Source organism: Scophthalmus maximus, chromosome 4 (genome assembly GCF_022379125.1).
Source record: "Scophthalmus maximus strain ysfricsl-2021 chromosome 4, ASM2237912v1, whole genome shotgun sequence".
NCBI lineage: Eukaryota > Metazoa > Chordata > Actinopteri > Pleuronectiformes > Scophthalmidae > Scophthalmus > Scophthalmus maximus.
In genome coordinates this window covers 15,222,689-15,366,867 of record NC_061518.1, presented here as the reverse complement: position 1 = coordinate 15,366,867, position 144,179 = coordinate 15,222,689, and the positions used below count along the sequence as shown (strand labels likewise).

The 144,179-nt window shown below is 40.8% G+C and overlaps 4 protein-coding genes across 9 annotated transcripts in view; 3 read left to right on the top strand and 1 right to left on the bottom strand.

Moving 5' to 3' along the window:
* Positions 1 to 34,699, top strand: part of LOC118302754 (CUB and sushi domain-containing protein 1-like) — a 269,330-nt gene extending 234,631 nt beyond the window's left edge. Inside the window, exons 56-75 of one of the 2 annotated variants that reach the window (XM_047331592.1) lie at positions 33 to 206; positions 518 to 691; positions 2,181 to 2,369; positions 4,112 to 4,288; positions 6,089 to 6,274; positions 9,253 to 9,429; positions 9,749 to 9,934; positions 14,118 to 14,291; positions 14,420 to 14,486; positions 14,987 to 15,093; positions 15,257 to 15,330; positions 16,294 to 16,405; positions 16,606 to 16,785; positions 17,342 to 17,404; positions 17,527 to 17,688; positions 18,946 to 19,058; positions 22,666 to 22,753; positions 23,056 to 23,182; positions 25,166 to 25,228; positions 27,760 to 34,699. In XM_047331592.1, the coding sequence (XP_047187548.1) occupies positions 33 to 206; positions 518 to 691; positions 2,181 to 2,369; positions 4,112 to 4,288; positions 6,089 to 6,274; positions 9,253 to 9,429; positions 9,749 to 9,934; positions 14,118 to 14,291; positions 14,420 to 14,486; positions 14,987 to 15,093; positions 15,257 to 15,330; positions 16,294 to 16,405; positions 16,606 to 16,785; positions 17,342 to 17,404; positions 17,527 to 17,688; positions 18,946 to 19,058; positions 22,666 to 22,753; positions 23,056 to 23,182; positions 25,166 to 25,228; positions 27,760 to 27,919 (2,753 nt within the window). In that variant the 3' untranslated portion in view covers positions 27,920 to 34,699. The remainder of the gene's footprint in view (positions 1 to 32; positions 207 to 517; positions 692 to 2,180; positions 2,370 to 4,111; positions 4,289 to 6,088; positions 6,275 to 9,252; positions 9,430 to 9,748; positions 9,935 to 14,117; positions 14,292 to 14,419; positions 14,487 to 14,986; positions 15,094 to 15,256; positions 15,331 to 16,293; positions 16,406 to 16,605; positions 16,786 to 17,341; positions 17,405 to 17,526; positions 17,689 to 18,945; positions 19,059 to 22,665; positions 22,754 to 23,055; positions 23,183 to 25,165; positions 25,229 to 27,759) is intronic. The other variant, XM_047331593.1, reaches the window with a different exon arrangement.
* Positions 34,700 to 51,264: 16,565 nt separating this feature from the next.
* Positions 51,265 to 79,335, bottom strand: myom2b (myomesin 2b). 4 transcript variants are annotated; one of them, XM_035628246.2, is made up of 39 exons: positions 79,129 to 79,335; positions 74,730 to 74,833; positions 72,489 to 72,546; positions 72,051 to 72,205; positions 71,733 to 71,819; positions 70,064 to 70,152; positions 69,727 to 69,777; positions 69,434 to 69,598; positions 68,700 to 68,861; positions 68,325 to 68,466; positions 67,769 to 67,968; positions 67,347 to 67,400; positions 67,095 to 67,222; positions 66,686 to 66,869; positions 66,364 to 66,538; positions 66,146 to 66,267; positions 65,788 to 65,975; positions 65,472 to 65,598; positions 65,135 to 65,313; positions 64,405 to 64,519; positions 63,951 to 64,113; positions 63,752 to 63,858; positions 62,739 to 62,783; positions 62,213 to 62,349; positions 61,883 to 62,027; positions 61,388 to 61,450; positions 60,942 to 61,009; positions 60,267 to 60,380; positions 59,855 to 59,942; positions 59,089 to 59,127; positions 58,156 to 58,261; positions 57,235 to 57,301; positions 56,724 to 56,820; positions 56,028 to 56,064; positions 54,517 to 54,539; positions 54,284 to 54,339; positions 54,106 to 54,195; positions 52,168 to 52,293; positions 51,265 to 51,770 (listed from the first exon to the last, which is right to left on the bottom strand). In XM_035628246.2, the coding sequence occupies exons 1-39, from the start codon at positions 79,318 to 79,320 to the stop codon at positions 51,561 to 51,563; spliced, it is 4,458 nt and encodes a 1,485-aa protein (XP_035484139.1). In that variant the 5' UTR covers positions 79,321 to 79,335; the 3' UTR covers positions 51,265 to 51,560. The 4 variants fall into 4 exon arrangements, with proteins under 4 accessions (XP_035484139.1, XP_035484140.1, XP_035484141.1 ...); XM_035628247.2 differs by lacking the exon at positions 79,129 to 79,335 and adding an exon at positions 77,267 to 77,412; XM_035628248.2 differs by lacking the exons at positions 74,730 to 74,833; positions 79,129 to 79,335 and adding an exon at positions 77,267 to 77,383.
* Positions 79,336 to 79,363: 28 nt separating this feature from the next.
* On the top strand, positions 79,364 to 86,467 carry rnaset2 (ribonuclease T2). The gene is made up of 10 exons (XM_035628250.2): positions 79,364 to 79,527; positions 80,499 to 80,579; positions 80,789 to 80,843; positions 82,745 to 82,794; positions 83,362 to 83,419; positions 83,569 to 83,633; positions 84,228 to 84,341; positions 84,536 to 84,581; positions 84,739 to 84,813; positions 84,898 to 86,467. Exons 1-10 carry the CDS (start codon positions 79,520 to 79,522, stop codon positions 85,066 to 85,068), a joined length of 723 nt encoding a protein of 240 aa, XP_035484143.1. The 5' UTR covers positions 79,364 to 79,519; the 3' UTR covers positions 85,069 to 86,467.
* A 771-nt stretch (positions 86,468 to 87,238) lies between these two features.
* LOC118302770 (ribosomal protein S6 kinase alpha-2-like) lies at positions 87,239 to 104,596 on the top strand. Of its 2 annotated transcripts, none has more exons than XM_035629197.2 (23): positions 87,239 to 87,575; positions 88,201 to 88,352; positions 91,673 to 91,789; positions 92,198 to 92,279; positions 93,070 to 93,150; positions 93,585 to 93,664; positions 94,011 to 94,117; positions 94,202 to 94,239; positions 94,342 to 94,484; positions 95,500 to 95,570; positions 95,938 to 96,026; positions 96,721 to 96,785; positions 98,312 to 98,414; positions 98,609 to 98,754; positions 99,061 to 99,183; positions 100,002 to 100,091; positions 100,261 to 100,419; positions 100,589 to 100,750; positions 100,872 to 100,948; positions 101,221 to 101,338; positions 101,463 to 101,519; positions 101,628 to 101,708; positions 102,565 to 104,596. In XM_035629197.2, exons 2-23 carry the CDS (start codon positions 88,248 to 88,250, stop codon positions 102,712 to 102,714), a joined length of 2,244 nt encoding a protein of 747 aa, XP_035485090.2. In that variant the 5' UTR covers positions 87,239 to 87,575; positions 88,201 to 88,247; the 3' UTR covers positions 102,715 to 104,596. The 2 variants fall into 2 exon arrangements, with proteins under 2 accessions (XP_035485090.2, XP_035485089.2); XM_035629196.2 differs by having other exon boundaries at positions 87,820 to 88,352.
* The last annotated feature ends 39,583 nt before the right edge of the window (positions 104,597 to 144,179 follow it).

Here is a 144,179-nt window from a genome sequence, read left to right as displayed (position 1 = left end):
AGCATTAATCTGTATCATTCTCTCTCTTCCAGCTGGTCACTGTGACTCTCCGGATCCTATTGTCAATGGGCACATTAGTGGGGATGGGTCAAGTTATCGTGACACAGTGGTGTACCAGTGCATGTTAGGATATCGCCTAATTGGCACTTCAGTCAGAATCTGCCAGCAAGACCATCGGTGGTCTGGAACAACACCTGTCTGCGTCCGTAAGTACTTTATGATACCAAAACCGTTGTAGTTGATCTACAATGTAACATGATTCATTGCTCTTTCATACAGGGAACAATTCTCCTATATTAATTAAATCTATTACAAACTAGCACCTTAAAAGGAATCACACATTTTAGGCCTTTTAGGGTTTTGAATTATTCTTTTAATGTCTTTCTCCATAGCTTTTTCGTCACAGCTAAACGATGAAGATATTACAAAAAATATGAAGTCCAATATACCACGTTGCTGCACATGATACAATTTCCACAAATCCTATTTCTCATCATACTTCTCTCTACTCCAACAGCAATCACTTGTGGTCATCCCGGCAACCCAATCAACGGGCGGACCAATGGCAGCGAGTTCAACCTCAATGATGTCGTCAACTTCACCTGTAACAGAGGTTACATCCTCAGTGGAAATGCTCGTGCTCAGTGTCGACTCAACGGACAGTGGAGCAGCCCCCTACCCGTCTGCAAAGGTCACAAAAACATATTAACACAGAGTTACAGGTTTATACCCACGTACTGTTCATCCCTGTAGATGCTTTAGTTGAATCAGTTCCTCAGATTAGAGTACTTACATTAGAATAGGATTGTGTGGGTTTTTCTTCAGTTTCACCTCTGGTACTGTATATCTAACAAGGAACGTGCACACACACAGCTGGGTACTGGAACACGTTTTTCTCTGTTAACCAAGCGTGGTCATTACACTACAAGCCCCAGACCTCTGGTAGTGTAACAGTTATGATGTACTAAAACACAGAAGCGTTCAGCACAGTCATGAGAGTAGATCGAAACAAAATAGTTGCTCACATGGGTTTTCCAGTGAAGGGGTTCATCCTTGCTTGCTTGCTTTCTCCATCTCCCTCACTTTTTCTGTCTTATCCAGCTCACCCTCTCTCTTCCTCCCAGCAGCAGCTGTCAGTTAAGAGACTGGAACTTTCTTTGTACCCACTTTCTTTGTGTGTGTGTGTGTGTGTGTGTGTGTGTGTGTGTGTGTGTGTGTGTGTGTGTGTGTGTGTGTGTGTGTGTGTGTGTGTGTGTGTGTGTGTGTGTGTGTGTGTGTGTGTGTGTGTGTGTGTGTGTGTGTGTGTGTGTGTGCGCGCGCGCGCGCACACACACACGCAGGCACACACCATGTCCCCCATGGACTTGAAATTGAGTGAATGTCAGTCTCCCCTGTGACATGTGGAATATCAAACTCCACTCATCTTGGACTGGCATCTACCCAGAGAGCAGAGCAGCGTAGAAGGGACCAGAGGAGAAAGCAGAGAACAAAGAAGAACTCCAGAGAACAAACCAGGCTATGACAAAAGAGCAGTTTAGAAAAGAGTAGGACAGTACAACATGACAATCATAATTTGCAACACTGTGATTCAGGGTTTAGCACCCTAAATATACTCAACACCATCCTTATATGTGATGGTTGTTTCGTGGAAGTTCAATCATTCAGAGAGTGGGTTGATAATGATTTGATTCTGTTCTTGTATCTAAAATTGCTCCTTACATATTTCACTAAATTTACTGACCCACTGCATTTGGGTCCCCAAGTTGTTTATGTACTTTCTGCTTCTAAACCCAGTATATCAAATTCATTAGTTTATGAATATTATAGTTACTCTCATGCGAAAGTAAACCTGTCAATGACACAAGAAGATAAAATGTAAAGAGTTTACAGTAATCTCTTGAGTGTTGATTTTCACCAAACTTGAGGAATATTACTTGGGAGGGTATCTCCAGATGATTAAGTTTTAGAGTTCAATGTCAAGGGGGATGCAGGGGATGATGACAAATGCACACAGTATGTTATTACAGCGGATCAATAAAGGATTATCTTATCTTATCTCCGAACAGTAGTATTTGAGTATGTGACCCATGGATACATAAAAGTAGTGGTGAAAGATTTCAGTCGTAAGGACAGATTTTAATACTGGCTGACTAAATACAGGTTTCTGTTCTGTTCTGCAGTGGTTAACTGTTCAGATCCCGGCCACGTGGAAAATGGTGTGCGCCAGTCTGGCCTACGTTACCCAGAAGTCTTCAGCTATGGTGTAAGTGTGGCAATCCACTGTAAACGAGGCTTCTATCTGCTGGGCTCTGCACTCCTCACATGTCAACATGATGGACGATGGGACCGACCAATCCCTCGCTGCCAAGGTATGGATGGATTTATGCAGGTAGTTTGAAAATAATTTGAACTAAAAGGAACAATGACAAAATAGGTTTAGAAGAGAAATACGAGAGTAGCAGAGAGAAATTGCAATAGATGGAAGTTCATAGGCATATAATGAAAATGTTTGTCCTATTGTGAATAGGTCACATCTATTTCTATTTCTACAAAAAATATATGTCTGCAAAAGTTTTTTCTTGCAGGACATAATTAGCTATAGGCAGGTGGATTCCAATTTAGTATTCTTTATATTTGTCAGAAAAGAGACGGTTGAGGAGTGAAATGGCTTGAAGAGCCACTGGGAGGAGGATAAGGAGAGAATGAGAAAGTGAGAGAATAAGACGAGGTTCAACTTAGAAAATGGGAGGGAAGTAATCATAAAAGGAGGGCAAGAGTATAAAGGAAAGAGACTTAAAGGTTTGAGTGTCTGTGTGTGTGTGTGTGTGTGTGTGTGTGTGTGTGTGTGTGTGTGTGTGTGTGTGTGTGTGTGTGTGTGTGCGTGTGCGTGTGCGTGCGCATGCTTTCAAAAAAAAAGGTGAAATATGTCTTTTAGGTCTATAGGCATTCATGTCAGAGAGCTACCATGGCTGATAGAAACATAGAGATTAAACTAGAGAGCAATAGAGACAAGGAATCTGTTTCAGAGATGGAGAGGGAAACATAGAGATACGAACAAGGCTGCAGAACAAGGACAGAGTAACGGAGAGGTAGAGATGAGGAATCAGGGAGAGAGGGACAGACACTGGTGAGACACCAGCGTCTGTGCATCGAGCATTACATTCAAGAAACAAGGTCTTATCGGAAAATTGAGGGGAGAGGGGTGATGACTGTGGGGCAAGGAGAGGATGAAGTAATACAATTTGGGGGTAAGGGGAGATATCGGAGGACCAGTCATTTGGCTGAAATAGAAAATCGGGAGCAGTCTCATATCTGTGTCCTCCAGAAACCTGTGCTCTGTAAAACATCAATTTTTCCAAAATTGAAGAAAAATAATATTTTTTTTCAATAATGTGCGTTTCTTTGACATTGTGCAACGATTTCTACTAGTTTTTCATCTTGTAGGGAAGAATTAGGAAGTATAAGCTTTACTGGCATACTGCCATGAAGTGTAAACAGAGCATTAGGGGCCCTGTTTATTCATTTCTATACAGGTTATATTGTATAACTTTAACATGCATTGACCTAATGTTTTAGGTGCATACCACATTACCACAAAGTCTTCAGTTTGATTCCAGCTTTGTTGCATGTCATACCCATCTCTCCTTAATATTTACCACCTATCGATACATCAAATATAGGCAAAAATACAGAAACAGGGATTTAAAAAAGGTGAATAAAGGAAAAAAAAACTTTTTAATACCCTAGATTTTAACTCAAATGTCTCACTAATAAAAAAAATCATCATAAATAATACACATTGCCCCACATTTAATTAATATTTATCTGCTATCTGGGTATTTTGCACAGTAATTTAGAAAAAATGTGGTTGATGTGGTTCACAGAACTGTATTTCTTTCTCCATTTCCTCTGTGCACACAAAAACAACAAATGTCTTTGTTAATCCCACCCTCTCCCTTGCCGTCACCCTTTCCCTCTAGCTATTTCCCCCAGTGACCCAGCTGCACCACCTAATGCAGTAGTATCTGGAATCTATAGATGGACACATCCCCACACACATTAACAAACACTCTCTATCTCTCTACATTTAAATCTATCTCTGTCTCCATAGCAATTTCCTGTGGAGACCCCGGGGTGCCACCTAATGCAGTCATATCTGGAACCCATAGTTGGACATATAGTTCAGTGCTGCACTACTCCTGTCTGCCTGGTGGGGTGCTGGTGGGCAATGCTACTCGACACTGTCAGGAAGAAGGCACGTGGAGCGGGGCGCCACCATACTGCACAGGTAATGACGCTCAGGTCCATGAAGCAGCATGTCTGGTGGTTTTCAACAAGTGGAACAGCAGAGCGTAGACACTTAGTCAGTTACGTTTTCACGCATTTTCATACAGGGTGTTCAGGGTGAGTGCTTTTTAACAGATGTAGATGTTTACAACAAAACAAATACTCATACATACTTTATATTCCAAACCGCTCTCAGGGAGTGAACCATCGATATACTAGCTGAGGCCGTAAAAATAAAATACAAATACAAACTACTGTAATACAAAACAACTTCACAAATAATGAAAAGGGAAACATCGAACAAAACCCTCATTGTTCAACATAGAAAACTATGACCTTAGAGCGAACTGAAGAATTAATCCTGTTTATTTTGTGAGCAAGGGATATAAATTGGTTCAGCTGTCAAAAAAAATATCCCCCCATCCGGTGTAACAAGTTTCAGAATGAAAACGTCTTCAGTGGTTTGTTGCTCCGGCATAACATGCTGCATAATGTCACCTATACTCTAACAGGTACTGACAAGAAATGGCAGGGAAATATAACTGACCCGTTGTAGTCTCATTTTGGTTCCTTCATTATTTTATATTTCAAAATTTCATATTGTTTTGCTTGTTAGATCAGTGGGTATTATGTACTCTATGTAGATAGTGACAGTAGTAGAGTGTTAACCAAATCACTACATACAGTACATGTATGTGAAATGTTTTCTTCACAATGCTACAATATTTAGAAAAATGACACTGAGATCTATTGCCACATACGAGCATATGTTCTTCAACCAGACTTTGCAGACTATTGCAAAAAGAAACTGGTATGGGATTTAATGATTTTTAAACACTATAATACAAAAGTCTAGTAATTTTCTTTCTTCTAGCTGATGTGTTGAATAAAATAAAAAGTCATAATTAGACAATCGCAATTGTGCAAGTGAGCTTGAGGAATTAATACATTTGTGAATGCATTTAAATGGAAATGCCTACTGTACTGTGTATAACCTGGCAAGCAGGAGAAAGGAGGCGGAAGACTCCTGGTTTACTACTCAGTTTGTAAGTGCTGCTCAACAGTAGGCTTACACAGATCCCACAACACTACAACTGATCATTTCCAAACTCAGCATCCAGTCTCTACAGCTGAAATGCAATTAGCTTACTCTGTTGGTCTCAAAACAGAACACTCTGCGGGGCAGAATCCATCGTGCAGCTGAAGACCTCATTGAGATGCAAGACGCTGCATTTGGAGCTGTACCCTGTTAAACTCACAAATCCCTACCGATGGAATTTAAGCTGCTCAAATTGTGACACGCTCAGTGCTTTTAATGCTAGAACAATTCGGTGTAGCCTGATGCAAAGTACAGTTTTACAAGTTTCTGTGTGTATCACTGTATATGGAAAGCTGAGTATGCAAAATATTTGTGCATTTACCAAAAACAGTTTATGAGATGAATAACATCAACACAAATCATTTTTAGTCCATGTTGTTGACCTATAGCACGAATGCAGGCATAGACTTTTTGCATGGTGAGAGGCAACCTCCTGACCCTATGTTTTATCATATAGTTACATAAAATCACTAAAACCTATTAGGAGGGTTTTGGACATTAGTTGAATGCAGGCGCTGTTTTACCATAACTGTATTGACTGTGTTTAGCTCTGCAGTGCATGTGGTTATGTGTGTTTATATGTCTGTGTCTCATCAGTTCAGAACTGCGTGGGTGTCCTGAGGGTTCCCTCGGTGGTGTACATATGTCTGGCTGTTGTTATGTATCCATTACATTAATATTATGTCTCTTTTCTTACTGCAGGTGTAAATCCAGGAATCTGTGGAGACCCAGGGGTCCCTCCTCACGGTGCCCGTCTGGGAGGGGAAGAATTCAAAACCAAGAGCTTGCTGCGTTTCAGCTGTGAGGCGGGATACAGTCTGACGGGCTCAGCTGAAAGGACCTGCCTTCACAACGGCACCTGGAGTGGCACACAACCTGTCTGTCAAGGTGGGGAAGTGTGGCAGCAACATGACTTGTGTGGTTATGTAAAAATTAGAATCTATTGAAAGAAGGAGGAAAAGCAATTAAAAGCCTTTACTGATACTCACACTTCAAACAGAATACACAGCTTCTTAATTTTTAACAGAGATAACATGTTGAATTCCATCAAAGCACTTGGTTATTTTGTATTGAAAATAATATAAGTGATTTTCTCCTGAAGTCAAACTAGACATTAATGGCCTCTTGTGCACTGTAATCTATCTATATGCAGCTTCTTTCCCTGTCCAAGGGACATGGATGTGCCAACTTGGCCTAAACAGAATTGACTGTTTTGGAGATGTCATAGGTTTTGATTGCAAACTATTGCTGTCTCATCTGATAGTGCCTTTGGGTCCCGAACCAGATTCTATAGAACACTGCTATAAAATGAAGAAGTGCTTATTTTGTATAAACATATTTGTGCCATATAGATGTAATTATTCTGCCTTTTATGAGTGAGTGTCTCAGGCTCCAAAGTTGAACAGCTTAATCTCTTCTTTGGAGAATACATTAGCATCAGGCTACCTGGCATGCTAGTGACAGTAAGCAACTAATCCGTTACTAAATATAGCTTAAAGCACATTACACACATTGTGCATTGTACATTATAAATAATGTGCAAGTGAAGATTACACATTGCTTATACATACATCGAGATAGATGCAATGCATATCATGAAGTAAGTATGTATATTGAAACAAACTGCATGTCAACCATGTCTACAAAGTGAACTTTAATTCCTCAGATGACGTTTCACTCAATCGCTGCAGTCTTTAATTCACACAATTGCCACACAACACAAAAAATATACAATTTATTATACCTTTTGCTTTAAAAGATGATTTGATATGTAGATTGACCACAAACTAAATTGTCTTTCGTAGGGAAAAGAACCTTCAGGTTCACATAATGCAAGAGGTTCATGGGAGTAGCAGTCTGAGATTGAAGTTTGCGTACGTGTTGTGTATGTTTATATCTTTGTGGCCCAGATACAAAGTACTGAAGTGTGTCACTCCTAACTGACTGAGCTGGATCTTCCACAGCACAGGGGTAATAAAAGTGCCTCCTATACAACAGCAGTTTTCAGAGACACTCTTTAAACCCATGGGGGTTTAGGTGAAATTAAAGTGGGTCCCCAAATCCTAAGCTGCTGCCTGTGTGCTGCCTACTCCCTTTTGCCTTCTATGTTGGGTGGGCTGAATAAAACACTGCTGACATCATCTTCATTGTTCTTTGAAGCAGATTCTAGATTCAGTAAGATAGATGGACTGCTCTAGCAGTAATTTCAGTGGTTAGTGGGAGGAAGAGTGAGTCATACAGTTCCAATGTACTCGTAATATTGTGTGGCTGTGACCCAAATATCACCAGTACACCAAATATAGAACACTGCAAAGATTAAATGCCAAACTGACTAGCATTAGAACAATGAGCAGTGGATCATCACATGTGATTTTTGTGCCATGTCAGCTGTCAATATTTTCAGATTGTATCTCACTTTGGAAGAAAACTCGCAACCCCTTTCCCAAAACTGCAAGACACAGGACTGTGTGTAAAACTGATTTGCTGTTTGGTTGAGAATGAATGTACTTTTATTTTGAGTCATGTTTTGCCTACATATACTGAATGAATAACATTGAATCAAGTCTTTCCATTCTTACAAATACCAAAATCCGTGTCTGTGTTTTTGTCAGACTAATTATTTATGTCTGTCTACAGTTGTTTTTCATTAAGCTAATAGTGGTTAAAAGCTGATTCAGAAAGGATGAGGCATCTATCACTGGGACACAAACACAAAGAAATCCATACAACAAAATACAAATACAGACCGTTGCTCATGTACTTGTAACACACACAGGAACAGACTTTACACACACACACACACACACACACACACACACACAGCTTTGCATGATGTGCTCCACCTACACACCCTGTCACACACATGCTTGGACAGAGCTTTTAAGTGCTCTAACTAATGAATCCCATCAATAGGTGTTTGGATGTTAAAGTCCGTCAGCTGTCATGATCTTATTAGTGAAATGTGCTGGGGTTAGTTGTTAATTCCTGTTGGTGTTGTTAATGTGCTGCGCCAGCAAACTAAAGATTGATGGATCACTTCTTCAGACCAGAGTCATCGTCTCTCCCCTTCTTCATTCTTGTGTCCTCTCTCACAGTTTGTTCTTACAATCTGCCAGAGCAGTGGTGATTCAAATACAAAGACATGGATATTCACGCCTTTGACTGTTTGAAAAAAAACAATGTGTGAGAACAATGCATTGAGCCTATTGAAGCAGCTGTGGGGATGAACACCAGTGTGTCTAAATGGAAGTTGTAATGCCACAGGTATAGTCAAATAATGAACAAAAATTCTCGAGCACTCATTGCTGAGATTTTTGTTTTCCCCAAGATGACTTCAGAAGGACATTGTCCACGGGATCTGTCTGGTAATCAGCTTCACAACCCGGCTGCATGACAAATCTTCTTCTTACTTTTTTTTTTCTTTCTCACAGCTGTTGGGAATCACACCACAATCATCACATGTAAAAGCTGTTGCATATCTGCAGACATCATCTCTTGTTTTTAGAAGAGGCAGAACCTTGGAGGCAGATTCGCAGAACCTTGACCTTGGAGCATTTTAAGGCCTTGTGCTTTGCTCAGCGGCACTTGTAGTGGGTGCTGCTGTAGATGTATTACCGGCCTCCTGCCAGCCTCTAGCACACAAGCAGAATATTGCCATCCACTGCTCGGAATCAGTCCAACAACCTTTAGTCATCAATCAGCGTCACTACCTCAAGGATATATTTTACTTTACTTTAGCTGACTAGTGATGATCTTTTTATTGCAGCCTAGAGCTGATCGCCTTTGAGTGACACCTGAAGGTATTGCTCACACAGATATCATCAGGATAATTAATCACTACTGTTTAATATTCCCTCAATTTTTAGCTGTATCCTGTGGTAACCCTGGCACCCCAGCATATGGAAGAATCGTCTTCAGTGATGGCATCACCTTTGGCAGTTCAGTAGCATATGCATGTTGGGAAGGCTTCAAAACATCAGGCCTGACCACCAGACACTGCACAACAAATGGGACATGGACAGGACAACCCCCAGACTGCACTGGTAAGATTGGGTAGTTGAAGACTATTGCTTTATTACTTATTTGCAAAGGTCAAACAAGCTTTATTAGCTATAACACTGAAGCAGTGTTGGTGCATGTATGAAAACATACAGCAATAGAATGAATCGTGCTTGGTCTACTGCAGCTACGGCAGGAATTGCTTCAGGGAAGTAAAAGAAAAGTTGAGTAGGAGGGGGAGGTCAAGTGGCAAGCAAAGTCCAAAAATGTTACTGACCTGGTACACTACTACACAACTGCAGGCTTCTGACAGATTAGCACTGTACATACTGTATTCATGATTATCTCTCTCATCCTCTTAAGTGATCAGTTGCGGAGACCCTGGGCCAGTAGCCAATGGGATCTATCTCGGAAGTGAGTTTGCCTTCAACCACACGGTGACCTACCGGTGTAACCCGGGACACCTGATGGAACAACCTGGACTGGGATGCAGCGTTCTGCGCTGCACTAAAGTTGGAACCTGGAATCAAACCAAACCCAGCTGTAAAGGTGACAACAATGATATCTTATAATAACTGCTCCCAAAGTAACATAAGACAACTTTTGAGTTTATCTGTTCATCCAAATATAAAGCATCAAGGGATCTGGAGGACAATATTGGAGTACATGTTGCAACTTGCAGATGTTTAATTTTCAGTCATTTCCAACCAAGACTAGGCTACTTATTTTAACTACTTCCTACATGCGCTAGAAGTCGTTGACCAATCACAACAAAGTGATTATATATATTTAGAAAATATGTTATGAAAGACACATTTTACACAAAAAATATCCATGTCAAAAGCAAAACATTTACAACAAATACTACAGTAGATTTTAACAGTGATAGCTCCAAACAGTGACATCTATTAACAAAATATACAGGGCTCAAAAATTCAGAAAATGGTTCCAAAAAAAATAGAACTGTACACAAATCAAACTATTGTATTTAAAATTATATATTTTTTATGAATATTTCATTTAGTTTTAAGAGCTCATATTTGAATCCCATTAGTAATCAATGACAAATATTTATGTAAAGATTGTGACTAAGCCTGAACAGCAAGTACATATACCACATTTTAGTAAAATTCTACACTGCTGTTAAATGCCAAATAGAACATGGGTTTAAAGTGAAAAACAATACTTAAGAATAAAAAAGCCCAACAAATCAAGTGACAATGTAAAAAAGACCAACAGTATTTCAGTGCAAGCTGGCATACTAAATCAACAGTCTATGACTTTAACAGTACATTAGAATGAGGCCAAGGGAAGATTAACATTGCTTTTTAAAATAACAGTGTGTTAAATTCAGCTTTATTTCTTGAAACCCCTCTTGTTTTTCACAAACATAAAGGTGAAATTACAAAAGACTATTAAAGTAAAATGGGCTGGAGTTTTACAGCAACACATGTTTAGAGTTCAGACTATGATACTCAATGATAGTAAAAAGGGAAGGTTTCCTGAGATCCTTCCTGCTGCTTCTTCCCACAAACAGAAAATCTCCTGCTGGCTCTTGCAGTTGCAGAGGCTTTGAACTGAGATATAAAAAATAAAAAAAAAACTGAGAAAGCAGGCAGAGAGGCTACTGAGAGGGAACCAGAGAAAGATGCAGACAGAGGGAAAAACTGACAAGTAAAAGATACTGTAGGTGATAGAAATGAGACTGGGCCTGTCAATGGAAGTGAAAATTAGAGGGGACCAGAAATGTTGGGAAAGAGAGGCAGAGATACAGGTAAGAAAAGTCCTCTAACGTTTTTGTTTCTTTCTTTCCCTTTCTTGTCTTTTTCTCTCTGCCCTCCTTTGCTTCTCACTTTTCTCCTCTCTTCAGGTTCTGCTGTTCATGTCATTCTGTTCGTCTCCCCTGCTTTCATTCACTCTTATTTCAACCACTTCAAACAACCCACAAGTCTTCATTTGATCCTGTTTTGGAACAACAACTTCTTCACACACAGGCACACATGCACATACAGAAGCATATTGCATGAAGGAGTTGTAAACCATAAAAGTGTAGCTTGACAGGCAAAGTGATTCAAGTTAGACGTAGAAAGAAAGAGCTATTGAACAACCAAGGCGGTGTCGTAGAATAAAACATTACATAAACACAAAAACACAGAAGACACAGGTTACTGAAGAGATTTTTCAAAGACAGAAAATGGGAGGTAGAAAATGAGAGAGTCAAGTGTATGAATGAAAAGGGAGAGAGAATGTGAAGAGCGATCAGTGGGGCTACGAGGAGAGAGCGACAGAGAAGTGAGTAAGAGAGAGGAAAGAAGTGATGGGAGAAACAAAGAGACGCAAATCAATACCTGTTCCCAAACCTGTAAACACACAGTGAGAAAAGGGATTCAGCCCATAAAATGTGTTGACTGGCTGAATTGCACTGAGAGAGATATGCCTCAAAGATGAATTAAGGGAGAGAGCCGCAGCGACGGTGTGAGAAGGAGACCAAGAGAGCAAGGGCGAGATTGAAAGAGGACCGGAGCAGGGACAGAATGATGGGGAAAAGGGTGCAGGGAGATAGAGAGGATGTCCTGAGAGGAGTAGGAAGAGAGAAAAGAGGCTGGGTATGAAAGAACATAGGGTGGAGGAGTGAGAAGAAAGAACAAAGGGTGGGTAAAGGGAAAAGAGTCAGTGATCGCATTGACAGTGAGAAGAGCAGGTGTGGTATCAGAAAGCAGGGATGAGTTATTCCTAAAGAATAATGTGACGCCAAACCCTGGAATCAACGGCGAAGGAAAGACACAAATAGAAAATAAAAGTTCTGAAACCTTCAATTACAGACACAGGTGTTCTTTGGGCATCAGAGACCTGTAGAAATATTGTTCTGAAATATGAACTTCTGAAGTCAATAATGTTTTATTCTCTTTTTAAGACAGCTGGAGTTTGATGCCGAACAACGAGGATGTTTTGATGGAGAAGAAAATACTCATTCAGTTATTATCTGAATTCCCATTAGCTGCTGGCTAGCTACCAGCTATTGTTCCTTGAGTCACACAACGAAACAGTTATGAATGGCATGTCTTAAGAAACTGGGTTTTGGCATTGAGTTGTGTGCAGGTGTGTCTACTGGTGACATAAAAAATCATACAAAGTCAAGTTATAAGTTGACCACCACTGTTGCCTAGAAACTGCAACGTTACAAACAAAGGTTATTTATTTTCTAGTTCAAACCAGTTTTTCTGTCAACTGCACTTTCTGAGTCTTAAGACAAGCCACAATGTAACACAGACACAGTGAAGACTGAGAAAAACAAAAATGACATAGGAGACAAGATTAACAGACTAAATCAAGTGTTGGAGGGATTTATTGTTGAGGCAATGCTAATTATCTTTACTGCATCCTGAACATAGATGTATATATTTTTTTCCTATTCATTCCAGCATGTTTATTGCCGCATCTACTGTATATACAGCATGTACTAGTTTGAATGTACATGTCTCTTTCTCTCTCTCTCTCTCTCTCTCTCTCTCTCTCTCTTTGGTTGTACGCACTGTATATCATCATAGTAGAGTGAATGGTGCATGAAACCATCTGTCTCCCGGTTAGATGAGAATTATACCGACTTTATTAGATGTTTGAAGCCGTGCAGATGGTTATCATTATCTTAGGGTGTTAGGCACACACACACACAAGCTCATGCTCACACGCACGGATGGTTATCAGGGTGTTATGAAGTTATATGAACAGATGTTAATGCACAACAAACTGTCATGTATCAACACACACACACAGGTGCATGAAGATCAATGTACGAAATTATCTATTGAAATATTGAAAAGATGGTGTGCATAAACACTATTGTTAATTCTCAATACATAACCGATTTATTTAAGTGCTCCCTTGTCAACTTAAACTGCTGGACTATTTGATATCAACATTGGTTATGTTCACTAGTTATAGAAGCTGTAGGTTTGTGTGGCTCATTAGCATTACATAAATAGCAACCCCACTAATTGAGTTTCGCTATGAATATGTATTTGTTCTTAAAATCCCAATGGAGAACAGCATTTCATAACAAGAAGGTTGATGGAAAAGTTGTCGTGTGGATAATACTATCAGCATTTCATTTAGCAGAGTGAAGGAAAACAGATTACTCCCAATAAGCAGTGTGGAAGTAAAAATTAAACCACATGCAATGCTTAACCCTGAATGTCCTTTCAGAAACTCTCGGTCAATATGGTGACCATGTTTGCTCTTTTGGTTTAGCAACTTAAATGTGGTGACCTGGGTCATGTGCTGTTTTAAGACAGTTAATGTCCATATGGTGATCGCAGCTGTCTGCCGCTTTTGCTTCTCTTTGTTTTCACTTGATGTCACACCTCCATCTGTAGCCATCTTGTCATATAACCTACACTGGCCTTGAGTATGGAAGTATTTGGTGAATGTTTAAATGTATGTTTTAATTAAGTCTTTGTTTTAATTCAGGGTTTTCTTAAGAAATGTGTAGTTTCAGTTGTTGGTTCTCCTCTTCCATATCTTGGGGCTGTATATCCACCAGGGACATGTATTAACTGCTCTTTTGTCTTTCTGAGTGTTCATCGTCTTATTTGATGTTGCTTTATCTGTGGACACTTGAGATTAGTAGATTAGAGGTTAGTACTGCTAGTTACAGTGTAAGAGCAGTGGCTTTGTTAAAAATGTTACTTGTTATAACTGTAGATGATCGTTTACATCTCTGTGTGTGTGCCAGTGATCCAGTGTGGATCTCCTCCTCAAGTCCTACATGGGAAAGTGGAGGGTACGGACCAGTCATGGGGATCAAGTGTTAGCTACAGTTGTTTCCACGGTCACCAGTTGTCCACTCCTGCCGTGTTAACCTGTGAGGGGAATGGGACATGGACGGGAGACATCCCACAGTGTCTGCGTAAGTTAGATGGCCGGCTACATATTCTGTAAACTGCTTCCTAACTTGAACTGATGCACATCACTGTTGTCCTCACTAATAATTCCAACCAAGCGAGAGTGCTAATTGTCACTGTTGTGTCTTTCCAGCTGTCCTGTGTGGTGATCCTGGATCTCCTGGAGGAGGATTCAGAGAAGGGAACATCTTTTCATACCGGTCAGTTAGTGTTTCCACTATATAAATCGACTTGCCACACTTGCATTATGCCACTTCATTGATTATTTGCTCAAACTGGTCCTTAAAAATACTGTTGAGAAGTGCTCTTGTTTGCTTCACTCTGAACATGTCTAAATGTAAAGGAGGTACTATGTCTCCTTTGAAACCACCTAGGAAGTGTTGTATGTTTCAGCAAAGTCACCAATTGTTGAATCAATCAAGTCTATCTAAAAGTGGATCAGACAATTTTTGGCCTCTGTCTGTATGTCAGTTTGAAACAGTGCAAGGACAAAATAGATTTTTGCTCATGAACAAATGAAAGATGAAGGTCAAAAGTGGTTCGATAAAGAAGTTCAGACATTTATCACACCCTACACTGTTCTATGGATAACAGAGGGCTGGAAGTTAAAGAAACTACACCTGGGATAATTTTCTTATTCATTATAACAAGTATTTGTTGTATTTGTGTGTGAAATTAAAGATCTGTTTCCCTTACATAGGTCAGATGTCAGGTTCTACTGCCATGCGCCCTACTTGCTGGTAGGCTCTGCCTCCAGAGTCTGTCAGGCTGATGGGACTTGGAGTGGCCACCAACCAGCCTGTATAGGTAAGACAACACACAAAAACATTTTTGCCATCAGATGTACTAAGAGTGCACATTCTTTCGGAGCTGTTGCAGTAACAACACTTGATGTAACAAGTATGAAGTACTCCACTGTATTGCATTTTTATAGTAGTAATACTTTAGAATTCTGTGTGTGTGGGTGCAGACCCAGCCTTCAACAGCTGTCGGGACCCAGGGACTCCAGCCTATGGTGTCCCGATCATGGCCCAGGGCTTTCAGGTGAGAAGCGTATTCGACTGTACCACTGTCTGCTAATTATCCTTACAATTTAAGTGCCACAGAAATAGTACATTTTCATTGCAATTTTGCATCATTTTATCTCGTTGCACCAGTGCAAGGCCCTGTCATGGAAAGGCCAAATTTGTTTGCTTAAAGGAGAAGTTAAACGACTCTGAATCAAATACCTAATAAGAAGAAAAAAAATAATGGGGAAATGCAAAAGATGGAGAAAATTCTGGAATTACAATTTTGAATTCTCTTTTGAATCTGCATTTTCAAATAGATGTTGAAATTAAATTGTGAAACCCATTTTTTTTAACATTTATTGATGGATTGGTATTTCATTTATTAACTCTTTTTGAATTCCTCTTTGCATTTGCCATTTGAATTTCAAATAACGATCTACTTTGTAATGTATTTTAATTAATGCATTAAACATTTTTATTAATGCATACTTTTACTGTACAACCATTTATTAATCAATGAAATGCTTTATTACTCTTTCGATAATAATTGTCCACCATAAAGGTGTGCCGACCAAAGTACAAAACATTTTGAAATAATGCAATCAGACTAAATGCATAAATATTAATATCCATGTGAGATAAAATGGGCCTAATGTTTGCAACGGTCGTTATTTGGAAAAAGCAAGGTTACACTTGACGAATGGCAGTCACGACGTTCTTTCGTCTTAGGGACTGGGCTGTCTGGAGCACAAATGAAAACCTTTTGATTGAACATATTGGCAATTAAAACCATTAAATTAGGCATAATTGGATATCATCGATATGGCATGTTTCCCCGTCATGTATACAAAGAGGTAGCATTTTTAGAAAAATAAACGCGGCACATGTTTTATTTTGACAAAAATCATTTCATTCTTCAAGTTAAATGAAGGCTACATCATGATGTTGTGTGTCAAGACATTTTTTATTCTGCTTTTGTCAATGCATGGCAATTTAGGTTGGCAGTAAGATTTCATTCAAGTGCCGCAAAAACTACCACATCCTTGGTTCAACTACAAGAACGTGCCTGGAAAATTTAACCTGGAGTGGAACTCAACCTGAGTGTATAGGTAAGGAAATGTTTTACTGTGTACAACTATTACTAGTCCTCATAGTTTTAAAAAGAAAACTGTTTTAGTGGCTCTGTCGTGTTGGTACTGTTGAGGTTTATGTTGTAGTTCAGATTTTGTTACTTTTGTAAAGTTTCTGCTATTTTAGTCTTAAACACTGATGTCATAGTCAACTGTTTATTTTCTCCTCCCCTCCTCAGCCCATTCATGCAGACAGCCAGAGACTCCAGGTAATGTAGATGTTCGCTCTATGGACCTGCCTACCTTGGGATATACGCTGATCTACACCTGTCACGATGGATTCTATCTGGCCGGGGGATCAGAGCACAGAACCTGCAAAAGTGATGGGAGATGGTCGGGCAAATCCCCGCTCTGTAAAGGTGTTCAGCTTCTATCTTAAAAATGAGACCACAATTTACAAAGTGAACATCATGCTGTATTGAAGAAGACTTGAAACTATAGATTGAGACATAAGCTCCTCAGGAAAATGTTTACTGACAATGTAAAGAAGAAGGGTCATTGACTTCAATACAAACTGACTTCTTTTTGTAACATGACATTCATTTTGCTGATGTTTTTATCCAGAACGACTTACAATCATTGATACAACCAGTGAGTCATCCTCTGCTGTTCATTCCAGTGAATACAGGCTTCAGGCACTTCGGCATTGGCTTTATTTTCCGCCCCGGTTACTACGTACATTTTCATATAGGCTACAGTCTATGTGGAACTCCCAGAAATTAAAAATGACATTACAATGGACTATTAGATTTTAATATTTAGATTATAATATAAGATTTTTCATGTCTTATTTCAGCCCTGTCAGGTGGTCAATCACACATCTATTTCCACCCCATATCTAAATCAAATGTTAAGTCGATAAAGCCATAGCTGTCTAGTGAGCTTAGCTAAATCTAAAGTTGTTTTACATTTCAGTTGGAGTGAAAGTCAGTCCCAAAGGCAGAGGCGAGTCAGATGTCCAGAAGAACAAGATTCGTGGTATGCAGTATACAACTACAACACACACACACACACACAATAAATAGGATCTTTACAAAGTTTGGGAGCTGGGAAAACTGCATCAGTGCTGCAGTTGATTTTTTTTCTCTCTTGAATTGCAGTTCCAGTGGATGTTTTTTCACCAAACTCTGAGTGGAGTGGATTCTACGAGTATCTGGGGAAGAGACAGGCCACCACATTGACAGTTACTGGCTATAATCTGACCAGTGGCAGAGTTAATGTCACATTACTGGAGACCAGCGGAGTATCAATCAGACTGTCAGGTAAAAGCAAGGAGAGGAACAAGGAAAACACTAATATTGTTTAGAGTTTTACTATAGAACTTTAATAGACATTATATTATCGCTATTTTCCAGAGCTTGAAACATGGATACATTAAACCAGTAAACCAAATTGTCTCATATAAAATTTTCATCAACAGAGCCTCTCTTAATTGTCTGACTGTGAAGATGTTTTGTACCACTACTACTTTGTTTATCAATAGGGAAAAAGAGCAATTGTCTGCAGTTGCAGACCTAAGTGTAAATTAAACTATCGAGCACTGCCTTAGGTATAAATTCAGAGCAGGTGAACAAGGATCCTGCTTTCATTCATACTTATCAGAACGACATCACCGATATAAAGTTGTAAATTGGTGCAATTCTCTGTATTGTACGTACAATGCATGCTTCTATAAACATTCACAGTCTGCATGGCAGTAAATGGTGTTTGCATGAGCTGTAGAGCACACAGAGAATAGAAACAGGGCATTAATACCTGAAATAATAAAACAAGCAGGTGCACTGGAGGGAGTTATGCAGCAAGGTGATGCAGTTGTATCTGCAGAATCAACAGATCAGTCTAAAGGAACAAATTATTACATGGGTAACAGAACCTCCTATTGTTGTGCCCCATGGCACCTGATGTACTGTTTATTTTTTAAATGTTTATTGTATTTACTGTAAGATACATAGAGTATATTTCATGAAAATGACTGGCAGGTTAACGAATTAGGTAAATATGCACTTTCAAATGATAACTTTTACAATAGAAGTGTTTAAGCTACTGTGAAAAAGGCTATCTGACTCTTCCATTGACTGACACCCGTGTGTATTGTTTGACATTTGACAATGACATTTCTGGATCGATAGTTCAGGTTGATCCTGGGGGCCGTGGTTGGAGACAAGGGTTGCTGACGTCTAAAAAAAAAATCCATTATAATCTATAATTCTTTTACACAGTTGTCATACAGAACATCAATATCATGTGTTAGCACTGTTGTTAGCCAAAAAGTAACATGTAGCTGAAGGCTTCAAGTGTCAGTGAAGGAAAAAGAGTACGATAATTCAAAATGGCAGGGTATTTCCTTTTTTTCTGTTTGTCATGCACCCTGTATGTCTGTTTGTTTACTACCTTGTCAGCCTCCCATGTTACCTCACTGTTTTCCTATTTTACCTGCCAAGTGTCAACACAATTTAAAACAAAAGTTAACATGCCGTAATAAAACTGTACCAGTCACTGATCTGTCTTTTTCTATCTAGGCACCTATAAGTCAGAGGAAAACCAGCTGCTCTTGAAAGTCTACCAGGTGAAGGGGCCAACAGAGCACTACTACAGCAAGTTTAAAAATGACAACTGGGCAATGGATGGATATGTAAGACAAACTTCCTCTTACTCTTATTATATTGAGCATTTTAGCGTGAGAAGAAGTTTTACACAGCTTTAATTATAATCACAATAAATATCACAATAAGAATGTATATTTCTGGGAAACAGATAAATGATAATTCTGAATTATTGCACTTGCTTCCTCTGTAACAATAATATGATACTGTCTCTACCACATTACTCACCCATGCTTCCACTATGCTGGAATGGGACAAGAGAGGCGCATTGACATTTCAGAGAAATCTTCCGTTGCATTATGCAAAACAGATTTTGAAATGATCTTCTCAGACAGAGGGATAGTGTGCTATACTAAGAAGCATTGTTTCCATCACCTTAATGATGGAGTAAGCAGTTATGGAGAAAGAGTGTTGACATTTGAACCCTACAAAAACTTTGCCTCCCAAATTCATGCATGCGCACTGTGCACAGGGCAGACAGAATAGCGGGAAAAAGAGCATCTTGTGTGGTGTGGAAGTGGATATTCTCAAATAGATGAAGCAAAACCAACCATATAATGTAAAATTTCATCAAACAAAGTACGTGCATGCAAACCCTTCATCCAAATTATAACAAACAGTAAAACTATTTAGACTTAGTTGAAGATTGTTTTTACAAAACTAACTAACTACTATGACAGTCTGTAGTCTTGTAGCTAAACTAACAAGGGTCGTGATGCTACCTATTATAGTATTTTGAACTATGTATCCAATCAAATAATAATGCCACTGTGGTAGCAAACTTGTGATTTAGCTCTTTGTGGTGTTAAAATCCTTTGCATGTTCTATGAACTAATGCCATGATGTAGAGCAAACGATGAGACAGCAAACTGTTAGTACAGTGGCTGCTTCAAAGTTAACATGAAGAGAATTGATACTCTACCAATAGCCTAGCTTGGAAAACTAGGAAGTAAGTAGAAATGTCATGGGGAGAATAATAGAATGTGACCAGAGACACATATATAACCATGTTAGTTACATGTCAGGCAGAAACGCGTCCCCACCATAGTCGGACTAGCCATCTGGATATCGGAAACAAATCTTGGTGGGCCTTTAAGTGTGCCACAAAACAGGTCAGCAGGTGGACCGTCAAAACAGCCATAGTCTCTCCCAGCCCTGTCAGTCTCTTTGCCCCCCACTGCAATGGGTCCCTTTTATGCAATCCCATTCAATCAGACTTTAATCTTGATCTTTTGCTGATGGATGGTTAGACTGCTCCCTCCCATGGTAATCTTTAAGTAAGTACAAACTATTAGTACACTGTTTTATTTGCCAATCCACAAGTTTTTTCTTTCTTTTTCTCTTTCTCAAAAAATAGTGTCATATAGTACAAAATGAAGACATGCTAAAGTAAACAGTTGGCCATTTAACAGTCTTATTCCCATCTGTCATCTGGGGTGATCTTTTCAGCCTGTTGGACACAGCAGGGCAGATTTACCAACAAATTGATCCTCATTTTCTATAGACTCTAGGAAAATAATAATGTAACACCTATGATTTCACCCACTGAACTGTGAAGGGGCATTTCAGGGAAACAGCTAATTACATTTTTTGTCAAATGTTAGATGAGAGGATCAATGCTACGTATATGCCTTTGCCCATGAAACTGAATATGGCTGTGAAAAAGGACATTTTAACAATTTTTTGTATAATGAACTAGAAAAATGTTAATAAACATTAGAGCAAATGGCAGGTTTACAATATAATACAGGTTTAGGTCTCAGAGGTTTTAATTTGATGTTTCTATCAACTTTAGTTTTGGCGGCATCAGGTCAGCTTTTACCTCTGGTTTGACAGTGATACTGTCTCTTACTTACTGAAATCCTGCTGGTCCTCGTCTTCCTCGAAAACTTCTCTCACCTTGAGCCTTGGCTAGCAGCCCAGCAGGCACGTCAAAGCCTGTGTCAGAATTTCCCAATTCATTGTTATTGTCAGTTTCATCCAAGTAACACTGCTTTGCTCAGCGTCTGAACTGTAACTGTTCAGACGTGAATTTCAGTGAATTACAATGCATTTCAGAGGTTAAGTGTACAACAACATAATACATCTCATTGGGCTGTAAGGGGAGACATATGCAAATGTCTTACTGGTCTTGAAGGAAAACAGGTGAAATGATGAATGGATTCAATCAGCCACATTATAATACTGTTTGTGTCTGGAAAGAAAGAAACAAAAAAAACATAGACAGAAAGTTAGTGATGTGCCATGTAGACTTTTTAACTTGGTTTGATGTGATATCTGAAATTGGGACTTCTATCGATCGTTTCTAAACGACAGGGGGATAGATTGAAAAAAAAAAATCTGATACTGTTGGACTTGTTGACAGAGAGGACCAGAGAACCAGGCATGGAGCAACCAAGTTAGTAGATTGTAGGGGAAAAAAAGAATGTAAGAAAGAAGGAATGAGACACAGACAGCAGATTTTTCATGTTGCCAAAGACAGAAGAGTGAAGGAGAATAAGAGTCAAGCTGATAATGACCTTGTTGTCTGGTTCCCGAAAAACAATCTTTTCAAAGTTAGAAGATGAAATTTCAATTGTCCGTTTGTGGGTAAAACATTGCTGCTTCAATCTCAAAAACAAGAAATAGTGGAAGGGGGACAGAAGAGGTGCCCAAGTGCAGGAGGCGGGAAGTTACTGTCAATGAGAGGAGAGGACAGGGTCAAACCTGGCACTCAAATGTATACGGCATGATGTAAATGTTACGGTTTAATATAAGGGGGGACTCTCGAGGCAGAACACAGTCCAACGGGCCAGTGAGCAGTTTTCCAGAATCAATGTCCAGAGTTCAGAGAGGTTAGGCAGAGACGAGGCTGGCAGCAGTCCAATGCAGAAGAATGATAAGGAGAGCTGGCTGAGTGTGGCAGGAGGAGAAGTCAGCAAAAAAATACGTTAATATTCAGACAGACAGGCAGGTAATAGAACTTTTTAAAAAGTTTTCAAAAAGGCAGGAAAAGCCAAACGCTTTACCACGATTGAGAACGGCGATCTGGTAGAGTCCTGATGAATGAGCCGGTCCTCATATTCAGCAAGAGAAATCATTAAGTTGCAGCAGAAAAAACAAAATGCAAAGTCCACAGTAACAGTTCAATCCTAAAAAAAATTAAAGAAAATGAAAATATTTCAAATTGAATATATTTAATGTCACAGTGTGTTTCAAATAAAACCAAGCCACACGTTTAATGAGTGGTTGTTTTGATCAAAGAAATAAAGAGATGTCCCTTTACTTTATACAAAAATAGTATTTGCTGGCTAAGAAGTGAACTTGCGTCATACTAAGAACTTTGTTCCACTGTAACTCTTAAGGATGACAACATAAACTGATTACTGTTAACTGATGCTGTCATCCATCTGTAGTCAACTGTACTGAAGGGTTATTACATATTCACCTATCGGTTCTTAAAATATTTTCACCCCATAACCACACCTGTCTTTTACTTCCCCTTTTTATCTGAACGCCACTTTTTAACACTTTGATTTAAATTCTGCACTGTTGAAAGAGTAATAACAGAAAAGAAACATATACAGTATCTCCCCCTGTCTGTGCAAGATGCTCATATTCAACTGTACAGTATGTTGTTGGTTGTTTTTTTTTCAGGTTACAGCTGAATCAGACCAGAAGACTTTTGTTTACCAGGGGCATATTCACAGTAAAGACTTCGGCAAGTTCCATCTGACGAGGCAAGGTACGTCTGTCAATGACATCAGCACCAAGTCCAACCACAACAAACAATACATAGTTTATGCTCCTGAAAAACATACCAAAATGTGGATACACTAAAATAATTACTCAATTTAATTAAAATAATGAAATGGTTTGGTCATTGTAGTATGTAATGAATTCAATTTCAGACTGAGTAAACATTAGAAGCAGAGCTGAAGTTGACAGAATAAATTAATGCAAAAAACACATATAACACATGCACAATAGGGTTTTTATATGAGTGTATTCATGCATGTCTGGGTTCTTCTTTGTCTGTATCCCCAGGCCCTGTAACCATGGCAATGGACCCATCCAACCCCTACACAAACAGCAGCTCTGTGGCAGCAGCCATCTTGGTTCCTTTCTTTGCCCTCATACTGTCTGGATTTGCCTTCTACCTCTACAAGCACAGGTAAGCTATATCCTCAACGTAGATCCACCAGAGACGCGAACAACATGAGTAGAATACAAAGCAGCCATTTTGCTTTCTGGCTTTGTCTTCTTTAAAAAACACATCAGGTTGCATGCCCTCAACCTAAAGTAATATAAAAGCAAATAAGTTATAGGTAAAAGTAAAATAAAGTACAAAATGAAATAAAAATTACCAATAAACCACAACTGGATCAGTCACTTTTCAACAAGTTGACTTATGTTAAAATATATATTAAAAGCTATCCACTCTGAATTATTTGCTTATGTTGATAACATGCTGATTTTCAATGCATTTGAGGGGTTTTGCTAATTTAATAATTTCCTTGAAATACACACTCAAACGTATTTAAAATGTGTTTTTGTGCTGAAATCGTGAGCCTGTATTTATCAAACTTCTCAAAGTAAGAAATAATTCCAAATTGTTTTTCAGTGACATCTTGATATCGACAAATGCAGGGGCACATCGCTACAGATTTATTTATTATGGTGACCAGAGGTGCAGACACAGCCCTGGGGCTACATAAAGTAGGGAGGATAAATTATCCGTAGGTGGAGATGCATCGCACCCCCAACCACGACACCCTGGTAGTTTCTTTATGAACCAGGAATCCTGGCCAGTTCACCTGTATTACAGGCAAACTGTCTGGATACAGAGCAACAAGTAAAATATACATCAGTCTTTATAAGATTATACAACACTCCAGGGCAGATGTTGTCACTTTTCAAGTTAATGATGATGATGAAGATGACGCTGTAGTTCTTCAGAGGACAGTTAGACGTCTTTGAAATGTGATGCCAATAGATTTTCAAAGCCATGAAAATGTTTTCTTGTTTAATCCATGCTTCACTGGACGAGATCCTCCTATAAATGTCAGATTCACATGACAAAAACTTACTGTGAGGCATCACCCATTAATCTAGCCTGGTACAATTCTGTCTTATTGACAATGATAACTCTATATTCTATGAATGTAGATGTGCATGAGTTAAAAAATAATTGTGTGTTAACAAATCCTCCACCAGAAAGTAAGTGTGTGTGTGTGTGTGTGTGTGTGTGTGTGTGTGTGTGTGTGTGTGTGTGTGTGTGTGTGTGTGTGTGTGTGTGTGTGTGTGTGTGTGTGTGTGTGTGTGTGTGTGTGTGTGTGTGTGTGTGTGTGTGTGTGTGTGTGTGTGTGTGTGTGTGTCGGTGTGTCGGTGTGTGTGTGTCGGTGTGTGTGCGCCAAACTTAGTATAGAAGATGGACCTAAAACACAATGCAAATATACTGAGTGGACCAGTTAACGTATTTATTTATTAAAAACATTTTTGAAGGACAGGCTGGGTTACAGGGATGTGAAAACTTAATTATAGTTCTAAAACTCAAAACACACCCTGAAGGTTTAATCTGATTGACCTTAGATATTAATTATTGCTCCTAGAAAGTTCACAAAAGACTTAAAAAGCCTTCTGATGTGAGATAATGCAGGGATTTATTGAGGGTAAAATGTCATCATTGATGTTTCCTGTTTTAAGACTTGTTTAAGATTGTTTATCTAAGTGATGTTCTGAGTTTTGCACTTCATCAAAGTTTCACAAAGTCATCCTACTCGTCTTACAGTAGTCTTCATTATTCCATGTTAATCTGTTGATTTTTAATAGGTGGTTGCTACAGTACTATATCTGTAGTGAGTCTTTTAGTTCCCTAACCTATTGATGCAATTGAGGAAATGGTTAATAATGTGCTATGCTAAGTAATGAGTATGGTAAATCCTGTAAATGCCAGTATGGTCACTGTGATTTACAGGGCAATGCAAACTTACACAAGACATTGAAACTGCATTTATCATAGTATACATATGATAGCTGATGGGGTGAGTAGACTAGTAGCTCTATCGCTTCATTACACTTTGTCACACAGCCTGCTTGCTAGTTAGCAGGTTTGCAATGCTAGTTGATGTTTATTAAAGCTGATGGTTGTATGCAGGACGTTGTCTGCTGACACAGATGACAATGAGAGACCAAAAGACACCTGGGGGCCTGGTGGCAGGTAAGACTGATACTTGTCATTCACCTGGTTTCAAATAGCAACCAGACCTCCGCCCGCCGCCACATCCTCCGTCAAACTTTTCATCTCTTATTTTTATTTTGTTTTTCTCATGCTGTTTAGCAAGGCTGCACAAATGAAAGATTTATCTGAACTGTATATGGATATTAATTTTATGGAAAAATGAACAAGGTGAAACCTTATACCAGCTAAAAGTAAATGGGTAAACATTCATACTGAGGGGAAACAAACTATCTCATTTTTGATTTTATTCAAGAGCAGTGCACCCCTACTGTGTTAAACTAGCAATACTTAAAAACTAGACGGAAGACTTATTATTTCGTCTTTGATCTCATTGTCATCTCTTTGTCAGCATGATACCATCAAGAACAAATGTTTGACCTTCTGTAAACTGGCCTAATCAGAGCGAATGACATGCATACTTCTGTTTGCTGCTGCTTTTTATCATTATTTCCAACTGTTTTTTATAACCAGATAATTAATTTCATCTTGACTTAACAGTAGGTGTATGATAAACCTAGTTTTGCTAATGGAACAAAATGCCTTTACCAATAAACCAGCGGAAAGAAACGGTATTTCTTCATTATGTGATATCTTAAAGAGAGAAACTGAAAGCTAGGTATGAGTGTGTACACTGCAGTTTCCTTCTGCCTTGGCCGTATGATTGTACAGTATTTCTAATACTGTCAGAGCAATTATGTGTGCTGTTTTTCATTCTACCAATAAAATTTAACTATTGCACCTACAGCCGCAACCAGAATCTAGTGCAGTGATTTGAACTACTGCCATGCAAGCGAGGTCTGTGAGCTGGTGTGTGTGCAGTTTTGTAAAGTAATGGGTTGAGCATGTAGGGTAGGCTTAGTGGCTCCCCAGGGTTGGATTTCCACTTTTGCGCATACACACGAACACACATACACACCTCCACACACTCTTAATGAGGTCAGAGTCAAACAGCGTTTCAGCTGCAGCACTCCTCCCTACTAATAGTTCCACAGGGTTTGGGAGTAAGTGATTATATCTAACTGGATTATAAAGCCTGATTATACAAAAATGTAATCTGCAACAAACAGATAAATTAGGAGGGTGTAGTCAAATTTCACTGTGTATCCATTTGAACCTGTATACTAAGTTTCTTAAGATCCTTATTCAGGCAATATATTCCTTTGAACTAAAACCATTGAAAACCATTTGCAGGATGATGGCAGGTTGCATGCACGCCGACACCCTCACATGAGAGCAGCAGATGGGTACTGGGAAGCTGAACCACTGAAGCAAGCAGTTGTTATGGTTCATGCTCTCTCCTGCCCCAATTTTCATAGCAATTTGAAGATTTTTTCTTTTTTCTTTACCAGAAACCTGGTCTTGCAAAGTTTGCACCTTTGATCTAAAGTGTAAAGCTTCAGATCAGCTTATCCAACAAGACAACTGACAGGACATAGAAGCAATTTCAAGTGTACTTTTCTGATTAAACATGAGCTTTGAAATGTGTTAATGAGATAATGATAAATAGCCAGTATCCTGTTAATTGTTTTTTCTGTACCAGTACATTTACGTACAGTTTTCTCTTATGGATGCATACTAGGATATTCTGCTGCCCAGTAGATCTTGCACTTGCACATATTTCATTTTCCTTTGAGTAGATGTGCTTTGTATATCTGTTTTGTTGAAGAGAAAATGGAAAATTCCACTAATAACATGGAGTTGCGCTCATTTTGAATTTTGGTTTTATTTTTCACATTAATGGATCAAAAAAACATTCACATTCGCCTGAAATAAGTCATTCACATGAAATCCTTTCTCTTGAAGCATCGTGGGTTTTTTGTTGTTTTTTTTGGGGCACAATGGCTCCAAAACAAACTCACTGACACTGATAGGAAATCTAAGAGTCTAAGAATGTTGTTGAGAGTGGATTAGGAATGAGTATATTAGAAAAACAGCTCTGATTGGATGGTGTGGAGACAAAGCAAGAGAGGTGAGATCAGGATGGTTCTGACATGTGCAAGGAAAGATGTTGGGTGTATTGACAGAATGACAGTAAATATGGAACTGCAACACGAGGAAAAGAGGAAGGCCATAGAGGAGGTTTATGGATGTGTTGAGAGGAGACATGCAGGTGGTTAGCGTGACAGAGGAAGATGCAGAGGACAGGACGAGATAGAAACAGATGATTCGCTGTGGCAAGCCGTAATGGGAGCAGAAAACTCAATGCAGGTTTAATATTATGCTATACTTAGTATCACTGCAAGATCAGCCTGATTTACCTTTTTTCACTGTGTCCTCGGTCACACTTAATACATATTTTATATTAAAACATCAGCAAATCTCGGCAACTTAACTTAGATTTCCTAAAATGAGTGTGTTTTACTTGTGATTTTGTGTTTCAGAGGCCTGTTCACTTTTCATTACGATTTGCTTTTATCAAACATTAAATACAAGTTTGCTAATATAAATAACATATATTTTTCAAACCAAACTTTTGTCATTAACGCAATGTCACTTCTCTCTTTTTCCAGGACACGTCCCAAGGTCCAGTTCAATGGCTATGTCGGCCATGAGAGCTCCAACGGTCAGGCATCATTTGAAAACCCAATGTATGACACCAACATGAAGCCTACTGAGGCTAAGGCAGTTCGATTCGATACCACACTCAATACAGTCTGCACTGTGGTATAGTCCAGCAAACCTGCCACTATACAGTGGTTTAGTCCAACCTCCATGTTGCAGACTGCTGTGTGGTGTAACCAAACAAAAAAGAAAGAGCAAACATATGTTTTGGACGTGTCACCGTGAGCAGTCTGTGTTGTAGCATGCTGGTCCTCTGTCAGCGTCGTCTGCACAGTAACGCAGCTTGCTCCTGCTCCTGAACAATGGTATCATCCACCTCTTCCTGTAGTCTGAAAGTGCTAAATAGGTTGGAACCAACAAACAAGGGAGTAGACAAAACGTCATCAAGTCAGATGCAGTCTGTTGTTCAGGAGATCAATACTGGGACCAGAATTCCTCTTAAGCACTGTTGCAGTTCGAACATCAAGAAATGTTGTACGATCAGTACAAGTTCTTCCACGAGCGACAACCTAATAGGACAGTTCTAATCCAGTGTCACCTGACTGACTGCTTAAGTTTGACCCACCCACTAATGGAAAGGGCTCTGCATGCCTCTCGAATACCATCCCTGCAACCTGAATAGTGGTTTACCCCAACCTAACCCTTTACCCCCCATGCCAAATTTGCACAGTGGTATAGGCTTCCTGACTCCTCCTGCTGTAGGCCAGACTTGGCTTTGACCAATGTCATGCTCTATCCTCAGGGGAAGCACACAGACTATTCCACCAGTCAGTGGCTCGCTCCACACATTGAATACTAATTGGACAATTTCTATATGTCAAAAAAAACACATCAATGGTGCTGGACAAAACCCCCCCACTGGACTTCCATCATGCTAGACTTGACAGGACTGGACCCTGATGTCACCCTGTATTGACGGCTCACGCCGTCTGTTTTGGTGGAATCTGATGTTAATTGTACAGGCTGCTGTAACACTGACAACCAAACGCAGTCAATACAGTGACAAGTTCAGCCAGACCAAGGATACTCATACTCATCCAGTACAGGATACTAGGATTAAATCAGGACTTGGAGTGGTGGACTAGTGGTATACAATGGTTTGAAATGTTTCAGCCTACTTGGGTAGCTGAATGTGCTGGGTTTAATATAGCAGGACATTCACAGAGTAAGATAAATTGAGTTGTTAGTTAAAAAAGGATTTTTGAATTAGTTCCTGTGATTGCCTTTCCCCTCTGCCACTTGCTGCATTGCCTTGTATGACAGTGTCAACCTATAGTATTTGGTGTCAGTTGGGCTGAAACATTACAAATCAAGCATTTGCAAGTGCTCGTTTGCCCTGGTTTGGTATTAGAGCTCGTAAACATGCTCCAGAGGAGTTTTGGATACTCAAAATATTCTGTAGAGGTACCACACACTTGAAATTGGTCAAATACACAATATTCCACACTAGCCCTAGGCAAACTGTGCTGAACCAGAAAACCAGACAGTTGAGTTGCCCGACAGGTGTACACAATGGATTGGTTTCCAGTGGCCTGTCTAACACAATCAAAGAGACAGACAACTGAATCTTGTTCTTGGCCAGGATTCTGTGTGGAAGCTTGGAGGCAATAAGCTGTCAAGATCTTCGACTGCTGCAATCAGCTGCTACCACATCCAGGAAATGATTTTGTCTTCTCATAACTCTGGCTGGGATAATCAGTCAAGTGGTGACTGATTTGTTTTTCGACAGTATACTCCAGCAACAAAATTAGAAACAGATAAACACATTGAGACAGAAAATTGGACAGACGGACACAGACGAATGGACAGATAGACACCTTTGTCAGCTGTGCTGGAAAAAAGAGACATGGACAGGTTGCTATGGAAACAGAGACAAATAGTTGTCTCCTCTTGTCTCTTCTGGCATTTTTCTTCAGTGAAGATATTGATGAACACACTATGTTCAAAAACCCAGTGACCGCATGGGACTTCCCAAACTATTGCTGCTGGGGACCCCAAAATATAAACTTTATATTAACTCTTAAACTGCACAAAATTTGCACTAGTGTGTTTTTCTGACTGGGTTATGGAAAAAATGAATAATTTTTGTGGGGTCTGAAATGGGTTTAAAAAATGAGTCATTCAACAAAGTGGATTTTATTCAAAAAACTTCTATCTTTAAAAAGATTATAAAATGTCTAAATACAGGGTTACAGAGTGTTTGTATATACACATTTATATTTCAGACTCACTGTTAGCAGAAGGTGTGACCATATGCTATAACGTTTATTTTGTTGCCATGACAACATGCTAGCCAACCCGAATGGTGGGATCAGTTTACCCGCGGACCTCTGAGCTTCTGGTGTCACACAGTGGCAACACACCTGCCATTTTTAGAGCAGTGGCTGTTTCTGAAAGCTCGTACTGAATACAGTTACTGCTATGATATCTGGAGGAGATGTTCATCAATATAATGTGCAGTGTGTTCCCACTGAAACAACTGAACCACATTGCCTGTTTTATTTTCAGGTATATTTTCATTATACCCCATCATTTTCTGAGATGCTTCACTCCTATGTTGAACTTAATAGTACACAGTTTGAGATACTTTATACAGAGATTAAATAGAATGGACTCATTTATCTCAGTGAGACGTTTGCAGTAACAGACAGTATAAGTTTTCAGAAACCATATGCAACTGTTTCTCGAGGCCTCTTTAAGAAGATGTGTTGTGATGTTCCTTAATACTCGCATCATCATGCATCATCATTCAACACATTTGTGATGCACATGATCATATTTCAACACACCTTTTTAAAGAGTGCTCAGCGCATGCAGGATCTGTTTGAGATCTGTCATTTCGGGCAGAGGACAAAGAGATACAGTATTAAGACAACATGCACAATTATTGTTGTCGATGCCTATCACCCCCCTGAACCTCTCCATTGTTTGAGAAATACCTCGTGTGCAGAGACATAGTTACAACCTGCTTATCAATGCTGGAACCTCACTGCAACAAATACACAAGCTTAGCGAGGGCGTTTCACGGCATTTTGAGTCCAAATGTTGGCTGACACCCATGAATCTGCCGGATCCAAGATAATTCCCGAGTTTCAAATCACTTGCCAAGCTTGTTATTTCTCGCAGTGTTCACAATATTTTTATTTTTTGAAAGATGCTGCACTTGGTGCAGATCACATATGTAACTGCTTTCAGTGTGTCCCTCAGTGTCTTCAGGCCTGTTTCCTGTTTGTTACTCACTTCACCCAGACATTCTGGCATTAGGTCTACACTTCAGGCATTTTTACTTTAACCTGCATGATTTTTATTGTCCAACTGAATTTTTCTTGTTGGCTGTCATGTTTTCAGTCATTCAACCTGTCCGTCATACTGTCATATACTTACAAACATTAAATCACACATTCATTCATTTACATACACAATTTTTTTTTTTGTGGTTCATTATACGAACAAATATATGAAGAGTGTTACACTCTGGGCCAAGACACAATTCAGATCAGAGTGGATTTTCCTGAGAACTCAAATTCTGAAAAAAACATTTGGCATGAGAAAGTTGTCGCATTGACCTATTTTGAAATAAGTGAGAATGAATTAATAAGTAAATACCCCTCTACTCCAGATTAGAATGCTGCAAATAAAATGTCCTGAAACAATGGTGATTATGTTTGGAAGAATATCAACAGGGTCTTATTGGCATTATATAATCCATTGTCACTCAGTGTCTGCTCCTGGGTTGGGGTCAAACAGCCACAAACACAAACACCAGTAAGTAAGGATATGCAAATGTGTGAAGTAGCCAATATACTGGCGGCAATAATTAAAGAATGTGAAAAGAAGAACAGAAGTCACATTGAAAACCTCTTCACAGGAATAAACGAGACATCTGTAAACAACAGTAGAGCGTCTGCTCACAAGATTGTGCACTTCCTCTCTTTTTATTTCTTGAGTGCACCCAGTGCCTCTATTTCAATTAATTTAATGAGTTCAGTTAAGAATTCCTGCAGTCCTGAAGTCAAGAGAGCATAATGGAGCCTGAAAATGAGAGTCTGCATGGTTTCCAAAAGCATAATAAAAGGTCTAATTGTTAACACTCAATGACACAGATCTCATCACCTTGCGTGCCCAAAGAAAGAATCTTCAGACTCCCATTAATAATGATAAAGATGAGAGAGGGACGACATAGGTTAGATTTCAGATCTTGTTTGTGCTCACAGAACCTTAGCCAAATATTAAGCAAATATTTGTGCAGATCCTTAAAGGTTATGGCGCACAGGCCATAATGACATCTCAAGCTTACAGCAGAGGACTAAAATTATCACATTGTCTCTGAAAGCCCACAAGGAGGCCAGATGAGCTCAAATGTATGACTGCCAGCACCCCCCAGTCCCCCCTCAATGTTCCTCAGCAGCTGTGTGGAGGCAGACGTCGTCTGTCTCTGTGAAGCCTGTTTCCTTCAGTAGCAGTTTCACTCACTGCTTTTCTTCATACATGAAGGCGGGGTTTTGTTTTGTCAGCCTTACACTAGCTTTGCCCCGTTCAAATATAAATAGTGGTCATGTCTGTAAAGTATTCATTTTTTGTTGCGACAAAAAGATCTGCCTGGGTACTAGTGTAAAGTTTGTTGATATGGAGTTCTCTGGGTGAAAGTATTTATTTACATTTGATTTCCTTGATTCTTTCTGGACTCTCAAAAAACTTTTATATGCCGAGTCATGGTGGAGGTGCAGATGAAGTTCAGTTGAGAATCCACAAGTAGATTGAACCAAATGAAATATATATGAATACATATAAGTATACATACTTAAATTCAGATATTTGTTTTCAAAATTTAAAGAGAATCTATTGTTGAATTGGAAAAAATAAAATCGACAGGGAAATCAAATTGATTCCATTCTTAACTTTAAAGGAGGGATTTGTTGACCTGATAGCTGGACATTATTAAATTTCTTGATAATTTGAATAAAATCAAAGGAATATGAACGATAGACAAGCCAGTGTTTCCACCTATAGATAAAGAAAGTGGGCCATCATTTTTCCTGGTGTAATGAGATAATATTGTTTGGTGCAGCTCTTCAGTTTATTTCCATTAGAAAACGTTGGAACTACAATTGGGTGGCCTTACATAGTTTAAAGATGATACAGTACAATACAATGTTTTCGAGCCACTGAAATTTAGGCAGAGCTTATATGCTGTCTCACTCAACCTTATTGAAATGTGACCTGTTATTTAACTAAACATGATTCTTTTTGGATAATGTTTTGTTCCCTCCAACTTTATTTCACGCGTCCTTCGTTTGGCATTGTCAGCGTTCTTCTATTAAAAAGCAACAGCTGGCTGCAAGTAAAAAAAAAAAAATAAAACTACCTACTAAATTTCAACATGTCAAGGTTGTTTCCATAGTTTTTTGGGGGAAAAGGTTCCACCTTTCCCCGTTACTTTCTCCAAAGTGGTATTGTCAGCAGTCCTCGTTGAAACAAAGGGGTCTGGTTTGCTGCAAGCTTTAAAAAAAAAAGAAAAATTCCAGCTACAATTGTGAATGTCATACATTGCCTTTTCACACCGTTTCACGTGGCACAGACTAGTTGCTAGATTATCTAAATGACATCAAGATTGGGGCCTGTGAGCGATTCAAACACGAGAGCACACACACCCAGGGAGGACTGCAGTGTGATGCGGCTGAACTTTCCCTGGAGGAAAAAAAATCCAGTTTCGGTACATGTCCAAATGTGGCTCGGTGGCCATGTCAACCTGCAGATGGATTTTTATCTGTGCTGGAATGCCATTGCTAGATAGAAATCAGACCTTTCTGTTTGTGTCTCTGTGTATGTTTGCCTGTACTATTCTTTCCGCACACACACACACACACACACACACACACACACACACACACACACACACACACACACACACACACACACACACACACACACACACACACACACACACACACACACACACACACACACAACATATATCTGGGCTGCTTATAGGTTTCACCTTTTTTGTGTAATCTAATTAAAATCTGAAGTTATCCAGTTTGTTTGCCCTCGACAGGACTTGACCGTCTCAACAGTTTGGATAGGACAAACTTCTTATGCCATACGTTTAGAATTCGAGCTTTGAGGAAAAAATCTACAACCTGGTGACTTAACCGCAACCCTGCTTCACTTAGTGGAAAGTATGAATAATTATCATTTCAGCATATGACACTTGTAGATCTGGGACACCACACATATTGCTACTGTATTCACACGTTACAATGAGAAGCTGCATTCTCAGCAACATATATTGACATGCAGTAAAGTTGCTTGTTAATGTGTAATGAAATAAACTGGTTAATTTCTGTTGTCCTGATAGGAGAAATGTAAGGTCCTCACCTCCTAGTTACCATCATCATTAAAGGTTTTGTTTTAACCGTCACATCACTGTCATCATCATCACTGTCACCCCTCGCCATCATCATGTGCTGCTGAACTTGAAGTAGGTGCAAAAGAAAAAAATTTTGTACAGAAATCTATTTTTTATGGAGAATTTGTATTTGTAAAAAAAACAAACAAATGATTAAACATGCTGTACTTTTTATGATTAATGATGTAGGTATAACAAAATCTTGTTCATCAAAGTCAATGTTTTTACTGTTACACGCCATGTAAAAATCTATGGTTCAAGTATCAAATATCAAAATGTCATATGATCTCTTTTGTCTATTACGGCTGCTTTTACACAGGAACAGAAAATCTTTTTGGGACCTGGATTAAATCTTCTTCATGATGGAGATGCACTTATTTCCGAGTCACACATATGAAACAGCTTTGTTACAGGTCAGTTTCAGTTCCTTTTAAACAGTATAATTTTAAGATCAGCATTCATTGCAAAAAAAAAATACAGTATATAATATTGTGATACATAGAACATTTTTGAGTGCCAGAAGTCCTGTATATGCATACGTTAAATATATTGTTTCCGTACATTTTTTGACTGGACATTTAGATACAATTTACACTGAACAAAAAATTAAAAAAACAGATATTTAGTGTGATTAAATCATGAACAGTGTAACATGGTGGGTTTGAAAATGGCAATTCCTTTTAAAGACAGTGTTCTTGTGTAACAGCAGCCCTGTACGACTGATCCTAATGTCTGTATCTTGGAGAGAGATGATTTCCCCAGGCACAAAAGATTTTGGATAACTTGACCCCTTTACGGCCCAAAACATGACCTTATGGCTGTCTAAGCAGCGAGGAATTGGGTTGTCCCTATCAGACATTATGGGTTTCGAGTGAGAAACAAAGTTTAAGTAAATATAGACTTTAGCGGCAGCATTGGCAAATCTCCAACCATTTTGTCGGATTTGATGTTGATTGGCAAAACAAGAATGGTACTCAAGTTTTGAATTAAAGGATGGAAAATTACTACTTTCCGTCCCTCCGTGAGAACATGAGGGAGAAACGACATGGGAGTGTTATAATGTGTGAACGCAGCGCGCAGCCTGCTGTCAAAGAGATTCAGCTTATCAACTATTTTGAAGACATTATTTGAGAATAAAGTTTTTGATACAATACTTCCTCTTTTGTTCCAATGATTTTGTTGACTGCTATCAACATTTCTGAACCCAAGTACACAAAGTGAAGAGTGTGCCCACCTTGATACCACCCACCCATAACCCATACTTGCAGCCTGCCCTGTTCAACCCTGCAAACTACACTAGCTACCAGAAGGTCTGACTGGTGCCTGCTTCTGCAGGGCGAGGTGAATTATTGTCAAGCTCTGAGATTTTTATCCCACCGCCTGCCATCATTGGAATAAATGCTGGGTTTGTTGATGGCAACAAAACAGTGTCTTTAAAGCCAGAGCCTTTAAGTAATCACAAAAACTTCTTATTATAAGCATGAGAAGCAAAGGGACATTTTGTCTCTTCCGGCACCTCCCATTCACCCCACAATCTTACCTGTTCCCAATCAAATTCTCCCTCTTGGAATCAACCAGACATGCTCCCCACAGTCTTCAGTAAGTTCTGCCTGTCTTCTACATAACGGTACAACAAAAATGAAACAAACAAGACCAACTGGAGCAGCAAAATAAAAGCTATCGCTGATAAGAAGGCTTTGACCAATGACCCCACTGACCCCCAGGTGAGTTTGTCATTACACACGTCAGCCACCTTGCACTGACATCAAGAGGTAGCACCATGATTTAACCACCTTCATTTTTCTCATGAGACTGTTTTCTGGTTATTATGAGAGAGTAAAATGCAATAATCAGTCTAATAGTAATTTCTTTATCCTCCTTATCCTTATCCTGAAACATTAAAAGCAAAGATCGGGCTTTTACAGTTGAATCATAAAGTTTTGAGATGCGTTTAGTTGATTGTTTTGCCATTACAATGACACGTGATGAAGTTGACTCGGGGAGCTTGAAGTCATCGTAAGTGTGCTTGTTGTCCCAACTGATTAACCCACGTGATACATGATTCAGACTTGTATTTAATCACTCTAGTTTAGCCGATGCACTGTGACAAATTCTTCAGATGGTTGTGAAAGGCCTTTAGCAACAGTAAGCGTCCTGTAAACACTTAACCCTGCATTGTGTCAACTTAAAAGGAAATAAACAGATGCCGTGATTACTGGAACTCACTATCCTGTGCGGAGATCTCTCAGAAACCCACCAGTTTACAGGTAAGTCAGTTGTTATCAAAATGTTAACTGTATCCGCAAAAGTACTGTTTTGATTGATTCATTAATATTCAGCATCTATCTGTACAGTTTCAGCAATCATTTGACAATGACTTCCACACCTGTTCAGAGAGAAAGAAAACACTTGAACAGAAAGGACATGAAACTGTAAGATGAATAAGTAGCATGAAAAAATTGCTCACATCCAACAACAATAGTTGATCCCTTACTTGTGTGTTGTGCAGACCGAAGGCAATCTGTGCTTCTGTGGAGCCTAATTGAAATTAAAGACATATTTTTTCCATTAATATTTTAATGCTGTGCGTGTGGACCGTGGGAGACTTTCACTGCTTCTAAATTCAACATATCTGATAACTCGAAACTGTCAAAAATGTCTAATGAAGCAGAATAAAAGAGAGTAAATCATTTTTATCATGCTCACATTGCCACATGCATATCTGTGCACGTGTTTTCTACACAAACTGATCTACTGTAATTATTTAGTGCATTTGACAGAATCAGTAATATGTCTGTTTCACCACGGCCCCCTTTTCCCCTTTTACTTGTCTGACAGATCCTTCACTGCTCAAACTAACAATAATGAACCGTCTCCTCCCGTCTCTTTTGTGGAGTCCCACATGGGTCAATCCTTGGACCTCTTCTGTTTTCTATAGAAATGCTTCGTCTGGGCCATCTGCTTAACTCCTGCAGTGGTTTCTCTTATATATAAGTGTAATATCATGTCCACCTCTAAAAACCTTCAACCAGCATTTGACTCTGGATTATGTAACTGAGATGTTGAGCCCTTATTCAAGCATCTGGCCTCTCTGATCATCAGAATTGCTCTTTCCATTAGATCTGCTGAATCTGTAGTTCGTTTTCAAGGGCTTCTAATAACTAATTTGTACACAATTAGCCTTTGTATAACACTACGTTTGCTGAATCTGGAGTACATTTATTTTAACCTATATGTGAAGCTCTCAGTAACTGTTTGCTATACAAATAAACTTTGATTATATTATCATTATTACATCAGGCAGTGATATTGTTAATTTAGCCTTAGTTCACATTGTTGTTACAATTATTAACTGAGGTTATTTTATATTATTAATGGTCTGTGTTTCATGTCTTTACTTCTAATATTTATGATATTAGTTTTATGCAAGTCATCAATAAACGACAAAGAAGCGGAATGAAAGAAAAAGTGGAGGGAAAGGCGACATAAGACTAATAAACTCGCATTGTCATTATGATGTGCCTGTTTATTCTCTCTCTGTCATTATCATTTCTTTTCATTCTCATCCATCTCTCATTTGTTTTCCTATATGTTTTTCCGATGTTCATTAGCAATCATTAAAAAAGTATTTAAAGTTGTGGACCCCTTCAATTGCATTGGCTATTTGAGGATTTAGCATGCTGTGTCACTATCTCTATTTATCATAATGTTATTTTTAGTTATTAAACTTCAAGTAGAACATAGTAGAACCTCAGCTTAAATGTGCTAAGCTTAAGTGAATTTCTTCTTGTAAAGAGATGTGATATATTTAATTATATACAAACAGGAATTCACATTGCAGAAAGTCTTGGTCTGCCATCAGAATTATTATATTACAGTATTAGTATTCTTTTTCGTAATGAAGACATTGCAGATACTGATAGCTTAATTCAGTCCACCATCTAACTTCTATCCAATAGTGCAGGATAGTGGGTTTTTTTTTTCAAAATGCTGCCCCAGTCCTGAAACAAACACTGTGTGTGTGTGTGTGTGTGTGTGTGTGTGTGTGTGTGTGTGTGTGTGTGTGTGTGTGTGTGTGTGTGTGTGTGTGTGTGTGTGTGTGTGTGTGTGTGTGTGTGTGTGTGTGTGTGTGTGTGTGTGTGTGTGTGTGTGTGTGTGTGTGTGTGTGTGTGTGTGTGTGTGTGTGTGTGTGTGTTTCATGCTGATATACCATGCAGTGTGCAGTGCTTTTAGCCCTCAGGTTTCAGATTTTAAATCTCCTCTTTGCATTGGTCTCCACTCAGTTATCACCATAATACAGACTCTAGGATCTTAATCACCAGATTTGACAAACTCTATTTGTGGGGGAGTTGAAAAGGGGGCAGATTTAGGGAGCTCAACAACTAAAATAAATTCCACCATCACTACAACCACATAATACAGTATATATTCATATTTTTAGAGTTGATGAAAGATGATGAGATTTGACATCTATTAACTGCTTTCCCATGTAAATTAGATGTGTGTGTGTTAACAATATAATAAAATAAGTTTAAAGTTTAAGAGAAATGCTGACAAGAAATGCTCTACAAAGAAAAATGACAATGCATGATTATAATTTCAATGAAAAATAAATAGTCATTGAAGTTAAAAGTGATGATTTGGTGGGCAAGACCTGACAGTGAAGGGTTAACTTGTCCACAGGCTGGACAAACTAAAGCGGCGCTGTCAAATTTAAACGCTTAGCTTAGTCAGCATACTGTACTGTGATTCATCAATATAATTAAGTTTAACCAATCAAGTATGTTCCCAGAGTGGTCTCAGAAGCTCAAAAAGGGTAAAGGATTGATATCCTGGTCTTTATTTAATCCCCATAAGGTGCTTTGGTTTATCTTCTACTGTGTCACAAGACATGGGACAAAACCAGTGAGTTGTGATCCATGAAATTCATATTTCCTCATCTCTATCTGATCGGACCATTATCAGGCTGATATCATGTAGACTGGGGAGGCTTTAAATGACTGGAAAAAAAACTGTAAACAAGGGTGAGCCAGTCTGTAACTCATTATCAGGGAAGGAGCGCCTGCATCTGTCTCTCGATCACATCACAGATTAGAGCCTCTGCTGCTCTGGGTTAATCTTTGGCAGACAGTTGTGGATTTTACAGGAGAACTTTATCACCACGTGGTTTGCTGTCACAGAATTTCATTATTATTGGTTTCAGTGGAGAGTTTTAGTATTACACCTAAATGCAGTTTCAGGGGCCTTTTCACGCTGCCAAGAAACATATCTTGGGGAAACACTGAAATGCTATTATGTGCTTATTGTGTTGGCCAATCGCCTAAAATGGGAAATGCCAATGGATTTTGGCATCATTGCAGGGATTCGGGCATTATTATCATTTTGGCATCATCCACAGTTGGCAGCATGAGTGAATCATTTTCCATCATCTGTGCTCTCTCCGTGTATCTTTGTGTGTATGTGTTGTGTGTCTGTGACAAGGAATGGAAACTCAGGATTCCTGTTGTGCAAATACTTCCTGAGTCTCTCTCCTCTCATCATCTGCTCTAATGCTCCACTCGGTCGTCCTGCAGCGTCTTTTTCTTCACTGCTCTTGCCTTTTCTCTTTGGTTGTCTTTGGTGTGTGATGGTGGATATTCAAAATGGCAGCAAGTTAGGGGAACACTTTTGAACCACACACACACACACACACACACACACACACACACACAACACACACACTGAGCTTTGTCCCATGGTTCAAATACCTAACCATTGTACCATGTTATAATAAGCTAAAATGTGTGTGTGACACACACACACACACACACACACACACGGACACACGCAGGTGTCAGATCAGGGGTTTTGTGATAGTTTGGCTGTAATAGAATCTGAAGAGACAGAGACATACAGAGATTTATAAGTGTATATTCTTTCCGTTTGTCGTCACAGCTGCTTCATTCTCTGGGGCTTTTTTAAACACCTCTATCCCTGAATTTTTTTTAAAAAACGACTCTACAGTCTGTTCCTTTTTTCCCCATTCTCTGATTTTAGCTCCTCGTAAAGAGTGATACATTCTTCAGGCCTGCATCCAACACCCATTACAATGGAAGCATGCACCCATTGCCCGAGCACGCAGTGCGGCCTCACTCGCTTCTTGTAATATCTAACATTTTTTAGCAACTTTTTTGAAAAACTTATTCCAGAAAGGAATTTTATTCACTAAATAGTGGGGACACATTTTAATTGTTGAGCCAGTTATTAATAATTTGGGCACATTGACTGTTTGGACCAAATCTGTTCCAATCTGGCTCAGAGGATGTTTGCAGTTGGAAGAAAAATCATTCATTGTGTGGTGGTGCAGGATTGTGTTCATTTGATTCAGTACTGTTGACAATGTGTGCGAGCAAGCAGGAGAAAAAACTAAAACAACAAAATGTTGAAGAAATGGCCGACTCCCGCCTTGTGCTATAAGACTGCATGATTATTCATATCATGCTTAGTGTGTTCATTCTCTTGGACTGTTACGCCACCTGACATTTAGAGATGCCAAAACATAATATATACATATTATTTGAATGTGCTGAAAAAAATCCAATAGGTCTTATTAAATGAAGTGATAAATGAATGATTGAAGTTATTTTAATAGAAAACTTCAGTTAATTGATGTTTTAACTTGCAGTGCATCTCTCTCTGTCTGTCTCGCTAAACTTACTGCACAGTACATCTCTTGGTTGGTGGGTCTTGTGTCTTGTGCCTGACAAAAGCGAGAGTGAATTACAGCTTTCTGTCATGTTTGATGAATGCCAACAGGCAACAGTGTAAATAAACTGCTCTGAATTAGCATTTACAGTATATACTTGTGCACAAATGAAACAATGAATCAAATTTGCGCTTTCCAGCATCAAACTCTGTTGGGACCAGTCCAGATAATATATGAGCATGATGGCCCTGATCATCGGTGCACATCATTTTAAAACAAGACAATGATCATCCAGTCTCTCAGTTCCAGTTGAGTTACAGCTCCGGACTAATACAAGAAGGAAAGCAAGGGGTTGACATTGACCCTCCAGCCATGCAAACGGCTCCAAGGGTCAATTTTATACAGGACCCCAGGGAGGTCGGGTTTGGCTCTGCATGGGGAGTTGCAAATTCAAAAGGAAAACTGGCAATTCAAGCAAGACTTCCTGACATGGCTGAAAGGCAATGTATACGAGACACAGTGTATTTTGTGCAGGAGGTGTTTCAGACTCGGCACAATTGAAATCAAGGCAGTGGAATCCCACATGCAGAGTGAGAAACACAAAACTGCCAAATCGACGTGCCAACAGATGCCAGGTCTTCCCTCGTTGTGTTCTAACCTCCCACGCCTCCGCCCCCGCCCCCCATAGCAGTCCAGCATCAGCGCATTCAGGTGTTCGCCTACACTCAAAGCAGAGGCGTCGTGGTGTCTGAACACACTGACAAAACATACAAGTCAAATGAGAGATTTATTTCTGCCGAATGTTCCCAGAATCCAGATTTGCACGTTGGCATGCAGTTCTGAATAAGTCTCAATTTTAATTCAGATTTGTATTTCATCATTAAGTCATGCAGCTGTTTATCTGGTAAATGCTGCAGCTCAACATGTTCCTGACAAAACTCAAACTTCGTCATTGGTAATCTGTGCTGGTTCTTCCTTCCATATCGTTTATATGAAGGACATAGGAACAATAAACTAAAATGATAACACCTTAGTAGAGCTGAAGAGGTAGCGCACCGCAGCAGTGATTGGTGAGTTCCATGCAAAGCACAGGACTTGAAACTCTATATTCCATTCAGTATTCTATAGAATAAAAAAATTATATCTCAGATATTTTAGCCAGAACTGGTCGTCGCAACCAGAACATCCATTTAAACCAGCTCCACAGGAGTGTGCAGTGTAGTGGCTGCATTAGCAGCTGCCGATATCCACCCTTAAGCTCAACAAATATTTTCAATTCAGTTTGCCAACACAGCGAAGACAATTTTCTGACCGACAGCAGGAGGCAAAGAGAGAGAGAGGGATGGGGTTGGGATGGTAACGGAAGAATAGAAAAGAGTTCGCATGAACGGACAAAGGAGGAGATGAATAAAGCAGCTTTCTCGCGCACACACAAGCATCATACTGTATCTACCTCCACAGTATTATGTAAGTGCTCCACATGCCTTTGATGGGGAATCAGGACATAAGCAACAGAGCCATAATTTCCCCACACAAACCAAAAATTCATACAACCCCCAGTTTTAAAAATCCCTGCACAGGATTGTGGGTGGTTGAGTGTAAAATCATATAGTAATGTTAATGTTTGCTTAAGAAACTATTCACAGATAAAAGAATCAGACAGTAATGCCTGACTTTGGCTAATCCAGTAGTTAATAACAAACAGATCAAGAATCATCATCATCACATCGATCAAATAGTCCTTTTAATCTGCAACATGGCCATGATGTAGATGTTAAAGGGATGCTAACATGTTGTAAATGGGAGATAATCAATGACCCAGACCTTCTTCGTCACCCCCTGATTTCTGTACTGTACTGAACATCTTCACTGTGTGTGTGTGTGTGTTGTATTTTAGTATATTTGTACTTCATTTTTTGTTGCACAATTTTCTCTTGGTTGGAACACATATAAGACAGATGCACATGCAATACGTGCTCACATTATGTTTCAATAACAGTTTGTTGAGGACCAGTGAGTATGTTGCTTTGTCTTGAGGTTGAAATGTCATAACATAGTCAAGGCCGAATGTACAGTTTTATTGCAGGTTGTTTATGTTTTCCACTCTGTGTGGATATAAAAGCAAAGACATTAACATTGAATGGTGACTGCATAGCGGACCCTTGTATTACTAGAGAGCAAGAGTGTGTGTGCGTGCGTGTGTGTGTGTGTGTGTGTTTGAATGCGGACTAGCTGTGGTCTTCTTGATAATGATTGGCCATGACAGGGGAAGTATATGGGGCCTGCTGCCAGGAGCAACAGCATCCTGCTAACACACACGCACACACACGCACACGCACACACACACATACACACACACGCACACGCACAGGCATATATGTTCATGTATACATAGCCCGAATAATTGAGTGTAGAAATGTAACAGATGCAAATGATTCCACAAGAAGGGCGCCATGGGTCACTGAATGATTCGATGAGTTTAACATAATGTGACTCATATGATATGATTTTCATTCCTATTCATGATTTTGGACCATCAACATGGTCAACACACAAAGTGAGAGAATGGTTTTGGGAAGACAGGGGTTCAGCCCTCCAGTAAATCTATGGAGACATGAAGAGTGCATGTCATGGTGGTCAAACAACTTACAGGAATACAATATTTTAAGTTGATTTTTCTTTTAATTCGTCAGACCTCTGTAGGGTTTATCTCAGGACATTGCTAACTCAAGGCCATAAGCCACCAGCATCCTGACACTGACTAATTTTTATTTTATTTCATTGTCACTTATTAAGACCTTTGGGCCGTCGGACCTGAATAGTAGCTGCACAACAATTCATATGTGGACTTGCTCAAATTCAGGCAAAGGAAAAATGGCAAACCAAATTAGTATAATCAGAAGTAGTTAACACTTGATACAGGATAATACAAAACCACAACTTGGTGTCCAGACAGATGAATACAATTGATCTTTTGAATGACATGAAATGGATCAATTAGTTTGTCAGTACTGAAATGGAGAGCACAGAGTTACCAGAAGACAGCAGAACACTGGGGGAATATTCAATTTCTCTGGGATTTAAACATTAGAATTCAGAGCACTGTCTACCATCAACTTTTATCACAGACACCAGGAGTAAAGTTTGCCTACTCTAGCAGCATCGTCCCAGAGCTGAATTTCTTTCAGTGTGACCCGAAGTGGATTGTGTCAGTGCTAGATTCACTCGCAGTTCTCCCAGGGAGGTGACGCTCCCCGGGATGCAGCAGCTGCTGAGCAATGAGGGTCAGTAGCAGGGGCTTCCTATCTGATCTGAAAATCTCCGTCTGTGGTTGACTGAGCAGAGCTTTAAGGCTGAAGAAGATTCCTGCAAGCAGGCGGAAGTTGGTAGGCAATACAGTCTTTACTGTCTTCTCGGTCTGTCGTATTCAGATAAGACACTCAAATATCTTAACTGCACTTATTCTTTGAAGTAATTTCTCTTGCTGACGGTCAAGACATATTCTGACAGATGTCACTCACAGCAGACTCTATTTTCAGCTCAAGCTTTATTAGGGTTGTGTTGGGATTAATTCAAACAACTTGCATGTTGGTTCGGATCGGTTCAAACTTTTTTACGGCAATATTGTATATGTAATTGCTGTATAATTGTTTTTTGCCTTTGCATGGCGATGTTTCTTGATTTGTCACTGCGTAGGCTAAGAGAAGACCTCCAAGCTGGTTATCCGTAAACATCTCCTCACAACGTGTCAAAGGGATCAAATAGAAACCAAATGGATCACCATGGCAAAAGAAGATTAAAATTAAAGCTGGAATTGATATGTTGCCTACTTGGCAGCAGTTCAGAGGCTGGGAAAATGTTTACCCTCCTAAGTCTCAAAAAGCAAGGATTTTTGTGTTAATTTAAAACCACACAGCAGACAGGAGCAAAGCTTAAAACATTAACCGCCACCTTCTGACCTGATTCTGCACAGGTACTGTAAACTTGGAAAAAGCTGAAGTAAGTTTTTGATAGACTGGTGCAACAGGTTGAAAAGCCCAAAGTAAATAATTGTCTTCAATGTTGTGAGAAAAAAGGCAGACCAGAGAGCGAGGAGACAACCCAAAGGCTTTTATCTCAAACGCTGTATTCTTTTTTTTTTAAGTCATTGCTTGTTTTTATTTGATGGATTCAGAGATGTGGACGATTAAGAAACAGAACGACCGTGAGGCAGACTGAGAAGTGGACCTCGACCTACTGCTTTGCTATGAGTTACAGCATACGTCATACACCTACATGTAGCCGAAATTACACACACTTCGGTAGACATATAATGCATGCAGTGACCGCAGGCGTGTCACAGATTATATTCTTTCTCATTAGACTTCCTCTGGGATTTTGATCCTCAGGAGACCTACGGGGCCAAAGTCCTCTCCTCTAATTGTAAGGTCACAGCCACAACCGCTGTACTCTCATGTCCATGCATGCATATTAAAACACAGCACCGCAATCAAAGCTCTCTGCTGAATTTCAACGACTCACCTCACTTAACCGGGGGATTTGACCCGAGGGATTTTTGACCTCGCACCCTGTCCTTACTAAACAAGATGGCCACTATACAATTCATTTAGCCCACTGTGCCTTCATACAGCCGCAGAGCAGCTTAAAAAAATAATGATGAGAACAAGTTTCAATAGGAACAAAAAATGATCACATACTGATCATGTGCAAGAACATATTTACAATATTTGAAAATCATGTGATCACATATGACAGGTTGTGGTTTAATCCTATAAAGCCGCTTTCTCACAGGACAAAGAAACCCAAATACGCGAATTTCACCTTCATTCATTCTCAATTCAAATGACTCACCTCACCTGTAGTCGCAGGTATTTATCGGTTCTTCTTCCTGTCGGCAGTGATGTAGACATGATACCCGCAGGTCAGACATGCAACATGTCATCCATATTCTCTGTGCCGTGGTTCGTCTGTCAGAGCACACGATGGTAGCCATGCAAACTGGCTGCTAGCCACCTTGCAGGCCCATTGCAAGTGGTGCTGCGCTCAGGGTTTATCAGAGCAACCACAGCCACAGCAATACGTTTTAAAAGCACACATTTCTTGATCAAAGCCTCTCACATGGGCTCTTCAGATGAGACATGACAGATCCATTTTTACCAGTCTACTCGGCAGCTGGCAGCTAACTCTCAGTCCCAACAGAAAGGCAATGTGAAAGGTTGCCTATTTTTGATGGTTTGGTTTACTTCAATCATATAAGGCGTACGTCCCTACCCTTTCCATAGGAAGGTGTACCAGTGGCAGGTATGCAGAACCATCATCGTCATGGTAACAATAATAAAAATGTGGTTAGGGTTGTGAAAAACTCATGGATAAACAACTATTGTGTCTATTGTTTCACATGGGAACCAAATTGGTCTCCTGTGTGACAGGCCAGTGTTTTGTTGACCCAACATTGTTTTATTGTTGCTCAGTTTCCTCCTGAAGCATTATAAGTTGCATATTCTGTCTCTGACAAGCAATGCCAGATGTGGTGTGTTATTGTTAAAAATGAGAGGACACCATGATGGATATTTGGGTGTGTGAGGCGTCAGACTACAACCCATCTCCTACCAACTACCAAGTAGTTGTGGATACCCTAAAATTGACCAGGTAGCAGAACATTAAAAGTTTACATGGACACAATTTGAATGGATAATGTTGCTTGCTGAGTGGGCCGACATTATTTTTGTTGGTCCATCTTTGCTCCGACATTGCTCATGTCATTTCAAAGCTGATAAGGTCTTTAAGGATGACTATAAGGGTATTTCAGTAAGAAAGGAAAAATGTTTAGAGCTATCTGAAATAAGGCTGTAGAAGCATTGGAGAGTGTCTGACACTGTATTCCGATCAAGATGCTCATGCCTCTTGCTGCTTGCCGCAAATGTGTGAAAGGTTGAATTTGAAGTGACAGACTTCAATACAGTTCCTTCCCCAGATTCTGCCCCTTCGCCTTAAGAAGGTGCATACGCACCGAAAGTCAGGAAGAACATCTGATGTGTGGAACAGGCAGGTGAAGAGAAGTCAGTGTACTGCCATCACATAATAATCTGAGTGAGACAGCTGGCCCCCACACATCAAGGGGGAAAAAAAGGAAAATTGCCAGCAGACTTTTCAGCTTCCTTTGTCTGTGTGACTGCGGCATGTTGACACGCATCAGGTACTGTGCTGTTTCCAAGGAGCTCAAAATTAATCTGCGTGCGGTTGGAGAGGAAATAAGCCACATTATTGTTAGACCGTGCATAATAATGGATTCTGCAACACGGATATACACCATGATAAACATTGTATTTTTGTTTTAATGATACACTTTGCTCAACTGCGCTGTCTATCTATCTCCCAACTCATCTCTGTCTCTTCCTGCAGCTGCGGCCGCTCTTCCATTGTCTCTTATCTGTACTCCGAGCGAACTAGTGTCACCGAAGCAGCCTGCTTGCTGGTACATGAGCAGTGACACAACTTGTGGGTGTTAATTGCGGTTTGTATTTGTATGTTTGTATGTGAATGACAGAGACAGAGAGGGCGGGAGACTTGCAAATTGTCAATGTGAGTGTGTCTGGCTGTCTGGGTGGGTGTGTCTGTGCGGCTGCGAAATCATTTAAATTGGGAAAGGAATGCAGGAATGCTCGGTAGTGATTCAGATCGGAGCCAAATTTCTCGGTCAGAAAAGTCCCCAACCAGCCGCCTTGCAATTTCACAGTGATTGGAGAAGGGGAGAAAAAAGAGTGAGGGAGGAGAGACTGAAAAGGAGAAGAAATAGAGGAAGAGAGAGGGGGTAGACATGAATAGAGAGTAGAGAGAGAGGAGTTAGGGAGATAGAGGCAGAGAGAAGACGAGTATGGTAATACTGAGTTCCTTTTTGCTGGCATTCGGCTGTGGAGAGAGGAGAACAGTGCTGTCGTATGAGTCTTCCTTCTTCAGGTGCTTATTCAAGGCATAAGCACCAGAAGTTAAAATCATCCATTGTCTCCCATTGTGGTCGACTCTATTCAAACTACCCTGAAAACATTTCACAAATTATCATTCATCTTCTCTGCCCACTTTCTCTAGACCGCTGCATTTCCATTGAGGGCAGGGTGACACGCGATCAGACAGATGATGAGGGAAATTCATGATGACTTCGGTCAAACGAACTTCCGTGTCTGAAATAAGAGAGAAACGCAGACGAACAGGAGGGAACCACGTGGACACGGAGACGAGAGCTCGCGTGTACTTTGGGTTTTCTATAAAACAATGAATCACTGTTGCCTCCAACATGGCTCCACTGAGAGCAAAGCACATCCTTGTGGTTCTTTTAGTCCAGAAGATGATTTATTACACGGTGTTGACACAAACAATGCTTCTGGATTTAATGTGTGTAAGGGCCCACTGTATCCCCGCAGAGTGGCATTAGGGCTACTGAGTGGAATGACAAGTAGGCATGCTGTCCTTGGACCAGAGATCCGGGGTGTAAGTCCCTGTTGTCAAGCGTCCGTCCTGGTGAAGTGAAGCCTCCAACAGCCAGACACTGAGTCACTACACACGACCTCCACGGGAGCTGCTGCGTCGCTGAGCTGCCCAAATTCCCTGCAAAAGGCAGACTAACTGCTAAATATCAGTAGACATATACCAAAGGAGAACATTAAGCATGCGTCCTTGCTCAGATGAGTCATTTTCCACTCGAAGCAGAGGCAGCGTGCTTTGAACACAATGGGGATAGAACACAGTCAATTTTCGTCGAATGATGTGCCCGAAGAAAATATGTCCAAAGACTATCAATTGGATTAATATGCAATTAATAGCACTAATCAATCTAATCTGCTTTCATCTCATGGAAATATTTCTGATTGTCTAGTAGCCAATGGTACAGCAATGGACAACTCAGGTGCTTTATCTTGATCTGATGTGATGCACTTTCAAAATCTGTTCCGATTTTAGGTTAAATGAACCAATCTTCCCCGCCTTCTGATTCTCTCTATCTTCTCCTCTCCTTGTGTTCCCCCCCTTCCTCATTTTATCACCCACACCTCCTGCTCTCTCTTATTGCCCCCTTCAGGTCCCTCTCTCGACCCCTCCCCTTGCCTTTCTCCTATAGCTGTCGATCTACATATAGTAAATAAAGAAGCGAGCATCTGTGCTGAAACAGCGAGACAAGATTGCAAAATAACGTGCTTCTCCTCTCTCCCTCCCTCCCTCCTTTATTGGTTCCTCTCACCTCTCACCGCTCCCTCCGTTGTTCCTCGTATCCCTTCTCCTTCTCATGTTTCTCTGTGTTCACCTCTCCTCCTCCGCCTTTTGGGCATAAATCAGCAGTAATCAATATCGTCATCATAATAATTATCATCAGTTACACGCACAATGCACAACGCAAATTGCAATAATAAATAAAGTGTGTGTGTGTGCTATATATACACGTGTGTGTGTATGTGCGTATGTGTGCAGTGTTTAAAAATGTGACTGTGTGTCAGTGCACACCCACAAAATGTCTCTGCTCCTAGTTTATCTCATTGTTTAAACAGTGTTGCTTTAATTAGGACAGGCCCGTCTATCCGTGTGTGTGTGTGTGTGTGTGTGTGTGTGTGTGTGTGTGTGTGTGTGTGTGTGTGTGTGTGTGTGTGTGTTTGTGTAAGAATGTGTGCAAGCAAGTGCGTGCAAGAGCCTATAGTAAGTAGTTGTGTGTTTGTGTGTGTGTATGTTACCATAGTGCCTCCATGTGGAGGACTGTAGAAGAGCTTATACTCTCCAGTCTTGTTTCTCAACACAAGCGCAGACACACTCACACACTCCAATGACACGGTGTTATATTTAGAAACACAATTTCATGCTATCAGCACTGGCTAGCTATTCCATTTAGATAGCAGCCGTCTATATGTGTGTGTGTGTGTGTGTGTGTGTGGTCCTATTGTGTTTTCTGTATGTATGCATGTGTGTGTGTGTCTGCGAGTGCAGAGACGAGGCCTTTTCCAAGTTGATTGAAATTAAAAGTTCTGTTGTCATGGCAACATTTGGATTCCCAGTAATTATGTTGATTAAAAATGTGAAAATTAATTAAAAAGTCAGGAAAATGATCTCACAGCAGATGATCAGCGAAACATCAAAACGATTCAGCTCTGCGCCTCTCTTTCCCTCCCTCCCTCCCTCCCACTCTCTCTGATACACACCAGCTCTCATCCACTTCAGAAGTCCTTTAATGCCGTCCCTCACACTCTTCCTGTCGCACTGATTTACCCACTGTTTAGCGCGAGTTGAGATGTGTCTCCCTTAAAGACACAACGGCAGCATTAGCAGAAAAAACCCCGCCATGCACAACAGCACATACACAAACTGCACCTCTCTCGCTCGCTCAAGTCATTCCCAACTTGTTGACAAGCATGACAACACTCCTCTCACACTGCCGGAGCAGACGCATCAGCAGCGCAACACAAGACAATGGCAACCTCACAGTTTCTCACTCTCTCTCTCTTTCTGTCGGTCTCCCCATTACTCCGGTTCTCACAGTCCGTCTCTTGTTCTTGGTCTCCCTCTCGCAGACAGAATAAAGTAAACAGCCTCAGCAAATTATAATCTCTCTCTTTTATTAACCACGGCAAACACAGAAACGATGAATTTACCCTCCTACCCTTCCTCTGTCTGCTCCCCTCCTCTCATCAGCTTTAATGAACCACAAATCTCATCAGCCATCTTTTCATCAGCTCTGCCATCACTACTTCCTGCACGAGGAAGTCTTTAAACATAATTACTTACCAAATATTCGGTTTCTTTTTATTTTAAAGCCAGTTTGTCTGCGGACCTTGAGGACTCGACACTATCGATATTTGTCCGTAAGGTAGAAACGCATATAGCTTTCCCGAAAGTATTTTTTTTTGTCAGAATCGTCACCATCGATATCGAGAAGAGTTTGGTTGAGACCGTTTTCAGCAGCAGCGTTAGTGTGACATTCCTGCTCCACGGCTCTGGTTCACTAAGCGGTGATTCACCGCCAGCTGATCTTCAGCATGTTCAATATCTCACCATGGTGATGTGAAGGAGATCACAGTATTGCATATATGCAGCCGTTTATGAAACATGTACTTAATGGATAAAACATGTCTTATGACTGTGATACCAAGCCAAACTAATCATATGCAGAGCCATGCCTCCCTATAGGCCCACCTCTCTCCACAGGACCACAACTTGGCTTGGCCCTGTCTTCAAAGTGTGGTGGTAGTGCTGGTCGAAACGCTCTTTTTATTTTTTATATGAATCTTTTAGAGCATTTGTACACGAGGCTGTCGGTGAAAACCATGCATTTAACTGTTCTGTTTTCGGTTTACATCCCAGTGTCAATTAAAACACACTTCACTCTTTTTCCAGCAATAGTTTTATTTATATTTCAGCTTTATTCAAGTTCCGTTTCAGTTACTTTCAGTTTGATTGAACACAATACTTACAATACTCTTTAGTTTAGTATTGCAGTTGTTATTTTACCTATCAGGGTTTTCTTGACCCTCTGATATAATACCAGATATAATTGATTCATTTAATATTTGTCCAAATGGACAGCACCGGTAAAAGCTTTTAAAATATGGTGTGATCTACATGTGCACCAGTGTGCGAATATGTGAACATATTTCTTCCTCTAGTATCACTTATCATGCTTTCTACTTCCTCCTAGTAGGAGTGGGGCTCTTCACACCTCTTCCCGATGCTGCCTTAGGAGGGGCGGGGCTCTGAGCGGAGGGGGCGGGGCTAGGAGCAGGCTGGGTCTTGGGCTGAGGGATCTCAATGGGGAGTTTGGGAGGGATGATTGTTTTAGGAGTCAAAGTTGGTTTCGCCTCAGGGATTTTCTCTCCATGGCGGTACACACTCACCTGGAAAGAGACACACACACAGAGAGAGAGAGAGAGAGAGAGAGAGAGAGAGTGGATTTTATATACATACATTTTATCCGTTATATTTATGTATGTTAAATAAAATATATAGATATTGTAGATTCATTGTACAACATTCAAACATCTCAAAATTAGTCTTAAAGAAGGAATATCATAGATCAGGACTTTGCAGTATTTTCAATGTTAAAACTGTGAAATTGGGGTCAGAGGAAAGTCCCACGGTCAAATATCAGCTCTGCAACAGCTCCCAATTGCAAACAAGTGTGATCACTGTTAGGCCCCGATGAAAAGACAAGATTTGTGCCACAGATGGTCTGAAATATTTCACAGCTCCGAGTAAATCCAGTAATTTGCAGTACACAGCAGTGGCACTCACCACTATATCCACAGATTCCCCGCCAAATTTATTCTGGACAATCATGGTGTATCTGCCAGAACCCTCCATGGAAACACCTTTGATCGTCAGACTGGCAAACTTGCCCTGGTCCAGGGAGACCACGTACTGAAATAGGAAATCAAAGGTTAGAAAAGAGAGAAAGGCCGCACAGGGATTTTAGCCTGATTTATCATTTAAAATGTCTGCCACTCTAAGTTTTATTCAAAAATGGATTTATATTTTACCCAGTGCTTTGATTGGCACCTCCCTTTAGCAAAAGTTGAGCACTGCTCACACTGGGCTGGGTGGACACGGGACTATTGATTTATTCCAGTCTATACTCTATACTACACTGCTCTATACTACTGAGCTCAATCAAAGTATTATGGAATGAAATGACAATTAAATCAGACCACAAAGACAAAACTATCAATGATCAAAGTCTTCAGACGTGGAGGACACTTGTGTGATCATTTTTCAGACACCTGACAGAAGATTGGGAGTCCTTGCATTCTGACTCATGCCCTGTGAACGGTGCTGACAAGAATAGAGCGTTTTGATGTCCCTCTCTCACAGCTGCCCACTCGTTTACAAGGTCTGGACGAGTGGCACTTGAAGCAGTTTAATTGCATCTGTTAAGAGGAACACACCTTCCATTTTGACAAACTCAAACTACTGGCCCAAAACTGGCATTTTTTTCTAACTTCAATTTTTAAATGTTATTCAATAATTGCATTCATGCATTCAGTCCTGCTCGGCGTTTCAGTGCAACATTCTCTGGCTCTGTGTTTATTTCTTTGTCTTCGCTTATCTACTTTTTTCTGTGAATATCCTCAGTAGCCTCTGTGGTTAGGGGAGAGGCAGGGGGAGAGGTGCTTCTGAGATTCGGGAAACACACCACCAAGATGTCAGTTCTTGTTTTAGACGGATTACTAACAGGTGAATGAATGAATAAAGACGAGGGGCACACTTGAACATAACGTCCTCCTGGACCGGGGTTCCTCCAACTTAAATCTTCAAAGCCGATATGAGCCGGCAGGATGCTGATGCTGTTGAAAGAGCCTCCTCTGACTGGGGACACACTGTAGACGATATACTGGTTGGCAAGTAGGTCAATGAGTTATGAGAGGCACATTTGTTCCGTTACCGATCCAGGAGTGTGCTGATAATACTGTCCTCACTTGAAGTATGTAGATCGCTTCAGAAAGGGATTCTAACTGGTGCCGAAGTCTCTTCAAACAGTGTGATATGTTTTCCTTCACCCTGGTCAGTGGTCACCTCAGCAGCACATACAGTACATGGAAGACTGTGGCTATATTGGGACTTTCAGCAGTGCAATCAGGAAAACGGGGAACTAAATGTATTCAAGACATCCTTTTGAAACATACACTACTTAGAAAATATGTTTTACCATTAGCACCTCCTAAAAGTTATTTCAAATATGTATTTCTTATTCTGTCAGGAAAGGTCACCACGATATTGAAGCCATTATTCTAGTCATGGTTGTATATTGCATTTCAATAATACGGGTTACTTCCCATATAAAACTAAATAAATATTTAGACACATGAAAGCCAATATGGGTTACACAACAGAATCCAATTGACATGCGCTGGGTGTGGAAATACCATAGTATCTCGAGACAAGTTAATAGGATCATACTTTTGTGTGTATGATTAATAAGGTAATTAATCATGAGAAAGGAAGGGGGGGGGGGGGGTTCTGAAGAGGTTAAACAGCTCAAGGAGTCAGCAGTAGTGTGTGACAGGTAAAACCCGATGAAAAGAACAAGGCCCTGTTTGAAGTGCTAAAAAAAGAGATGCGGTGCGCTGCCTGAGTCGTGTGCAGTTTAATTATGTGCATGCTTCAGTGACCAGTAAAACAAGATTAGAGAAATACTCAGATCCCTGTCACGCCCGAGATAACGGGAGTATTTACCTGATCATCAGGTTCAACCTCTACTCCGTTCTTCAACCAGGAGACCTGCGGCTTGGGGTCTCCACACACTGTGCAAGTTAAACTCAGGGTCTATTGAAAAGCAGAAGTATGACTTATTAGACAAACATGTGCAAATTAACAGAGACAAAAATCACACACACACTCAGTCAGCCTTTACCTTCTTTTCCATAATGGTGACAACATCAGGCAGTCCTCCCAAAACCTTGCCACGATCTGAAAATTAAACATTATTGTTGTCATTCTTATTGTTGTTGCTGTATATTGGTGATGGAGTTGGGAATTGTTTAACATGCACAGTTGGTTTATGTTTTAAGGAACTACAGGATGATATGATAGCGATAGTCATTCATGGGTGGGGGGGGATTATTAAAAAATAAAGCATGAACTCACTCTTTTCAGCATAGGCTTCAGCCCTGAAGAAGGAGGACAAAGAAGTTTAAATTGTTGTTTTTCCCCAAAAACATTCTATACATGTATATGTTGTCATGACCAGTCAAATGTACCTCCCTCTGTAAAATTAGCCCTAATGATTCTACTTCAAGTTGAGCATCAAACCTGTGTAACCCTAACCTCTAACCCTGAACTGCACAGATAGGATGATATGAATAATGATATTGTTTGTTTGTTTTTCCCCTCTGCCTGACAACACACATAATATCTTTTCCATTTTTGGGTCAATAATTGTGGTCAGATGGTTTGCCACGAGGTATTCAGGGTTTGGAGCCAAACCGTATTTTACTGTAGTTTACTGTGGGACTTTGAGAATCTTTTCATGAGAAAAATGATAATGCTTTGTAATAACTGGGCGAAGGCTGTCGCAGCAGCATGGGAGGACCAGAGGTCAGCCGCACGACCAGATGGCTGGGGGGACTCCGCTCTCGGCATGTTGATGCTCAATCAAAAGGGCAACATGATGTCACTCGCTTCAATGTGTTTCTGAATTCTTGTGCTTGAATGTCTTTCTTTGAATGTTAATTAGAAAAGGGATTTGGGAGATTTTCACTCAGCATGCCGGGTTTAGTGTTTGGAGTTTCAATTGATTTTTCTAAATGGATTTGCAAAATTTAGTGTGTGGGGTTTCACTTCAGCCCAAGTAGCCGAAGGACCTTAAAGGATCACCGCTACCTGACTGCCTCACTTTAAAGCATTGATTTTTTTTTATCTCAGATTATGATAAACCAGACTTGTTCAGACAGCAAGGCTTGGGGTTTATGGATTCACGTTCAGTTGTTTGATTTGTAAATGGAGAGAAATCTTTACTGAGGCTGACCATTAATAAATTGTAGTTTAGTGTTTAGGAATGTACCAAATGCAAACACATAGGCTGTCTCATACATAAAACCTTCATCTAATAGTGACTGGGGTTCAACAAAGCATTTCAAAAGGAGTGGTTCAATGTACAGTAATTGGAAAATAGCCATGTTGAACTTCTACAATACTCAACAGAAGCAGTAGCATCAGTTTGTGAGAAAAAAAATAGAGGGCAGAGTAAAATCCTATTGATCCTTCAAATTGATCATCTTATTACAAAGGCTGATCTACATATCAGTGAAGTAAGTTGTGTGTGCAGAGGCTCAACTGGAGTTGTCTGCACTAATCTGCTGGCTTTACACCATTCACTCTCTCTTCAAGTGAACAAAGAGCTCTGGAAGATGTTATTTTAAATATTCAAATTGAAGGTACCCTACTCGGTCAAAATATCTGTGTATTTATAGCTAACATTTAATATTATTTGAAACAAGGGTGAAGAATATAACTTTCAGTCCATGAACAAAAAGTAAGTTATTTCCATCTACCGGATTTCAATCATGCAGTGACTGCAGTTAAAATGTGAAGGAAACAGCTGAAATGATAAACATAAAGACACAGGTACAGTCACAGATTTGAAAGTGAATGCTTACTTGAGTCTCTGGAACTCAGCGAAGGCCTTCTCATATACTGTAAAAGACAGAGACATCATTTCTTTGCTGCTGTTGACAATACTAAATATCTCCTCAGAGTGATACTCTACCGGATATGCACCTTTTTTTTCCAGTATGAAAACACTGTACCCTGGCTTAAAAAGTGACTTTATAGTGTTGTGTGTCGCTTGCTCCTTCATGCAGCAGAGCTGATTCTGGGAAAATATGAATACACCAACGCTGGCAGTGGTGGGATTACTGTAATACATTTGAAAAGTAGTACACCTATCAAATATTTGTTAGGAATATAACTGTTTGGAACATGCCGAGCATTCGGCGATAGTGGTTTGAGAAGTTTCTTTGGACATGTTTAGAAATTTCAAATGCATGAAAATTCAAAATTCAGCACTATCGGAATCCATTAAAACCAACATGACTTCAAGCTGACCACAGCTGCAGTTCTTTGAGAAGGAGCTAACGTGAAACTTTTCAAGCCCACAGGGATGAGTGTTTCAAATAAAAAAAAATTGATTTTTGTTCGGAGCATCACCTCCACGCCCTAAACTACAGATCGAATCCAAGCGCTCCATAAAAACAGGCGACTGTGTTGTTTCTAACCCTTTTTTTACGGTGTCATCATAAAAACAGTGAGTGACACGCGACGAGAACAAAGTGAGAGAGATAAAAGTTACTGACCATCACCACTGAGGTCCAGAGTGCGTTTATGTGCATTTTCAAGGTTGGTGATCACGATGGAGTACATTCCTTTGTCCCTCTCCTCCGGCTCAATCACCTGTGGTCAAATCAGAAAAATTCACCAGGTAGTCATGTGACCAATCTGCGTCATATCTCTACTTCTCTGTCGTGATCTTCAATACAGATTCATTCATCTGCAATTATGAAGCTTTATGACAAAAAGTAAAAGTAAAATGCAGGGTTTTAATTAATTAGGTGTAATTATTTTAAAATGTATGATGTTTTACTCATTAGTTACCCCCTCTGAAGGCGACATTATCTATTTAATTTGTATTAACGTTGCCCTGGTTTCACCTTCTTCAGAGTCACTCTGAGGGATTTTTTTAAGTAACACTGATGGGCAACAGTGCCACAGCCTGCGGTGCTGTGTACCGTCATAAAATCACCCATTTGTGAATCACCTAACAAGCATACGTATACTGGCTCAGCGCTGTACAGGAGACGATAATACCTCCATTGTTGCCATAGCAGGGGTTCCTCCAATCACATGCTTGTCACTGTGGGAGAGTTTGGTCTCACTGAGGAGAAGAGCGGAGAAGAGAAGTTAGTGGGTACGGGTGTGTCGTCTTTGTATGTGAGAGGCTGAAGTCAGTTTCAGGGGTAATGGAAAATCATGTTTACATGCCTGCCTAATGTTATGCCTAGGGATACCAATTTCGCTCCCTTTCTCTATCGTTCATTCACAAACACACACACAAACACACACACACACACACAAACACACACACAGAAAGGCCGGGGAGAGGTTACAAATCGAATCTCCCTAATTTTGGTCCTTTGAATAATTGAATAACCGAAAAGCCTCCACTACCCCTTGTCATTATTCCCTCTTTCTTTCTATTTCCCTTCATTCTTTCTTCTTTTTGTCTCTTTTTCCTATCCATCCCTTCTGTGCTTCCTCTCTCATTCAGTTTCCCCTCCCTCCACACTTTATAATCTCTACGGTAGTAAGTGCAGCAAAGCCCTGCTTCTCTGTAGAAGATGATAGGGGTGTGATTCTTGTCACAAAACAGCACAATTTTACTGGAATAACCAGGATAATGAAACACTTGCCAACAGCCATCACAAGTTTTATTAGGTGTGGCTTATTGTTTTGACCGCTCCTGGCAGTTAAACTCGAGAGAAAAGTAAAATAATATGTTTGTGGTCAGCATGTTTAAGACTTAAAAGAATACTGGTTTCCTCCTTAAGCCTCTGCTACGACTACTAATCCTGGAGTTTTAGTTATTATTTTTTCTTTTCTTGTTCTTGTTCTTCCTAGAAGCAGTAGTTGTTGTGTTGTCATGTTTATAATAGTTGTGGTAGTAGTCGTGTTATTAGTAGTTAGTATTGGTATTAGTGTTATTTGTATTAGTATTACACATTTCCTTACCCATTATACCAAGTGACGTTCATCTCTGAGGTGTAATACTTCATGTGACACTGTAGCTGAATGCCTGTTGCTGTGCAGTTAATCACCAGCTCTGCTGCACTGGCTCCTGGAGGAGGTGACGGAGGTGACAGAGGTTGTGGAGGGCACATTTAAAACTTTTAAAAAATCAGATACATATTTTCCATCTGCTATTGGATATAGCAGAATTAACCAAATAAAACCAAGCGTCCACGAGAAGCCACTTGTAGTACCATCTTTAACACTGCCCCTTTCCAGTTACCTGTATTCAGTAAAACATTCGGACCGTCAGAGTTTTTATTAACTGCCTTTTTTGTAAGCTGTTAGATCTAAAAGGGAGTTTTATACTACACTGTGTCTGTGTGGTACTCTGCTCGCTGCACATTTACAAGTGTGTCATCCACCTGGTCACATCACCATGGTTTCCCATTATCACAGTAATAAACCCTCTTCACTCCTCTGCAACCACTGCTGTAACATTTGCTGCAGAGCTGTCAAGTGACTGAATCTTAAAATAGGAGTAAGATGCTCCTCCACACTGTCACTGTGACAGTGCAGTGGAATTTTAAAGTGATTTCACAACATGATGGTATGATGGCCAAATGCTTCCAGCATGACAACTTCTGCCACATACTGATAAGTGTGTGTGTGTGTGTGTGTGTGTGTGTGTGTGTGTGTGTGTGTGTGTGTAGTCGGTTAAAACACAAATGTATTCGCATGGCAATGGATCTACTGAATCTCAAAGCACTGTGGCGTGAATGTGTCGTGTTGAATTCAGATAAATTGCTCTTGATCCCGTCAGCAGGTAGCAGAGGATGATGGTGACTGTTTTTAATATGAATATCTGTTAGTTAGATTATTGATGTAGCTGTGCGTGTGTGTGTGTGCATGAGGGTCTGTGTGTGCGATACCTACCAGCCAGTTGGCAGATCTTATTTATGGCATCGTCAAAGACTAGAAGAGAGGTAGACAGTCATGGGGTCAAGGAAGGAGCCAAGAGGATGGAAGTCACAATGCTGCCCTCTGGTGGCTGCATTTAAAGCTCAGTAAGGTAATGTTTAATCATACATACAGCACATATTGTACAAACAGGCTCTAAAGCACATAAATATTGGCTCTTTGAGTTTCAGGGCATCTGCTACCACCCTGGTTAAAGAGTCAAACTGTGACCATTGCCGTTAGTAAGCCTATAAAGTGTTTATTTCTATTCTTTGCTCCCAACTTAAATAAAGTAGTAAAAAAGTATGGACATTAAATTAAATACTGACACACTCCTGATACAATGCGGATCAAATATTCTGAAAAGAATCAGTCCTGCCTACAAAACATAAGTAGAAGTTTAAAGGACAACCAGCTTAGGTTCCACACAAAGGAGAATGACTACATCCAGCAAGCCGTCACATAGCATGATCTATGTTTATGCAGGTGTAAAAAACACACCAAGAGGGGTGAGAGGGTTCTTAAAAACTCATTAGTTTGCCATTTACAGATACACTATATAAATTTGCATCCTATTTTTTCCTGTCTCCCGCTTTTTAATGAGTGTTAAGCTCTTTTTCAGGCGTTGCCTTTTAACAGGCCATTATGCTGCAGGTTATTATTTATTCTTGCACAGTTAGACAACCAGCCCACTGGCCAGGCAGTAAATCACTCCCCTAATGAATCAGTTAGATATATTTACCTTTTCCGGAGATGTCAATTTGACTCATATCTTTTCCTCTGTCATCACTGATGGTGGCCTTGTAAACTCCTGTTGTCTTCAGTGAAAACTGGACAAACAAAACAGGAAACACATAAAACAGGGGAAGGAACTAGGGAATACAGTACTGCGAATCTGAGCACATTGTATGGCCTGCTGCTTTTCTTTCCTCCCCTTTTATTAAGTGCCTCTGTTTTTGGATCCTCGGGGAAATACTAAAAAATGTGTAAATATGCAGCATATTTGTAATTTGCCAAATCCCTGAGCAGAATGTTGCATTCATGCCACGACTTGGTGTAGCCACTACGCAACATTATACTACATCCTGACATGTACATAGTAATGGGATTGTACACTGGTTTATAGCATTCAGAAGATCAGCGAGTGCAATTACAAGTTTAATTGGCAGTTTGCAGACTCCTGATCCAAGGTCAGGCTTCACATCCGGGATGATCTCTGTGTCTTCTTTGTACCAGTGGAACTCTGATTCCTTCTTCAAATTAGCGACCTGTAATGAAAAACATAATCAAATATATTTTTAAATCATTCAACATAATTATCATTAACAAGGTTATAGCTTCTTTTATAGCTCTTATAAAGCAGATCATAAAATCCCAGTGGCACTGAGTAAGTATCAGACGCACACAACCCCAAAACTGCATGTTTGCTTTATTTCCATTAATCTGTCTTTTAAAAGTCACTCCGTCTCCTGAGTCTCCCCTTGGAGAGCAGAGCGACACCCTTTTTACCCCGACTAATCACTGACAACAGCTATGGAAGTGTTTCTACAAAATGGCTGATGCTCACATTCATAAATTTACCCACTTAAATGCATATGTTTGCTGCGTTTCTACATCAAAATGCACTTATATGGGCTCAGCTGACTAACAGATTAAACAGTTGTCAGCTTCGCATTGTATAAAAAACTCGAAGTATAATTCTGGCTTTTTTCAATCTGGACCTCATTACTACACAGCATTGTCAAGCCTCCAGAATCAACTATCCACAAGTCAGCCGCCCTGTGTTTAGAGTGTGTAAATATTAAATCATTGAGTTTGCCTGTGTTTACCTTGCAGACCACAGTGACAGAGCAGTCGTCTCCAACCTGAAGTGACAGGAACTCACTGAAGTGGGGACCTACGGTGGATAAAGGCATGAGAGAAAGGCCCAGGTGGGGAAATACATTTTTGCATACGTTGTTTGAGCTCTATGGTTTCATGCCTCATATGGTTTTACAGTATTAATGCAGAATATATTCTTCACGTGCACCTTCAGTTTCTGTTTTGTACATTTCTAACTTTGGGGATTATTTATAATGATTCTGACCCATTTGAAATGGGTTCATTTTGAGTTGTAGGTTCTAACTCCAAATATAAGTAATGCTGGTCCACGCATTCCCTGTGTACTCACTGATCAAATTCGTTAACTCCCAGACAACATAGCACTGAGCTGTTCTCAGACCGAGAAGACTAAAACTCATACAAACTGATACGTGAGAGATGTTTTGCTTCTTACCCTCCTTGACTCGGATGTACTCTCTCCTCTGGTACTCAGCCTCAGCCAGGGCTGCCTTGAAAGCTGTGTGCACGTACAAACACGCATAAACAGAAGATGATTAAAAAGAGATCAAAGTGTTGCCAGTAGTTGCTAGATTTTTTGGGGGGGTGGATTACCTGGCTAATGGCCTCCTGTATGAGGTTAGAATCATAATTAATGAAATAAAGCATCTTTAAAAACACACTTGAATCAGATACAATGTCCTTCATACAGTACGTACAACAACTGCTTTCAACCTCCCTTTCTTTGCATTTATCAACTGAACACATTGTTATGCAGTGTTCACTTTTTTTCATTTAGACATATGATAGCAGCAGCCACAATGGAGAAATGTGTAGTTTGTGTCCTTCTTGTTACAGTTACTGTTAATTCTTTGGGTAGTAGACTTAAGTGCATTCTGGTTTATACATTGTTTGACCACAAGCCAGGATAGAAAGTCCCAGCCGCTCTTACCGTCCCCAATCAGAACCAGTGAGCTCTGTCCTTTGCCTCCTCCGTCTGTGATCTGGCAGGTAAATGTCCCCTCATTCTCCTCAGTGAAATGGTCCATGATGAACTCAATGATACCTGTAGAGACGTCATGACCCATCTTGTTGGGCTGCAGAAAAAGCAACAAAAAAAAGAAGGTCAGAATGAACTGAAGGACAGACTTTGTGAATATGGATTTTCTTTCTTCTTTCTCTGGGATTTTAGCTTCAATGTTGCAACATGACAACAATGTTTTCAACTTGAACCCAGAAAGTATTTTTTAATCTGTTCATTTTAAAATCTACACTGTCTTACATCAGCTCCAGACAGTTCCTTGTTGTTTGCAAAGAATTTGTACGTGACATTGGAAGAAATCTCTTCAGCTTGCAGCCAGAACCTCATTCTCCCTCTCTCCAAAATTTTGTAGGTCAGCTCTGTCTTCAGTGGGATGACTAGAGAAAGGGTGAGGAGAGGGATAAAAGTCAGACTCTTTATCAGTGGGAGAGGAGAGGAGAGGAGAGGGGGGAGGGAGGGGAGGAGTCAGTTATAAGGCAAAAGACAGGAGAGGGGAATAGTGGTTAGGCAGGTGATGCAAAAGCAGGTAAGAATTTGTTTTGGATCAAATAAAAAGAGAAATGTACACCTAAAAGAAGAACAAAATCTGAAAGGTTCAAAGCAAGTCAGAACAAAGCCACATGAATGCATGAAAGGTAGAAACAGAGTGGGTAAGACAGACCAAAGACGCAGCAGTGAAAAAAAGTGTGAGAGACGAAAAATGAATATGGACAAAGAGAGGGAGAGGGATTACAAGAGATTAAATGTGTTAGCCACAGGTACGTACTTGGGTGTCTGATATCATAGCTGAGCGCCAGCATCTTTGCCAACTCTGAAATGTGAAGAAACAACTTATTCAGGTCATTCGGCTTTGGGCACAAACAAGTCTACTCTTTAAACATAGATGTCATTTCTTCATGGACTTTGTATGCGTCTGGGTCTGGACTAGGAGAAGTCATTACTGTAATTGTGTTTAATTGGCAGAGGCAGATAAATGCAAAAACACAGAAGTAGACCCAAAGGCCCACTCTGAAACTCCTCAAACAAACTGCATTCAGCGCTGGTATATTAAATAATTGCAGCCTTCCCTATTACGTGTGATAAAAGTGAAATACATAATACGTGTAGATGAAACCCTTGAGTTGGGCTGAAAAAATTAAGGCCAAATGGGAAGCAATCAGTGTCAGGCACAAGATGTGAAACTTTCTGACAGAAAGCCCTTTGCAATGAATATGTGGTTTTAATACTCACATACTGCCCCAAGCTTGGAAAAATAATGTGAGTAATGTGCTCTACTAGTTTTCATCACATGTGTTACAAAATTGTTTGTTGCCTTCCTGACAGTTTTTAATCACAGTCTTTTTGTTTTCATCCTTATTTCATCCTGCACAAATGCCTTGGTTCCTAAATACACAGTTTCCTTTTGAATTGTGTTCAAGTCTGTATATTTAAAATGTTCTTGTCTAACCAGTTGTTAGTGTTAAGCTGCCCAAATGTTCATTTTCAAGGCATGGACTACTTTAACTGAAGGAGGAAACAAATGTTTAATGTAAGTTAATGTGATGTGAATTTTGCCAGGATGAAGACAATAATGACAACAATTTAAATTACGGTTTGTCAAAGAGAATAAATAATCTGTCAATCTTGGCCGTACATAACCGTGACAGAACAAAATTCAACAGTTTAGCTTTCTGTATATTTTGAAAACCAGAGTTTGGCTAGGCCGGACTTACAGTAAATATTTGTTTATTCATATATATTAATAATTATATATTAAACTATAAAACAGGTTAATCCTACCTTCAGCAGAGATTGTACAGCTCGATGAAATCCCCTCTGTTTTGGTGACAGAAACAGAGAATGTCCCAAAGTCCTCTTTCTCCGCATTCTTAAAGATCAGCTTAGTACTACAATGCAGAAGACAAGGGAGACACAGACACATGTTATGTTGTACGATATTTGACTGTTTACATGTGTGTGCGTGCGTATGTGTACTTACAGGCTGCCTTCAGTCTTAATCACCACTCCTTTGGAGAAATCTGTTATTTCTTTATAATCTTTCTTCCAGATGAACTGAGAGCCCTCGTTCATTTGGCAGGACTCGAAGGACAGAACAATGTCCCCTGACTTCTCGTCCACCACACAGGACACGTCCTGGGAACCTTCGATACACAAGACGAACACACACACACACACACACACACACATCAATCAAAGTGTTCATTTTAAAACTGCGATCATTTCAGTCTAAAAATGGCACAGGAGGACTTGACAGATTCTATATTTCAGTGTGTTGGTTTAAATTTAACAATTATGATATTTGCTGTATTTAATTATATTTGACGTCTCCTTTTTTCATTTAGCCTCCAGCCCTTTCAAAAGTGCTACAAAGCACCGCCATGCTGTAGCATTTTAAAATTACAAAGAGAAATAATCTGAAATTTGACTGTTACCTTCCACAGCCTTGGCAGTCACGGGATCAGAGGTCATTGACGCCATACCCACTCCTGCAGCGTTGACCGCACGCACTCTCACAACGTAGCAGGTGCCCACCTCCAGGCCTGTTACCTAGGAAACATGCAGGAGAGCAGAGGAGCTATGATTGTCGGCATGGGTGTGTTAATCATCAGTCTGGTTAAATGTGCCAGGTACAGTAACTGTCACATAAACTCTGTATCAAAAACTGCTGCAGGGCATTAACCCAAATTCTTGTCTGGCAGATGAGATAGTGACAGTGAATGTAAATTCTAAGACCAAGCAGCTAATGTAACTCATAAATGAAAAATATATTGTCTTAGAACTGGCACCCAGACCCATTGGTATTTTTGTTTTTAGAGCTGAATGAATTATTTGTATGCACTCATACTTAATCTGTACTGTTTTGCAATCCTTACATTTTTTAATTCTTCTGAAGTTTTTTTTGTTCTGCTCTAAATACAGTAATTGTTTATTTTATCCACTAGGTGTCAGCATCACACAGTTTAATGTACATGTATTACTTTCAGAAAAGAGCACCACAGGAAAAAACTGAAAATTATTTTACCATGGTAAATATGCTCTTTGTTGTGCAAGAGGTTCTGTAATTTTATGTCTGACGACGACAACCAGAAATCTTGAATTACTGGAAGTATAAAAAAAAAAATTCCACAGGGAACCTGTAAGAGCCTTTGGAAGTACTCTCACCTTGAGGAAGCGTTGACTGACAGTTGTCTCGTTGGCTGTGATCCAGTCAGAAGTTCCCTTCTTAGCATACTCAACGTGATAGCCTGTGATTGCTCCAGAACCAGCATAGACAGGCTTTTGCCACTCAACCACCAAAGAACTGTCCCTTACTTCACAGAAAGTCAGGTCATAGGCAGGACCTACAGGAAGAGTAAGAGGAGAAGAAATACATATTTTAAAGTCTGTTTTAATGTACACCTCCTGATTCTCAAGACTATTTGGTAGATATGGGCAGGATAACTTGTACAGACTTGATGGTGATGGTGATCAACTTGGCCCAAAGATGACATTTACTAACCAGGCTCTGGCATAGTCCAGGCCTCACAGGAGAAGTCAGCTGAATGTTTGGAAGCTCGTCCGAGGCCAGCCAGGTTGGCTGCGTACACCTGGAACTGATAGACTGCTCCCTCTGTCAGGCCCTCCACCTGTCAATAAAATCTTTCCATTGTTACTGAGATGCATGAAATCGAGCAGAGTTGCAGTAAATGAGGTGAAAAAGTGTGTTATCCAGTAATCCATCACATTTCTTTCTCAGGATGTGGAAAATGAAACCAAACTATAGTTATAGAACAACCAGCTAAAGATATTATAATAGATAACAGACATTATTGTACCTTATAAAGTCTTTCTGCGATTGATGGGATATGAACCTCCCTCCACATGGTTGTGCCAGTGCGTCTTTTGTCCACATAATACCCCCTGATGCTTGATCCTCCAGAGTGAAGAGGCTTCTTCCAGTTCAGAACCATTGAATTTCCATCACAGTTCAGCAAAGCAATGTCGTAAGGAGCAGAGGGGGAGGCTGAAAAGGGCATTACTGAATTGTAATACTCATAATTACAGCACAAGGATATTACTTCACCTACGTCAAAATAATTTATTACAGCCCAACGGGGAGATTTTACTCAGCAGATAATCATCATTATCACCATCATCATTAACGATAGCAACCGAAAATGTGTCAGTACTGACTCAGGGCAGCCTTGACAGTCAGAGGAGCAGACTCCTGGGATTCGTCGCTGAGACCCAGCTCATTGATCGCCTGGACTCTGAACACATAGGTTTCTCCTGTGGTCAGACCACTAACCACAAACCTGAAAAAAAAATCCTGAGTTGAATATCGCACTATAACCAACAACCAAAGAAAGACACTTTTCTCAACAATACAGTGTGTGTTGTTTTTTTCATACTTGGTGTTCTTGTGAGGCTTGTGATTGGCCGAGGTCCAGTCTTTGGACCCCTTGACACACTGGTCGATGTAGTAGCCAATCAGATTGTTGGGTTCCTTTGGAGGAGCCCACTGGATGAGGACGGAGGTGTCTGTTTCCCTTGTAGAAATCACCTGACCGGGAGCTGATGGCACACCTGAGGACAGGGAAAAAAATGCAACAATTATATGACGATGATGATGAAAAAAAAGAAGCTTTTAAAATAATTACGATGTGGACTTAATCCACATTTATAGATTGATCTACCATATGTGACACTAAAACGGGATGAACAGGAACAGACCTTTGAGTTCCTGAGTCTCAATGGGGCCTGTTGGCTCCGATGGCTCGCTGGTTCCATAGATATTGGCAGACAAAACCCTGAATTTATATTCTTTGCCCTCTGCCAGGTCAAAAACGGCATAACGTGGGGATCGAATAGGGACCTGAGTGTTGACACGCTGCCATGCACCGCTGTCTGCCAAGCACTGTGGGGAAACAAGACAGAATGATCATATGTTGTACAGTTTTAAGATGAGTTTACTGCAGATCTCATCTCGTTGTTAAGTTTAGCATAGCCAGGTCACATTAATCTGTTTTTAGACTAGATAGATCAATTAACTGCTGTTTTCATAACACGTGAACATGAACTTAAACTTAAACTGGCAAGATGCACTAGTAGAATGTACAGGTGGTATAACTGTGATTCCTACCTTTTCCAAGAAGTACCACATAGGAGCCTTGCTGGAATATGCAGGAGCTTTCCAGCTAAGAACAACATACGTTCTGTCGGTTTCTGAGGCATACATTCCTGATGGAACACCCGGAGGCTTTCCCTCAGCTAAACACAAACACACACACAGATTATAGTATACATCAAACTATAGATTTTATATCTCATAATACTTTACTACCTTACTCATTTACTCATAATACTTTGGTGTTAACTTTGACATAAAACCAACCTTCAACTTCATCATGGTAAGTCACAACATCCAGTTTCCCTCCAAGCTTTATGGCTGCATGAGGAAAAAAGACACAATCATTAATCTGGTCGAGTTGATTTTGAAGTTACTTCAATTCGATTTCATATAGGTGTTTGGATAAATTGGGTTCTGTGGTGGTTAATCTGTAATATTACTTTTTGTCACATTATGTGAACAAATTATGTTGATTTTTACTCGCGATATTTGATGGGAAGGGTATTTTTGTTGTTTTTGTGGTGACATTCATGAAATGGCCATATGATAAACTGCTTTGTGAAAGAAAGTAGTGAAACCCATATTATTAATATAATATAATCAGAGATCATATCTTTATACCATACAACCACATTTGGTACATCACAGAAAAAGTTGCCATTTCTCTATAATCCAGTCAAACCCACCATGGAGCCTCTCAAACTCAGTGGGGTCCAGTGCGGCGATGGGTTCAGACATGCGGGATGGTTTGCTAATTCCTTGGGAGTTGACAGCGCGGACTCTGAAGTAGTAGGAGTGTGCTTCAAAGAGCCCGGACACTGGGTATTTACAGATCTTAATGGGGTGATCGTTGCATTGAGTCCAGTTTTCAGTACCAACCTCACATCTACAAAATTAACAGTAAAAAAGGGGAAAGAAGGAGACAATTTCAGAAGATAATAAAGAATGTTGCATGCACACTTGCATAGAATTAAAAATAAAAACATTCGCCCACAAAAGTTGTTGCTACTATGATGATGATTACAGCAATTAATCTGACGACAGAAGCATAGTGTAGGACCTCAGGCGACAATATTTTCAAAGGAAGCAGTTGGTTAGGTTAATATAGTAATCAATGAGCCTGTCCTTAGAGACAGTTTGTACAGATAGTCATGCAAACTCTATGTGGTGACTTACAGTAATCAGTTTGTCCTTTATGTTGTCAGTTTATTTATTTATGGTGTTTATATCAGTAACTCCTACTTGTCCACAAAGTATCCCAGGATTGGACCCTCTGTGGTGGTATTAGGTGGCTTCCATGACACAATGACATAGTCTCTATTGGCATCATGGATCTTGATGTCCATAGGAGCACCAGGTGCACCAGGGACCGGGGGAGGCCCATCTACACAGGAAGGGACAGGGTGACATTGTTTTATTAACCATGATATAAGTTAGCATAGTAACAGAGTTCTGTAAAATCCATAAAAGAGGCAAGACTGATGTTGACAACAAACCGATAACAATGAAAGAAAAAAAATACATATGATTCCAGTTTCAATTTTTAACCATTTGTCCTCCTTAAACGTAGCCCTAATGTTATCAACTTGGATTGTCCAGACGTCAAGCATATCTCACCTGCAACAGAGATAAAAGCGCTGTGTTCTGCGGTGCCTCCTTTAGTGACCATACGCAGGGTGTAGAGTCCTTCATCGTCTTTGTACAGGTTAGGGATAGTCAAGGAGGTGAATCCTCTGCCAGTTTCAATCTTCACCCATTTAGAGTCAAACAGACGAGTGTCTAGAAATGAGAGAGACAAACAACCATTCACTCTCATATTCATACCTATGGTCAATTTAGAGTTTCCAAATAACTTAATCCTAATCTACGTGTCTCTGGACTGTGGCAGGAAGCCGGAGAACCCGGAGCAAACCCATGCAGACACGGGGGGAACATGCAAACAAAGAAAGGCCCTGGACGGTAGATTGTTTTGAACCTGAATTCAAACTGAAAACCTTCTTGCTGAGAGGCAACAGTGCTAACCACCACACCACTGTGCCGCCCTAAATGAAACAAGCATATAGTCATTTTCAATTTTAAAGATTAACTTTTAATACTGCATGGCACATTGAACTGAGCTCTAAAGACACTAACATAGCAAATTAAACTATGATCTGGGATATATATGACTTGAATCCATTATTACTTTCAGTATGATTAATTTGCAGTAAGAATAGAGGCTGTAAAATTTTCCCATTTGTCCACAGCTGTGCCTGTGGCAGCATGTGGGGTACTCGCTGTGGCAGCAATATATATTACTAGCAATTATAATGTAATTACTTTATCATAATATTTTACTTTGTAACCATTACCATCTCTATACCACTGTGCCTCGGGCTGCAGGTTGGCCAGGTTGGGGTTCAGGGTCATGGTGGCAGACAGAGTGGCAGATGCTCCCTCAGCAGAAAACACTGGCCCAAACTTCTCCAGAAAAGTAATGTGAATTTTAGTGTAGTGGATCTTGGGAAGCATGGAAGCTGCAATAGAGGGGGAAGAAAGAAACAGAGAATAAGAGAGTGATGGGAACAGGAAAAAGAAAAGAATGACATATTTTGCTGATCTTGCAATTGCTGGATGTTGAGATGGAGTTAATTATGATGTTTACCTGTATAAGGCAACCATGCATATGGACAGGTCTCTTCCTCCTCCTTGAGCCCTACAGGAATAAAAAAAAAACCCACCAAAAGTTACCCAGTAGCAGCAGCAGCCAGTTGTGATAACAAAGGCTGAGAAATTAGTGACAAATCAGACAGATAGTAACGTATATGTTACTAGTGGGAAACTAGGGAAAATACTCATAATTCAGGGACAGCCTGAATGTACATTTATACAGTAGATCACAGTGTCTCAGTTAAATGTGATGTGTCCAGAAATAAATGTCGGTTTGTTAAAGTAAAAATCACACTACATAAGATTACAGGTAAGTGGATAGACAGACTTACTCTTGACAATGATGGAGGCCTGGCTAGAGGCCTGTCCATGGAGGTTACCAGCAACAGCAGTGTACTGGGCTGTATCATCAGTTGTGCATCTATAAAACATAAGAAAGCACAATTTGAGGATTATCAGGTTAACAAACCACCAGGATTCTGACAGACTGACAATATTTTGATCAAAAATTATACGTTTTTTTTGGAGATAGATTAAGAGTGTTTTTGGACATTTTCACTATAATGCATTGATCTTGATGAACATTTAAGTTTGAAGTGCAGCCTAACTGAATCTAAGGGGACTGTTGGGCCTTGTAGGAGGTATGCCCTCGACTGAGTGCCATATAGCTAACAAAAGATTACAGTGAGTTGCATCAGGGAGCTGAGGGAGAGCAGCAAATGTATTCTTATTTTGAACCATGATAACATTCAGTAAATACTTCATATACACAGAGATGTTTGCACTGTGTGTGTGTGTGTTTGTGTGTGTGTGTGTGTGTGTGTGTGTGTGTGTGTGTGTGTGTGCAGGAATGTCAGCGGGGGATATGGATTCTGCAGTTTCTCATTCTGTCATGAGAGAGGCTTAAATTTTCCACAAGCCGCTGTTAGAGATTTATCCTCTAACGTCTTGCAGCCAGTTTTTAAAACTTGAATTTAACTCAAGCCTCAAGCAATCATTTTGACCCTTTTGCTATTTTTCCCCCTTAAAAACTCCAAACATTCACTGTAAATTCTAGTCTGTCTAGCAGCCATATGAGTTTGCAAAAAATGCTCTCATTCCCACTTTCAGACTCTCCTCACCAGGCTCATAGAGCTAAAGCACATTACTCTAAGCTATTTACTAAGTAATGCATTGGGTTTTCATGGTGGGGTGAACTGTATCTAAGTAACGGAGAGAGGGAACTAGAGGAGACTGGATCCACGGAGAGAGTGATGACTGAAAGAATCCTGGAGTATCATGTGCCACTGAGGTCAGCACTTGAACAGCTGAGCTTCCAAAGACTGGAGCGGGATATGTTCTTGTCCCATATACAGCATTTAATCGCACAGCCCTAGTCAACTGACTCTGACATTATTACTATGATTTGAGTTTATGTGCAGATGCTGATGGATTTGACTTCTGAGATTCTCTGGTGGCTCATGATATAGTCAGACAATTGGCCAGACTGTGGCCTAAGTGGGAAATAAGTCAAGAAAGGAGTAAATTGGGGGTATTGGTTAAAAAGCACCTTGCAGATATTTTATTGTATACAAGCATACTGTAGTTTCTAGCCTAAGAGACATTAAATACATTGTTCCTGAGACACCTGCATTGTTTACATCAGCCTGCTTTTTAATGTTGCATTGTACCACTACAAACTGTTAGTGCTCTCTTCATTTGGAACAAATGTGTAACATATTGTATTCCCCTAAAGCTTGTTCATTGTGTAAAACTAAAAGTATTACATTTTTAAGATACTCAAGTGATTAAGTATTGTACATGCATCAAGCTGGGGGCCTTCTAAGTGACAGATTAAAAAAACTATTGCAGGTTCAATGGCAGCATTTATCAGATCTTTTCTGCCCGTTCTGACATAAACTCTGTGAATGAATTATTATGAGTAATGTTGTTTTTGATGATAAAGCTTACTCACTATGTGGTCAAAATCTTCACAGGGCACCATGTTTGAACCTACTGTACCTTGGGATCTCCAGAGAATGGACTCCACCTTTGGCTTCAACCAGATACCTTCCAGAGGACATGACCAGGATCACACCGTCTTTATACCTAAAATAGAAAAACAAATTACAGCATGTGGATCCTATTAAAAGATTTTATCATCATTACTGAGAACAATAATATTATTTCTAAGGAAAGAGATAGGGCAGATTATGAAATACTGCAAAGTTGGGCAAATGTTATGTTGTGAGACAATTAACAAAACTACTTTTAATAAGAGTGTATTTAGTTAATTAAAGTAATAGATTAGCTGATAAAAAGATTTTAGATATGATTTACCATTTTACAACAGGCATGGGGAAGCCCTCCACAGTAACGAAGAGTTTGACTGGAGTGTTTTCAAACACGGTGTGGGATCTGAGTCTAACCAGGAAGTGTGGTCCCCTGATCATGGGCTCCTCACGCACGTATTTGCTTCCCATCTTTGTCCTCACCTGGAAAAGTAAACAAGAATACCAATTAATGTTAAACATAGTATAATTCGTACTCAGGGCAGCTGTGGCTCAGGAGGTAGAGACGGTCGTCCACTAACCCGAAGGTTAGAACTCCTTAGAACTACCATCATCATCACTGTGGTTCTACTAGTATCATAACCTATTACCACAAACGCCATAAACTCCAATGTATTAATACAAGCCCATGTACAGATAGTGACATACAAGTTTCAACCGATGTTTTCATGCAAAGTCTAGATAGTGTGAGCTCATAGATTCTTACCACTTCCTGGATGCGAGCTTGTGTTTTGTGCTCATATCTTTCCTCCATCGCCGCAGAGCTAAAGACGAAGAGCAATTCAGTTAAGGGAACAATATTTTTACATAGTACATAGTACTATACAGCTTATATCTGCCCAAAAAACAGTTACAGTTACATAACTATGTATGTTAAAATGCCTTGTACTTTTTAGGATGTGTATTGCATGTGGACAGCACTCAGTCAAAATAACAAACTTATATGTTGTCTTTGTCCAACTAGTAATCTGATATCACTTAGTTTTAAATGAAAGAGTTTAAAAAAAAAGTGAAGGTTATCCATTACAATTCTTGTTCTAGGGAACAAAGACATCTAGCAAGCTCTTCAGGCTTGCTAGATGTTTTCAGGTGCACTGACATTCCAATCAGTACTGAGTTACCAGTCTCATCTATTACTTGCAGAAGCATAGGCTGTTGTACCCCAACCGCACATCCACAAAGACTCAAGAAGTGACACTGTGACAGGTTAAGTGGTCACTCTGTATTTACTAATTTCAATCCATCCACCCATCAATTATGCCACTTAAACTTAATGGTTGCTCAGAGATAGAACTAATCCCATCTGACTCTGGGCGAGTGGCGGGGAGCACCCTGGACAATCACCAGTCTATCAAGGGGCTGATATGTAGAGACAAACAACCACTAACACTCACATTCGCAACTATGGGCAATTTAGTTCCACTGATAAACCTTCCCCCATGTCTTTGGACTGTGGGGAGGAAACCGGAGCACCCAGATGAAAGTCTCGTAGGCACATGGAGAACATGCAAATTGCTCAAAGAGAGGCCCAGGTGGGTTTTTGCGGAAAGATTTTTCTTCCCTCTGACAGGCTTTAAAAGCTTAAGGGATAAATACCTCATGCTTTCAACATCAGCCACGATATCAACATAAGACAAGAGGTTGTTAACCTGGTTCGTGTAAAGAATGCAGGACTCTTTCCGAGGCTCATCCGTAGTGGGGACAGGAAAGTAAAGCCTCCCTGATTGAGCCCGGCTTTAAAGAGCGGGCTATCAACACACGGCCATCTATGAGCCAACCCATCTGTGATGAGAGGAGAGACTCAAACTTAAGGAAACTTCCATGATTAGGCTCATGTGGTTGACATCAGAAAGACAAAAGGAAACGTTATCGCTTGCCTTTGTAAGTTGTAAGAACCTCCTGGGCAATAAAAAATATTGTCCATTTGAAGAGACATTTCTGTCCTAGATTTGAGAAAAGAAATGCAAGGCTCTGTCGCGTTCATCACTGTTGTCCATTCAGGCCACAAGTCATTCCACTACTGCCAACAGAACGGAGTGCCCTGCAGTCCAGACAGTTGGAGGAAAAGTTCACACACATGGTGGCTTTTGTTATGTTCTGACGCTGCGTTGAGCCCTGGGCAGGGGGCCTGGCCTGTTGCATGTTGAGGAACATCAGACATTTCTTGACCAAAGGAAACAGTCAAAGTTTTTCTGTTGCAAGTGGATGCTAGGTTGGTGTATGACAGCGATTGACTCAACCTGTGGGATTTGTGAGGGTTTATCCTAATTGGAGAAACAGCAAAATGTAAGTTTCATATGCTGCTATTGAGAAGGTGGTGGGTAAACCGTACAAAAAAAGAACAGACTTCAAATGTCATCACTTGGGAAACAGTGCATTTGAAGCAAAACAAAATGTATTCAAATGTTATTTGAGGAAAATTGAACACACACACACACACACACACACACGCTTCATACTTACTTGAAGTTGAAATAAAAGATAGAAGATTGGTTAGGGAATAAGTTATACGAGTAGGAATGCTGCTACTATATTAGAAAAAAAGACACATGTTGTATTCATTTTACAAAGGTCAGACTTGCGTCCTGGTTAGCTGATTATTAGCAAAATTAAAAGAGAAGCAAGAAAAAGAGAATATCAGCAGCAGCAGCAGCAAGAATAAGATGTTTGAAGAGGTAAGTATAGACATGAAACACAGCAGCCAGAATACCTCTTGGTATTCTCCTTAAATCACACCCAGAAACAAACACTTAAACACTCAAAATATGTGTTATTGACTGGATTTTTAAGCAAAGTTGTTTTTTGATATATTTAATCTCACATGACTGGCTTTGCTGGTTTAGCCATGACAAAGTTTACTACTGTTACAGTACTACTATTAGTAATAATATTAGAACTATTAAAGTGCTGCATTAGCTCAACGTTACAGTTGAGTCTATTCCTGTACCTGCTGTATTCTTTCACCACATATTGGCTCTGTTTGTGGTGGTATTCATGGTTGTAATTTCTGCGTTTGTTCCACGCTGACATGATGACACCGTATGTACTGACCTGTTGGACCAGCAACACAAACAAACAAATAAACAATTACTGATACGGTAACAAAGTACAGTTTATCCTTCTGGTCAACACAACAAACTGACACATGCAAACAAAAAGGCCATCAACCATAAGGCAATACACGGTCAAATGTAAAGAAGGAAAGATGTGGTTAATCATGTCAAGGGGCCTTGGCAGCAATGATGTCTGTCTCTGTGCAACAAAGTGTGGCAACAATAATGAGCAATATATTTATGATGACTGCTTCATCGCCTACAAAAAGGAAAGCTCTTCAGGAATTTGGGCAAAAAAACCTGCCACACACACACACGCACACACACACACACACACACACACACACACACACACACACACACACACACACACAGTCTTACTGGCAGCTTCAGCAATGACAAGGTCACACTACTGAATTTTAAGACACCACCAGCACAGACACACGTGAACAGACACATAAACAAAAGGCATGAAGGCAGACTATTGTTGGACTAGTATATCATCCAGACCTGAAAAGTACAGCTGCACCCAAGATTGTCCTTCAATTTGACAGCCCTAAATTCAGCACGGGCAGTTTAAGCATATTTATTAAACAACGGTGGACTGTACATTTTGTAATTTTTCTACAGTAAAGAAAAGTGAAGGAAACAAAACAAACTTAACATTATAGGATATATTTAGTGTGAGCTCTCTTAATCTACACCTGTTATCATAAGTTTCTATTATTCACAAAACCTGAACAGGCTGCAAAACTGAGACATAACATGCCCCCCCCCCCCCCCCCCCCCATCCCCACCCACACACACACACACACACATACACACACAGTTGAATTTCCTGAGATGTGTCATCAAAGACATTTGGCCATCTCACTGCTGTTTGAATTAAATACTTAAAAAGCAGTACCTTCATGTAATGAAAACTGATATTAGTTAAAAGTGTTTTTACTTTCAGGCGCTGACAGCTTTCCAAAAGATTTGTACTATTTCTTTTCTACTGGGGTGTCTGGAATAAACATAAGGACACCTCAGCAAGAGCATAACTTAAGCTTACATCATGCACAAGTGGAACATAATTGCCTTACATCACCCTAGTCTCAGAGACTAGAAATAAGGTCACATGAAACCTGAAGCCCAAATTTTACCCTGAGAGCTACTGTGACGTGCTGCATTGGCAAAGATGTTCCTACCTCTATAATCTTTGAAACCCTCGCCACAGCTTCAGGGTCACCATTACTATCGCCAAAGCCATGTTAACTCACGTCTAATGCCCCAAAACAGACAGTCAAGCAGCAAGTCAAGTAGATAGATGGCAACCATCATGCCCTACTCCCTGACCTTTAACCTCTGTCCCACGAAGCCAATAACGGCTGTTAAATTCCATGTTGAATCGTGTGGTTAAGAAGAGTCTCGGTTGAAATATGTTCATTACTCTTTATATTTTCATGTTCATCCTCTTTCACATGCATTAATATTTACCATTGAAGAGGTCAGCATCACTCTTGCTATAGTAAATTTAGGAATTCAGTTGAACAACAAAAAAACTGAATGCTTTAAAATAAAAGAATCACACAACACAGAGACAGACATTGTGCTTCCAAAGACATAAGCATTAAAATCAGCAGCCCTTGAGACAAGTGGGCACTGTGAACAGATCATGTTCTTGTCCCAACTGTCCCACACCAACATTTCAGTGGCAGTCCTCTGCCTCTGTCCATCCAGCCAGCACTGTAACAGCACAAATGTCTGCCAAATGACACCTGAGCTTCTCTCTCGGTAACACTGAACCTGTAAATATCTCAACCATAACCGTGAAAACCAATTGAATTCTGCAGGATGATCGTAATGATCATGAACGGTTGCTATTCAGATTATCTGTTTTACTAACTAATGACAAGGATGACACAATTGACAATAATTGTTCATTTTCATATTCATTCGATTTCCATTAGTGTTTCTTAATTCAAGATGAAAGAGCTGTCAGTGAACATGCATAATGTCAAGTTTAAATGAGGTCAATGCAATAAAAGTCCCAGAGCCAAACAATCAATTTGTCCAATGAAGTAGCAGTCCCAAGCGTCCCTACTAAATTTGACTGCCCTGTCAGAGTCCACTTTAACCTATTAGTGTTACCAGGATAAACACACAGAGACCTTGAAGGATGCTGTCTATCTCATTTGTCCCATACAAGAAAATTATTGTCTTTATCTTCAAAACACTGATTAACTCTTTTATCCCAACTGATTTGCTGCACACCCTTCATAACTGATATCAGCTATGGTTAAGGGCTATACACGATCCCCTAGCTGTGCCCAAATCTGCTCTCTTCACCTCCATCTCACTGATTCCACCTGCTACACTTGGGTTTAAAACAAACGGATACAAAAGCTGAGGATACCGATGGGATGAAACAGAAAATTACATATCTTACCCCTTGAGATTTCCTTTGCTGTGACTTCGGGTGACAGGCTGAATCCACAGGGAGTCAGCCTAAACCAAGTACCAGGCCAACAAAACCACCACCCGTCTCAAAGCGACCCCCACCTACCTCTCCCTGAGGCCGTATAAGGAGAGAGAGCTGCCTATATATAACCAGTATCCTTCAAGACTCAGGCCTGCTAGAACCTATGAACTGTTAGAATTATAAACTTTACCCATTACAGTTTTTATTGTAATCCACGTTAGTGCAACTGCGGGTTTCTGACATGTTGTCTTAACAACTGATGCCAAACAACAGGTCATTCAATTGTAACAGCTGATCTAGACAATGCAAAGAATCTGACCATGGGGTGCTTCAGTGGGGCAACACATTTACAAGCAGCATTTTTCAGATTTATGGAATAGGCAGGAATATAGTGAGCCCTCTCAAATACAACTTTAACAGTGGACTGGTCACATTGATTCAACTGTATGGGTTTGGAAGATGCAGTATGTGGTGCTGATGAACTGGGGGTGTTTCTGTTATTTAGCCTACCCTCACTGTACACCTACACATCTCTGTATAACACAACACAATTAAACAGCACCACATAGCTACAGTTTCACGTATACATTTAAATGTAGCTGTAGACGGTACCAAAGTCCCTCTGCAAGATCATCCATCTGCCCTCAGAAACATCTTCAGACACTGTGTCGCATGCTGATCTTTGGCCAGAGCCTATTTATAAAATTAGCTACGGTTACAGCTAGACTATTCCTGACACAGTGGAGGGGCTGTGAAACACATTTCACATCTGATGGGAAATCATATGATGGGAAAACATGGAGTCACACTTGAGAAAAGCAAAGAGAGAGAGAGTGGCAAGGTGAGGGGCCGGGGAGGACTGTGAGACGTGTGAGTGACGCAAACTGAAAGAAAAGTGTGTAAGAGGAAGACGGAAGACAACAAGGAAACAGGGAAAAAAAATGGGTGTCAGAAACATGTGACTCACCCCCAGTGAGAGATCCGCCATACCCCAATATATGTATGGGAAAGAGTATCATAAGCTGAAGTAATTTTTCCTGTTGCATTCCAGATCAGCAGCACCTTTTACAGAATAGTACAATTGCACAGAGGGCATATCCCACAGAGAAAGACCATTTCTGGGAAATAAAAACCCCTCAAAAAGCCAGGATTTTTGGACAAGATCCCATCACCTGCTGAAGAACATTGGAAATGTCTACACATGCAAGATTAAATTCAAAATAATGTCGTATATTCAGGAAAACATTTTTATAAAGAAGAAATACATAATTTATTAAAAGCATTTAGATAATGTTTAGTTGAGAGGGATAGGTCACCAGGGGTCAATCAGGCCCTGCATTAAAAACGATATACTTGTTGATGATTGATTTATTTTAGGTTTGTTATGCCTTGAGTGCATGCTTTAGAAATCAGTAAGAGTAACTGCATTCTGTGCACAATCGCAATCTTTGCTTCCTTTATGTGTGTGTGTGTGTGTGTGTGTGTGTGAGCGTTTGTGTACGTGTGTGTGTGTGTGTGTGTGAGCGTTTGTGTATGTATGTGTGTGTGTGTGTGTGTGTGTGTGTGTGTGTGTGTGTGTGTGTGTGTGTGTGCGTGTGCGTGTGTGTCGTTAAAACAGCACTGATGTCCGTTTGTGGTCGAAAAGTGCCCTCTGTTGGTCATGTACACGGTAACCAGAGCCCAGTGATAATTTTAGTATATTATGTTGCTGGCCGACAGTGACAGTGGGATGCTGGTAAACTACAACACACTATCTGACTGAGGAGGAAACATCACTGCAGACGAAAAAAAGAAAGAAATGATTGGGAGTCTTTCGGCTTTAAACTTACAAACAGTGGCCGCTGTGGTCGCCACCGCAAAAAAAACCCACAGCCACCTGCCGCAGCCACAATTTGCGCTTCCTGGGTCTCCGTCCTTAAGTACATCGGTGATAAGCCCCTGGTGGTCAAGGGCAGCCGGTGTGACCCGAGCATTAAATCGAACAAACCCACCCGTGTCTGCTGCGTCACACCACGTGACATCTGCGGCGCTCCCGATTGGCGGATCCGAGTGGCCGGTAGTGGAGCGGCTGTGGGACATAAACAACAGTCGGTGCCTTCGTGTGTCCCTGTGGTGTGTCCCGAGGAATGAGCTAACTCAGCTAACTTGTCCAAATGAAAAGCAGCGAGGCGTCCGCATAACTACCACCAGTCTCTGTTGATACATATCCGACGCAAGGTGATGCCAATGTAAGTATACACTTAAGAAAAGCCGCTGGAGTGCAGTTTGACTAACAGTGTTAGCTAAGAGATTGACAGCTGCTGTCTAACGCTTAACGTAACGTCCAACCGCCGACATTACTTCGAGTTTTCACAAATCTAGCTACGTACTTTAGCTTGGATTAAGTAAATGTGAACTTCCTGTGCCTGACAAACAAACTTAAAAGTTTGTCCTGTCGTCAACTCGGTCTTGACCGACCAGGAAGGGACAGGCGTTTCGTTAAGATGTCTTTTTAAAACCGCTCCCTCCACGCGCAAGCTTTCCTTCGTTCTCTGTGTGTTCACGTGTTTCGTGTTGCAAAACCGTTCTGTTTGTTCTTTTGCTACTGTCCCTGAACCGTCCACTGCCCTGCAGTGTTCACAGAGCCCCCGTGTGTACAAGTACATACGTAGACGTACAGACTTGTCTTGGGCTCGTCTCAGATATGTCGCCAATTTTCACAATGACGTCGCCAATTTTCACAATGACGTCATTGCCAATACCCGTGTCTCCTTCATGGCTGTTGGGGTTTGGTTTGTTGAAATGGTCCAGGTAACGTTCAAATGCATGTTATGTAGTTGTCCGTGTATCTGAGGGAGAGGCTGCTGGGTGTTTCTTTCTGTCTGGGTTGCTTAATTAAGTGGTCACACGAAGTCAATTTTACCACTCACTTCCTCCTGTGAAAGCCACTACCTGTTTTTTTTCTCCCTGTGACCTTCATTATGTGCTCATGTTGTGCTTTTTGTGGAGCGCTCTAACATTCACGTTTCATTAACATGTGGTTTAAACATCGTTACTTACTTGAGCATTTGACTTGTATGATAAAGCACACATTTCCCTCAGACTCATATGTTTTCCTGATGCCTGTTACTGGAAAACTCTGTGGGTTATTCTGTCTCACTACTGAGTTCTGGATGAAATCAGCTGACCTCTATTATCTTGTGTGTTATACGTGTTATAGGGCCGACATGAGGCTCTGCTCCCCTCTTCTTCTGCTCTGCCTGGCAGCAGCGCTGTCCTCTGCCTTTGTGATTTCACCCCAGTAAGTACAACAAAAATAGATCACTAATATAATGTTCAATTGCCTGGTGAACCCCTCATATTTCTGCTCCTGCATTTTCCTATCAATATCAAATTGACATAAAGATCAAAGTATTAGCACAGCAATTGCAAGTACTTTTGTAATTGCCGGCCCGTGCTATATAAATAATGAACAAACAGGACGGAGACATTCTTGTATGATTATTTCAGATACATGTGGACCAAGCTGATTCTGACCCACCACTGGCCCCGCACCTTCTGCGTTGTGAGTGTTGACGCTTCATTCTTTTTTCAATTTTAAATCTTTGTAAAACATATTGATCTTTTAAAAGAAACAAGCACTTCTTTTCACAGAACACAATTTGACATCTCACATGATAGTTTGATATTCAAGTAATTGTATTAGCTGTCAGAGACTTTGATATTTAAGTGAATTGTATTAGCTGTGAGAGACGTCGTCTTTGTCGTGATAGTTTGATTAGTCAGGTCCTGGTTGTCACAGTCCTCAATAAACATACTGTATCATTCACTTGAGCGATCATTAGGGTATTTGCATTTACACCATTCACAGTTCAGCATAAACCCCATTGATGAGCCAAGCCAAGTTTCGTGCCCACCGCGGTTAAGTCCATTATGTCATCAGCGAAGATGACTGTAGTTCAAGCTTCACCTCCTGTAGAGCTGTGATGTGGCAGAGAGTGCGTCAACCTGGAAACCTGGGGGAGGAACTGTAGCAAAACAACACAACCACATTCTTCACCTGTTCTCTCTGCCTTTTCCTTTTCCGTGTTTCTGAAGAAATCATCAGGCTGACTATATGTGGGGCTCGATAACCTCGAACTGACGTTATTTCAGAACCACATTATAACACGTCAAGTTATTTCTCTCCGTCCGGACAACACACAGAACGTCCGCTCAAACTACTTCCTGTTTCTATCAGCAGAGTATTCTGCAATATATTGAACCCAGTTTCTTTTTGACGTCCGTCTTGAAAGTGACAAACAATTCCTGTTTCACGTGTGTATCTCATATTTTCCTGTGTCACTTCTCGCGTCTTTTCGTGACAAAACGCATTTTGCAGACATTTCTCCTGGTGAAGATCGTGTAGCGTTTGAGCCCATCGCCGATGAGTCACGTAGTGTGAACAGCACAACGACTGAAAGCTTCGCAATTTCCAAGACAGCACGTCGTGTAGTGTGAATGGTACAGCGATCTTACGACTTTGAAAATCGTGTTGTGTGCCCGAGGCATAACCATCACCAAAACATGTTAACCATGGATTAAAATGAGTTTTGCATGCATTGGAACCCATTTTTAAAATGGAACATAACTCTGTATAGGTTTAGATTAGGAATGAGCCTATTATATTTTGTGATAAATTGAGAGCAGTGTAGATAGATAGATATTTATCCAACAATTGAGATTGATTGTTAACAACATGGTAACCATTCCTAAGACTCTTACATTGCCCATGAATGTTGCCATATATCCTATTGCTCTCATCTTTTAATGTTTAAATATCATGTGATGTGTGAGTCATGAGACCAGTGGTGTGTTAACATTGTGGTTCGATTAGGCAACAGAGTAAGCATTTCTAACTGTCACGAAACAAAATCCGTATCCCTTAGTTTGAGCTTTTGACCACACTCTTTCTGCTTTTCTTACAATTTTTCGGATGATTCAAACCACCATATACGCCATATAAAGATGACTATGACTCTCCACTTCCTCCCACTGTACAAAAATTAAGCCAAATCCTTAACTTAGGACAACTCTGTTGAATAGGTTTATACGTAGATCCTTAACTGGAAAGCCACAAAACTGCAGCAGTTCCTCTTTTACCTCCAAACTGTGGGAAAGGAAGTGTTTTTATTAGGTTGTTGGCAATATGAATACAAAGAAGTGCATGCTGTAACTTCAAAGTGATTGTTCATTTCATCAGTAGCTTAAGTCAATAAAAAAAATTTGACTTTATTTTACAGGCAAAATAATTAATTGCTTAATCTACGAATTGTCCAACAAATCAATATTAAAAATTGCAGCCCTAATAGTTTCTCTCTGAATATTTTTGTATTTCGGCTCAATGAGACATGCGGTGAAATGAGACACAGTCACCTATTAGAAAAAACTATCTAACTAACTAAAAACCTTTTTTGTCAATTTCAGATTGATCCATGTCATTCCAACATTAGCTACTGGACACTTCATGGACTCTGGTGAGTGAGTGAGCTAGAGTGTGAGTGTGAGTGAGCGAGAGTGTGAGTTGAGTGTCATAGGATTATCTGGGGACACATAAAGACCAGTTAATTAGGGACAGTTTGTGAAAACTCGGGACACAAACCATGTTTCCAACTGGGAATAAGATGATTTTTGGGTCAGTGGAGAAGGTTAGAGTAAGTTGCATCAAGTTAGGTCACATTTGTTTGCTTCGCTATCACAAGTAAAGATTAAAAAGCAAATGAGTTGTGTAATAATATGATGATTCCATATCAATTCAAGAGAAATCAAGTGTTTAAGAGACATTGAACATAATAAATTTGAGAGACATTAAATGTAAAAAAAATTAAAATAAATCAATGATGGATATTGACAGAATCGTCAGACACAAAAAAAAGGTATGATTACAAATTTTAGATTATTAGTATAGGGTAAGACTTAATGTGGGACTCCTGAGCTTGGTGTATGAACAAAGAGAGCCCAGTTTGGGACTTTAATAAATTGAAGTTGTTGCTTTCATTGTTTATTGTTGCAGTGATTTCTAATCCTGTCAATTTGTGTTTCAGGCCAGATAAAGGGATTGATTGCAACTCATCATGGCATTTCAACGCTTCTCAAATAGAGGTATAAGACTAGTAAAACTCAGTGTGTCTTTATATTTAAGCATGAAGTTCAGAAATGGCTTGTGTTTATTGTGACAATATATGCACTACCATACCATTTTGTCCAGTTGGTATATAGTAAACCGAGTACTGATGGTTGTTTGTTTAAAGGACCTGCTCCCTGACATGCAGAAAAGTTGGCCCGACTTGCTTCACCCCTCATCTACTGGCTTCTGGTATTGTTTCAATCAATCTTCCCATTTTGTACTATGTCTGTTCATGACCCACTTTAGTTGAGTGCATTCTACTTTAATATATTATAATACCGTATGACTGCCACATCAGTATTATCTTGCACGACTGCTGCTGCATTGTTTGTCTGTTATGTCAGTGCATGTACTATACATGTATTATTCTGTAATAATGCTGATTGGATTGAGTGGTGGACGGTAATGCACTGCGCTCTTGCTATACCATCTGAACTAAAATTAATTATCGTAAAGATCAAATTACCTTGTTTTCATTCCAACACTATAAATCTCACTGTGAGTGGTCAGAATGGGATTTATGATCATAAACTTAACTCTGCCTCTGAATTTCTACAATCATTTACTTGTACCTTTTAATTTCTGTGAAAGCAGCAATGGATAGTTGTTTTCAGTCTTGTTTAGTATATAGTATAGTTTAGACTATGATACTAATAAAACTTTACCTTCATCATTCATTTTATAAGTATGAGTTTCAGAGATTGCAACTGACAAATGAGTGTGTTACTATCGTAAATGTGTGTATCATGTTTGTAAAACTTGTTTGTCTGTCTGTTTCAACAGGAAATACGAGTGGCACAAGCACGGTACGTGTGCAGCAAAAGCGGACACTCTCAATAGTCAACATAAATACTTCAGCAAGGCTCTGGAACTGTACCACAAATTGGATTTGAATAGGTACAGAACACTTACACGTGCGGATAAACACACAGCACCAACCTTTGCCTCATTTTCTAGTTGTCAGTATTGTCTTGATGTTCCAGATTCCAGTACAGTTTAATGAAATTGACAACTGTTAGAGACTTTTTTTAAGTCACTTAGGAAAAAATCATCAGAGCCGACAATGGAAATCTGTCTCTCTGTTATTGTAGCATCCTGAAGAAGTTTGACATCATCCCTTCAGAGAAATACTACGAAGTAGGTCTACTTATGTATTTAAACATCAAATTGTGGTGAAATAAAATCTCCAAAACATTTTATAACATAAGTTTTGTGTTACGATGAAGCTCTGGCATTAAAGTGCTTCATAATAGTAAAACTTTTGCTCTCCTCTCTGTTACTAATGTGTCCGTAGTTTTCACAAATTGAAGGCGTCATAGAGAACTTCTACAATGTTAAACCCAAGATCCAATGTGTCCACCCGTCAAAGGTATAAACCCTAATGTCATTTGCTGTGTTTCAAGTGTCTGGCAGTCTGGTGGATTATTAAGTCGTGTGTTTTTGTTTTTGACAGAATGCTGACCATCAGATTTTGGGGCAGATTGAGATCTGTTTCAGCCCTGACTTCACCCTCCATGACTGTGAGAAACAGGGACACTGGGACAAAGGCATGGCTGTCCACAAGGCATCCGGGTTCAGTGTGTGTGACCATGATATGCCAGTTTACTACCCACCTCTTCTGTAAAACATACACGTGTGCCAACTGAAATACAGCAACTCACTAAACCAATGCAGCAACTCACTACACTCAGTCACACATAGAAACAAATGCATTGTTTGTTTACCAGTCTGTTGTACTGTAATTTAGGTTGCACGCACATGTAGCTATGATTTTATTTTTCACAGACTTTACAATGAACTTCATAACATTAATGATAATGTATGTAGAATATAGCCTTAGACGGCTCAGTGTAATCTGAAATTTTTTTTGAAATTCATGTAACTGCTGGTTGGGACAAGTACTTGAAGAAAAAAAAAATCACCTTTATTGCATTGTTGCACCTTTATTGCATTTAGTGCATTGTTCTTTTTATGTTTAAAAACCCCCCCAAGACACTCAGACACACACTCCACCCCTACCAATTACGTTAATGGAATTATGTCCCCTCCTGAACCTTAGTTGTAGATGAGTCCTAAAGTGCCCAGGATATTTTTCCAGGACACAGCAGGAGGCATGGGGGTAAGTCTAGGTCAAAGCAGGCGAGCAGACTGGTAGTGTATGTGCCATATCTTTAGTATCTTTAGTGGTGTTGGCGAATGAGTGAAGCATGCTGTGTGTATTTGCGTCGTATCTGCAGGTGACTCTTACATCAGGTAATGAGAGTGTAGACGTCAAACCACATTGCGTATGTTGTGACTCTGCCGGCTGTGTTTTTGTATTTTAAACCACATTTGTGTGCGCATGTGCCACCTATTAATATCCATCTCTATAGATGCTTTTCAGCATTATGATAACTTAATTCAGCCAACAAATCAAAACAGCTAGTGTTCTCTGTTGTTAAAACGCTGCAGGATTATTATCGGTTAAGGGCCGTCACTTTGTAACCCGCACCGCTGCTTTGCAAGAACATCTACATCTTCCAGGCCTTATAAACTACAGGTAGTCATTGTTAGCTGCCCCCTGATGTTTGCCAAGTACATGAGCCATTATTCAACTGTTAATCACAGTTGTATGATGAACAATGGTCTCTATAGACAAGAAAGTAATAATAGTATATATATGGGTGTAGATTTAATGCTTCAGTTCCTTTACGACCCACTCCAAATATAAGACATTACACAAGATATCACACAAGTTCATTATGCACCATTGTTGACACTCGCATCTTAAACTGAACAAATAAAAAAAAAACTATTATTTTCAAGGATGTTGCAAATGTTTCGGTTTGAGCAAGACTTGTCTCTATTGGGGCATTTAGGATTTGACTATTTTAATGAAAAAAGATGATTTCATAAATATTTCAATTGAAAGCTGAATGTTTATTGTAATTATCGATGTGGTCGACAAATTCTGTGGTGTTAAAAGAACTCGGATGCACATTTGTACATTTTTAATGTCAATAAAACATTTGATATCAATTCAATACCCTGTAGTCACCATTGAGTCATTACACAACGTGCAATATTGATGAAGTGGATCTATTTGAATTTTCAATTCATGTAACAAAAAGTGAATTCAACCTATAATTAGAGACGACGAATAAAAATACCATCTGGTACCATCTGCCACATAATGGTGCTAACAGAATGGTTTTGTCAAGCATCTTAACTATATTTGTCCAAGCATGCAGTATTGTATAGTAACAGTATTATTTCAGTAACTCCCTCTGTCAATTTCTACTCAGTGTGTATGAATATTAATGTTGTGATCTTCTTACAGAGCCTTAATCCTGCTGGGACAAATACACCAGTCTTAATCCTGAATCTCCTCCCACACCACAGCGTAGCAGATTTACTTAACGCATCTGATCATATTTACAGTAGTGCTAAAATGGCCAGAAAGTATATGCCAGCTTTATTGATAGTGTTCTCCAAATCCTGTCAAACGAAGGAAAACAGCACTATGATCTTTAACGAAGTTCTAAGTTTGGGGATCACAGTTAAAGCATCTGAGGTGATTTGAGCGTAGCGGAATCATTTATAAAAAATAATTAATTAAGGCCCAGGTCAGTTAAGGATGCTTAACCCAGTAGAACAGCAGTCCTGATTTCCCCCCCCCCCCATTTCATCTAATAATGCTCTCCCCACCTCTTCCACTTCACTTGGTCTCTTCCTCCACCCTACCCCCCCCCCCCCTCTCTATCTCTCCCTGTCTCTGTCTGTATGATTATGTAACACTGCAGTTCTGCAGACCTGCTGATGTGACAGATCCACACACACACACACACACACACACACCCCCATGCCCAGTGATCAACCAGATCATGCTGTGCTCTCAGTAATGGCTGTACTCGCTTCTGACATTGATTACTGCCCGAATATATCATTGAATTCTGATGTAATGTCCCTGGAACTGAGCCAAAGTGTTTCTCATCTAATTTTGTACTTTTTAATTTCTATTGTTTTTTTCCCCCCATCATGTCTCTGTGTCATTGGATGTCATGCAGGGGCAGAAGGGAAAGGACAGAAGCGCAAACAGGGAGAGGGAGCTGGGCTGCGCCATGCGACCTCGCCAGCTGTTGCTGTATGCTGGTGAGAGAAAGCGAGAGGGAGGTGAGGGGCAGGATCAGGGGAGAATAAGGGATGGGAGGGGTCTGGAGCTCGCCTGCACACAATGTGACTGGTGACAATCCCTCGTTCTGCAGAGGGAGAGAGGGAAGCAGCAGAGGATGAACACAGACACACACACACACACACACACACACACACACACACACACACACACACACCTCCTGATTCAGCGGAACAGATTTATTCGTCACCTCTCTCCCTGCAGCCTCACGCAGCGAGCCTGCTGCAAAACACAAGACAATCCCAAACCCCGCAGCACCTGCCCCGTCCCTCATCCCACCCGTCTGTCTGAGTGGATTAACGGCTCTGTTACAACTCGGAACTGCGTGCTCACTGGCGTCCACTGCAGCTGACAGAGACGGAGGGGTTGTTGTGGGGAGGGGGGGCAGACACGACAGGCTGGAAACCCACCAAAGGGATGAGCGACGAGCGAGAATGATGGGAGAACTAAAAGGCGGCGTTGAGGAAGGGCCGATGGAGAAGCTGCGGGACAAATAGATGAACAATCACAGCTCTAGTCTATCCTGTATCTCTAACCTCTCTTAGGACACCCCCCCTCCTCCTCCTCCACCTCCTCCTCTTGCAGGGACATGTTCATCATTATGGGATAGATGCTAAGGTCTTCCCGTTGCCATGGATACCAGCACGCGAAAATTCACAGTGCGGAGATGGTTTTCTATCTACTTGAAGAACAAGGCGGCGAGGAACAAGAACAACACTGGATTCTGTCAGCTGGAGGTTAGTCATTGCAAACTTCTGTCGACTAGAGATGAGTGCACGTGGAAGTGGGGTTATATCACAGACACATACACGCCAAAAAGTAATCCAAAACAGCAAGCGTCTCATATCATAGTGGATGAGGGTGTGTGTGTGTGTGTGTGTGTGTGTGTGTGTGTGTGTGTGTGTGTGTGTGTGTGTGTGTGTGTGTGTGTGTGTGTGTGTGTGTGTGTGTGTGTGTGTGTGTGTGTGTGTGTGTGTGTGTGTGTGTGTGTGTGTGTGAAGACTGCGTACTCATGGGAATGGGTGTGGAAGGAAGGAATGCCAGTGTTTTTGGATTTCTGTGGACAAGGAGCTGTTCTGGAGTCATTGCAGAGTTCTTACAGCTGTTGCTCAGCTTGTCAGTCAAGAAGTCAAAAAACAGAAGGCACACACACACACACACCCACACGCACACACACACACACACAAAGGGGTGGGGGGTGTAAGGAAAATACAGATTCGAACAAGCAAACAAGCAGCAGGGCAGGTTGACAGATGAATGCATGCAGACAGATTGATTCAGTGGAAGGCTGCAGAGGAGGTTTATTTATAGCCCAAACAAACCAGCGAGGCAGGGAGGGGGGCAGCACATATACCTGCACGTCTGGGATATAAATAGAAAAGAAACTCCCCTCCCCTCCTCCGTTCTTTGTTGTTGTGACTTGGTGCTGATGAATCAGCTTGACGGGCTATCTACCTGTGTGAGTGCTTGTTTCTCTGGCTGGCAAATGTCTGTCTGCTTGTGTTTGTCTACCTGTTTGACTGACCGTCCGTCTCTGTAAAACAAGATGCTATGATGCTGCACACGTGGATGTTCTCTTCTCAGTGCCCTCCCCTTCACAGGAAGGTCTGAGATCAGGGTCAGCATCATATAAGCTTTCCTGATGTTGGTGTTGGGGTCTTGAACCTGTTTCTCTCTGGTTGATGGATCCTGCTGCCATCTCTAAAGACTAAAGCAGCAATTAATCCTTTCAGGCAAATGTCTATTCCTCTACTCTCCATGGGTTTAAACTTTCCTGCAGTTACACCTCAAGCCACATCCCAATCGGTGACGTTACAGCAGGCGATGGCTGCTGACAAACTACAGAACATTACTGTAATGCTCCATTCAGCAAGCTAAATTAAACTCAAACCCAAACTAGAGACCATCCTGTGACGGAATCACTCCAACCACGACGCCCCTCAACATGTTGACATTCCAACCCATGAGATTAGTTCTAAGCTGGTCATTCCGCACTGATGTGTATGAGATTCATATATGACTTGTATGCTGGCTAACAGTGAATGATCAAGTCAAGTCAAGTCTTTTGATATTCATGTAAACTGTTATACGGAACAATATGCCAGAATAATAAGTATAATAATTAAAAACCCTTGTAAATAGTGTTTATTTTTTGTGGACATGTGACCTTAGCCAGTACTGGTCAGCAGGTATTACCAGGCCACAGACTAATATGAGGCCAACTGTTCTCTTAAAGAGATTTTTAGGGCTGGAACAGGTTACCAATAAATATCAAACAGATCTAGAATAGAGCCTCGTTCAAGAAGTCACTAAAAGAAATCCTGTGTAATTCAGCTCAGATGTGATTGCCTTTTTTATTTTTATTATTCAATTAAATTTGATTTGTATAGCACCAAATCACAGCACAGTTCCCACAATGAGAAAGCATTTGTCGACCGGGGAGAGAAAAACCTTTTAACAGGAAGAAACCTCGAGCAGAACCGGCCATCTGCCTCGACCGGCTGGGGTGAGAGGAGATAAACTGGGAAGAGAGGAGAGGGGGGAGAAAGAGGGACAGACAGAAGAGAGAGACCAGGAACAGTTGTATAACCTTTGCTCTAGGCAATGTCAGTTGGTCCTCATAATGACAATAATAATACTGACACTTGTAATGATGTTAATAATAATAACAACAATAATTTAATAAGAATAAGAATACTTGTTATTATTATTATAAATTGAATGCTGTATTACTTTTTAGTCCACTATTATGGCATGATTTCAAACATGGTCATTGACTTTATTTTATTTTTTGGTGTGACCAATTGTATGGTTTGAAATTGTTTAGTTTTTACTTCATGTTTTTAAGGTGGACCCCAGGAAAACTAGCTTTGCTTTAAAACTATTTCGGGATCCTAATAAATAAACATAAACACATTCGGCCCAAGTGTCCTCAGTAGTTGTTACTTTATCCTTGCTACATGCATGTTCATTTTCATGCCATCATGCACAGCTGCGGTGGCAAAATCTGTCCACAGACAGACTGACAGACAGAAAATATCATCTGCCAAATGACTTCAAACTGCCTCAGTGATAGTTTATGCCATAGAAGTGTGTCTCCAGGACAACATTTTGGTAAATGTTGTTTACTTTAGTAAATATGTAATATCTAATTTACATAATGTAATCACTATAAATTGATATAGTTTCTCAATATAATTCAAGCGTCAGATTTGAAGTTAAGTGAAACAGTCATGTGCAAACTGAATCAAGGCAAGTGTAAAATTATAACAGAAAGTCTTTTGGCATCACTGATTTTGAAGTGAGGCGTGGATCTGCACTGTTGCTAAGTTGTCATGTCAGCATATTGATATTCTTTCAGCTTGGTCTCCTCCCCTGTTTCACTGAGCATGCATGTCTGGTTCTGCTTAGTTCTGTGCTTCCTTTAGGATCTAGACTCCCGTATAAGGAATTGCCATTGTAGAAGCAGAATGTGTCCTGATTGTAAGCAATGTGAACAATATCTTGTTGAAAGTAAACATAATCATGCTGGCGCCGATGTGTCCTTGCTGTGACCAGTATGATGTTGAAGCTATCTAGTACGTTGACACACTTCCGCGTGTGGACAATCTAACATGTGACACCTCAGGCTTCGTAGACAGTGGGAACAAAAAGAACTGTACACCCATATGCACTTTGACTCATCGCCGTGTTGTACTGTGAACAGTATACTGAAATAAATGGCTCCCGTTGGAACGGCATATCGGCCTCCTCGACTCAACTTTCTGAAGCATGAAGATTCTAACACCATCAGAGGGAGATCATTTCCTTGATGTGTGTTACAGCCTGGATGCTCTGACTCATTACTCTTAGATTTTTGGATTCTTAGATTGAAAGTAGGGACCAATGTGTTCAGATGGTTCATTCTTGAATATCTTTCACTCACCACCTTGATGCTTGGCTTGATTTTTTCCCCCCACTTCCTCAGTTTTTCTCTGTTGTTTCTTGATTTTTTTTGTGACCATTCTGTCTTATGTATGTATCATACAAACTGTGACCTCTTCCCTCTGTCCTTTAGGATGACAGCATACTGAAAGAGATTGACATCAGCCACCATGTCAAGGAGGGCTGTGAGAAAGCAGACCCTTCTCAGTTCCAGCTGCTCAAAGTGCTGGGGCAGGGCTCCTATGGGAAGGTACAGGATACACACTGTGACCCACTGAGACCTAAATACCTCAAACCACATCTCATCACAATGCCAGGACAGGGCTTTGACTGAAGGTCATGAGATCAGTGCCGACACCACTAGACAAATAAGTAACCCACCAGGCCCAAAGCTGCCTGCTGCCTGCAGGCTTTCTCTAGGAAGTATATAACAAATCAGGATTGTCTGTGAGGTGTGACTACAACAGTTTCACTAGTGAATTAAAGTGTATTACTGACATGGTTTCCTCTATTAGCACCGACTGATCCACATTGATGCTAATGTAATGCCCCCTTGTGTTTTGATTTTTAACTCATGCTTCTATCAATGGTTATTTGAAATAGTCTGTGTCAGAGAGCTGGATGATGACAGTGATGGGTGATGGTGATGATTCCCCAGGTGTTTCTGGTGAGAAAGATCAGAGGAGTGGACAGAGGACAGCTGTATGCCATGAAGGTCCTGAAGAAAGCCACGCTGAAAGGTAAAAATGAAACGCTCAAGTGGGAGACGCAGTCATTGAAAGTGAAGTTTGTACTCCTAATGCCAGGTTCAAATATGACGTCTGTTTATTATAATAGTATTTATATTGTGGATGGAGGTGCGTCTGTTCTTTGGCTGGGATTTTGCTACTTCACTTGTTTTTGTCATGTTTGTAGTGTCTCGTAAGCCAACGCGGGCCTGTGCACATTTTGGAGCATGACACTTTGAAAAGTGAAAAAAAATACATGAACAAAAATAATCTTTATTCACGCCTGTAGCATGAGACGCATTGCACTGTGAAAACAGCCTTGTTCCTTATTGTGCTCTGAGTGGTAATTTGTTAAGAGACATATCATCTCAGAGCGACCCACATTCAACAGGATTATAGGTAAAAGAGGTTAGTTTGTACTTTTGATTCAGTGTTGAATAGGATTATTGTAAACGAGGATATGCTGTAAAATCAGGTTGAGATGGCATGTGCAGATTCAGTGTCTTTGCAGAAGCCTTAATCCTCTTAACCTGCACCCCCAGAATTTAAATAGTTATGGTCTCACCCTGTCAAGGAGACAGATGCTGCAGTCCCTTGTGGTTTTGTTCACTGCAGAATAGACCTGCAACACTGGGATGGGTTGAATTCCATTACACTTTTCAATTAAGTTAATGCAGTTTCATCCTACGTAAAACATACACATGGTATTAGAGGCTCGCCACATTTAATCCACATTAGGAAAAAAGGAACTGGATGCAACAGTGTTAAACAGATTTTGCTCTCCCCACTCTCTGCTGTTTAGTTCGTGATCGTGTGCGGTCCAAGATGGAAAGAGACATTCTGGCAGAAGTGAACCATCCATTTATAGTTAAACTGCACTATGGTAAGTCTGACGGTCGGATGGTTTGCAGTGCATGGTACTGATATGAATATCGGTCTCTCTGAAATAGTGTATCCCCATTGTAGAGGCTGGATGTTGTGATATCATTTCATTTCACAGCAAACAAACACAATTTTGGGAGTTGGATGTGAACTGAGCAACCATCTCTCTTTACATTCACATCAGATATCTGTGCAAACTGAATTGATGACTGCTGAAAAACACCACTGAAGCGTTTGGACCTGTCACATTGTCTCATTAGTTATTATTACACATATAACAGGGTAGGGGGATGGGATACATTCATGGGATATTCCACAGAATATTACACATTTGAATATGTGAAATTTTGTTATTATGCTGATTTTGTCCAACACCTGAGCTCTACTGAGGTTTAATGTGTGTGTGTGTGTGTGTGTGTGTGTGTGTGTATATAGCCTTCCAGACAGAAGGGAAGCTCTATCTGATCCTAGACTTCCTTCGAGGAGGAGACCTTTTCACTCGTCTGTCAAAGGAGGTAGGTAGATCTCCACTTATTTTTCCCGGTCCGTCATATAACACTCATGCAGAATATACCCTGCCATCACTCCTCTTGTCAATAGCTGTGTTGATGATATTACCTTCATGCTGATGCATTAGCTGGTCAGTAAACAAAGACCACACAAGTGGTCAACAACAAATTGTTTTCTGTTGAACTGTAGCTGTTCCAGCCTTAGCTGGCATCATCATATTATCAAATCGTTGCTGCCTTTTAAACAATATTTTTTTTTCTTCCTGATTTGTGATCTGTTTCACCAGTTTGTATCCAGTTGATTCTTCTAGTCTGTGTTTGTACCAAATATCCACATCTTTATTTGTTGTAGGTGATGTTTACAGAAGAGGATGTGAAGTTTTACCTTGCAGAGTTGGCCCTAGCCTTGGACCACCTACACAGTTTGGGCATCATCTACAGGGACCTCAAACCTGAGAAGTAAGTAAGGCTCCCTGCTGTGTATCCATTGGTTTTACACAATTATCTTAAAAAGCAGATTATAATTCTCATTTCACCCGACAGTATTCTTCTGGACGAAGAGGGACATATTAAGATAACTGGTCAGTGCATCCAACTGCAAACTATCTTTATTTTGTTTTGTTATTCTGTCTTCATGTGTCTGTTTTTAATTACATTGTTCCGCCTTTCACTCTGTCTCTCAGACTTTGGATTGAGTAAGGAAGCCATCGACAATGATAAAAGAGCATATTCCTTCTGTGGTACAATAGAGTACATGGCTCCAGAGGTTGTCAACAGGAGGGGACATACACAAAGTGCTGACTGGTGGTCGTTCGGGGTGCTTATGGTAATTTTCTAAACTTGACTGCTGATATCAAGATTTGTATATGTTTTGTGTGCTGTGGAGCCTGCTGTCAAAAACAGCAGATGTGAATATACTCTATCACATCTTAGATAATGTGCTGGTGTACTGGTTTCTTCTGAAAGAAAAGCTGCTTGATTACCATATCTGGTCGATAGGTCTCATCACTTTCGGTAATCATACATCTGCTTGATTCTTCGTTTTTTGTTTGGCTGGTGGCTTATTTTACATATACCGAAGAGTAGAAGTAAATCAGGGCACCAGGAAAAGGCGTCACCCCTATATGGCATATATATTTTTAACAACAAAAATAGTCTTAAACATGTCTAAATACTGCCTCTACACTGTACCGGTCTTTAAAAACTGAAGACAATAGTTTAAGGAGCAGATGTATAAAATTGTAAGAGCTATTTGTGGAAAAATCCATAAATATGATTTTCATTTAATTCAAAATGTTGTACTATAATCTCTGAGTCAGGCAATAATATTAAAAATGGTATTGGCGTGTCAGCATTGGGGACAGATTTGTTGCCACCCATAAAAGTAATCTGGCTGTTTTATGTGCTCCATTAATCCTAAACGCGACAATTTTCCTATTTTTTGTGTCTTAATTTTATTTAGGTTGATATTGTACGGTATTTTTTTTTACATACAGTATATGTCTATAGCTGATAATATCTGATCATGAAATATGTCATTTAGTTACATTACATTAATTTAGCAGACGCTTTTGCCCAAAGCAACTAACAAAAAGTGCATTCAACCATGAAAATGTTACCCAAAGAGTGCAAGAATCATGTGAGTACATAAAATGTATCAAATAGAATTTGAGTTCGATAGTTGTTCTCTTTTTTCAGTTTGTAGAAAGTGTAATTGGATTATTTGTAAATGCATGATCTACATCTAGAACTGCTATTACCCCAACATAATATTTCTCATTAGTCATCATTCTTTGGAAAACTTACGTGTGTTCTAACAATTGTTATTATCTGTTTTCCAGTTTGAGATGTTGACTGGGTCATTACCTTTCCAAGGAAAAGATCGTAAGGAAACAATGGCGCTTATTCTAAAGTAAGGCTGAATTAAACTGTTACCATTATTCAAGTCCTTTTAATAATTATAATAATGTTCTTAGTTTCCTCATACGCAGAATGTGCATTTTGGCCACGCTTAAATTATCTAAAATCTGCTTCCTCTTTCCCTCTGCAGCTGCTTATCTATGTTTCACATTCTGTCTCACAATATTCTAAATAGAAATTAAATTCTCATTTAAGGTTCATTCAAGATGAGCTGCTCATATGAACATTCACATATCAATTGTAGAATAATCCGCTATTGTTGATTGAACACAGTTAGAAAATGATCACTCTGAAAACATATTACAGCATTGTCAAACATCTGCGAGTGCATAAACCTGCTTCTTTTGTCGTCTGTTCAGGGCCAAGCTGGGGATGCCACAGTTCCTTAGTCTGGAGGTGCAGAGTTTGTTAAGAGCACTTTTCAAGAGGAACCCTGCTAATCGTCTAGGTAATTTACACAGAAACCGTTCTTACATGGAGCTACGCAAAATGCAAGAGACAGTGAGGCTGCACATGATAGCAGCAACACAGAATAATAATGCTATACAACCTCATCCTTGTGTGGAAAAACAAACGGCAAATCAGGCCCGATCATAGAAAACAACCATGTTATTTTGTCTGTTGAGAATGTCATTCATCCAGTTATCCACTAGGGTGTTGAATCAGGAACAACTGGACTTGGTTGTAGTTTCACCTCTCGTCCGAGAGGCTTCTTCAGTTGAGGTGAACTGAAGAAGTCTTTGGCAAAATAAATGGATAGACAAAAGGGTGCCTTACTTACTACTCCTTCTCATCGAAGAGGCTTCTTGAGTTCAGAACTGAAAAAGCCTCTTGGACGAGAGGTGAAATGTCCTCAAAAAACTACAACCAAGTCCATTTGCTCCTGATTCAACGCCCGAATCAGATTATCAAGATGTTACTTAAACAATGGAAAAACTGAAGTGACGCCACGACTCTCACAGCTGCCCGTCTTCCTATAATGTGCCCGTCATGTTAAGCAATACATTTGTGTCGCACATGACTCACTGTTTTCATCAGCTCTGTATGTTGATTTAGATTATTATTAATAGGCATTTTTTCCCACACAGATGTCATCAATCACACAATTTTCTGAATCTGCCTCTTGTCTGTGTGCCTAACAGGTGCGGGACCAGACGGAGTGGAAGAAATAAAAAGACATCCCTTCTTCGCATCGATAGACTGGAATGTAAGCGAAATTTATATTAATTTATGAAACGTCTTCCCTCTACCTAATTTCAAGCCGTCCAGCCCTATTATTTTTTTGCACATGCTTTTTACAATGGTACTGTTAACTTGTGACCAAAGGGTCTGGATGTAAATATCCCACCCTGCTACCAACAACCGCAGCCTGGTTGCTATAGTTGTTGTGTCGTGACATCCAAATCCTGCAGGTGTTCATCGACTTTCTCAAGAGATGCCGACAATCATGAATCATTAAACATCCTCAGTAAGAGACTTTGCTCAGGTCAAAAATCCCTAACTTCCCTTCATGGGTGTCTTGCTCAATTTTGTTGTAACGAATCCTCTTATCTGTAATAGCCTTTCTCACAGAAGGTGTGTGTGTGCAAAAGCTTTGACTGCAAACATTACCTCTATTATCATAATCTAACCTTGACATCCACCCGACGTGCGCTGCTTAAAAAGGATAATTCTTCCTGCTATAAGCACTCCTGCCCAAAAGCTTCTCTTTAAGAACCCCGTCACACGTCCCTGAATCATGGTCACACTGTTGCGCCCATTCTGTCTCTATCAGAGATGTTGAGAGGGCTTGTGAGTCTTGTTTATCCACAGTTGTGAGAGGTGCTGCTCTCATTTCTAACAAAATCCACTATTATCTGCTTTACATGTGCACTAATCTCTGCCCTCACCACTTGCTCTCGCATTAGTCCTCACTGTTGCTGTTACTACCTACTCGCCTCCTGCCAAACACAACATTTTCCTATTTACAGATGGCGTCGCTGGCTTGATGTGACAAGCCATCAGTAAGAGGCTTACGCTGTCCCCCACACTACGCTAATTAAATCACTGTGCAGCATCAGGCATAATGAAACCTCTCTGCTTCATTATCAACATCATCAGCATAATCTTGTTGGACTTTTTCTCCTTTGACTCTCCAATCTCTCCTTAACATTTGGATCTTTGAGGAATTCCTGTCATGAAGCTGACAAATGCAGACGCCTCATCCTCTCAGCAGCTCGGTATCACGGAATGCGTCAATTGCAATTCAAGTAGCCAACATGAGTGTGCATTAGTTTTAACTGTGTCACAATAAATAGAGCTTTAGCAATCTGTTTTTCCCCCAATGCTGCTGGTGGCCTCTGCTTGTTATTTTATGTTAACAACTGGCACTGCAAAGGTGACACCTGCAGGCCATAGGTAGTAATACACTTGCTTATATAAAAAGGAAATATCTGAATTCTCAGAGTACTTGAATTATATGAGTTGCTCAAGCACCACTTTACATATGATATAATATGCGTTGTTTACTTTTCATTATCTAAATTGGCCAAACTTTATTTTCCAGTCTAGTTTGAATATTCACATTCTTTATTTTATTTTCCACTATTCTATTTTCTTCTATTGTTTGACCCTCTCGTTTAATTTCAACATCAGGGTGTGTGATGTTTCCAGAAACATTATCGACAGAGATTTAACGGTGGGGATGTTGTCTTGTGGACTCGCACCGACTGTTGCTGTTGTTGTTTTCTGTAGAAGTTGTACAAGAGGGAAATGAGGCCTCCTTTCAAACCAACTGTCGGAAGACCTGAAGACACTTTTCACTTTGACCCTGAGTTCACCTCCAGAACACCAACTGGTAACAAGAACACAAACAAACACACTCACTGGTAGATTGTATATATTGATGAGTATGCATACAATTCATACATGAAACTAATGAAGCGTATCAAGGGGCCTGAATTAGAAACAATATGATTTCCAATTTTTAATTAGTAATAAGAGAAGACTACTGTGTTATTGTTTGTACGATTGTCTATTTGCATATTCCAGATTCTCCAGGCCTCCCTCCCAGTGCAAACACACACCAGCTGTTTCGTGGTTTCAGTTTTGTTGCGACTAATCAAAACCAGGAGCCCAGTGTTGCCCCAGTGGCCACTTCTCGTCAGGAGGTGAAAAACATGGACCCCATAGCACAGGTAATGTGTCTTTAAGAAAACAGCTCATGTCCTGACTCTGACTCACACACTGAACAAATTAATGATGTGAATAAATTACTGAATTAAAGACTTTTTTATGACTTAGCTGGCACATAAACAGACTAAATAATTAAGAGACTGTCTATTTAATGATGATGACCTTTCTAAACGTCAGCCTCACAGATGACTCTCAGCAATTTAACTCACACACCTGATTATGTGTACGACTCTGACATATGCATGATGTATAATGGTAAAGATATTGTTTGGAGTGCGCGTGTGTCTGATTATCTGTGTTCCCCGTAGCATCTCCGTGGTGACGTGGCCTTCAGTGATGTTTATGAGCTGAAAGAAGAAGTCGGACAGACTGCGACATCTGTCTGCAGAAGATGTCTGCACAGAGTTACTGCTGTGGAGTATTCAGTGAAGGTAGTGGACACTTACACTTAAACACAGTGTGCAGATGCCCTCTTAGCTTTTCACTCTAATTTCGGAAAATTGGAGTTTGCTGTTCTCATATGAAGGATGAAGCAGGAAATTGTTAGGGTCAGACGCGTTCACAACAGCAGGAACATCTGGAACATTCAGGCCTGTCTGGGTCCAGCGCCCACTGGCTCTGAAGGATTTTCCTTCTGTATTCTAACATGGTCTCCCATGGGTACACAGGAGAAATTTTGCAAGGGTGCAGGCACCGAATTTTCCGGAATATGTCTTGAGTAACATTTGCAGATATTTGCGTTCTCACATACAGCCCCTCTGGAAAAGTTCAGGAAAAATCTCTGGACCTCAGTGCATGTCTGAAAGCAGCTATATACTAATTAGTTTCATTATACAATACATCACTGGCCAGAGAAAATTATGTATCTTCAACTATGGGGATTTTCAGAAAAAGTGAAGAATTAACTTTTTTTTACTTCTAAAGCTAAATGGAATAATTTAAAACCCATTAGATTATGAACCATTTTCGTTTTCAAAAAAGTGTGAACAATGTTAAAATGTCTTAGCTCATGCATAGTTGACTATCTGGAAATTGATGAAAATTTCAAATTTCATGAAATTTAAATTAAAAAACAAATCACAAATAAAATGTCATGTCTGGATGGATGATTCATTATAGGATGCACTTTTTGAATGAAACCAGCCAAACAACCTTCTTTGTTCATCCTAAACAGTCTGTTTAGAGATGAACAAGTTGCAATTGTGTGTATATTAGATATTTCTCATGTCTGGGTTTTTTATTTTTTCAGATTATTGACAGAGCGAAGAAAGATCCATCAGAAGAGATTGAGATTCTGTTGAGATATGGACAGCATCCAAATATTATTACCCTGAAGGATGTAAGTGTAACACACCCACCCCTCACATATAAGATAACTCTATGTTGTCATTTAAAAATGAAAACTCAGTGAAAAAAAGTCTGATTAGAATCAGAATATTCCTTCCATCTTCATAACAGCCTGCTATTTTGTGTGCTTCTCCCTCCTGTGTGTGCATTTCCACCTGTAGGTGTTTGATGATGGCCAGCGTGCGTTCCTGGTTCAGGATTTACTGAGAGGCAACGAGCTGCTGGACAGAGTTCTGACGGTGCCAAATTTTACAGAGAGAGATGCCTCAGACATCGTCTGCACACTGGCCAAGACTGTGGAATATTTACACTCACTGGGGGTAAGACGGACTCAGAGGCAAAAAAGATATTCACTGAATTCCTTAACATCGTTAAACTTGAATGGTTATACCCACTTGCTTAAAGTGTCTCTGTTTGGTTTGGAAGATTCAGCAGCAGCGAAAGTCATCACATGATCATGTGTATGTTTATGTCTTTCCCTTTTTTCAGGTTGTGCATCGAGACCTGAAGCCCAGTAACATCCGCTATTCTGATGACAGCGGGCGCCCACAATGCATCAGGATTTGTGATTTTGGATTTGCCAAACAGCTCAGAGCTGAAAATGGCCTGTTGATGACGCCCTGTTACACAGCTACGTTCATGGCCCCTGAGGTATGTCAGTAATCCCAATCATAACAAGTGTCTAATATCTCACCAACACTTAGCCATTAAGCAAATACATTTAAGTACTCATCTCACGATGCATGCTTTTTAAATATTTGTGTGTGTGCAGGTTCTGAGGAAGCAGGGTTATGATGCAGCCTGTGATATCTGGAGCCTGGGGATCCTGCTTTACACCATGATAGCTGGGTCAGTTTAACGTTTTAAAGAATTTCTAATCTATACCACTAACTGACTGTAGCCATGCAGTTCACCATTTAAGAGCCACAGCATGTAATGTTGCTGTTTTCTTCAAATGCTCCTCCTTCCACTTTAAATAGCATATGTTCTGTACAAGCTCTGTTGTGGAGGCTTCTTCTAATTATCTTCTCTTCAGTGGGTTTTTATTTTTTACATTGTACATTTGAGAAGGCTCTCAATGGACGACTGCACTCTGAAAATGTTTTGTTCGTGTTGGTCAGTTTCAGCCCGTTTGCCAGCAGTCCCGAGGACACAGCAGAGGAAATTCTTGCACAAATCGGCAGCGGGAAATTCGTTATCACAGGAGGGAACTGGGACCTGGTGTCCGATGCTGCCAAGGTTAAAGTTTAACATTCTCTTTGGCGATGGATACAATGGTTCTGTTGCTGATGTCATAGGACTGTCACTGTGCAAATATACTAATACCACCTGTGTGTGTGTGTCTGAATGCTGTTTTTGACAGGACATTGTGATCAAGATGCTCCATGTGGACCCTCACCAGCGCCTGACTGCTCCGCAGGTACTGTTAGTCCATAATATGCCCCTTAGTACCCCTTATAAGGCAAAAGGCCCACATTGGTTATTTATTGAAATATCAGAAAATCATCATCACTGTGATACTTTTCAGGTTCTTCGTCACCCCTGGATTGTAGAAAGAGACCAGCTCTCTGACAGAGCTCTGACCAGACAGGATTCAGTCACTGTCAAGGTAGGACCCTGTGTTAATTTGTGTGTTTGTATGTGCCTCCGTATTGTGGCAGATGTTGATGCCGATTACCAGTGAAATTGCCATATTAATCTCTGCAGTAATATCTTATTGATAAAAAAATATTAGTATAAATTGGAATATTTGAGACTGAAAACAGTTAAGTGAAGCACAATCCAGTGATGCTGCCTGTTAATTCTGCCTCTATCTTTACCTACTTTGACAGATTGTAGATGAGCATTGAGATGATTTGTACTGGAAAGTTGTATGTTCATGTCGTCACATAACTTTTTAGAATTTATAAATATTTTCAAAATATATTTTTATCTATAGTTACATATGAAAACATTGAGAGCAGAGACTGATGGCCGATTTTTAAAAGAAATCCTCTTATCCTAACTTTTCCACTGACTGATTGTTAAAAGTTTGTAATGTCTGCAGTGATATGGAGAGCGTGCAACCCATAAATATAACCAGTTTACGGCAGTTCATATTAGCATCACTAAAATGTAGTGTGATATATTTTGTAGATGTGTTTATCTAAGTGTCCATGAGGTGGCGCTGTCTGCCACTTAATGCAGGACTGCTAACAACAACACAGACTTTTTTTTTATTCTTTATTAGAAAAAGAACAGGGACAGTATACAATGTTAGTATACAAAAAAAAAACAACCCCCCAAAAAGTAGAAAATATTTGTTACATTACACACAAATATTTAGAAGGTTTCAAGGTTTTAAAAGCCTTTTTGTTATTAGATTTATATTATATATAGTTTTATAAGAACAATACAGTCGTTTAGTCATTCAGAGCAATATATATGATAGAATGTATTCTGTTTGTTTCTCTTTGTTCCACCAGGGGGCGCTGTCAGCCACTTACTCTGCCCTGAGACGCTGTGCTCCCTCTCCGGTCCTGGAGCCGGTTCAGTCCTCCAGCCTGGCTCAGCGGAGAGGGATGAAGAAACTGGAGAGTCCAAAAGTTAGTTCAGACCCTAAAGAGAAGGAGTAGTTGAAAAAGCAAACAGGTAGGCCCATAAAATTAAAGAAGACGTTCTCTCATTTTGAAAAGCACAAACCTTGTTACAACATGCTTGTAGGCCTGAAACCTGAATGTAGAAGATCAAGTAAACCAGGAGATCCACTTATTTAAAATACATACAAGAGCAGAGTTACTCCAAGCTTTTGGATCTAAATAAACCTCACCCCCTATGCCCAATTACTATAACTAGCCCTCAGGATAAGGTTCAGTCTTAAATATGATACTGTGTGATCTAACATCCCTCACATGCATTTGCACAGAGGACTTGATTCTAAAACTGATCAAATTTCCAGGGATCAGACTGATTTGATTTGTAGCTGATATTTATTAGCACACAAAGACATTCACTTATTTCGGGTCACACACGTCAATAAACACAATTAGCGCTTCAATGCAATGTACACAGATGCTCTGTTACCTGCCTTGAACCAGATCTATAGTAGCTGATGCTACTGAAAATGGAACAAATGAGTCTTGCCACCAAAATCAGAAAAAGCCAAACAACAATACGGCAAGTAGTCGGTCTACTTTAGTTTCCATATTTAGCACGTACACATGTATGTCACCATGAGTTCATGGACAGTTAAACAATAACAGTCTTCCATAGTCATGACTCAAAAATGTATTTTAACGATGCAGTGACACTGACATATTGTTCCAATCAGTTTTATGAAATCTACAGTTATGCATGTTACAAAGTGTTAATAACCTTCCAAAGGGAGTTGCCATTGAAGTCTTACTGTTCATAATATGCTCAGTAATTTAACAGTATGTATTGTTGTCTTCCATAAATACAGCCTTTGCCTCTTGTAAAAATGTATTGTTAAATGTTTTACAACTGCTTTTCCTAGACCAGATGGAAGAATTTAAGTATGAAAGCATTAATGCATAGTTTGTTGTGTTTTTCCCATGACGTATTCAAAAAAGTTGTTTGGCTTAAGAGTGGTCATGAAATCGGAGAGCATCCTATGGCTCTCTCGTAATGTTGCACTCATAGAAAAACTCTTCAGCTTTTACTACTTTGTATTATTGAATCAGCATTCTGTGAGATAGTTCATCATTCTGTGTGCGTGTGCGCTCAAGTGTTTCCTGTAGCTGCCAGTAGGCCTCTGTTTGCTGTTATTTGTCTGAAAGCCAAACTGTTTGAAAACCACTGTGTCAGAGGTCTGTATAAGCTGTCTATTGCTGCTGCCCCAAATGTAGCTAATAAGTTGTACAATCACAAATACGAGGTAAGACTCAACAGCGTGCGCTGCAGATGTGAGCTGCACACTTGTGTGTTGTACAGTAGCTGTGTTGTTCAGTTTACCAGTAGGGATGTAGATTATGATGCTCCACAATTAATTCTATTACTTACTGGACAGAGGTAGAACAAAATACATTGTGTGTAACCAATAAGCACTGTAGCAACAATACGTTCATTCTGAACATTTTTTTACTGATACACAAACTGTATGTGTTGTGTTGCACTACACAACTGTGAGAGGTGGAGCCCAGACTGATGCAACAATGAGTATGGAGATACAGCTGTAGATATTGCGTTGTACAACCATACGGTCAAGGTCAAGCTGTAAATATTGTATTGTTTACTAATTTAGGTTGTACATACAGCTGTGCAAAGGGAAAATTGTGTACATATATATATATATATATATTATTAGTGCTGCACAAGTATCAGCATCAAGCAGTAATACTGTAGATATATTGAGATTGTACATACAGTGTTATAATGTGAAGTGCATTCATTGCTCAGAGTGTAAATACTGTCTATACCTGGCCAATCATTGAAATAACTGGCTGGAATGCCAAAGTTTTACAAATAAAGGAAAAAGGACAGAAATGGCAGTGAAAAGAGTAAAAGTGTTTTTCTTTTAAATATATGTCATTACTTATACATATTTATGTGTGCGTGCGTGTGTGAGTGAGTGAGAGTAAGAGGTCAGAACACAGTATACGGAGGTATAAACACAAATAAGGAAGTCTGGCTGAATGGTCATGACTCTGAAAATCAAACCTTTTTTCTGTGCAGAGACTGACATTTCCCTTATGAATATCCAAGTTAGAATAAATTCTGATGCTATTTAAATTCATATCACTTTATATTACAGTATCGTTGCCTATGAGTAAAGATGGGACCTACAGTATCTGTGTTGTGTTATTAAATGTCACCATATGTCTTAATTTCAGCCCAATATTCTCCAAGAATTTTATTAACAATTAGTAAAAACACACATAATTACAATTTGTTATGAGATTGTGGTAATGACCCAATGCTCATGGACTTAAAGCTTTTTAGCTGAAGCTTTTTCAGGACTGCAATACCCATTTCTATCCTACTTTATATTTTTTATAATTTAACCACCTCTGTTTACTTGTTGGTGGTTTAAGATATTGTTTTAAAAAAGCATATATAAAATCATAAGGGATAAGGCACAATTAAGAGCGCGTCACAAAATTTATTAAGCACTGACCAGTCGGTGCATTATCATGTCAGTATAATTTTACATTCAGTGCATTGGGTCATACCTAAAAGAAACTGTTCCCTATTATGAACAGATTTATTTCATCGGGAGTCGAGAAAGAAAGATGTTCCACCTGCAACACTAAACCTGTATCTATCAAGTAAATCTATTATTAGAAATTAAAGAAGAATGCAGTATTTTTTTTTACGTTTTTATCATTTGCTTTTTCTTTTATCAGTGTTGAATGTAAAGCAGTTTAGTCGCTGAGAGTTGAGTTGATCTATGACAGTGTGGCAGCGGACGCTTGTTAAAGCCACTAGATGGCAGCCAATCACAGCCTATTTTCTCACTCTCTCTCCTTGTCTTCCCAGGAGTTGTGCCTTTAGAGCCATAATCTCTGGAGAGAGTGAAAAAAGAAGAAGGGGTGAAAACTCTTTAATTTATATCAACCACCAGCCTCACACTCTGTTCCATAAAAGCTTTTAGCAGGTGCTGAGCTGATGTGTCAGGTGGGTGTGGCAGGCTCATCAGCCCTGACATTTAAGTGCAGTAGAGCTCAGAGCAAAAGGGATTGTAGGATATGAGTAGATACAGATGACAAGCCCCCCTGCAAAGATGATTGCAGTGGAGTGACAAGAGGAGACCAAACAACAGATAGAGGAAGGAGAACATGTCAGGAGGGGACAGATGAAAGGCAAAAGAAAGAAAAAGAGCTTCGAGAAACAATAACTAAACCCAACAATTAGAGCTTTGTCAGAATTTGCATTATCTTTCATAAAGCGATACATTCAAAATGTATTTCAAAAATTGATTTTCTCATTTTATCACAACTTCGAGTTATTTCAAATATCAATGAATCAATTAACCTTGCTTTGACATACAATCAAACAAACATACAATCAAACAAAGACAAATTGAGTTTAATGAAAATCATGAGCAGGAAACCTGGTTGGCGCCTGGTCACCATGATACCCACGGTTCAGGTCATAGTAACAAATCCACAACATACAAAATACTGGAGGTTACCACAAACATGACAATAAGACTAATCAGAAGATGTTTATTAACTGAGGACTGTTAAACTTTTACAACATTTGCACACAACATTGATTGGAAATGTTATTGAATCTATCGTGCGATTACAGATGAAAACAATGTAAGTGGCAATTTTATTACCCTGCGAGTGGCAATGGCGCATAGATGGATTTCCTCCAAACTTGGTAGCAATATTACTTGGGAGGGCAACTCCAGATGATTAACTTAATCAGTCAAGTGGACGGACGGAGGCGACGGACACGTGCACACTGCAGCACGGTAGTGCAGAGCAGGGCCAGTGTTAAGTTGAGGTCTGCCTGCATGCTGCAGCAGTTTCAATTAATAACCTAGACTGTGGCGACCCGCCACAGTTTCATAATGAGCCTAACGTAGAGCTGTGTACAGCGCTCTCTGCCCTGCTGTCGCTCTCTCCCTCCCTCTTTTGCTCTCTTTCTCTGCACTGGTGTCCCGTTTTGACTAAACGATGGATGTGTGCAAACAAAAGTGAAAGACTTTAAAGTGGATGTTAAATTCAAACTGCAGCAGTGTGTTGTGAAGCTGTGTCTGTTTGTCGTCTTTTCTCTTCAGTCACACAGCAGAGGTCTGAAGACAAGCGACATACACACTCTGACAAGGAGGGAGATCCCACCACCTATGGCACTGGGTGTGTATACACACACACACACACACACACACACACCCTCGGACACCCTGTGGCACTGCAGCTAGACCTGCCACTCGGACGTTCACCAAATCAGACGGACAAATCTCTAACAGACGGCTCCTGACACAGAGATTATCACCGTGACAGGAGAAGTGTGTGCAGCTGTGGGGGGGGAACTCTTTGTACATTCACACATTTGGCTCCTCTCTCTCACCATACAGGCGTCGGAGTCAAAGTCAGTCAAGTTACTTCAGTCTATATAACCTGTGTGTGTGTGTTTCTTAAGCGAGCTTTACCGCTTCCTAAACACACTGTAACTGTGACTGATATTTCTTATTCATGAAAGTTGGATAAATTCCACATCCACATTCCACTTCCTTTATTAAGCCACATTATTGATTCATAACCACAAAATATTTGACCAAAAATGCCACCAAGATTCGTTCTATGTGCATTAAGGTACCAAGCAGCCGCTGTGGATGAACTGGTTGATAGTTTGCTATTTCCTGACACAGTTTTAATCAAGCTACAAATTGCCCCCATAATGGCAATATAATCATGTCATCCAAACACAAATATACTCACTAGTCAAAGGTGCCAGTGGAGGATAAAGTAAAGCTCTGCAGAAAGTCAATTAATCTTTTCAGTGGTCCCCCTTCCCTCCGCCCTGCTTAAAAGCTTCATTTACCTCCTATGGTGAAAGGATAGAAACACCATTAGTGAGATGATGGCAGGACTGGAAAGGGGAAAGGAGAATCTCACAGTTGGATGAGCTGAAACAGTGTAGGCCGCCATCTCCTCAAAAAGTGCATGTGCGTGAAAAAGGCGAGAGCATCTTCTGCATGCGTGAGCTCAATTAGGTTGTATCTTGATTATCAAAGGTAGTGGTGTACAACTTTTAAGGCGGAAGTCTGCCTCAAATCCTGGGGACGGCAGAGGGTGGGCTGACCCGCAGACTGAAGCAAGAGTTGGGCAGACAATGGTGGAGATGAGGGGCTGAGAGGCTTTTTGCTGCAGAGGAGCCACGCAAGGCAAACATTAAGGGATAAGACCCCAACCATTATTTCCATATCTAAGCTGTGTGTGTGTGTGTGTGTGTGTGTCACGCGGGAACCCAGCTGGATACATGATACTCATGTGTGTTTACGTGCACACATTTAGGTGTGTGAAATGCCAGTGAGCATATACGTTCTGCTTCACTGAGCTTGGCTGGCTACTGGAGCACAATTGGGGTTCTTCCTGTGTGAAAGAGGTCAAAACACACACACACACACACACACACCCACACACACACAAATAAGGAAGTTTGGCTGAATACTCATGAATCTGATAATCAAACAGTATTTAAATTAGCAAGTTTCGCCTCCTATGCAGAGAACGAAAATTGGCATATGAATGTCCAAATGGAATAGGTCGAACTATGGCTGTTATTCATATCACGTATACTGTATTTAGAGTGTTGTTGCATTAGTGTGTATATTTCTTTACATTTTTAAATTAAAACTGGTGAACTCAGGTGGCTTGAGAGTTATAAAAGTCAAGGCGCAATATGCTCTTTCCTCTCACGGCTCATTTTAAATAATATAATTAAACTATATAATTAAAAATAAAAGGTCTAATCTCAGGGCAGCAGGGTTTCACATGGGTTAATAAAGTTGCTGCTAGAAGAGGGTCGAGTTGAAGTGATAGACAGAGAGAGGACAGAAACACCCAGGGCTGAGGACATGAAGGGGTAACTTCAGGCGGGAGGCCCAGGCTCCATCTTCTTAATTACAAGGAGCTTCCAGTGTTGACCCTGAGGACAAATACAAGCAAATAACATGCATGTCGTTCGATATGTGCTCCATTACATGCTTCGTGCAGCTTAGACTCCTTCGGGGGATAACTCCTTCTAGGCTGGCTCAAAAGGCAAACGCATCACTTAGGAGACTGCAAACAGAACCAATCAGTATATGCTCTGCTTTATGTGAATAAACGTGTTCCTCTACATGTCCTGCCGTGACAATGTGTGTATGGCTCGATGCCAGTTTGCCAGTTTGCGCTCGTCCAGTGTGTAAACAAATGTTTTGTCCCAGTTAACTAGGTCCCAGTCGGACCACACCTATTTGGCTTTGGTCCGCTGAGGCTGGTGTGCATGTGTTTGTGTTGCAGCAATACATACGCAGGCATGTGTGCGCATTGTAAATGTGGCAGCCGGGGGGATAGCATGCTGCTGCTGCTGCTGCTGACACTGGGCCTGTCTGCCTGGTGTGCCCCTTTCTGCACCAGTAAAGCTGGCACTGCCTCCTGCCTCTGCCCAGCCGATTCACAGCGCGCCAGCTGGGCGCTACCAGGAGAGGCCCTGCAGAGAGAGGACGCAGGTCAGCCGTGACTGAGGGACAGGGGGAGAGAGGGAGAGACAGAGCGAGAGCGAGAGTTGTGGAGTTAAATAACAAGGTTTAGATACAAAGGATGCAAGTTATTAATGGACTGATTTAAAAAAAAAAAATTAATTGAAAAGAGAAATAAATCTCTCATCGAAATGCAGACAAAACCCCACACTAGTTCTGATTTTCACAGCAACATCAGGATCCGTCGCTATAGGACCAGGAGCAGTCCGGTTATTTTTTACATTACGCCCATGTTTTACATTAGCCTACTTTACAGTAGTAGATTAGCTGTAGTGTTGTACAGCAATGCATTGCAAATGTAATAGCAGGTTTAAATTACTAAGGATTTACAACAGTAAAATAGCCACATTTGTTATCCATAATGAAATTGTGTAATGTCCTCGGCAGTGACTTAATACATTTTTTTGCTCAAGAATTTTAACGACTTTTCCCTAAATATTAAAATAATTATTAATTAAATAAAAACATTTTGTTGAAACTACAATACATAAAGTGTAGATGTACAATACTTGTACAGCTACTATTAACGTGTGTGTGTGTGTGTGTGTGTGTGTGTGTGTGTGTGTGGTTAAACTGGGTAAATGGGCAGCACTTCGTATAAATTGTGCAGAAATTGCTGGTAGGAATGTCTTGTGCTCTTGGCAAATAACTATTCCAATTCTATGACTCAATTAGACCTGTTTCATGTCACCTCTCCTGTTTGCATATTTGCCATCTCCTTGCAGCCGGCAAACGAGGTGGAACAAATGAAGAGTTGTCTTTTCAACAGCTACTTTCCCTAAAGGACTCACAAAGATATATAAAATGATATCTTTCAAAGTTAACCTGTAAAGGAATTATAAGAGCAGTTGCTCCATTCTGGCATTTTCAAATAGTTAAAAAAAAAATCTGAAAAGTAAAGTAAAGCACATGAGCTCATTTGATACCGGTGAACACCTCAAGAGTTTTTTTCTTGGCTTGCTAACCCATGTGTAAATAACACTTTGTGCGATGTACAGTGATTAGGGGAATTAGAGACCTGCTAAGGGATATTACAATGTGTGCTCCGTCGGGATTGAGCACTGCAATGTACAATGTCAGACATCGACACTGGGCTGTGTGACTTCTTCACACGATGAGACATGCACACTGCTCCTCAGAGGCACAAAGTCATTTAGTTTTTGTTTTTTTTAATTTTAATAACTTTTCAGTAAGGTTGGGTTTCTCTGTAGGACCTAACAGTTTTACCTTGAGATAATGTAAGGTGTGATTTGGCAATTGACTTGAATTGAACTGAATTATTGTTTTTACATCAGTATATTGTAACAGTGGTCTTGTTTCCAATAATCAATTAATCACTTAATCAGGAGAGCGTGATTCCACTTTCGTGAGAGAAAGCCAGTGTAAGGCCCTTTGTGCTTCAAAGAGTTTTAACAAACAGGGCAAGATACAGTTGGACCACACAAATGATGAATCACTTTCAGAATGCTTATGACCCACATTCTCAGAGCTCAATTTTTTTTTCTAAACCTGAAACTTCAGCATATGCCCAGCAAAAATATGTCATTACCTGGTCATCTTCACAGCAGGACTTCTTACGTCAGTGTCGTGTGAACTCCGATCACGTGGGGTTCCCCACAGTCCTGTTTGTTGAGAGCAAACTGAAAATGTAAGTTCTGAAATGAGGAAATTATTCAAATTGTTTGTCTATCACGAGAGAAGAGCTCGCACTGATTGAATAATTTTCACCCTGATTTAATTTTGATGAGCTGTTTGGTTGAGCTTTAAATGATGTTTAATTGACTAGAAAGTTTTGCATTTGCTGATTGATGAAGTTGGTCTAAATTATAAGGGGAAATTATGACTATAATATTAAAACTATACATAAGTGGGGGTTTATTTTAGCATTATAGAATATGAAATGATTTCCTATAAGCCTTTTTAAATTCGAAAAGCTCCTTCCTCTCACTCCTTCAACTCCTTCAACAACATCATTCCACATTCAACAGGGGAAGTTCAAGGGTCAAGTAATGAAATGACTTAAAGGTGAAAGAAGATGTGGTAAAGTTTGCAACTCTGTGAGAGCCGAAGGAAGATGAATAAAGAACTGAACGGGAGGGAGTGTAGCTTAATGACCCTGATCCGGATTTAGACACTAGCACTTGTGTCCCTTGTGTCAGTTCGCAAACGAATGAGTTTAGCAAAGTGACAAACGACAGCAGAGTCGTGTCAAAGGTCTCCGAGCCTTTCACTTGAGCCTTAATCTGTGAGATTTGCGGACGACTCAGAAGAACAAAATCTGACTGAGGTTCTAAACAATGCAGCAGTGAGAAGAAGAGTGTACAAGACAGTGACAGACAAAGACTGCCAGGTATTCTGGTGTCATTTGCTGTCTATGTTGACTTGAGGAAGGTAATTAAGATATTAATTGAGAAAGAAAACAAGAAGTGGCGTCAAGGAAAGCCATGTTAGAAAGTTATGTTTGGCACAATATATACAGTACATATATGTAACCCCGTGGACTGAAAGGATAACAGCTGGTCTCTTACACCTCGACTGACGTATATGCATGTCGTCCTGTAACTTAATCCCAACTGCTGGCGTTGACCCTGCACAGTCCCTCAAGCATCAGAATCAATGGCAAAGTCATTACATCCATAAGAGCAAAGGGCCGCGAAACAACCTCACCTCCTTTCTCCTTCTACGGCCACCCCCTCCCCTCCAGCCCTGCCCCGCCACAGACTCTCTGCGAACACCGTACCCCAGTCTTCGCCTTCTCCAAAGCGGCCTGTCTCCCGCCCTCTCCTCCATGGGCCCTGGGTCTCTGGCTGGGGCAGGCTGGCACAGCTGTGCCGCGAGCCGTGCTGTCACAAGCGGTTAGGGTGACAGCCACTCACACTTCATAATGTCCCTCTCACAGGTCACCGAACGACAAGCTGGGTCACCTCGCTCCAGCAGACAGCCCCAGGGGGAGCAGAGTCCCCCCCCCCCCCTCACCCACCACCTTTCTATCAACCTCCCCCCCCACAACCTCCTAAAAAAAATAGAGAGACGGGAGAGGGCAGGTGGAGGGAATAGGTGCTCCTTCCTGCTGCTGGGCTGCACCACATGAAGCTCTCCACGAGACAACGCCTGGGTCAGGATTAAGGTGGGCACACCACTGCTGGCTCCTCCGATCAGATGATGCTGGCAGTCACACTTAGGGTCAGTATGAGTTTACATGGTAATATGATGATTCACTGCCACAATGTTGTGGAGTGCAATTAAAACCCTGTCATCAAAATAATCATGTCCCAAATGCAGCTTCATTAAAACTAAATTGGCAATATTATCGAATATTATTGTATTATCAATTATCAGTCAGTTGTTATATGAACCCCAATGTCTTAGAAATGCATTTGATTTTCTTGTCATCCTCCATATGGGTGAAGGAATATGGGTATGAACCGGGTAATGGCCATAGGAGAGCACCATATGCTCCTGATGTCTGCCATCCAACTGTCATTAATGTGCTCTCAACCTCATTGTGAAGTCTAATCTGATCGCAAAACAAGGCTGACCAGATGACATTAAGATCCAGATTAATGGGCTCACACTGACGGTATTTCTAATTTGTTTTCCATTTCCAACAAATGCATAGCTTTCAGGTCATTACTATTAAATCTGTCTATCTGAATATGTCACTTGAATTAAGCAGTTGGGCCTCAATGATACTAATAATATCGGTGATAGTAAATTGCCTTTCAATTAAATCATTTCTTGTCTTGGAAGATGTAAAAGCACATCCAAATATAAGAGTGCAGAGAGGTGTATTGCATGCACGGAAAACCAGAGAATAACAACTATATGCGAAGTGCTGTTCTCGGGGAAATGTTTTCCTTCTTTACGCACTGAAAACTACGAAGTTAAGCACGTGAATTCGGGGCCAGATAAGCTAATTGGATGCATTGCCAGCAGTTGGCTTCAGCTGTGAGTGAGAGGCCTCATACCTAATTCCCGTTGTTGAAACAGTCACACCCTGCGAGCGGTTAATTCACTGAAGGTGCACACACACCCACTGAACAATGTGTAGCAATTAATTTCGCTCTCCCTCCCACATCTGGCGCTTCGGTGTGACCCCGCCACTGCTGTGCCGTGTCGCTCAGGCTCGGCAAGCCTCTGCAATTTCACACGTAAAGGACCCCAATGAAACGTGAAAAGAATATGTGGTATTGTTAAATTGCATTAAAGAGTTTCAAACAGTAGATCTGTGCCCCCCCCCCCCCCCCCCCCCCCCCCTTCCCATCCCCATTTCCGAGAAAACACAGCAGTAAACGCAGTCAAATGTTCAGTGACAAGATGTGACATAATGTAATATGCACAGAGGAGGCATTTTCACAACGGAGACAATTTCATCGTGAGGCCCTGTCCAATCATGATAAACACTTCAGGAAAGAGAGAAGGAACTTGATGCCACGACTGGAGTCACGCCAAAGGGACTGTCAGGCTTATCTGGATCTGACATCAATATGTCCCAATTTATTTTTGGCCTACTGTACTTACATCAACCTCAGAGTAAAGAGCAGGTTGAATCTTAGGACAAGGTAAGTTCAAATTATTATTGGGCAAAAGAAAATGATTCAAGAACAAAATGAATGATGCAACAAAAGCCATTTATCAAACAAAACACAGACATATTTCATTTCCAGGGCATCAAATGTGGGTGCTTGCTGTGTTACTGTGTTTTACATGATTCCAACTTATAAACATTTTGGTTTTTGTTAGACAAAACTTAAATGTGGATTGTTAAAAAAGATCAAAATTTTTTTTAACACACTACAGCACTATATATTTTCCCAATCCACATTCATCTTTTGTATTAATTTATGGATCCACTTAATTTTATAAATCCACTGCGCGCCCACCTACACCTGCAACCATGCACCAATTGGACAAACCAGCTATTTTATTCTGAATGAGACCACAATTTAAAAGAGTTGAATTTAGCTATTGAGACCATAAATTCCTCAGGAGAATGTTAACTGACATTATAAATCAAGTGAGAAGTAGAGTCCTTTTCTCATAGACTTCTATAAAAACTGACTTCATTTTCCAGAGCCGCTGACTACATACCATTATTTTTTACAGTCTATGTATGGTTAACACTGAGGTAAACGATTCATGAATAATAGTTTTTTCTTCAAATATGGATAGTTCTGCAATGAATCTGCGAAATCTTCTTTTGCGCCACACACATCTTCAACTCAGGAGCACAGAATCTCAGGTCTGTACAACCACCACAGTTCAAGGACCACGTCAAAACCAAGCTGTCCCACCGAAATGTGAAATACGATTTTCCTGAGTTCTAAAGTTGAATAAAAGCCAGAGAAGTGTTTTTGCAAATTATGTCACAGTCTACTTGACCTCTGACCCCTTGGATTTAAACTGTCATCATTTTATCCTATTAGACATTTGTGTGAAATGTTGTCTTACTTTGTTGTGTTTTGTGAGGTAACAGTGACGTAACAGTGACCTTGACCTTTGGCCTTTCACCTCCAAATTCTAACAAGTTCATTCTTAAGCGAATATTTGTGCCACATTTGCAGAAATCCCTTCAAGGCATTCCTGAGACATTGCATTCCCAAGAATGGGACAGATGTACAGACGGACAACCCAGAAACACATTGCCTGTCGCCGGCTAAGAAACATAGAATATTGGCTTTTGCAAATGAAGAACAAGAAGGAAAATTCTGTCAACATTAATAAATTATTTGTTTGACCCCAAGCAAACATCCAATCACGAGAAAAAAAGAATGTAGCTATAATCTTTGGTTGTTTAGGATGAAGCTCAACAGTAAACCTTTAACTTGCGGTCCGGGATTGGATTGTATCAGACATTTTTCCCTACATTTGACATTTTATAGATCAGAAGATTAAATGTTTGATAAAAAATTATATTTACTAATGGAAACAATACTTATACCCCTAAATGCAACAGTCTACTGTTGTAAACAGAAGACAGGTACAGATCGCTCATGTTAAGGTTTTGAAAACGGCATTTGCTTTAATATTTTCTACTGTGCCTTACCCCCCATCTCCTCCTCTACTCCCCCACTGCCCAACCTCTCTGTGCCACTGTGCCAGTCACCCTGCTCTAGGGCTCCAGAGATATTTCAAACATATCTGGGAAATCAATCTTACAGCAAACTGAAGGAAAACATCGAATGTCATTGAGCAATAAGTATGAAGCCTGTCAGAGGTGGAGCTGAGAGCTGGGCCTCCGGCAAGTTAGGCCTGCCAGTGTCCCAGTGAGGGGCCTTGTCAGCCAGGCCCCCTGCTTCTTTACACAAACACACAAACACGCACGCACACACGCACTCACACGCACGCACACACGCACTCACACGCACGCACACACGCACTCACACGCACGCACACACGCACTCACACGCACTCACGTGCTTATTAACGATTAAAGTGTTGATTCTTCTCTTGATTAGTTGATTAATTCTAAATGATACCGAAATTCCTATCAAAGCACAAAGAAGAAAGCAGCGCACCAGTAAAATTTTAAATATCTTTTGACCATAATAGTTAGTAACATTTTTAAATTCCAGCTTAATTTTATTGTGTAATTCAGACAATAGAATCACAGTTTGATAATATCATTATACAACATCCTTCAGAAAACAGTGATTATGAACGCTCATTGTGGGATTTGTTTTCCCTTTAATATTGTAATATTGACCTCACTATGTAAAGTGCCTTGAGACAATGTATGTTGTGATATGGCACTATACAAATAAAATTGAATTGAACTGAATTGAATTTTAGTAGTGATTTAAGTTTTTGGTTTAGATGTATTAAGAGTTTTGTCTTTTGTGAAGATTGGAACATAATTCACTGCATTGAACATCAGATATACATATTTCAGATTTTTTTCTCTCAAAATAAATAAATAAATATACGTATTTTAATAACTACCTTGACTAAAAATATTATCACTAACATTGCGATACAGAATTCCGTCATATTGCTAACCCTTTTATAAAGCTTGCCGCCCCCACAACATGGTTCAGTGTTGTCCGTTACATCTACAAGAGGAACACATCAGTTAGAGAGGGACGGAAATGGACAACATGAGACAGGAAGATGGATTTCAGCAGGCAGGAGGGGAAAAGGGCAGAAGAAAGGGAGAGGCCGGGCCCAGACAGACAAGTGAAGGGAAGCAGAAGTTGATGAAACAAGATGTCACCATTGATGGGTCATTACACCCAAGTAAGCATGGGACACTAGCTGAGCTTACACTGACCCCCACCCCGTCTTTGTGTGTGACAAGGAACTACAAAATGTGCTCTTGCCTTGGTTTCTCACCATTACTCTTTGTCAATTATCCTCACGGTACAACAAATCACGGCAGTTCAGTGTCGCAGCTCTCCTAATTGGCCCTCTTATATCCACACACACATGTGTTTACATCTCCAGGTCAATCGAATTAGGTCTTATGATGAGCCTGGGTGCTGAATATCTAACGCGGCTGAGCACAGTGGGGCATAAACTGGCACAAATCAGGTGAATCCAGTTAAGAGTGTTTACACTTTACAGCACATGCATCCAGTATTTGTCTCACAGTCCCTCGCTGCACCCATCCTGTTGCTCATTATCATGACTCCGAGTCTGCATGAACATCAGGGCATCGGCATCCATGATGCCACATCAACGGGTCGAGGGAATCAAAAAGCAACACTAATCTACAAATCCCTAGTGTGAGAGTTTAATTGTAAAGTTCACCCATTATTGATTTTAAAGCTTACTCATTATATGGTAACGCACACAATGTCCATATCACACAGCCACTGACCACGTCCCAGAGACGTCCCAATTGGGTCTTGGGGATGGAGGAAGATGAGATGTTAATGTCTGGAAGAACTTTGGATGCTTTTATCCCCAAATGTGTTGGGTGTGTGTGAAGATTGAATGAGAGATCTGGCAGTGACTTAGAGCGATAATGAAATGTTTGTTTCTGTTGATGCAAAGGGAAGCATGGATAAGTGCTGTGATGGGAATATGACAGAGGAGGATAAAGATTTGATGGTCCTTAGGCTGTTCAGTGGCAGGGAACAGAGAGGTCATCGTTTAAGTAACAGAGCTGGAACAGATAGAGCCACTCGCCTGCGAAATGTACGGCTTTGTGTGTGTTCACTGTCCGGCTTTGTGTGTGTTCACTGTCCTGCATCAGTTGGTCATATATTATTCAAATTGTACTGTATAATAAACAATTATGAATAATGTTTACTGACATAAAAGTTCATTCAAATCTGTATTTACTTATTTTACTATGCAGTCTAATATGTCAAAAATGTAGATGTAGATTGTAGATGTACAGTAACTCATGTAGGTGTTTACATTATGCATGTACTCAAAGATATCTCACCTCTCGCCTGGCCATCTCAATCAGTCAAATAAAAAAAAAGACCCAACAAATGAAGTTAGTATCGGATAAGAGTTTCAGATTTTCACACATGAAGAGGGGAGCGGCCCACAGGGACCTCACATCCTCCATGTGCGCATTTAGACTAGTGAGTGGAACTAAAACCTGGCCCGCTTACCAACGCGCCTTGGCTCCACTGGGACACACAAGAGCGACAATAACAATAACAAATTAACCATGCACACGCAGGCGTTAGCGTGTTGAGCTGATATTGGTGAGCCGTGGGCTCAGTCAGCGGCCCCGGGTCCACTCTGGTCCACTGATTCCAGGGACTACGACGAGCATTCATGCAGCCAGGATTCTGCACTGTGAAATTAGACTGGGGTGTGAAAGTGGAAAAACCAAACAAGCATGAGGTTGGAGCACTGTGTCGCACTCTCTCGTCATTCATGCACCTCGACGCTGCCAAACACTGTCAGGAAAATTGTCCATGATAGGAAATGTCTTGGTTTCGCTATCAGGACTAATGTGCCATTGTTGTCTTTAGTGTGAAATTCTCTTTTGTCTCTAACCTGAATTATCAAGCCTTGCACACAACACATCTCAGCACAGATTCAGTCAACACAGAATAGTTTAGTTGTTTAAAAAAAACATCTAACTCATTTTGTAACTTTTGAGGGTTTTCTATGCTACTCAAAGGCAACAAAGAATAACAAACAACTTCTTGCAGTGCCGCTGTAAAAGGTAACTTTTAATTTCCTGTAGTGTATTTCCTGTAGTGTATTTCTCTTCATAGCATTCTGTTATTTTCACATTTACTTTGACAAATTACAACTGAGCTCAGTTATATTGTCTCAGATGTCTGAAATGAAAGCTGTTGCCTTCACGCTGGCAGCTCTAAAAGCATCCCGACACTAACAGTTCGATCCACACACACGTGTACAAACACACACACACACACACATACACACACACACAAACACACACATACACACATACACACAAACACACACACACACACACACACACACAGTCCACCGAGACACAGAAACCTCTCTCTTCCCTTGTCTTGCAGTCTCTCATGTACACCACAGAGGTCATAAATACATTAAAGTAACATTTACACAGTCATACACACACACACACATGCATGAGACAAAGGTCACAAGTGACTTAAAAGAAAACTTGAAGAACCAGATTATTTCCTACAAAAGTAAAAACACTATGAATGGCAAACAACACACACACACACACACACACACACACACTGATCCCTGTTACCTGAACATTTGGGCCTTTGCTGTCTTGGTGGCATCTGAGGATGGAAACTCCAATTTAAGTTCCCATGATGGGACACACACACACACACACACACACACAGGGAGCAGTTGTAACAGTCAACAGTAGGCTGGCAGAGAGCTGGTCTCCAGCACTCTCACCACACCAGACCTAGTTATACTCGGCCTGTTTGAGGTACACTGATTACTGATATTACGCACACACACACACACGCACACACACTACCTTCACTGCAGGGTATGTGTAAACTCACCATGCAGAAGCAGGTCGCTGCATTAAACACAAGCATATGCTAGCAAGGAGTCTTACTATGATCTTGCACACAGCACTCCACTAGACTGGGCTTCAGCACGCTACACTGGTCCGTGTTGCACTGCTACACTGGTCCGCTGAAACCCCGCCACTGTGTAACAAGTGCAGGGCCTTGCCAGCAGATGCTAGGCTAGGCTAAAGCGCACCGAGGCCTCCTGCAGTCATTGGTGTGAGAGCCCATTTCTCACAGTTCACACCCGACCTGCTAATGGCTCATCATTCGTTCACGCTCGCTGTTGATTGTGCAGGCAGGGGGTTGGCCAATTGTACAGTTCGCTAATGCAGCGTTCATAGTGGGGATAATCGGCGAGAGCAATAAGCACGGTAATGTTCTGTTGGCCATGAAAACTGAGGTCTGGTGATCTGGGAACACTTGAGAGGCAGGGTCGTCGACCGAGTCGAGCACGTGGGCGGGAGCTGCAGGTGGAAACAGCAATGGACATCAAGAGATGTCTTTTAACCGTCAGTGAAATCTAGGGAGGAAAATAGTGAACCATAGTCAGATGATAAATCTTTCATCATGTCTGAAGTTTCTCCACTGGTGGAGTTAGACTAATCTTCCATCGTTACAAGTGCAGCAGCAATTGTTTCCAAGAGATTGACCTCTTTAACTTACACTAAATGTTGAAAACATGCATGTTCTGTAGCATAATCTTCAGATTTGAAAGCTGGATGAGTGAAAACTGACAAACTCTGTGGGACATACTTATTTGAGCTGTATCATCATCTAAGCCAAGAATACACATTTCACATGCAAAAAAAGAGACTACGTAACATTTTGAGAACCTTTGTCACTCCGTAACTGTTTTAATCTCCCAATCATTGTTTGAAATAATCATAAACTAAACCTCATTGGTGTCCTTATGACTGCTGTAATGTTTTTGAAGTCCTTAAAAGTCATTTCAATTTGCTGTCTTATGGAGAAGCATCTTTTTGAATCCGTCAAATTTCCTTATTCCAATGGCAAATAGTTACTTGTTGAATTAACTCACCAAGGTTTTTGCATAGTTAGAAGAAGAAAGTCCTTTCTAATGTGACTGACACTTAAACAAATCTATGTCAGTTTGTACAATGATGATGTTACTAATTAGTGAAAAGAGGCACAGGGGAACTAAGACTGAAGGAAGAGCCCCCACAAATAAAACTATATATTAAGGCTGCTCGCCTCGGGCTGTATCATGCTGTTAACAGAAAAAGCGCATTTGACCTCATGTAATTAGTAGTCAGTAGTATGTCAGTATATACAAAGAAGTACTGCACACATTCTCCACAGTTTCCTCGCTCACGCTGCATTTAGAAATTCTAATTGACGTTTAGTCTGTATCAGTTTAGCATTTTCTGTGTCATTAAAGAGCTGTGAGCCGCGCTAATGTGGAACATGTTGCATCTGCCTCCCTCACAGGTTTTTTCACAGTGCATTATGAGAACCTTGTCGAATCCGTCTTTGAGATCACGCCGCGTTTTCTGTGTGACTTCACATCCGTACCCTGTGGATGAGTTCGACTCTGCCACCCTGTCCATCTGGATATCCCAGCGCATCCCAGAAAGTCCAGTTCTGCCTAACATGACAAACTTCCTCAACTAGATCGGATTATGGCACGAGAGGGATTGTGCAGCCACGGACTCAAATGTTCTCCGGGCTAAAAAGAGAGTGATAAAGTTAGTGCCAAGGAAGCATAATTAATGTTCTTAATTGGGCCTTTCCTTACAGTGGCGACTGATAGTCCACCCATAGCCAGTCATGGCTCCGGGGCCACTGCCATGCGCTGTTAGTGACGTGTGTCCTGTGCTTGTCTGATCTCATACAGTTGCTGGCCTTTTCCAGCAAGAGCACATCCAAGACAGCATTCAGCTGTGGTCATATGAGGAGATTCTCACAAACATCATCAAGCTGCAGAAGAAGAGAAACTCTTTGCTTCTGTTTGGATTAAAAAAACGTGTCTTATATTTCCCAAGCAGCCACCATCCCGCCTCACCCCCTTTATGTTTTAAGATGATCTATTCCTGCCGTTGAATGATGAACTGAGTCGTAACAAGCCATTGTCCACCAGGTGGATTTAACCTCCCGTCTCCCCCGGAGCTCTGACTTCGCCTCCTACCTCTGACCCATGGCTTAGTGACACTGGATGGGCAACAGGGTGTAAATCCATTGCCCTTACAGACCCCTGCCACAGCTAAGTCAGGTGTGACACAAAAGCCATCTTCGGCAGGGAAAATGAACAGTGTATCCACCTGTGCTGAGAGTCCTGCAAAAGGTTTGTTTTGATATTTCTAGTGCTGCAAAGGTTGAAAGATTAAATAAATTTAACTTTGGGCATCTTGGAGAAGTTATCCCTGGCATGATTCCAGCTATAGACAGTTTCTGTATATCATATCCTACTCTCCCTCCCATGTTTCCTTTCCACGGTGAATTCATAAAATAATAACCTAAATGAAAATGGATGGTTCGACATATGATAAATCATTTTAGCTATATGAATTAATGATATGGATTTATTATATTTACTAGAAAATACTTAATGTACAAGTACAAGTATTGTACCATATGACATGTACATGAATACAACAGCTTTCATGTAAGTTATAAAAATGATGGAAATAAGCTCTTAGGAAGTCACTGTCTGCATTGGGGCAACATCTCACCAGCAGGGGTCAGTAGTGCACTACTTTCAAAGGCTCCTATCACCAGCTGAAAGGGGCTTCCTCACATTCCAGCTGCACCAAGCTTCTACAAACTAATTATTTAGGATATTTGTTTTAGATTCATCAAATATTTTTTCCAACGTCCTACATAATCGTCTGTATTCTATATAGGGTGGGCAGTTGTACTATATTCTGACGAAGAAGAATTTTGATGAAATTATCAAAAATATATAACCAAAAAACAATTATTTTCATGCTTACAGCTCCTATTAAAAATGTGGATGAGGGTCTGAGTGGAGAGCACCTATTCCAAAAATCATAATGAACTGGCTGAGACATCACTGATGCACAGAGGTAGAGACGGACGTAACCTTGTAATTGTTAAATTTAATCAGCATTTATAATTTTTTACCCCAGTGAGTTCAGTTATCTTATGATACAGTATACTGGCCTAAATTTACAATCACTCTCCTCCCGTGTCTAATGAGATGTCATTAGAGTATATGTCTAACTTTGTATTTTTGCATAAGACATTGTTGTATCATGTTTATCGTGTTATTCGTTTATTGTGCAGTTTCTGCGGCGACAATTAAAACAAATAACAATAAGTAGATCAATCCGAGGCAAGGAGCAGTGACTTTAAATAATCCCCCCCCCTGCACTAAATAAAGTAAAGAAAGGCCGTAGAGCTTCATTTGCACACAAATCAGTGTGCTGATGTGCCCTGTTTCTTGTTTTCCATGGTCAGAGGGATGGGGTGGCAGCTTAGTGTCCAACACGAGGAGAGACTGACACACTTTCTCTCTGTGTTTTCACCCTGAGGCAGAGAGCTAATTAAGGAGGGACTCTGGTTTTATTTACTGTCAGCTCTCGGCCCCTGGGTGTGTTTGAGCGTGCGTCTCTGTGTGTGTGTGTGTGTGTGTGTGTGTGTGTGGTGTGTGTGTGTGTGAGAGAGAGAAAGAGAAAGAGAGAGAGAGAGAGAGAGAGAGAGAGAGGCAGGCTTATTTTGCCTTATCTGAGGCCGTTCTCAGTCACACCAGTTTAACTGGGCCTTGCCATTTTACCCACATTCAGCCAGCGGCACCGTGATAGTGGTAATGCTGACCATTAGCTAAAGCTTCTCTAAGAAGGGTATTTGCAGTGCTGCAGGGAGACATGCAATTATTATGTCCTCAATATGATACAGATATCACAGATGTATCAAAGATGTGATGTGGAGATTTACTTTGCATCAGCGCCATCACAGTTGAATCTGATCACATCATCTTATATCCTAATTCACTGAATGTCAGGTCATAACATTAGGTACATTTTATAAAAAATCTCCTAATAATCTCCTAAATAATTAGACATAACTCAGACTTTGGTTTGATTAATTAAAAAAATAAGAGCTGTTTTTTTTCTTTTTTCAAAGTATCAATCATTTATAGATTTACCATAATTTGGGAAATTGATGAGTTCAATCATAACTGCACATGTTTTAAGCATATTACATATTATATATTCATATTCATATATTCATATTTTTCTTGACTGAAGGCCTACACAGATTTTATGGAGAACAGGCAATGTATAAAATACATAAATGCCAAAACAATGGTAGCCAGCAGTGCAACAAGTGCAACAATAAACACCCTAATTACATGTAGCCATAGACTTATACAACTGTGGAAAAAAAAACTAACTTAAACCCCCCCCCCACTTGTTTAGTCTTACTTCACTTCACTGCTGAATTATGAATTTACATCAGAAGTTTTTCACAATTATCTGCATAAGCAGGAAAGTCTCCTCTTGCTCATCTTAAAGTATATGCGGATGTGAAAACCTGAAAACTCCTTCTCACATGTTCTGAAAATGGATTTCAAAGTGTTTTTTGATTGATTTTTTTTAATGCCAGAGATGGAGTAGATGTGCCATAATGGATTTTTAATTAGTATCTAGTAGTAAAAACCCTATCAGAATTAAATAATTATGTATGCATGTCTGGATCTTTAAACATCGAATGGTTTAAATAGTAATTATGGCAGATCACCTTCCCTGTTTTGCTTTCATTTAATCAAAATTAGATTGTTCTCCTGGCAAAGCTAATGACCCTCGAAGTCTCATGTTCTTAGAACGGTGAACCTGGCTTAAACCACTTATAATAAATACCCACTGTCTGTGTTGACTGTAGATGGTCATATGTAGTTAAGCCGACAGTGGACATCCTCCCAACATCCGCTGATGTTGATCAAACAGAACCTGCAGTCCCCCACTGGCCCCAAGCTGATTCAAACAGTACCCCAGCACGACTCTCTTTACATGGTTCCACTACAGCTCCATTTGTTGGTGACAGCGCTGCTGCAGAGGTGACACACCACAGTGACAGGGGCAGCCCCCCCTCCACCCTCTCCACCACCATCCACTCGCCCAGCGGTGGTGCCCCAGTGAGCCTTGTACCTCGCCCACGTCAGTCAATAAACCGCAGGCGGCCACACACACACACACACACACACACACACACACACACATACACACATCATCGACAACCTGGAAATGTCGCGGGGAACGAAAGGACAGAGAGGGAAAGTAGGTGAAAGTAAGGATGTGGTCGATGGATGGAAGGAGTGTTTCACCGGTATCTGAGCAGCGAGCACTAAGTGGAGAACTCTCATTATGTGTTGTTGTGTCTGACAGCGACGGTGCTGTAGCTGTTATGGGGAGTTGATGACCCAAGTGACCCGGAAAGCAAGGCGTGGCCCACACAGCTGTGGTCACCGTGGTGATCTCACACAGTGTAATTAATGCACACAATCAGAGGTGGGGTGTGTGTGTGCGTGTGTGTGTGCGCGTGTGTGTGTGTGTGTGTGTGTGTGTGTGAACACACATGGAGGGGCTCGCCTGCTTATTACAACCAAACCGTGAGTTACAATCTGACAACAGAGAGCTCTGGGTAATTTCCCATCATGCCTCATCAGGAACAGCGGGGAGCCAAGAGCTTCGCCACATCAGCTCACACTCGGACCTGGGTAGAAAATTACCATCATTAAACAGCAATGTGCGAAAGAGAGAGAGAGAGAGAAAGAGGGAGCCAAAAGAAAGGAGAGGAAGCCCATGATAGACAATGGGACAGTCGGAGACAGGCCCAACGGAAGAAACACAGTTCGTACGAAACTAATCAGATGAAAGAAAAGAAGGGGATTGGCTCAGTCAGGCGACAGTAAATGCCAAAAATCATGATGCAGTATTGATCGAGGAAAAGTGAAGCTCTCAGTATCAGTGTTCCTCAAATGACAAATCCATAATACAATTTCACTTTGACAAAAAAAAAAACAACACACAAAAACAGGGGAGAGCTTCACCAGTTTTCTTGTCTTTCTTTCTTTCTCTGCCTGTCTTTTTGTCCTTCTCATTAGTGAGTAGCTGTGATTGTATTGGATTGAACAGTGACTGTATCGATCCGGGCAACCCTCTGAGGACTAATGTAATCAGTGCCCTCTGCCTGTGCAGGCGGAGGGAGGCAGGTGGTGGGGGGCGAGATCCGCGTTGGGACAGGTGGGGGAACGAGGAGTCGAGCAGACATAACATACATCTGCAGTTTGTACTTGATCATTTTACAAAGTGAAGACGTTGCACACGGGAACACGACCGCTTTCTACACAAAACCATGAGGAATCAAATTCACATTCTTTTTCTTTCTTTCTCTTTTAAACTGAAAGCACTGCTTGAGGCGAACAGAGGCAATCTCCGGCTTGTCAACTTTCAATCTTTATCTCATGACTGAAAGTCTCACAACGTGATAGATGAAAGATCTGCGGCAAAGCTCTGAGTTGAATCCCAATGTCTCATCTCAAGTCTGCTTAAAGCAACTGTGACATTTGGGTAAAAACCTATGAGGAGATATATTTAAATAGTAGAGTACTACTTTCATATATATCTGTAAAAATCACAACCACACTGTGAGGGGAGACAAGTTGTGGTTGTTCCCGGAGGGACACAATTTGTCCTGACAGTCTGAAGTCCTGCAGCTCCCCGACCGTCTCGACAGCTCCACTAGGCCTATGCCTCTTCTTAACTCCTGTCTTCCTGTCTTTTTCTCAGCCCAGTGCTAAAAGTGTTTACCCTCCTATCCTCTGCTGTTACCTTCAGTGTCCCTGCACATATGTCTGCAGCTCTCTGTTACCCACCTTGACTCCCTCGTGCTTTTCTTCCCTTTCCCAATCCCATAGTGCTCTTTTATTTCCTCCTCTGTCTCTCCCCTATTCCCTATAAATGAAAATTGACCAAAAAAACAGCATCACCTGATCACTTGAGTGAGTGTTAACCTGGGCGCTCTGCTGGCTAGAGATGAGAAGAAGGAAGGGATAAAAAAAACAAATGAGATGGAAAATAAACAGAGAGGAGAGAGAGACCCAGGAGGAGAGATGGACATATGCAGAACAGAATTTATGTTTTGTTGAGGCGCATACTTTACCCTGCACCCCCAGCCTTTCTATAACACTGTATCTTTGCTAAAAGCAAACAAACACACACACACACACACACACACACACACACACACACACACACACACACACACACATAAAGGCCTACACAGATGCGCTCTTGGTGAGGAGGAGAGAGAGAGAGTCTTTGCATGGATGACCCAGTTGGGCTTGTGCCAGTTCTGGAGGAGCCTGGAGCCAAAGTGTAGACCTGGACACACACACACACACACACACACACACACACACACACACACACACACACACACACACACCATCTGGTCCCGTGCCTTTTAATAACTGAAACAAGGCACAAGATGTAGGCAGCATGGTGCATGGTTTCCCATCAGCCTGGCAGCAAGAGAGCAGTAAGTAACAATGGCAACAATAGCCTTGAGAACAGTAAATACACAGAGCATTACAGGTGCAGATGGGAACACATGGCAGTGGATAAGGCCTCAGTTTGCAGAAAAATTGGAGAGTTTGTTGAAGAGGGGGGGGGGGGGCACATACAATGCTTTCTGGATTTCAACACACATGATGTTCAGAAGATGTCCAGCATAAAATCTTTCTCTTCCTTTGCTCGCTCCCTCTCTTTTCTTCCTCTCTGCCCCGTCTTTCTCCCCTGCTGCGTACAGGAGTCAGTCTGACTTTTGATCCTGACATCTGCGTCTTGCAGGAATGTTTGTGTGCTCTCTCTGCCCTCTGATGTAGCTCCAGGAACTAATGGAATGTGAAAGAGACAGACGGGCTTCTCGTCTGAAAAACACTGCCCTCTCTCCATACACGTGTGTATATACGTGTGTGTGAGCGTGCGCGCGCGTGTGTGCGTGTGTGTGAGCTGAGAGGGCATTCTTGCTCCCACACATATCTACTGTCTGCTTCAATCCATTTTTTTTCCATAGCATCCCCAAAATAAAATGAAATGAAATGGAAAAGGGGGGAGACGGGGGCTGGAACGCAGATGATGAACGAGTTGAACACCTCGATCCATGTTTCTTTCACATGGCATAATATGGAGCGTGGTTCTAGATCAGCTAACCTTTGAGCTGTAGTGTATGGGTTAATCCTACAACTCTTTCACTTTCTCTCCCGCTCTTGCTCTCCCTCATTCTGCGGAGAGAGTCTGAAGGTCTAAAAGGGTGTTTACAATTCACTAATCTGACTTCAAAACCAGCTTAACTCTGGAAGACATCAAAGGTGTGCGCGTGATGGCCCCACTGATCCCAGTAAGGGGGGGATGTATGATAGACTGGAAACCTAGTGAGAGGGGGTGGGGGGTATGAGGGGGGGTGTACAAGGAACAAGAGGAAACCTGATATTTCTGAGATCTTGTGATGACTGTCTCACTTGATCAAAAAAAAGTTCCAGACATATGCTAAGGCTTATAAATTAAAAGCACTTCCTGGGGCTGATTGGTTCAGGATCAATCATGCCAATACAAAAATCAATTGGATGACTTCATTAAAAATGTGTTGTGACTCACCTTTTGACGTTAACCTTCGAATTGTGTGTACCAGAGTAATGAATGCATCGCTGTTTATCTTCTGTATCAAAATCACTAATGATGAAAGGGCAGCTGAAATATTAGCCTCTGCTTTTCACAAACATATTCATTAAGAATTGATGGCTGGACTTTTTAAATACAGTTCCAGGAAGTGGACATGAACCTCTTTGTCCTGGTGAGGCTAACTAATGATGAAAAGCTCATTTAAATAGAGCTTGCATGAACATCCGAACAGGAGAAAATGCAGGCAAGGTAAAATAAGCCAGTAATAAATGAACATTGTGGAGATACATTTGGCATTAATTGTCATCCAAAGGTCACGGTTCATTAAATTACCATTAAAGAGTTTGACAAAATATATTTGGTGCTCACTGAAGTACGCTGGCTTTGTGAAGTAAAATGTATAAATAACTGTAATAACTATAGCTGTGTTTCTAAGACCTATTAATATCAGATGGAGAGCAGAATTCTATTCTGCGTGGACATTATCAAGGGATTCACGCTGTTAACAGATGTATTTTTCCTCCTCTTTGAACACGTCGAAATAATGCAAATTATAATGAATTGTCATGTAATGAATGGTCGGGCCAAAAATGAGGACAGTATGAGTTGGGGGAGATGAACTGATCGCAGTCCTATTGGTTATTCAGTGTGTGGGCTGAATACATCTCAATGCTAAGTTCCTTTGTTATTTCAAGTTTGTCCCACATTTCTATTGAGCTATCAGGGATGGACATGTGAAACTGCCCCAAGCAAACATCTGCTCGCACATGTACACATATGTATAAACATGCACAGGCTGACATACATGCCCACGCTGGACCCGTTAGAGCCCAAACACATAGACACACACAAAAAAAAATCAAAGAAAAAGAAATGCAGTATGAAGGCGCACATTTATTTAAGAATAGGAGGAAAAGAAGGTTAGCGAGAGAGTGAGAGTGAGAGTGTGTGTGTGTGTGTGTGTGTGTGTGTGTGTGTGTGTGTGTGTGTGTGTGTGTGTGTGTGTGAGCCAGAGCAACACGAGACAGAGAAACTCGGGTGGACAGACACTGATTCCCCCAGGTGCATGTTGGGTAAGTCTTCAATAATCTGGAGTGACAAGGAACAGAAGGAGCCGATTTCACTTCATGTCATATCCTCTTTCTCTTCTCGCTTCCTGCTTCTTGTCAACAGGACTTTAAACTGGTGTTTGTTAAATTGGATGTCAGGGTCAACAGAGGACTTTGTTACATCGAATGCTTGTCTGTTTGTGTGCATGTGCTAGCCCACGTGTGTGTGCATGTGTGTGTGGGTTCAGTGCTGTCGTTTAAATGCGGTGACATGTTGTCTCTTGGTATTAGAGGGTCTGGGTCAGAGAATAAAACCTATAACTTGAGGAATTTGATGAGTTAACTTTGATGTGTTATGTTACAATATACCAACACATGCAATTCAATCACAGAAGCCGCCATCGCACTGATCCACCGAGCTCACAACCCCATCAGAATCGCGACTGTATTGGATGGCAAAGCCCCAGAGCCTCCGCTGTTCAGCCATGACACTGTAGCAGGTCTACCCTGCCTTTCCAGGAAGCCTCAGATGAGTAGGAAGCCCCTGGACATCTCTGCTAATCACTCATCCCTAAACAAGCACTTTCTAAATGACCTTAGAGAGAAAGAAACAGGAGACAGACAAACCATGCAGCCAAACAAGGCCCCCAGGCCTCTAACCAATTTAAATCCCAATTAGATTTTTCAGATAGTCTCAAGAGGAAAGTGTGCGTCCGTGTATTTTTGTGCATATGTTTGCGTGCATGTGTGCGGATTGTCTGCCAACCAGTTCCTCCGCACAAACAACAAAGGTCATTCCCTGTCTGAGTCCGTGTATGTTATTGTTGCGATAAGTGTGTGTGATTTTTGTTTTGACTATTATTGCTACAATGGTGGAAGCAGCTGACCTTTGACTGTAAAATATAGAGGATCACATCACTGTCATTGTCAAAATGTATCACCGTGCTAAAGAAAGTCAACATTGGCAGTAAAACGGTTATTAGAACTTCGCAAATAATAGGTCAGAGGTTATGCGCACACACATATACAGTACATACACAAATGAGTTAAGCATCTTTAATATTTACTACTGCAGCTCCAACAACTGTTGTCAGGACATCCCCTAAATGCAAATGACAGAGAGACAAAGAGAATAAATAGCTACAACACACTTACTGTGATACATGATGTCAAGCAGATGAGCACGAAGAAACACAAGGTAAAATCAGCTTCAGCTTCTCTTTCTTCCAACACGTCAGTCTTCAGCTCCCATCACATGAAAAGATGAAACTGGTTTCAGTTTTTTCAGAATACAATCTATATGAACATACAGAATAAGAGGATGATGTTAAATATTTTGTGTTTGATCACTTCAACTCGGTCTTTCAGACTCGAACCACAGGCTGAATGTATTGCAGAATGAGTTTTACATATTGTATTAGTCTCTATCATGTGTTGCTTGCATAAAACACATAGATCAGGCATGCACTGATGAAAGCACATTTACGCACTAAAGATAGCAATGCTGTGTATGGTAACAGCTGCTAGTAAAATCCATTGGCCTATTAATGCCTTTAGAGGCATAAACAAAAGCACAGAAATACACTCACAAACACACACCAGATGGCCACTCCCCCCCACCCCCACCCCAAACTCTTACATTAAGGCCCTCGTGGCAACAGGTCAAAACTGGTCCCACCTGAACAGGGCATTTGTGGTTCACAGGTGAGCCCTCTCTCTTCCTCCGCTTCGTCTTTTTCTTTATAGTCATGTCCCGCATCTCTGTCTCTCTGACAGCAAATGAGTGCAGGTCAGCATGTGCCGGTTTACTTCTGCAGGCCAGATGGGATTCGTTGGAGATGGCGTTCGGTGGATGACCCACCTGATGTAACTTTAATGCAGCCAGAGATTCCTTTTTCCGAATCCTTTTGATAACCCCAACAGAGAGGTCAGCACATGCAGGTGCACACAAATGCACACATGCATAAATAAGGCCTCAACTCAAATTGATTGTAAAGCATTAATACTGGGAAATGGACGCTGAATGTGGTTTTCCTCCCCATGCCTCTAGGTGGCAGTATTGTCATTTCAACATCTGTCTCTGTACTTTGGCTTTCCCAACTCCACAAAGAAATCTCCTTGTCCACTGTAGAATAATATGACTGCCTCTAAAAGCTGATCATCTGCCTTGCACTCTCTCAAGGCTGCACAAAATATTCTGTTCTAAATAAAATATTCCATCCTGCAGAAGTTGCCACACGGCTTTTCTGTGTGCATTTGATCCTGCATTAAAGCTGATGTTGTTATTCAAATAAAACAAACCCATATTTACATAAAATCCACAAATGAACATAGCACATATTAAATTAACATCAACATAGCAGCATCTTCTTATAATTGATTGCCAATTGAGTTGTTTTAAATGAAAACGCCCAGCTGACTGTGTGGAGTAAAAAAAAAGAAAGAAAAATGTATCTCTTTCCATTAGATCAAAGTGTAAAAATTACTTTTCAGTTGTTCAAGAGGACACAGCTGTTACTGTACGTGACACAAAGGTGAAGTCACCACAGTGCTGAGGGCAATAAAAGCAGCATCATCACAACAACCATGAAGTCATCTACTTTGGGGTATTTTTGTCCAGCTTCAGCCCTGTGTATGCACAACTCCCCCCGTCTCTCTCTCTCCCCCCCGTGTTACATGGAGCAAGGTGTTTTGGTTTGGGGTTGGTGGAAGCTTTGCGTGCAGAGCAGCGCTTGCTCCGACACTGAGAGTCAGCCAGAATGAGAGGCAATAACCGCCGCATGAGCAACACACAATTAGACTCATTATTGTATCCTGGAGATGAGAGAAGTGCAACGTGGGCACTCCCCTGCTGTGACTTGGCACCCTTTGGAGACAGTGAATCATGTACACATGTACACATTTCCCACAACAATACAACAGAAGCACTTCAAACAGCCTGCCCCATTCATACGCACTCCATTCAGCCAAGTACACAGTTTACATTTGTCAGTCATTGGCAAATGGCATTCAGGGTATCTGGCCGACTCACCTATTCACGCAGGCACATGTTTGGGAATGGCAGGCCCGGTTTCCATCCTGCGATGTGAGCAGCATATCGTCAGTCCTGAGGTTTTATTTCTCCGAAAGGATCTGTCCCTCGTTTACAGGCCAGGTGCAGTTGGTTGACAGTGTAGTGCATACAAAGAAACCGCTGCTTAAACCAACACTTTTAATAGTGTAGTTTGGGTATTTATACACACGGGCTACAAGACACCGCCTCGTGCCCTTGCTTTTCCCTCCTTCCTCGGCTGCACGACCGTGGGTGCACCTGGACTCCCCAGCAGAGTGCGGGTCTGACAGCTAACACTGCACTATGTCACGGTGTGCACTGATTGTCTTATCTGCCCATTTATCACAGTTGAATTGGAACCAGCCTTGCCTGAAACCTGCTCTCAGACTTCATTCGGGTGACTTGGGATGCATGATGCTGCAATTGTTGAGCATTCAGAAATGGGGGTTCCATTGCAAATGTATTCTGGGTTATTTTGATACTTCACATGTTTTCGTGACTGTATTTCACAGGCCTGAGATATTAAGGACAATTAGCCCGCCACTGGGGCACGGTGGGGGTACTGTTATACATATTAGCCTACATGCACAATGTCGTGTGCAGCAAACACACTAGGTTATTTCCTGGACAGTGTAAGTTTCTCCCCGCTTCACACTGCCTCCTTCTTGCATGATCGTGAAGCCTGAAAAATGCAACAGAGTGCGAGACCTGGCTGACTCCACGAGGCTGTCCGCACAAGCTGTTTGCACACAAAGCAGCACTGATGTCTTCTGTCAGACCTCATTTTGGTAAACACTGATGTCCACATGAAGAAACGGAGTGACAGGTGCATGATTGAGGTACTTAAAAGCAGACGCTCTCAGCACCTCTCTTCCGATCTCCCAGGGTCGCTCTGATTGTCCTCCTGTGTTTCTGACATTATATGCATCGGCTCTCCTCACAAGTGCCATTCAATTGACGTAATGCGCCTTTTGCGAGCTTCAGAGTTAATTGTAAGGTGGTCTCAACAGTTCGTAATGATCGCCTCGTTATCATTCACGGTGGCAGAATTTCCTTCTTCTTCATTTAATGAAGAGTATCACTTCAGAGGAATCCAGGACAAACTTGTTTGATTCTGTCAGGCAGCTTCACAAGGACTGTAGCACCTTTTCAAAGACTTTGCTTCGCGAACAGGTCCGCTTAAGCGAGATCTGTAAAAGATAAACATTAAATATGCATCCAGATCTTCTGCTCGGGCGAGTGGACTGAATCTGTATGAATGGCTAATGTGTTGCTGTGACGGCAAGCAACTAGATTGATCACTCATTACGATATCTGCTCCATTGGCCATTAACACCCGCGAGGAGACTAACCATGGGCCCCGTCACACACCAGGGTTAAATTGAGAGTGAAGAAGTGAAGTGTGCTTGTGTGTGTGGCAAGGGATGTAGGAAGATTGGTCGTTGCATGATCCAAATGTGGTCAGCTATAGGCTGCCACGGGCTGGAAGCTGGTTCAGGTGTCCTGTACACAAGGTGTATGATACATCTCTGTAGTTTCTCACCAGGGATCCTGTCATTCGTGTTTATCACACTCACTAACCACAGTTGGCCACAATGCTGCAGATAAGAGTGCAGACATCCATCCAGGTGGCTCTTCAATGGAGGAAAATCGTATGTGTGATAATGTATGACATGGACATCAAACTGCAGGCGTCTGCGCTCACATGCCTGAGACTTTCCCTCCTGACGGCCTGTTCGCTGCTGATCCAAGAGCAAGAGGGAACAACACATGTGAAAGTCAAGAGCTCTCCACACCCACCGCTACAGGGATGTTGTCAGAAGGACGAAAATTTAATAACTCTGTCCATGACACATGTATGCACGATTTCTCCCTCTCTCTCTCTGCTTCTCTTGTGTTTTCTCTCTCTCGATCACACACACACACACACACACACACACACACACACACACACACACACACACACACACACACACACACACACACACACACACACACACACACACACACACACACACACACACACACACACACACACACACACACACCTGCCTAAGAGAAGGGTTTACTTGTATTACACACAGTACATTGAACATGCCAATCACCCAACAGTGCAGCTGTCTGTGCGTTGTATATGAGCTTTCTGCATTCCTTTAGAAATTAGCCATGCACCTCAAATACTCTAGACACACGACTTTAAATGCCAAAGTGGGGACAAATGTTGTGACAAGCTGTTCCATCAGTTACACGTCAGAATCTCTCAAATAGTTTTTAATTACCATAACTGAATGACTAATGCTGTCCATTTGAAAAAAAGATACTGAGTTTATACCTCAGTGAGTCCATTCAGTACACAAATGAACACCGAGCTGCTCTGTTGTGTAGTCTCACACCCCCTCATCACACATTAATTCCAAGATTAATTTCAAGATATCACTCCTATTAAGACGAGAGAAAGCTTACAGTGACAGACCACCGAGGTGATTTCTGAACTACAGCTTGTTGACAATCCACAGGTGGAGAAACCACAAACACTTGCAAGGGTTCAAAACCGAAGATAAAGTATTTGTCTCATTTAAATATGGCATCTTTGAATCAGAACAACTTTTGAAATAACTAAAAGGTGAAGGACAATAGTTCTTCCAGAGAATCCACAGCACAGACGGCTTGAAACCGATCAAATGGACCAGCCTGAAACCGATCTATTGCCGGATCATGAGTTACGGTGAGGCAATGTATTTTTTTACGGAGATGTTGGTATTGACATAGAGCCTGTTCCGCTGTGCTCCCTCTGTAAAGATTCTGTCCACGGGGACCTCATACGGGGTGAGGGGACCCCTATTCATCTCCTCCCAAATGGGAAAGCATCCTCCAGGGGAGAGGGGTGACATAGTCGCTGCCAAGGCGATGGGGAAGTCCTTCTGCTGATAATAGCAGTCGACGGGGGGAACAACCTCAGCAGGCACCAGGCCAGACAACTGTCAATCAAAGTACCTCTCCTCTTTTTCCACTTTTGGTTGCTACTGCCTCTCCTCTATGTATTTCACTTTCTCCCATGTCGGCTCCTCTCTTTCACGGTGCACACTGCTTAATGGGTATGATGATCTGACAAGCATTGGTCGATGCATTGATGAAGACAAACATAACATATGTGTAGTTGTGAATATTAAGGCATTTTAATAGGTCATTTGATTGCGTACTAACAACGACGCTAGAGTAGAAAGCAAACGTGAGCATTCTGCACAACTCTTCATCCATCTCTTTTCACGTCTTCCCTTCGTGCATTAGATAACCACTAACAATCAACAATTGTGGATCCCTTTTACCTAATTAGTAATTACCACAATGGTAATTACACAACTGTGCAATGGCATGAAACTAATTATTATGAGAATAATGTGCATTCCTCTCTCAATTTGTTTAGTTTGTAACTTTGAGTCAAAATCATCCATCCATCAATGTTAAAAAAACAAAAGCAAAACAAGCTGCATGAAAGAAAGAAGAACAAGACATTAATAGAAAACTCTGGTTTGATGCTCAAAACAACTTCCCCCAAAATGCTGGATAACTGCTGTAGCCACAAAACCAGATTCTAAGAGAGACAACTTCGGTTGACCGTTTTCATTTTTCCATTTGCAATAAACACTCTTCTTCTCTTACATCATACATTATGCAAACAGACGGTCAAATTTGGACTAAAATGCTCCAGCTTGCTTTAGTGCAGAGCTAAACAACTGAGGTGAGAGTACGCTGGAAGTCGGGGTGCTGAGGCGGCTGTAGCACCCCCAATTGGCGAGGGGCTGTAACTGCACTAAACAAATCAATAAAAAAAGAAAGTTAGATTTCGTTCTTCAACTTTCAATGGATTTTCTGTATATATTTGATGCACAAATGCAGAACATGATGTAGACACTATTAGGCGCCTGTGATGAGGAATAAACCTGCATTCTGTGAGGGAACTTTCCATAGCTGAATATGGCACGATGATGGTTTGAGTCGGAATCAGGTTTGGAGTCTGTGCTGCTGCACTGCATTTAATATAACGTTGTATATAGTTGTGTATTTCTCTCAGCACCCCACACTGGTGGCGGCGCAATGAATGGGATTTTGTAACATCCGGTTTAACATTATCTGTTGTGTTTCCTGTTTTATTTTGTAGTGCTAACTTGTCTTGTCGTTTCACTTCCTGCCCTTCTGTCATCATCTTCTCCCTTGATAATCCACACCTGCCTCCAATTTCCCACCTGCCCCTGAATTTGCCATCGAGCCTTCCCCTACACAATCTCCCTGGTTTGCAGCTCCCTGCGAGATTGTCCTTGTTTCCCTCGTGTTCGTCGCTTTCCAGAGATCATATTCTAGTAATTGTTTTTATGGTTCTGACCCAGTTTTTGTCTATTGGATTTTGGATTTTGCTTATTCCCACAACATTGTTTGCCTGCCTGGCTTCGTCAGTAGAGACTGGCAGAAACGTCACACGATTAACTTGGACAGCAGACCAGTACAACGGTACAATGGTGGCATCTATTACAAAACTTCGCAAGTAAGCAAGTTTACAGTGCACACATTCTACCATAATGGTTTTCAGTGAAGTGTAACTCATGTAATAAGATGACTGATAAAATGAGAAATGTCATACCAGCATGTTAAAAATAATGAAACAAGAAAAAATAAAAGCTCAAAAGATTGTTGGAGAGGCTGAACAAAAGACAAATACGACTCCTTAATTCAGTTTTGTTTTTTTTTAAATCCTGCAGATAAACACACAAAGAAACCAAATCCTGTGAGGTTGGATGGTGGGTCCGCGTGGGACATACAGGGTGCACAGTCGAGGGCAGTGTCCTAATGGCTCCTTTTAATGGCCAGTTTCTGGATAGAGCTCATTAATACTTTCCCAGTAATTACATACACCTGCCTTATAATCAAAATGTAAATAGATCATGCAAATCTCATTTTGTATCATGAGGGACCTTTAATGTTGTCAATAGTTTTATTGTGTTTGTTTTTATTTTGCCTTGCTGCTAAACAAATATCCACTTGTGGAAGGAAAGTGTGAAAGTAACTAAACAAATACTCATTGAAGAAACACCGACATTCTCATGTTGACCTTATTAGCATTTGAACGTAACAACGTGCCTTTTATTGTAATGTAATAAACCACTGCTACTGTGGAAACGTCCCGTGCCTGTACTATATTATCTTACATGCCATCAAATTGAAAGGTGTAATGTGCACTGTCAAATATTTTGTGATTACAAAATACAATTTCTAATTTACATAACAGAAAACTATCAATGCATATTTTATTCTAAAATTGGCCGTAGCCTCCAAGTCTTCTTAGTCAGCGGGTTTATTTTGCTGCTTCAAACAGTTTTAACACTGAATTTACTGAAATGTCGAGGCAATTAGGATGTGATAGTGATAATTGTAGTGATGAGTGTAAACAAATTTATTTCTCTTGAATGATGACAAAAATGTCTTACACTGAAGTGCACCCTTCTCTAACTTGTTTCACAGAAACAATAACTTACTGAGCACTTAAAAACAAATATATTTTGCTGTATTTTAACAGAAACATTCCAACATCCAAAGAGAATTTGTGTCTGAGCAATGGACAAAAAGCCGAGCATATTGATAAAAGTAGAGCTTTCACCCTGGCCCTGCAAAAGTGGGAGAGGTAACGCCATGCTTTTGCTGCGAGCTGTGTATTAATGAGACATCACTCTATCCGCGATGTCCCGTTATGACAAATACCAGAGGCATTTATGTGTGTGTGTGTGTGTGTGTGTGTGTGTGTGCATGCTTTTCGACAAACATGTACCAAAACAAACACTGAATTATGCAAATGTCTAGGATTTCTTTCAAATTGTAAGATCTACAGCACATTTGTCAGGATGGATGTGACAATATTAATGTGACAGATGACACAGGAGGACTGCATGTACAGTACCATCATCTAAAGAATCTAATCAGCTGTTCATCACTGTGACTGGTCACGGGCCTGAAAGCTGTGATGGTACGAACACGGTATGTGCTATGTAAATTATAATTACCTTTTGTTATCATGAGGATACAATATAAGTTAATTGCATATATAATATTAATTGCATATAATGCAACAATGTTCGTTGTGGGAATTATCTACATTAGATTACTACACATGTCCTCGAGGACTTGCGTGAGTTGCCATTACTGGATGAATCACTCTCATTGAGGTGGACCGTCCACTTCTTTTGAGAGCAAGAGTTTTGCATTTACAAGTCACAGTGTGTGTGCGTGTCTCTTAAGCAGCTGTATGTATAGCAGCTATTTGCGTGTCTAAGAGTGGTATGGTATAAAAAGAAACCCCGCGACTCATAAAATATATAACGCGGCCCATCTTGCAGATTTCCGATTGGAAACATTGGCACAAACACACTCGACATGCACACACACACACTAGTGTGCTGGTATGCTATTGTATTTTTAAGTAGAAGGATTTGGAAATGTTCCTTTAAATAGTTCCTGTTGTCAGTTGTACAGCATGTCGGTCGCATGCGTTTGTTCTCCCTGCAACATGACATGGTTCATTCATCCCAGTGTGGTCCGCCGTAAAGACCACTTATTGACAATCTTACAGCAAGCAATACACAGCTTCTGAGTTAATGAAATCAATACATACAGTGCAACATTGTTTTGTAAAAAAAATGATCTGAATTAAAATGTTGCACAATAATAGGTCATAACTTTTGCTAGCTTGCTATGTCTTGTGCTTCTTGTGCTTGCTTGATGTTTGGCTGTGTTAGTGAGGTTGTCGCAAATGCCACGTAAGACAGTTGATAGAGATTTAGATGGCAAGTTATTTATCATTAATTATATTGGTGTCATCTCTGTCACACAGACATTTGTACTTTGTTCCGGATGCCAAAAGTAATTTAACTCAGTCACGTCTGAGGCCTCCACTCAAATGAATACGTTTTGAGGATTTTATTATTTAAGATTAAATAATTCGATGAAAGTTTGTCTTTCTGGTTTATCCCACAGTTCATTTTTTTCTCCTCTAAATGTGCTGTATAGTATTAAGTTTGACTTGCTCACTAAGTCTAAATTGACAATGGACTGGCTATAGTGTAGTTAAAATCTGTGCCCCCAAAATAAACTTTGAATATTCAACATGCTATATGTTTCCCTCTCAATAAATATAATCCCAGTATTGCTGAGGTATTTAAAACAACATTATATCAAAGACATTTGATGGTCAGTGTAACAACATCTCTGTCTCTGTCTAAAGTGCATTCTGACAAATCTACTGATGTATGTTAATGACTTGAGTGCAACATTTCATTCATCTTGTATGAAAATGAATTAAAGTCTTGTTAGGAACAACAACAGGAACCAACAGAGTTAGATGATGCTCTTTGACCGTGTCTCCTTCACCTCTCTCCCTCTCTTCAGATCAGAGGCTCCAGAGTTCTGTGGACTGTTCGCTCTCTCTCACAGCATTAGCTCTGACGTCACCAAGAACTCATTTTGACCAGTCTAGCAGAGTGCCTGGCATCAACAGGAACAAACACAGCATCCTCTATTGCACAATGGATTCCCCAAACTCACCAAACTCCAGTAATGACCAAGTCCCTCAATACGTTGCTGTGGTTGATGTTTGGCTTACACTGTTGCTGATATTGCCCCCTCCTCTGCTCTCCCCTTTCAAGTCCACCCATTTGACAAAGTGAAAACAGCAACAATAACACAAACAAAAACCCCCGAGCACAGGCACGCACTGCCAAACCTGACAGTCTAATTAGTTTTAAAAGTAATTGCTCGAAATGATTAGTTGAGTTGGGCCACTTTCCCCTGTGACCTCTGAATTGGAAATATAATTGCGGCAGACAGTAATTGGCTGGCCATAGACTGTTGGTTATTGTAGTCTGTTGTGGCCGGCTGCATCATTACCAAGGCTTGGACGCGGTTCAGCTTTTGAACTACAGTGACCGAAGAGGAACACAAACACACACGCACGCAATGCTCTGCTTCCCCATGCCAGCTCTACATCACCACTCAGGCCCATGCCCCGCTCTAAGGATCTAAGTTGTTTTCCATCCTGACCTCTCTTTTTTTCTGTCCTTCTTTCTCTCTTCCCTCGCTTTGCCCCGGCCCTCCCTACACCTTGGGGGCAAATAGAGCGCTCAATGACAGAAAGAGAGTCCTCGAGCTCTAATCTGAAGAGAATCATCAGCTTGTGTGTGTGTGTGTGTGTATGTGTGTGGGGGGGGGGGACATAGAAATTATCGTTGAGGAATAAGAGACAGAATCTGAGGGAGATGGCGAGAGTGTACGGGAATTTGCGTCATGCCTCCATGAAACCAATCAATTCAGTCCAACATGGGCTACAGCTGAAATAGCACAGAGAAAGTTGGTAACAGCTTCGTCAATCACATCGGGGGTTTTATTCAACTCTGCTATGTAAACATTCATGCACCTCGTGTATGATAATTGCTACGCATATATGTGTGTGTCACTGTTTGTGTTTGTGTGCTTCTTTGTGTATGCTCTCTCTGTCTTTCTCTTTCTCTTTCTCTCTCTGTTATTGCCTGGATCAGTCTGTGTCTGTTTATGTTTGTTGTGCTGAGTTTCCTTTGCTAAATTGTCTGGAAGCCGATCAGCCCCCATCAGTAAACCAGGCAGAAAGAGCGACGTATCCCGCTACAGGATCCAGGACATGCCAGGGGGACCACACACATGCGGGCACACACACACACACACACACACGGGCGGGCGGGCACACACACACACACACACACACACACACACACACACTGACTGTGTACCTTATTTTCTCTGACTCACAAACACTAGCCTACTAATTGACAGAACATCAGAGAGAAAGACGCACACGCTTAGGTTTTTTTTCTCCAGCCATGCAGCCATTAGACTTTTGATCATGCTAGTGACACAAATCATGACGGGCTTGTCTTATTAACCTGAGGCGACGAACACATTTTCCAAACAGACATGAAGCAAACTCCTTAAACACCCTCACTTTCTGCTCCACATCGACCACAGAAAACACGACTCAGAAAAGAGGCCGCTCCTAACAGCAAATGTGTAAGTGCCAATTACTATCTCCCTCTCTCTATTAAGCAAAGGGGGATATAGGTCAGGCCTGTCAGACTAAGGCTTCTGTCATCCCCCTTCCCTCCCCAGCCTCCCCCCCTCACTGCATCACTCCTTGCCTGAGGATAGAGCTCCCATAGCTTTCCATTAGGAGCCTGATTGAGTGTACTGTATGTACAGAAGAGGCCTTACTCCCTGTACACACACATAATCCCATCCACCATTAGAGGGAAGAAGAATTAATAATGTTGACAAAGGGGGGGGGGGGGGGGGGGGCACACACCAAGGCGAGGCTAATGTTCCAGCATCACTGACCCTCGTTCGCGGCATGCCTTATTGCGAGCAGACATACTACACGTTTCGAAGTTCATAGTCTTACTTCTTTCATGAAATCAAGCAAAAGTTTTGCCTTCTAAATCATCTTTGTGCTTAGTGTTTTTTTCCTTTTTCCTCTTTGATAAGTGGACTGTGAGTATTGACAGCCTGGTGTGTGTGATCATCACTACAAACTGACAGTAGGGAGCTCGATAGCCGCCCTGCCCAGCCTCCAATACCATCTGTCTAGTATGGATCTCTGGAGGTTGACGCCTGTTGGCGTGGGAGATGTACACACCACAAGCCTCAAGGGCTGGCAGAACAGAGTTGGAGGAGGTGTATCTGCCCCAATTGAAGCTGTTCAGTCATCTTCACACACAGAACAGGGACTGGTAGTGTATCCCCACTCTTTCTCATGCTGTCTTTCTCTCCCTCCCTCCCCGTCTCTCTCTCTCTCACACACACACACACACACACACACACACACACACACACACACACACACACACACACACACACACACACACACACACACACACACACACACACACACACACACACACACACACACACACACACACACACACACACACACACACACACACACACACACACGGAAGTGCAGGCCTGATCAAATGCGACTGTGATGTCTTAATTAAGAAGTACTAACAGGCATGATTAAAAGGAAAGAATGAAAGGATCCCTCAATGAAAGGAGCAATTCCCTTATCAGCCAACAGCAACACAAGTGGATGGAAGAGGAGGGAGAGGAGAGAAAAAGTGAAGGAAGATAACAAGATGCAGCGGAACAGAAATATGCAAAGAGACGAGGAGGAGAACTGAAGAAAGACTGAGTCCATGCAGCAGTGAGATTTGATATGGTTTCAACTTAGTTAAAGTATCGGAGAAGCAAATGGTTAGCATGATAAATGTGACATGGATTTTCATGAATGACCTTCATGTGGTTGTGTGTCTTCAGGACAGAGGTGTTTTTGTTTGCAGTCAACACTAGGAGAGGCCTTTGGCTCTAGTGCCGCAGCATCTGACATGAAGTTTACTTTTGGGTCACGTTCTCTATCTTGGATATGAAAAAAATAAGCAAACCAGGCCATTACCGGTGACGGGCAGTTCTCTCACGCTCTTTACCCACACTTCCCGCTCTCCTCTTTCACGTGTCTCTGCACTTTTAAAGGATTCAATTAACCCAAAATGAACTAAGGAATCAGATACTGCCCGTCTTCCTGTCTCATTTTCAACTATTGTCCACCCCACTCTTGTTGCATCTTCCCCCTCCAGTTACTTTCACCTTCCTCTTGCTTAACACCTTTATTTTGTTTACACAACCGTTTTAGAAAATACAGATCCCTGTGCTTCTGCTACCACTACCACTAATACTTACAATAACAATAGTAAAAATAGTCTTCTCAAAGCAGTACTTTGCTTGGAAAGCATCTTAGTGTGTATTTGTTTATGAGCCCAAGACAAAAGACCTACAACCACTGTTCATTAACTTCACAATGAGCACTCTATCATTTGCTGTGATCATTTTTGGTCACTTCACACAATAAGAAGATTACAGCAGTTTTGAGAAACCCTTGTCTTATAAGGTTCTCACACACACACACACACGCACACGCACACGCACACGCACACACACACACACACACACACACACACACACACACACACACACACACACACTGGCAGAGGAGCAGCAAAGGAATGCATGTGTGATGACTAGCTTGATTTGGACACCACGTAATTCAGATATGATATCAGATATCCAAATGCAACATGCTATGAAAATTAGCCTTGGACTCCTTAACAGGTCAGACAACATTGAGAAAATATTTCTAAAATTAGGTTAATTTGAATTCATAAAAACGTATGAAAAAATGTGTGGCTTTAGAGGGAGCTGTAATATGTCTGCATTAAGTGATGTCACTTGAGTAAAGTGGGGCTAAGTTTAAAAAATGGAATATATAAGCCATAACACCTGAATCTAACCTGAATCTCCGATTGAACTGGGAACGGTTGAGTTGCATTGGGGGTAATTAGGGTGGCAGGGTCTGCCAGAAAAGAATAAAGTGTGGGGTAAATTAGACAAGTATCCCTGATTCTGCTGCATTGATTTTGAAAGGTTTTAAAAAAATATTATGAGTTCAACGATATCAAAGGAGCCTTTGAAAGTTGGATTGTTTGTTTTGGCATGAGCAAGCGCTAAGGATTGTGAATAATTCTGTTATTTCAGGTAGAGTTCATTACATGATGAAAAATCCAAACATATTTAATTCAAAATGAAAAGGAGACAAATGAATCAGACCTTCCTTTAACTATTATTTAAATTATTTCAATCAGTTTCTTATGCTCATATGACGCCATCATATTGAACATGGTATTTCAGACGTACAACTAAATACCACAGCAACATGACAACGGTGCACACCGCTCTGTCCCTGTCTCCTCTCAGAGGCAGACACACCTCGGCCCTGCTGACAGCCCACAGCCTGTCTCTGCGGTGCTGCATAGCTCAGCACAGCTGTCCGTTGTCCGCTTCTTCTGCTCCGTTCCTCTGCCTGCCTCACTGCAGCCTTGTGCCCACTCAGCATGACACTGATATACACCTCTGCCCGCTCATCTCTTTGAAACTCCGGAAACTCAAACCATGACAACAAAGCAACGCACAAGACATTGTGCGTGTTTCACGTAATGTAAAGCACAAGTCTAGGCAACTAAACGAGTAGATTAATTGACCAGTAAAGG

What these genes read in the sequence shown, in the direction of transcription:
- myom2b (XM_035628246.2), bottom strand. Translation starts at nt 79,320, where the DNA reads ATGTCACGTGGTGTGACGCAGCAGACACGGGTGGGTTTGTTCGATTTA. An exon ending in AATTGACATCTCCGGAAAAG is followed by an intron (nt 59,128 to 59,854) that starts GTAAATATATCT and finishes CCTCTCTTCTAG; the next exon opens with TCTTTGACGATGCCATAAAT. An exon ending in TCTGGACCTCAGTGGTGATG is followed by an intron (nt 56,065 to 56,723) that starts GTCAGTAACTTT and finishes TGTCTTTTACAG; the next exon opens with TATATGAGAAGGCCTTCGCT.
- rnaset2 (XM_035628250.2), top strand. An exon ending in TGGACACTTCATGGACTCTG is followed by an intron (nt 82,795 to 83,361) that starts GTGAGTGAGTGA and finishes TTTGTGTTTCAG; the next exon opens with GCCAGATAAAGGGATTGATT. An exon ending in TCAACGCTTCTCAAATAGAG is followed by an intron (nt 83,420 to 83,568) that starts GTATAAGACTAG and finishes GTTTGTTTAAAG; the next exon opens with GACCTGCTCCCTGACATGCA.
- LOC118302770 (XM_035629197.2), top strand. Translation starts at nt 88,248, where the DNA reads ATGGATACCAGCACGCGAAAATTCACAGTGCGGAGATGGTTTTCTATC. An exon ending in AGGGACCTCAAACCTGAGAA is followed by an intron (nt 94,118 to 94,201) that starts GTAAGTAAGGCT and finishes TTCACCCGACAG; the next exon opens with TATTCTTCTGGACGAAGAGG. An exon ending in AGCGCCTGACTGCTCCGCAG is followed by an intron (nt 101,520 to 101,627) that starts GTACTGTTAGTC and finishes GATACTTTTCAG; the next exon opens with GTTCTTCGTCACCCCTGGAT.